The sequence below is a fragment of the Nyctibius grandis genome, chromosome 23 (genome assembly GCF_013368605.1).
Source record: "Nyctibius grandis isolate bNycGra1 chromosome 23, bNycGra1.pri, whole genome shotgun sequence".
Lineage (NCBI taxonomy): Eukaryota > Metazoa > Chordata > Aves > Nyctibiiformes > Nyctibiidae > Nyctibius > Nyctibius grandis.
In genome coordinates this window covers 7,117,725-7,261,903 of record NC_090680.1, presented here as the reverse complement: position 1 = coordinate 7,261,903, position 144,179 = coordinate 7,117,725, and the positions used below count along the sequence as shown (strand labels likewise).

The 144,179-nt window shown below is 42.0% G+C and overlaps 1 protein-coding gene across 1 annotated transcript; it reads right to left on the bottom strand.

Annotated features, from left to right (window-relative positions):
• Positions 1-88,413: 88,413 nt before the first annotated feature.
• ZPLD1 (zona pellucida like domain containing 1) lies at positions 88,414-110,133 on the bottom strand. The gene is made up of 10 exons (XM_068417496.1): positions 110,028-110,133; positions 103,426-103,646; positions 99,669-99,850; positions 98,936-99,008; positions 95,344-95,441; positions 94,636-94,716; positions 93,633-93,804; positions 92,230-92,338; positions 89,160-89,189; positions 88,414-88,589 (listed from the first exon to the last, which is right to left on the bottom strand). The coding sequence occupies exons 1-10, from the start codon at positions 110,131-110,133 to the stop codon at positions 88,414-88,416; spliced, it is 1,248 nt and encodes a 415-aa protein (XP_068273597.1).
• Positions 110,134-144,179: the final 34,046 nt, after the last annotated feature.

The window sequence follows — 144,179 nt, the reverse complement described above, 5'->3', positions numbered from 1 at the left end:
AGAGGTCACAACACTTACTGCTTTTTTTTAATAAACTGCATGAGAAACCAATTCACCTGCACCCTTCCAGTGTTAAAATAATAGACTTGCAAGTCCTTCCTGTGAGCTTTGCTCCCAGTGGAAAACCTTCATCCATCGAACTTACCTCCATCATCCACTTACCCTCATCCACTTATGAACATCCATCATCCACTTACCCTCCAAAAACACCATTTCCCTCTTCTCTCCATAAAAACAAGATCCCTTTTTGCACATTGGTTGTGTTCATTAAAGAAAGAGTATTCTTTCAGTTAAAAGTTGGCATTAATTTTTAGCTTTTTGTCCTAGCAGTTACAGTCCTGCTTTGTTTGCATTGGGGATATTTTTCTTTTATTCTTGGGAAAAGTGAGAAGAAAGGTACAAATTCCATCTCACAAACCAAAAGGCACCAGCACAGACACTTAAGGTGTTTTCTCAACTGCAGTGACATTACCACTAAGTGCAACAGTAAATAAAGTAAGCAGATGTTCGCAGGCAGCTGAACAAGGTGGTTTGAAGGCACCCAAATTACTGCAAACAGTCCATTTCTCTTCCTCTTCCACCTTCTACCCCACCACTTGACCGTAATGGCACTTTTGCTGTTCATCATTCTCTCTCCCCATCAGTTTTCACTGCCCTCCACAGCTTCTTTATCACTTTTGTTGTCAAACCTACAACTACCTTTAGTTCAGATGTTTGCCATAAATCCTGGCAATAGACACCTAACCATGAAGAATATAAATAAATTGGCTGTTTTAAGAGGTACTAGGCGATAATGTATTTTTTCATATCCACAGATATAGCTAATATCTCCACATCTCTATTGGAAAACTGACATTGCACTAATGCCCTTACTCTGTGTGTCTGTCCCCTCTGCACTATTTTAAGAAGCAAGCATGTTCTGGTGCAGTAAATAAGGACCAAACCACCACGTGACTTAAAACAGTCACCAGCAAAGAAAAATTTTCAGCCATTTCCTCTTTGCATGCCCTGCAGGCTGTTTTATTACAAACTGCCATGGAAAAAAAAAAGGTTTGATTTTAACTTTAAGCTTTGTTAAAAGGCACCGAAAGCTCCCGGGTTTAATGCTGGTGAACAGAACTATTATAATTTTCAAAGATTAAAAAAGATAGAGTTTCAACTTCCAGAAAAAGAAATACCAAAACCGTCACCTCCTTTGTCTTGCAATTTTGTGGTGGGTTTTTTTTGTGGGGTTGTTTTGTTTTTCCTTTTTTTACACTGATGTAACAGCATTGACTTTAGTGGGATGTGAGGTTTACTCCAGTATAAACAATAGAGAAAAATCATTCTCTTTCTGCAGATATGTCTATTCCTCAAGCCAAAATGTGTGATCAGGATCAGCCACATTCCTGTCATAAAACAGCAAGACACGAAGAGATTCCCAGTAGCCTGGACCATACTGTCACAAGCTGAAAGCGCAGCCTCAGTCAAAATAAGGAGGCAAATCTCTGGCTTCTGACAAACCTGGAGAAACACGGCCCAAGTGTCACTGAAACTGTCAGAGGCCAAATAAAAAGTTGTTTTTTAAAAAAGTTTCAGCCACCATTTACTTTTTTGAGGCATGCAGGGAAGAAAAGGAAGAATGGAGGGGAGAGCTCAGCTCCTTTTCTGGCACTGTGGTACTCCTGGGATGCGGAAAGACAAATTCCTAAAGACACACCAGCTGAAGGACGGGGCAGCAGCAGATGCACACGTTCATGGATGTCTCTTCTCCTTTTGCTTCTCGTTTACTCTGACCAAAATGAAAGGGTAAGGCAACTCCTGGCTGCCAGGGAGATCTCCCAGCAGCCCCCACCTTCTTCTCATCATCCCACTGGGGCAGGAGCCCCTGCGAGAGCAACAACCATGTCCCTCACAGGTTTCATAGCCCCTGTCTTCCAGCAAGAGTGCCTGGCCCGTACAGTTACACCCAGAGCCACCACCTTCGCCTTTGCAAAACAAGGGGCAGTCACGCTGGTGGCAGGGGGAAAGCTGCAGCCCCAAAGGTGTGTAACAAAGCCCAACTGCTTTAGAGAGAGGCAGTGTCATGGCCAGGGCAAGCGGGCTCGCCATGTCCAAGTGCTCCGTGCCCAAAACCACGCAAGAACGCAACCTCTGAAACAGCCACTGAGGCTATAATTAACTGACTCCTGCCAGGGTTAAAGAGGGACAAGGAGGGGAGCCGAGAGGACTGAGCTGGCAGCTGAGTCCCTTTCCTTCAGAGAGGCGCAGGGGCCGGTGCCCCTCCATCCTGACTGTAGCAGTTATCACAGCAATTGCCATTGCCACCCTGAGGCCGCCTCACGGGCAGCTGGTTGAGGCATCCTGGCAGCCAACCATGCAACCAGCGTGTTCAAGCAGCCCAATCAGACATGTACATTTGCAGATATTTCAGTGAGTAGACTGGTGTTTCTGTATAGGACAACCAAGGTCACCTTCCACCACACTCTCCATCTTGCTTAGCCACACTTCGCCTGGTGTTACATTTTAGGCACCCCACATCTTTTACTTTCCCAGTGTCACACATAGATTAGCAGCCACCACGTCATCTACACACAAGCCTCTGCTTTCTGCTCTGTTATCAGGCTCCTGCCGCTGCCACCACCTGATTTAAAGACTGCCTGGTGCCGGCTGCATATGTAATGCAGTCACTGGTGATGAATTGTGATGTCACGAGCACTAGATTGTGGCATTGCTGAAGGAATTGGCATGATTAAGGGGGAAGAATGCCTGTATTTACACACAAACCTCTTTATAATCAGCAGGGACAGCAAAGGAAATAGAATTAGGCAGGAAAATACAATTAGCATTATTTGGATGCTCACTGGAAGAAACGTGATGCTTTTAAACACTGAGTGCATGTGGTGTTTCCTGGAAAAGGATATTGCATGCTGACATGCTGGAGACAGGCTGGGCAAAGCAAGAAAAGGGAGAGCTGAAAAGAGGCTTGGGCTCTGGAGGGGAAAATATGGGTAGAGAGAGCATTGCTTTCTGCATGAAGGCTTTTACTTCGAGTATAAACGAAGAAAATGGAAAGTATCTCAACAGACTGAGGTGACTGAATTTTATTTGTTCATTCCAGAGCAGGCTGAAACTCAAGGCTCGACAGACCAGGTCTGCAAGAGCTTCCTCCCTCCCCACACACCCTCCCCTGGGGCCTCGTGGAAAGGACACCAGCCTGGGGAGCTGTACCTAAACTTCATTTTCTGCAGCTTACCCTTTCCCCTTCCAACTGCTGCCTTCACCCTTTAGAGCAGGATGTCCATGAGACAGAGGTGACGACTTCATGCTGTCAAGCACGTGCCTAATTTCACTTGCTTCTGTCATACAGGCACAGCCAAGAGGCATCTCCACTGGCATTTTTGAAATCCACACGCGACTGCCATCCACCATTCACAGCTCTCTGCTTCCTCCCTTGCTTCTCCCTTCAGCTCTCACAGCACTGCTGCTGCTGATTGCAGGATCTTTGCTTTTGAAGGCAGCCTGGGGTGGACTGATGCCTTTTGGCTCTCCAGGAATACAAAATAATGACATGGTTTTTATTTTTGTGAACACGAACCATTCAAAAGACACAGCGCTCCTGACAGCCCCTGGAGAAATGATGCCTCAGTGACAGGCTTCTTTTTGAAGCCTGGGCTCCTCCTGATGCCCATCTATGGTCCTTAGCATTATTAGGAGATGTTTATAGCCATTTCAGGGATGGCAGGCTTCAGGCTTTCAGTCTGCAGCAGAAACACAACTTTGCATTGAGCACTATCAGGCTGTATGATTTGGTTAAAAAAAAAAATAAACATACTATCTGATGGAGGAAAATTTTCCAGGAGCACAGAGGTGCTTTTGAAGAGCAGCTTCATGATCCCTAGCTTCAGGGATATCTTAGCACTAGCTAGAGGCAATAACTTTTCGAAGACCACCTAGCATTAGACTCCAGGCTAAATATCTTGCCATAGCTGTGCTAACGGTTATGTTTATGAATTTCTCTATGTAGCCAGTGGCATGCAGGATTTGGCTGTTCTGCCTTCTTTTTCTTATTCTGATATGAATTTCCTATGCTACCTGAGAAGGCCAGTTTATTTGCATGTAGCTCATATATTTTGGAGGTGAAGATAGTACTTTTCTGCCTTGCAGACACCAGTGCAGCAGCTGTGAAGTTGCTGGTTGAAAAGTGCTGTAGAAGTAATAAAATACCATTGCCAGATTCACAAACTCTCTAGGAATCCTCATCTACAGCCTCTCAGGGTAATTTTGCCTTTGATATATACAGTTGATTTCTGAACTGTCCAACGTGAAAAAAAGCTAAAGGGAGTTGGTTTTCAGAAAGAGATGCTTCTCATTTGCCCCGCACTTCAAGAAAGATGTTGAGGTGTTGGAGCGAATCCAGAGGAGAGCGACCAAGCTGGTGAAGGGTCTGGAGGGTCTGACCTACGAGGAACGGCTGAGGGAGCTGGGGTTGTTTAGCCTGGAGAAGAGGAGGCTCAGAGGTGACCTTAGTGCAGTCTACAACTACCTGAAGGGAGGTTGTAGTGAAATGGGAGTCGGCCTCTTCTCCCGGGCAACTAGTGATAGGACAAGAGGACACAGCCTCAAGCTTCGCCAGGGGAGGTTCAGGTTGGACATTAGGAAGAATTTCTCAGAAAGGGTCATTAGCCATTGGAATGGGCTGCCCAGGGAGGTGGTGGAGTCACCATCTCTGGAGGTGTTTAAGAAAAGACTGGACATGGCACTTAGTGCCATGGTCTAGTTGCCATGGTGGTGTCAGGGCAATGGTTGGACTCGATGATCCCAGAGGTCTCTTCCAACCTGATTGATTCTGTGATTCTGAGTGATCCCCCTCAACCATGTCCCCAGCCTCCGCTGTTTCCAGCCCCAGGAGCTTTGCAGTAAGGAACAACCGAGGTGAACTGAGCTGGGAGGCGAGGAGCAGGAGGGCCATCCTTCCCTGGGGCTGGGCAGGGACCTGCACCGCGTGCCCAGAGCTGGTGACTTCCCTGGGATTTCAATGTGAAAGTGCGGGGGAGAAAGAAGAAAAGGGAGAGGAAATGAAGCAGGGAAAGGGGGAAAGGCGAGCGGGGGGAGCTGCAGAGCCCGGCAGAGGCCTGCGCACGCCGGGGCTGCACTGGCACCCAGCGGCGGCCGGGCGAACGCCGGGCCCCGGCCCGCGGCACCCCCGGCGGGGAGACCTCCCTCCGGCCCCAGGGCTGAGCTCCCGAAAGCCACGGGATCCCCTTCTGAAAAAATTAAGGGAGCTGTAAGTTTCTAATAGCATTTTTTGCGGGAAAAAAAAAAAATAAAGGAAAAAAAAACAAACCCAAACCAAACACACCCCCCCCCTCCCCAAAAAAAAAAAAGGTCGGTCTTATAGCCCTCAAGAACACTTGTGCAAGCCACAAAATTGGAGTGTCTGGGGAAAGGACACATGCATTTCACTCTTTGTATTGCACCAGACTTCATGGTGTGATTATTTTCACTGAAGAGGAAATTAAGCCTCGTTGGTGAAAACTCGGCACCTGTAGACGTATCTGCTAAAAAAAAATAGTACTTTCAGGTGCACGTACCTGTTTTGCAAGAGGCTGAGAATAAATCTGTCTTTTTGCAAGATAAGAAACATTTCACATTTCATTTCAAAGAGACAAAGTTAAATAGTTCTGCACAACAAGGGCAATGTTTCAGTCAGAGCCCCAGTAATAGATGCTCTATGCTGAATAGTCTCATGTAGCAATGACAATATAATCAATTGATGGATGAGTTAAAATCTTTTAGGACTCGCTCAAAACACACTCTATATAGTAGCATAAGTGTGTCCATTTTCCAGATAGGCTGCATCCATCAGTGATACCAAGGAAAGAGATAGGGAAAGGCTTCTGAAATCATGAAAGCTACTTTGAATGTATCAAACTTGCTCTGCTTTTCTGCTGTGCTTAATCTTTCCCAGCCAATCCAGTACAGCCATTTGCCTTACAGAACTATTTTATGATATGGAGAAATTTTGTAGGAGGAAACAGGAGTATGGGAATTAGATTATACCCATAGCCCAAATCCATCTGGAACTGGCTGTTTTATGAAGCCAGAAGAGATCATACAATTTCCTCACCTTCCTGCTGTCAGTTTTCCAACTTATCTTAAAACTCTCCTTTGTCCCACTTGAAACTCACCCAGGACTGGAAATGAGAGGGTTATACTAACACAGAGACTATCTACTGTGGCTAAAAACAGAACTCATTTATTCTAGCAGTACCCTGGTACGTTTGGCACGCTTGTAAGTTTGGGAACTAGACAATACAAGTTCTCTTTTTTCCACACTAAATTGTACCTCTGAGTTTTACCCAGCACTGCCCAGTGCTGCAGTTGGCTACATAATTGCCTCTGCCTAATGAGCTGAAGCTCTGCACATCTTGTCGTTTGTATGGTTTTGTACTATGGATACAAGGATTAGCAAGGATTTAGGATTTATATCTCATTTGAAAGATGAATAACTTACCACTTCATGTCTTCCACCAGTGGGAAAGTTAAGCAAAGTGCCACGCACTACAGTGCCCTGTGAACTCCGATCACCAGAGAAAGGGCTGGAGAACAACTGAGTTTTACCCCAAAATCACTGTGTCTAGATCTGGTGAACAGAATACTGAGGTGAATCCCAGAGTTTAGGAGGCTACACCACTGCATGCTGAGAGAGGGACCACTGAGGAGTAAAAATGTCCCTGGAGGCATCAGGAAACCTCCCATGTCCTGTGAGAGCAACACCTCCCACACTCCCTCCCCCCAGATGTTGGGGTAGTGGCAAGGAAAACTCCCGTTTTGTGCTTCTGTTGACTTCATTCAGCTTGAAAGTTAGCTGCAGCACCCTCACAAAATCTCTGGCTGAGATGGCAATACAAGAAGAGAGACGATTTCTCAAGCAGGCTGAAATTTCAGCCACCGCCATTCTCCCACACGTTTGAACACCCTTCTCCCCGTTTATTTTTTCATTCCTCTCTCAAGCACCGTGACAAGTCAGCTCTTTGTTTTTAGTACTTCAATTACTCCCTCACAGCACTTGAACTGCTGAGCCCTCCCACAAAATCAGGATAATGAATAATGTTCATCATCTGCTTCGGTCTATCTGTTTCCTCCTCCCAGGCTTACAACATGACTGGAGAGGCACAAGCACTGACAGCTGAACAAATCTCATGCTGTCATGGACAGGCACAGCAGCAGCCTTGTCCTGGCAGCCTTCTCAAACACTGCAGCCTGATTTTCCATGTTCGGGGGTCTTTCTCCTGGTAACTGGCCACGGAGGACCCAGCCCCACTTGAGAAGCAAGGCTGCAAAGGAGCCCTGAGGTACAGGGTTGCCAACACAGCAAAAGGGGATGCTCCCCTCCTTGGTCCTACCCAGAAGTGTTACCCCTCACACCACCCACATTAACAGCCAGTTCCAGGTACGGTGATCAAGGCACAGAAGGGGGAGGGTCAGATGTTTCCAACCTGGGCTGCGTTTAGCAACATTAGCTACTGAAATCAATGGCCAGCTAGCTGTAAGTTAGCTCTTCTGTTTGTCTAGGCTTGAACTGGACCTGTTTCCTATTAAAAATCAAGAAACACACAGAGATATGTGTAACATTACATATAATATAGTATATATTGCTGTTACTTATTTCTGCAAAAGCCTAGCAGAAGTCCCTATCATTATTGACTCCCCTTTGGTCAGCCTGACTCCAGCACCAGGAATCACATTTACCTGCAGCCCGGGAGGCATCGGTCACTTTGCTATCAATACCCTCACAACAGAGCCTTACAATGGCTGAAATTATTGCTCAATTAATCGCCGACTAGTTCCTGCCAAATTGCTTGCAATAGTTCTTCCTTTGGCATGGAAGGAAAGAATATGGCCCTTTAAAGTGCTCTGAGGTCACATTAGCCTTGCACACACTCCATTACCCGTGACCTTGTCTCTCTGGCAGAAGTTGGAAGCTCATAGCGGATATTTGCCTTGGGCAGCTGTCCTCCTCTGCCAGCACCTAGAGGCACCAGGCTTGAGACTAAAAGGGGTCCCCATTAGGAGATGTGGGGCAGCCAGGGCGAGACCAGGGTCAGAGACGCTAGAAATGCTGTCCCTGAGCTCCTGGCAGGGACTTGCCTTGAGGGACCAAGGCAGCCGAACATGGAAGAGCAGCCAATGGTTGAAGTACAAGAGGAAGCTACGAGAGGGCTGGTGGGAAGCAAGGGTGCCCCTTTGAGAGGGAGGAGGGTGCCAGGTGTGGAGGTGGCAATTCGCATAGATCCCTGCCTCAGGTGGTGGCCTGGCCTCTTCACCTGAGGAGAGGAGCCAAGGGGAGGTGTTGGGGGGAACCAGTGGTTTACTCTACATGCTGCCACGGGCCGGTGGAGGTTGCTCCATTGTGAGAGTTTCAGGAGGATCAGCTGGAGGAGCAAGAAGCGCTCACTCTCCTTACCAAGAGAACGGAGGAGAAACACAACTCCATGTGCCCTGGAAACCCAAAAGTGTGACTCTGCCTTCTCCAAGCACAAAACTGTGTGATCTGGGGTTACTCTGCAGCTTACCAGGAATGTACAGTGCAATCAAACCCTCTGGAGTTAAGCAAGAAGCTCATTAAGCACGCAAAGAATATGAGGAATCTTTGTTGAAAACTATCACAGAAATACTGTCTGTCATCACGAGTTACTGAAGATTTTGGGTAGGAAGCTGCTATGTTATAACCTTCCTGTGAAAGCTTTTCGCCATTAACTTGCCTTCCGGGAAAATTAATAACTGAACATAGCAAAACACTCTGTGAAGCCATGAACTTTGCAAAATTTCCATTAAAAATGTTTAAAAGCAATGACATTTTCCGTGGAACATTTCAGGCTTGAGTTTGGAATGGCTTTCAGCTTTGAAAGTAAACTTCCCTTTTAAAAATGAAAAAAAATGAACACTGAAAAGAAATCTTTCGATATTTTTACAATGCAATGTGACAAATGAGACATTTGTCACATTGCCAATTTGCTGAAAAATATTTTTAACAGGTCATTCCAAACAGATTTTTTTCCAAAATATTGACACTTTAAATAAATTTCATAGGTTTTTTTTTTAATTACTAGCTCAGTGAGGACTACATATTTTGTGAATTTTTTTTTTTTTGGATGCAGTTTGCCACAGATTCCAGTCATCCATGTACTTATGATTTTTAGTTAATTGCTTTACCACTTCTGGCTGTAAAAAATGTCAGAAACAAAAATGAAATGTCAACTAATACACTGCATTCTACTTGTATTCTAGAAAAAAAAAAAAACAGGTGCTTTGAGTTGTGAACTCCACCTTCCTTTAAGTGAGTTCTGGATAAGTTTGAAAATCTACAAAGCGTATGTTCTTATTTTTTCTAAGAGTTATTCCACTCTTCAGCATTCAGCAGGAATATCTGAATACTGTGGTTGTTACACCCTTCCAGAAAGCTACTTTTACTCCTTCTCAGATACAAAATTATCGAGTCCAGAGGAGGGCGACCAAGCTGGTGAAGGGTCTGGAGGGTCTGACCTATGAGGAATGGCTGAGGGAGCTGGGGGTGTTTAGCCTGGAGAAGAGGAGGCTCAGAGGTGACCTTATTGCAGTCTACAACTACCTGAAGGGAGGTTGTAGTGAAGTGGGAGTTGGCCTCTTCTCCCGGGCAACTAGCGATAGGACAAGAGGACACAGCCTCAAGCTTTGCCAGGGGAGGTTCAGGTTGGACATTAGGAAGAATTTCTTCTCAGAAAGGGTCATTAGCCATTGGAATGGGCTGCCCAGGGAGGTGATGGAGTCACCATCTCTGGAGGTGTTTAAGAAAAGCCTGGACATGGCACTTAGTGCCCTGGTCTAGTTGACAGGGTGGTGTCAGGGCAACGGTTGGACTCAATGATCCCAGAGGTCTCTTCCAACCTGGTTGATTCTGTGATTCTGTGATTCTGTGTGATCTCTATTGTTTCAATTTCGATACCCAAACTTCCCTCTTACCGTACAGCCTACAGCATTTTCCACATGTGATATCTATGGCAAAAAAAAAAAAAGATAGACTGAAAAATGGGGTGTGGGTGGTATAGAATAAATTCAATTCAGTATAAAAACATAAAATGTAAAGAGGTTCTAATTTGCATAATTATTGTAAGTAAAGGAATAAAATTCTCTGTTTTCATTAATATAAGTGCTGCTTTATTTAGTGTGTTATTTCAGCACTGTTTCTAGCACGGCCCACAGCCATGAACACAGGGATCACCGTACTGATCCATCTCAATATAGCCCCTTGCAGCTGACAGGGACAGGCACCAGGTGCCTGTTATCAAACTGCAAGAACATGGCAAACCTGGTGAAACAGTGAATCCTTCTGGAAACCTGAGCAGGCTCCGGCTGCCGGTGGTTTTGAATGAAGCTGGATTGCTTTGGGGTGGTAAGTGTAGTCCTCCTGACCCCCCAGGATCTTAACCTTCGAAACAGAAAGAGGGAGGCAGGGCAGCAAGGCGTGAGACCCATGGTGCTGTCTGCTTCAGCCTCCTGGGAGCCTGTGTCAGGACCTCTAAGAGCAGCAAGAAATCAACTTTATTATTTTGAAACAGTGGCTCTCATGGCTATTTACAGCAACTTAGAAAGTCAGCACAGCATTCAATTATTTCCCTGCTCCTTCAGAAAGTTAAAGAGGTAAGACAGAAGGTGAGAAACACATAAAGACAAAACATTACCGGGATCTGCACAATCTGCTGGGAGCAAAGCAGCGCTATACGGCCCCATTCACAGCAGCATTATCTGTCTTTCCCTCCCAGCTCACCCACTGACTTGAAGCAATTTCAGTTTTAATGAATGCTTAAATTCAAATATCATCGCAGAACTATTCAAGACTGCATACAAATATTTGGTTTATGCCTTTTGTGCAAGGTGGCATCCTTTTCAGCCTGCCTGGAAAGAAGCCCAGCCAGAACCTCAGTGAGTATGAGCAGAGCCTGCATTGCCCTGTTTTAAACATTTGTACAACGCACACTAGCATCACGGGTAGTTTTGGTGCCTCACTTAAGCAGAGCTTTGCTGGAGATGGTGCTTACGGACAGCCAGTCCTTCCCTTGCTGGGGGTGGACTGAGGCATCCAGCAAGCTTCATACACCAACTGGCAATTCAGAAATGTTGTTGTTTGCAGTGACTCTGGTTTCTTTTCTCCTACAAGAGAAAAAATAGCACCCAGTTCTGTTCCTTTTTCCTCCTTACATTTGTTATTTTACCTCTGTACCCCAACCAGACTTAATAATCTCCTCTAAAAGACTAAATAGTCTCAAAGCCAGAAGCACAGAAGTTATTCTGTGCTTTTGAATACTTCCCCATCCCATGGAAACCCGGGGCTGGCCGCAGAACATTGGCCTGACTCGTCACAGAGCAGAGGTATAACTCAGGCTGCTTGAAGACAAAGAGAAAGAGCACAGGAATTGCATTGATGAATTCATTCTCTAATTGTTCATTAAGATAATGAGAACAAGCTATCAGAAGGATTTCTGAAAGAAGGTATATTTGAAGGAAGGACCCCAGAGAGGGAGCGAGAGGCCTGAAAGCAACGAATTTGGAGATTAGGGACAGAGGCGGCACAGGAGACGATGCTCAGAGGACTGCAGAGGCAGGGAGGGAGACAGGCCGCCTGCCCGCTGAGGGCAGTGGGGAGGGAAGCCTCCAAGGAAGCCTTTTCTCATCATTTTTTTTTTATGAAGAGAGCCTGAGGAGACCTGTCCCCCGGGTCAGGCACCACCTACCGCGGTTATGAGTGCTCCTCTTCCCCCTGCACAAGACACCCGTGGCTGCGTGGGCAGGAGGAGGGAGTGAGACCCGCGGGGAGGGGATGCAGGTGCCCTCCAAGCAGGGACAGCCTTGGCGGTGGGAGCAGGTGGGAAGGCATCCATGGGGGAGCAAAAGCCAATGCTGGGTAAGTGCCTCTGTCCCCCTCACCACGGCTTCCCCTTGCCACCCCTGGCCCTCACTCAATTAAAACCACACTGCTTGACAGGACATCAGCAGAGATAAATCAAGGCAGTGGCTGCAGACACAAAGCAGAGCTTGCCAGCTGCTACAGCTCAGCTGGCGAGGGAGCCCGCAGTGCCCAGGGAGTGTGGTAGCTTGCCCCAAGCCCAACACACGCTCACACAAACCCTCCAGAAGCTGTCTGTACTTGCAGTCAACTGACGACCACAACCCTCATCCCACCCACGCTCCCCCCACATTTCCCAAACGCCACGTCTTTCAGCCAGAAGCGTCTCTCAGCAGCAGGCTGTCCTCTCTGCCCTTACTTCCCCAGCATCCCCAGAGGGACCGGGGAGGGGGCTCCCTCCACCTCGGCTCCCCTGCAAGGGCAAGCAGATATTTAATGAAACACCATGCTGGATGGCAGCGCTCAGCTCTCAGCTGAGCTCTCAGGCTCCCCGCAGGCAGAGCTCTGCTCTTGCAAAATCTGTTGCTGACTCCTCCTGCCTCTCCAAGCGAGACCCCCACGTGAGAGTGCATATTACAGGCTGCTCATGGAGGGAAGGAGGAAAAAGGCAGATGCCTTGTCCTCCTTGGTACAGCAGCTACCCAGGGAGCAGGACAGGCCTGGTTCACGCCTCCTCTGCAGGACATGCACAGAGCCTGGCTAAAGCACTTCATCATTTGGATGCACCTGCCCTGCAGCTGAGCCCCTGGCAGCCAGGCGACATGGCAGCACACCGTGCAGCGTCCTGTCACAGCAGCATGGCTGTTTGTCCCTGACATTTCACACAGAGACAAATGAGGACCCAATGCGTGATGTGTTTCCGCGCTATCAGCTCTACCAAGCTTTAGTGCATATCTCTGCTGTGTTTGGTGCTGATCGACAGCTGGCTAAACATGAGCCAGCAGTGTGCCCAGGTGGCCAAGAAGGCCAATGGCATCCTGGCCTCTATTAGGAATAGTGTAGCCAGCAGGTCTGGGGAAGTGATCGTCCCTCTGTACTGGGCACTGGTGAGGCCGCACCTTGAATCCTGTGTCCAGTTCTGGGCCCCGCACTTCAAGAAAGATGTTGAGGTGTTGGAGAGAGTCCAGAGGAGAGCGACCAAGCTGGTGAAGGGTCTGGAGGGTCTGACCTACGAGGAACGGCTGAGGGAGCTGGGGGTGTTTAGCCTGGAGAAGAGGAGGCTCAGAGGTGACCTTAGTGCAGTCTACAACTACCTGAAGGGAGGTTGTAGTGGAGAGGGAGTCGGCCTCTTCTCCCGGGCAACTAGCGATAGGACAAGAGGACACAGCCTCAAGCTTCGCCAGGGGAGGTTCAGGTTGGACATTAGGAAGAATTTCTTCTCAGAAAGGGTCATTAGCCATTGTAATGGGCTGCCCAGGGAGGTGGTGGAGTCACCATCTCTGGATGTGTTTAGAAAAGACTGGACATGGCACTTAGTGCCATGGTCTAGTTGACATGGTGGTGTCAGGGCAACGGTTGGACTCGATGATCCCAGAGGTCTCTTCCAACCTCATTGATTCTATGATTCGGTGATTCTGTGAGCTAAAAACCTTGTCCAGGGGCTTTTGGAAATCCAAGCTCAAGCTTCATGTCGGAGACATGGAGCTGGTCGTTACGCTCACCTCCTCATCTACCCGGACCACATAACCCAGTGAAGGGTTTGATGCTTTGGCTACAATCCAGCAATATTGTTCTTTGAAACTATTCAGACCTGCAGTAAATCCTAAGACATGCCAGCACCCTCAAATTCTCCTGGAAATGAAATATTGAAGGAGGCTGTGGGATATTCATGTGAAGTTTCCAGTAAAGGAAACTAGAAGAAAAAGAGCTGTAGGTGGGAGGATGAGGGGACCTGGGGAGACTAAAAGAAGCAAAAAGAAAAGAAAAAAGCATGTCAAGAGGGTAACGTGAATGTTGCTGAGAACAGAAGGAGCGAGTAAAAGGAGGGATGGGAGAAAGGAGCAGAAGAGCACTAAGCCATGGAAAGCCCCAGAGCAAGTCAAAGTAACATATGTAAAAGGACACGGATCAACAAATCTGTATTATAACATATATAGCAAAGGAAAGGGACAAGAAAATGAGCAAAAATCACAGTTTAAAGGTGAGGGAAGGGAAAACACAGGAAAGGGAAGCAAGGCAAATGTGAGCCAAAATGCACGAGGCAAGAGGCAGCAGGAAAAGGTAATGCAAAAGGAGGTCGGGTTTCTGCTAAAGCTAAAAGCAGGACCCTAGATGAAAGGGAGGAGCCTATTTCACTACTAAGTGGTGTATAAGCAGTGCAGAGCTCTTCTTTGGGATTTGCTGCTTCACTTGAGAGCACCGGTGAGCTGGGTGAGTCTGGGTGGGAGGTGCTCTCCCTGTGCACTTGCTGAAGAGTGCAGTGTCACGGCCGGCAGGCCTGGTACCAGGTACCACTGCAGGGCAACGCTCTGTCTCTTCTTGCCCCGGTCACGTATGAGCCTGCCAGTGTTTCTGAACTAGCAGCCAATAAAGCAAAGGGCTAAATCATTTTCTCCCTCACCTGAAACTCCTTTTTTTTTGATCTTGACGCTACAAGCTCAGTTCTTACTGATGACCTACATTTCCCCAATAAAGCCAGATTATTACCAGCACCTATGTGAGAGCCATTTCAGGTGTAATCTTACCTTGTGTTGAGGATCATTATCTTTGCATTACGGCAAGTCTGAAACACTTCCATGATCTTTTTTTTCTTGCATCTCTGAGGGAAAAGAACAGAAAATTCTTCAAGCATTTTCTGACAAAAACACTTGCTATCAACAGTGCTATAGTTTTTCAAGGATCTCCACAGCAAAACTCACCTACAGTTTATTCCAACACTGATCTGCTAGTCCTCAGCTCTCATTGTCCACCTGCATCAGCTGGAAGAAACATCCAAGACTGGTGTGAGAAGTTTCTTTACCAAAACCCACAACTGGGAGGAGATAATCTCCTGCTTTTCTTCTCGTCGTTTGAATAGTCTTAAAGATCAAATGAAGACATGACACCATCACCCATGCCTGACATCCTTGCCATACCAGGGAGGAGTCATCTCTGATTCCTCTTCTGTCAGCAAAGATGCCCCTCACATAAAGGCCAGTTGAAAACCTCAGCTGTGAGGGAAAAGTACCACTCCTTTCCCATTCTCATCAAAGAAAATAACCCCGTCTTCCCAAGAAATCCTTTCAGAAATATGTTCCACACCACAAAAGAAAGGAAGAAAGGGAATGGTGACCTGTGAAAGAGAGGCTCTAGCAAGCTGGAGATGCCTGAAGGTAAAAGGGCAGTTTGAAGGACCCCAGGAAATAATTAAAAGGGAAGAAAAACACACACCTGGTAGAAAAAGTATGTGAGCAGAGGTTGTCAGATGCAAAGAATATCCATATCTATAGCTATGATTAATTGTGAGAGTAATGGGTTATTTGCCCATCTAGAATGCAGAAGAAGTGAAGTGTTGTGTAGAAATGACATTAATCTCCCTTGATGGGTACATTATTTCCACTGAATTCTACCTGACATTTAAAGTTGCTTTCAATATATTTTATTGTATATTTTTTCACATTTTCAGTGCTCTATTGCCAAAGATTCTGAATCACGAAAATTAATCAGCAGCCTGGAAGAGAGCCAGATACAACAAATAAGGAACCAGGCACTTTTGATATTCTCCCAATCCTAGACGGATGTATAACTCACATTTATTGTTATGGGAAGGTCTGGGGCTGCTCAGAGAAGAAAAAAAAAAAGACAAAGAAAAAAATAACAACACCCCTGTGCATTGTTGCAAGAAACGGATAGACACTGTCAATGAACAAATGGCTACTACTTCTGCTCTGAAGCATTTGTTTGACTCGTCGTTTGGAGATCAGCAGAGGGAGAGGAGAGCCCAGGACACACTCCTCTCATGCTGGGTAAATCACAAGGAACTGCATCAGATGCAATGGTGTTATACCAGTGTAACTGAATGAGGTCTCTGAGGATGACTGAAAATATCTGGGCTCCATACATAAAACCTACATAAAGCCTACCCTGAAGGCCTGACTGCAAATTCAAAGCTACTCCTTTAACAGAGGAAGAATAAGAAATGTATTTGCTTAATTACCCTTGAAGGACAGCCTGATGTGATGGAGAAAAGCTTCCCCATGTAATAAAAGTAAATGAGAATCCCTACCCCTGCTGCCTGTCGTAGGGTGCTGTTACTTAGCCCACGGGAAACCAACCGCATAGAGGATTCCCTGTTAAATAGCACTGCCTGTGCTAGCTCCTCACCAACACAGATAAGCACAGCAACGGGAAGCTAATGGTGATGGGAAAGAGAGAAGACCCGAAGCAGAGGCACAGCAGTTCCCACAAAACATGAAACAGCCGGGCGAGAAGCTTCAGTGGAAGGAGAAGCAACTTTTTTGGAAAGCCTGTATGCTTTCCTCCTCCTTCCCACTCCACCTTCTCCCAACAGGTGAACACTTCTTGAGAAGTTTGTGGTGACAGCAGCCGAGCCTGCCTGGAGTTTGAGCTGTGCCCTCCTCCCCATGCAGGCACCACTGGGGTTCCTTGTCTGCATACCTCGGCATCCAACAAAATTAAAAATTCTGTTAAGAGAGGAAATCTCCTGCCAGCCGATATCCCTAAGCTCAGAGAAATGCTGCAACAACAAATGCTGTGACAGGAATTTCATGCTGAGCCCCAGCACCAAGAGGACACTATCACTTTTCTGTGTTATTTTGAAGTGATGCAAAGATGTCAGCATCGAGGGGACCTCAAGGGCCCATTACTGCAAAGCTCTTTGACAAATAAATAAAACATGAAAGTAGTTCCCTTTTCAGAGAGAGCTGTGGAGAAGAAGGATAAGGGGAGGGCTAGGAGCAGGAACACCATATTCTTTGTGGATTTTGAACATTTAAAAACCTGCCTCTGAAGGCAGCTCAGTAATTAGCAGCAGCTTACGTTCACAAGGGTATTTTTGCACGGCTCCATTGCACTGGCTAATTGATGGACTTTCTTCTTTGCCAGTGAGGGAATCAGGAATGGGCTTTCTTGCTGACATACCTCAGTGCCCTGGCTACTATTTAAGAGCCATCTCCATTCACATGCACACATCTCTCTCTATATATACTTACACAGCAAGCATATTTAAAAACACTGCAAATATTTGGCATCTTAAAAAGCTCTGATAGAGGTCTCTGTTTTCTTAGAGTATTTAGCATAAATCTACTAGCTAGGAAGCAGAACCGAATAAAACTGCTCTAAAAATAATTGAAACCATGACACAATAAAGTTACTCCGAGAGATGCACTTGCTTCACATATAATCCTAGACTATCATCTACACTACCTGTTGCAAGGCTGGACAAATTAAAAAATTATGAGATCTTGCTATCTATGCTGTATTTACCACTATAGGCCATTGCTCCTGAAACCAAAAATTGAAGAGGGGGAATCCTGTCATTTGTTAGCTGTGAGCAGCAGTGTGCTGGTGCATACCGTGATCCTCATCTTGAAAAATTTTCCCACTGACTTCTGAGAAAGAGCAGACAATGGGTTGTTGCTTTTTATTTCAAAAGGGACACTGGGAAGAGTCAATACAATTATTTTTGGCTTCTGCACACAGTGTATGCTGCCAGATAATAACATAGTTGTTTGTGTTCTTTAGAAAAATCTTTAAGAAACTGTTCTGAAGAATTTTTATCAGAATGCATGATCCTTATCAGTAGCTAACACAAGCTGAATGCCTAAAATACAGGAAGAAATCTTGGGTTTACCTTTTTCCCCACTGGGAATAACATTTTCAGCATTATGAGTGAGGATGCAATCCAAAATATTGCATGCTCAGGTAGCAGCATCCATTAAGACTACTAATCATCTCCACTCCAGCTTCATCAGGGCTGAGTTAAGACCATCCTGTTGACTTGAATGGACCTTGGATCAGCTCTTCTACTGATGCAGTTCAGGAAAGCACTTAAGCACCTGCACTTAACTTCGAGTTCAAGGCTAAACTCCACTGAGGCAGAGACAGACATGTGCTCCAGAGCTGATCTGATCAGGAAGTCAGCAAGAGAAATGGTGAGTAAAAGCATTCATGGAATCGGGGACACAAAGGAGTGTGATTTCCTTTGTGATGGCTGCTTCAAAAATCCTTCCCCTGCTCCAGAGCTGCTCTTCCCTCCCTCTTGCTGTCCCATTGAGCAAGACTCTTGTTTCCATACTTCCTTCCTGCCGGGCTTTCCACAACGAGCTGCAGAAAGAGTTAATTTTTTTTCATAAGTAAACAGCAGTGTACTGTGCATTATAATATTGCTAAACCTGTATTTTAGCAAATTAGTCAATAGAACCTCTACAGAAGACTGTGAAGGCAGCTTTCTGCACTGGGTCAGCCCTGGAAAAAGAAAACACTCATGCATAAATATTTATGCAGGTATTGACTTGTCCAGTGCTTTTCCGGGATGAAATGTATTCTCTCCTCCTCTCGTGCCTCCAGCGCTGGGTCTCATAATTAAGCAGTGAGACCAGTTCCTCGCACAAGTGAGCACTGACATCTCGAAACAGATATGTGCAACATTTCCCACAGCGCTGCATTTTCAACACGTGCCTGCTATCGTGTCGTCAGTGGGCCTGCTGGTGCGGTCCCACCATACAGCTTCCATGGCTGCAAGCAGCTGAGAAGCTCCTTCAAAAGGCAGATGACGGCTACCCCAGCCAAGGCAGAATTTCTGGAAGGACAGGCACTTCACACGGTGCCACCCGAGCCCTTTGCTGTTACGCACATGGGATGAACTGTAGGGTGGAGAGGCCAGAGAAACAGCTGAGCAGGCAGGGTTAGACTTTTCCTCCATTATTCACCTTCAATATATATGTTTCTATATCCACCCATCCTGTTAACCCACCTTTAGGACAGCCAGGCCTGTGACCAGAGAGGCTGCAGAGGGAGTGTTAGATCATATATTCACACATACAGTGATTTCCACAGAGGATCCGGTTGTCTCAGAGGGAGGTGGCCTTTGCTGAAGTATATTTTTCTAGCAATTAATTTTGGCAAAAAGCCTTCCCTCAAACACTGCAAGTTTTCCTTAGAATGAAAATCCTTCCTTTGAAACAGACTGTGGTAGCCTATGAAGCTCAGGCTTTAGTAATGCACTTCAATAACCAGAAAACTGTTAGATCCATCATTTTCAGCCTTCATGTAAGTTTCCAGTTGTCTGAGAACAAGTGCCAGCAATGACTTTCCCTTTGCACCAAGTACTGTGAACTGAAAATGCTGTCAGCTTGACTCCGTGTTTCATATGGATTCTTCAGGGCCCCCAGCAATCTGGTTCGGCTTTGAAGCTGGCCCTGCTTGGAGACAGGGGTTGGACCAGACCAACCTAAATTATTCTGCGACCATAAGATGCAGAGAGGAATCTGTGGTCACAGGAGAACTACTGAGTCAGGCTTGCTCACTCAGTGGCTGACGTGAGGAAAGGGGACCACCCTAACTCCAGACTGCTTGAAAATTAAAGGGAATAGAATGGGATAGCAGAGAATCTACAGCTTCCAAAATCCCAATTTTTCACATGAAACCCATCACAGGGCCAGAATATTTGATTCTCTCAGTTTTGCTGTGTAGGAAGTAGTAGTGTGTCTTCACTGCGTACCACAGCTCTCCCTTCTGAAAGTCAACGGGAAACACGCACATCTGCATCTCCCATTCAAGCTCATCGGGATGACCTGCACTCCAGTACAAGCACATGATTAAATGCTTTGCTGAGTAAAACTCAAGGCACCATCCCATCCTATCTGTAGCTGTGAGCCATCCTCCCACAAGCATTCATTCTTTCCTACATCATATAGAAAGGTTCAAAAGCATGTAAAAAGGTTACCATTTTCTATTAAGCTCTGTAGTGCTTTTCTATAAGGCTAGTAAATTCAGTTTATTGAGCAATATGACTGCCTGAGCATTTTTGGCGTGCTATAATGCATAAGAGATATTCTATTATCCAGTACATTTCAATCTTTGAAAAGTTGTTAAAGACTGAAACGCTTGCAATTTAATTTTAGGAATGTATTAGCACATATATTATAGAGAAAATACATTCATATTCAGCCAGCATTATAATAATTTCCGTTATCACAAAGAAATCTACTCTACTGGCATTAAAAATGTACATGAAGATGGACTGCATTCACCACAGTTATCATTACTGTTAAGCATTTAAAAAGCCTGAGCCTATTACAATTTGATGACAGTTAACAAGAGAAGAAATTTTGTGATTAAAATCCTAAACATTAGAAGAAAAAAATCTAATATGACATTATTTGCAGAGAAACACCAGATTCAGAGCTCTAAAATAGCATTTTAAATAATTGAAAATGTTATATTTCTTTAATGAATGAATAGTACATGCCTGAGTAAACTTCTCAGTATTCAGTGGATGATTAACCACAGGAAGGTCAAGTTACACCAAGACTTTGTGTATGACAAGGTTGCTCACTTAGTGTTGGAACCAACATTTAAGTTCTCTGATGTAATATTTGAACAGCTACCAACGCACAGTCTGCGAAGAAAATGCTGATAGTTTAGGAGAGGAAAATATTAGGCAGCCGAAGGTTGAAATCAATAATGATGCAGTAGGCTTCTGTATAGGGCGGAAGAATTAGAATCACAGAATCACAGAATCAACCAGGTTGGAAGAGACCTCTGGGATCATCGAGTCCAACCGTTGGCCTGACACCACCCTGTCAACTAGACCATGGCACTAAGTGCCATGTCCAGGCTTTTCTTAAACACATCCAGAGATGGGGACTCCACCACCTCCCTGGGCAGCCCCTTCCAATGGCTAATGACCCTTTCTGAGAAGAAATTCTTCCTAATGTCCAACCTGAACCTCCCCTGGCGAAGCTTGAGGCTGTGTCCTCTTGTCCTATCACTAGTTGCCTGGGAGAAGAGGCCGACTCCCACTTCACTACAACCTCCCTTCAGGTAGTTGTAGACTGCAATTAGGCTTCATGCTGTAAGGCTGACAGTGTTCGGACCAGCTGCCATGAACTCAGAATTTGCAACAGCAAATCTGACAGCATGTTCAAAAAGTTATACTAATATGCAAGAACAGATGTGGAGGTCTGTCACGGTAATGATACTACAGATTGGTCTTCTGTTGTATGTAGGCTACATACAGTTGAGGAAAGTATGAATGTATCTTCAAAATGGAAAATTTCAACCATTTCTGGTTATATTGTAGTACATTTTGTTTGTAATGGCGTGCTAAATAGCAGGATTAATGAAATGCATATTAAAACTACCAGCAATGAAAAGAACAGCAATATTTGTGCAGTGTGTCAGCACACAGCACAGTATCCTCCAGCACTGAGGAAAGTCTCTAACAGATAAGATTTGACACACCAAAATGATGTTATCAGAACTCAGAAAGCTATGCCACAGGCTTAAAATGGCCAGGCTCCCAGCAATGCTGAGCAAACCGGTGGGTATCCATCCACAGCAAGACAAAAGAAGGAAGGGTAATTGAGCAGTTCGCTTCCAGTTTCAGAAGCAAGTCTCTTTGTTATTGCATCCACCCGCAGCTGGCAAAGCTGCAGCCAGCTGTGGAAGATTCAGCTTTGCAACCATGGCACAAGTAGCATTTCAGGAGCATTTTGTCTGAGGGCTCAGAGAGGCACACAGAGTAGCATTATGCCTCTAGACACGAACTAGTCTCTTGAGTTAAAGTGTAGTATTCATGTGAACCAATCAGCTAAGAATTCTACTGAAAAATAAGGCAGGCAAGGTGTTTTATATTTGGAGGTCTGTTTTGTGAGGAGTTCCTCATAATCTTGAATGACAGTGCAATTGCATCAGGGCTGGATGAGTGTCACCAGTGCATCCCTTGCCCCGTGTGTTTTTCCTTCCCCCGTGCTTCACAGTTTCTGCACTGCACCTTCCCTCCACTGTGGAATAAACACGGCAGTGCCTGTTCACAAAGGGTGACTTTGGTCTAGGGATGCCTAGCTCTACGTGCCCACTGTACTCATGGAAGAACAGAGTCCTCTTAGGGTGGTTTGGAGAAGGAACCCAGCACAAGGGATCAGTCACACCTGGAAGAGCTAAAAAGCTTCACTAGCATAGAAAAGACCCTTTTCCTAAAATTATCCTTTGTCATGTATTTTAAATCACACCTATCCAAACATGGGATGGAACAGTACCTTGGGCCATGCGAAGTATTTTAACCTCGTCTGTCTATGGGCAGTCTTTATCCCCTCCACTTCCCCTTCTAGTGCTAAAATACTCCTGCTGGGGAATGAAGGTCCCTCCAGATGCACACGGATGAAAATTACATGGAAAATTAGCATGAGTTTGGCTAAAGCAAAGTCTTCATTAAAACTCCCCTGAGGGCTCAGGTAACCCCTATCACATTTATTAGGAGTTTCTTGCACACCAGTGTTAGAGATAAGCAGTCCAGAGCAGCCGAAATGTTGCCTTTTCCCTTGGTTTCATTTTCTGTGTATCTTGATTTTATTTTTTGTATGCATGGAGATTATAGACAACATGAGTAATGTCAGGGCAGAGGTGATTCATTTTTATGACACTTTTTCAGCAATGGCGTGTGAGATATGAGCAATACTGTGTCAGTTGCTTTGGCTCACATTTGCATCCAATCGTCAGTGAGTAAAATGAAATCTCACAGCTGCCAACATTCAATTTCTGAGGCGCTCAGGATTTTCATCACACATCCACAACAGACAGAAAGTAACTCCCAGATGACTTCTGCTTTAAAGTTACAACATTATATCTATTTTTAAGGACAAAAAAATAGAACTAGGATTACTTCCAATAAGTTGTTGATGCTGCATGCTATATGCCATTATACAATTATATTGAATGCACTTAATAAAAAGTTTATGTTTGTGCCAAAAATGCCAGGCAAACACATTTATTTGCTGTGTATCCATCTAAATTGATTGCAGTTAACATGGCAGTCTTTCGTCTGAAAGCTTCTCAGGATGGACTGCCAAGTTATACTGGCAGACACATATTAGAGGCCTTCTAATACTTATATGCTCCAAAGCATAGCAGATCAGATGTCAGGAAGAAGTTTCCTGCTTATATGTGATTTAAGAGTTCTCATTCAACAGATCTCAGGTAGCCATTTCAGCTGATAGCTGATCTTAAGGTAAAGAAAGCTTTCAAAATGTTGATGAATCTACCCTTTCAGGCTTCAGCAATTGTGTCCTCTTTTTCTCAACCCACTATACGTATTTCAAAGCCTCTCAAAGAGCTCACTTAGAGAAGGTTGGGCAAAAGGTGACTGATCCAGACCTCAGTGAAGTCAAAAAGATTTGTCGTGACTTGAATGTAGTTGGACCCAGAACCATGGAGGTGCCACATAGTCTGTGTCTGTATTAGCTAGTTCACTGAGGAGCAGATCTGTAGAGAAAAAGTTGGTGCTAATACTTCATAACTTTTGGGGGTGAAGGGTTTAGAGCAAACTATTTGCAGTCCCATGGACTGAATGCCCATAGCTTCTGCAGTGCTTCAGGAGTGACACTTCTGGTTTTTATTTACCTGAAAGGTGCCTGCTTTGTACAACCCAAGACCACTCTGCTAGGCAGATCAAAGCATGGTACGGAGGATGGACAGCTTCACTTGAAAAGCAAACTCCTCTTCAAGCCTAAAATGCTTGATGAGCTATGTCCACACTTACCAGTATAATTGTGTTTCTTGACATTTCATTAAGCATGGAAGCAGTAGCTGCAGTCTTGAACATGTTTAGTCATGACACCATGAAGCACCTGTGACATTGTCATCATTTGGCTTATTAAATAGTAGGCTTTTTCAGATTAAAGATTCAGAATTATATTAAGATAGATAGACTGAGTCAAAAGTCTACCTAATACAGACTTTTTCATGTGTAGCATCCAACATCAGGAGCTTCTGAATCATCCTTTAACCTACCCTAACCAAAAGTGCATAGCAGTGATTTATCTCAGACCTTCATGTTCAGATGACAGCAACTACACAGTTCAAGCCCCTTCCCATAGCCTCCTTCATAGTAAAGAACTAAACAATCAACCTACTAATGAAGCATGGCTTTGTTGCCAGAAATAGCAGTTGCAAACCTTCTTAGGTGTGAGAAGACCTGCAGTCTTGAGGACAGTCTTTTTCGCCACTATGGCATGAAAACTGTGAATTGCTGAGCAGTGTGCTTGGGAGCCTACCTCCCGCAGATACTCCCATTGGTACAGACTCTATAAACACAAAAGAAAGCTATTGCTGATCTTTCCTGGAACTAAGAAGATAATGTTAATCTCCTACGTAACATGCTTTCTGTTATCAGCGCTCAAGGTAAAACAGCACATGGCAGTCTGCCATGCCACAAATTACATACATATATATATAAAATAGAAAATAAATTAAGATTTTTGTCAAGCTCAACTTAAAAAGAAAATAAAGGTGAGTCTACACTCTTCTTCTCAAAGTTTAACTTATCATATTACATAAAAAATTCTCCCCATCAGCAGCATATCTTCAAAGGATTTTAAAGTTTTTACAACCTTGTCTCCCACAGAGTTCCGTTAGAGCCTCATTGACAACATCGCCTATTTTTTAAACACTGTGCCTACAAAACGGAGCTCTGAACCCTAAGCTTACTCACAGAGAGTCTGCCAACATACCTAATGAGCATATATGTTTATTGCATTAGTTCATACCAACTCAGTCCACACTACACCAGTCAGTACCAATCCTCAGCTGAGAGGAGAAACCTCCAAAATATTGGTAGCTTCCTAAAGTACAACCCTGCCATAAGTCATTGCACAAATGTTCCCAGTTTGCTCCTGTCAAACAGTGTAGGGCAAGCCACCTTTACTGGGGTACCCTTCAACACACCCTTGAGCACGGGATAGACGGGGTGCTAAAAATTAACCTCTTTGCCGTTGCATTGCAAGGGTGTTCCCAGAGGCACTTCCAGACTAGCAGCAGTTCAGAAAGCTACCATCTCTCATCCATTAGCTACTTCTTGCCAAGGGAAAAATGCAGTGCCGAACTGCAGGTGAGCATCTCCACTCCCCAAGCCTCCAGTGCAGACCTTTTGTCTACTACTTCACCTCTGCTTGATTTGAAGGTTCTTGCCTAGGTGTGGGACTTGCACCCTGGAGTCTCTTAAATGTTCTGGTTTGCTCGGCAGCTGTTTCACACTCTGAGTGCAGCACAGTTACACGTACGTGGCTGCACAGCAAGGTAAGATGCCTTTGCTGTTTTGAGGTCCCACTGAAGTTACTGCACAGACCTCCTTTTAGCCACTTACAAAAGACAAGTTTGCAACTCCCGCATAGCAGATTTCTTTGTGAGAACCATGGGCAGCCTAAAAGGTCTCCCTGTGTCAAAACAAAGAGACGCAGGGGAACAAAAAGTGCGCAGTTCACCTGCTACAGGATGCAGTTCCCTTTCTGCAGCACTGACACTCCTGCGTCCGTGCGGGTTTCAGATACGTTTAACTTCACCTTACTCGTTTAGGGAACTTGTGTTTCATGCAAAGCCCTCCCAAAGGGTCTCCACTCCATCCTGTGGGGATGGTATTCCATGGATGTTATTTTTGCTTTATATTTCACAGAAAAAGTATAATACGGTTTTGTTTTACTGCAGAGACACTGATACAGATATGATCAGCCTGAAATGCTGGACCTTAAAAAGCCCAAGTACTTTCAGGCACAAGTCTGTCCCCTGCCAATATTTTCAGTTTTACAATCGCCTTCTACTTTGTTCTCTTTTTGTTTTGCAGTAAATTGTCTTCCCCACTGCTGAGGGAAGACATTGAGGGAAACTGCCTTTACATAAATTGTTGTCAAACAAACAAAGGACAGACAATGCTTGCCTCTACTCTAAGGCATTACAAGACACAAGAACAGGTGAATAAAATTGCAGCTCTGAGCATGAGGTTTTATGCTAACCTTACCTCTTCCATCCCTGTCATGAATGTGACCTTCATCTGGAATATTGGGGCTGCTGACGGAGCGCCCTCAAGATGAAAGTAAAAGGGGTTTGAGTAGGTTTTTTTTTGTCTCCTCCATGTTTTAACCATTCTCACAGCCTTGCCCTTTGCCTCTCTGAATAGAAATGAGAGCTCATCAGATAGCAATTGTCATAAATGTGAGCTGGTGGCATTATGAACTATTGAAAATGTTTGGAAATATTTAGACTTTGTCACTGTGAGCACTACATAGTGTCAAAGGTGACATCTGCTTTGGAGGGGGTCTAGCTTAAGGTGCTATTTGGCATTTATTGAGTAATATTTGTGACTTCAATCTATAGAGTCTGATCTCTGACTCGTGTTTCAGACAACTGCGCTATGTCAGTTAAAATATGTAAATACCCTCTGAAAATTAACACATCTCAGATGCCCTTGTATTATACAGTCATCCTTTTCACCACTTTTGATCAAGTCTTTGAAAGCAATTATCTGCTTATCAAAGACTTTTTACTTGTTCATGGAAATTAAAGATTTATACAGGAAGAAAATAACAGGAATGGTTTGTAAAGAAAAGTTCATGTACTTCCTAAAGGCTTAAATCTTTTGAATCTAATATTTTGGGAAGGATAGAGATTCAGAAAAGTCTTGCTACACCATGGGGAAAAAAAAACTATCAAAGTTGTAGAGACTCAACATACTTTGGTAATAAATCTCGGCTGTCTACATGCTTGTCTTCATTAATTCATGTACATCAAAGTATTCTAACAGAACTCAAATTATATACTCAATCCAAATTTTAGTAGTGTTTAGACCAAGCAAGGACACAATCACGTATCTGATTTTATGGCTATGTGCAGTATGCAGTTTTATCACTAATTCATTGAATTTTCGTTCATCTGGGACCCAACGCAGCCCACAGTAAACATTGAATTCTATCTATCTGTGTTCTCCAGCCTCAGAACAAAATCCTTTTTTTATTGACTTCAGCCAAGTTCTGGCTCTTCTTTTACTGAAGGTACTCCATGGCAAAAATAAGTAATATATTACCAGCATTAAGTTTCTTTCCATGGCATTGCACTGTGGTGGGAAAGAAACAGTTCTGGCACCTGGAGCACACGTGCAGGAGGCATGTGTTAAACATCTTGTGAAATTACACAGACCTGAAAAATACCCTAACATGGGTAAGAGACAAGCAGGAGAGCATAGCAAAGCAGAATAACAGTGCCAGCTAGTTTCTGGTGTAGGTATGAAGTAGTATAAAAAAGATGCGTAAAAGCTAGCAGGAGAGCATGCATTTGTTATTAAGAGCCTGCCAACAACACAGCACTTACAAAACAGAAGAGTGGTGGCCTTTGCTGGTGTATTTTATCGTGTTGTGATGTGCTTGGTCAACCCCCATGCTGGCAAAGACAGGTTATTAGCAATATGTATGTACAGATACTGCAAATGAATGATGAAATGTAGTCATCAAGGCTGCCTAAAGAGGACATCCCTACAAGAGATAATGTTTATCTGGGAGAGAGGCATAATAAAGGGAATAGAGAAGGGTAGAAAAGCCATAAGAGAGGCATACCTGTGTGCAGATATCCTAGCTAAGGAAAAAAGTATGCAGAGGGAGCCCAAGAAAAACACAGGATTCAACCAGGACTACACCAGTACTTCTTCAGGAAGGAAGAAGCAGGTTATTGAGTGCTACTTAATGATGCTAGGGAAAAGCTTCGATCGTACTACTCCAAAAGGAGAGTGACTTTAAAGAGGATGTTGCCTGAGAGGCAGACACAATACTGATAATCGTTGCTGTAAAGGACACAAATTGTCTCAGAATTTTCTTCTCCAGACTTTCTTACTGCAGGGATTTAAGAAGGAATGTAACCAAGCACAGAGCAGTTACTGGCAGGGATGGCTAGAAGGAAAGACGCTGCTGTACCCAGCAAAGCATACCAGGTAGTGAATGGTGCCAATGCCATCAGTGAGAAATCTAAGGTCCATATGAGAGAGTAAGGATTGCCCATTTCTTGTCTTTTACATTCCAGTCTCTTTATTTCACAGACTGTTTAGTTATGAGTATGTCAGAAAGATTCTTGCTTCTTTCTAGAGTCATTTAAACCCATACTGAAGTTTGGAGTCCCCAGACTGCAATGTTTGCTTTGTATTGCTTCAAGCATGAAAAAAACTTTCCCTACAGGGAGATATTGATCATCAGAAAAACCTGCATCAACAGCAACAAAAGCTTCAAAACCATCATTAATGTTATTTTTTTTCCCTTGAATTTGATTCTCCATTCCTATTTCTTAGACTGCAGAAGACAGTCTAAGACGTAAGACGGCACTATTTCTCAGATGGCAAAAGACACATTCCTTACAATAGCTGACCACGAAGTTTTGTATATTAATGTTGAACTTTCTCAAATGCTTCTACCTACTTTTGATACACCTACAGTAAATCCACCAGTCTTTCAGAGTACTTTGAAAAATGAAGCTGTATGATCCTAACCAACAATTTTCTGGAAGAGGTAAGTGAAGCACAAAAAAAAAAAGAGGCAACAAAATCAATGAATTGCACTAGTCCTGAGTTGGATAGAAGTCTGATTAAGATGGAGAGAGAAATATAATGTTGGAGAGAAGCTTTGCCTCTAGTCTTCTTGTCTGGAAAAAAGAGGTGATCTAAAGCTATTTATAAAGATTTTACCTGCGTTACTTGGAAGTTTCCACCTGTGTTACAGTAGGAAGCTGGCCTCCTGCAGTAAAAAGGCTCATAGCTCACACCTTTTGTACCAGTAACCCCTAAAAACTTTTCAATTGGATGGTCATGAACTGCACTAAACCTGACTTTTAATACCTGTGATCTAGGGCAGTAGCAACAAAAACTTAGCTCCAAGGGCACATGGAAGTGCCAAATAGTTCTTATCGTTCTGCAATTACGTTCATTCACAGTTTAACTTTCTGAAATGATTTATAAGATTCAGCAACACTGGCACCTACTGAACACAAAACGCTCAAGTCCTGGTACAGTACAACATGTGCTTACCTATAGGAGAACATTACTTCGCTGCAGTTCAAACTTATTTTAAGTATTTATGCACTTGTTCCTCTTTGGTTTATCATTTAAAGTTCTGACACATCCTCAGAGGAGGTTGTTCTTGGGGTGTTTGTTTTTTTTTTTTTCTGGCTAAGATACTAGTCTGTTTGAACTTTTTATTTTGAAGAATCAGAAACTGGAACATAAAAGGAGAAGACACTGACAACACTCCAGCCTTCAACTGCACATTAGCTCACGCAGTGTCTGATGCCTACAGCTTCACTGTCTGTGATGGTAATGTGTGATGATGACCTTTGTCTGTGGTGACAAGCTTGTGGGCTTTAATATCTTTGGAACATTTCCCTGTGAAATAAAGGTGCATTTAGGCTTTGCCTTTGATTGTGCACCAATAGCAATAAACAGCGTCCTCTCCCATCCCTATTGGCTGGGTTGCTTAGAAATATACAGCTGGAATGGTCTTTGAGAAATCAAGTCTGTTGCCTGCTATGACAGGCAGCCATATCATAATCACACTCATAAATGTAACAAGATCCATCTAAGAAACCAGCAGATGTCTTGCCTTTACTATTTCTTTTGGAAGGCTTGCTCTGCGATCCCCCATGTCACAGTAGTGCATCACATTTTTTCCTTTGATCGTGCTGGTGGCCTTTCTTCATGTGTGCTCCAGCCTGAGTTACTCTTTCAAACATGAACCACCAACATTTCAGGTGGTCTTAGGTACCACTGGGGCCTCATACAGTTGCATCAAGATTTGTTGATCTACTGTGGAAGTCCTCCCTCTCTGTTCTGGCAGACTGTGGGACTGCATTAGTCTTTCCCGTCACACTATGGATCACGGGCATCCTCTACCATTTTAATCTTTGTCACCTCTAGCTGATGAGCCCCCAGTTTATAGCCAAAAATCTTGTTTAGTCTCAAGTGTTAAATGTCTTATACACCATGCTACTAAATCTCACCCCACCTTTGTTCCCCCAGACTGTCAAGATCATTCAGTTTTTCCATATCCAAATTTTGTTGGCTTTAATGGCATACCTCAACATTTTTTAATCAGGGGCCTAGTGAAAATATTAAAAAATATCTGTTCCAAGACAGATTATTCATTAAAAGGGAAGTGCTGAAGCTAGAGGAAGTTTAATCCTAACCACCATGGTTTTCCTTTCAATTGGCTCCTTACATGCCGTACGGTTCTTGGAGTAATCCACATCTCCAAATACAGGTGGGTTTTTTTCTTAACAAACGGACAGTAGCAAATATTTTTTTATGTCTAAGAGACTAGATCTACTGCATTCTTTCTATTTATTTTCTGGACATCTTTTCAGAAATGCCAGGTGCATCAATTGGTGCAATTTAATAGTGAGTGAATCCAGGCTGACTTTCCTCCTCCCCCCCCCAATTTCCCATTGAATTTTCTTCCAAACTTGGTCTAAAAGTTGTCCAAACTCAGTCTAAAAATTCTTGCCCATATTTGAGGTCACACTACAGGATGAATAGTTGTTCAGATTCCTTTTAATCCTTTTTTAAATAGAGGTATTACACATTCTGCAGAGCTCTAACCTTGCTCTTGTGCTGTTCTTTCAGGGTCACAGAGAAAAGTTTACCTGAGACCAGGAATTGTTGCCTTTTGCCCTTATACCATAACATTGCCCTTCTTTAAAAATGCAGCAGTGTATTTGGGAAGGAAAAGAGGAGAAGGGCTCTTCTGATATTTTCTTTAAAGTCTATTTCATCCCAGTATTTCATGAAGGATATGTGATACACCATGGGCTGCTTCTTTCTTTCACACTTTTTTTATTAAGTGGTTAAAGAATGTTTCCTGGTTTTTACCCTGTGTGAGCTCCTCTCGAGGTCATCAATTCTCAAGGCAGTCCTGCACTTCTCATTGATCAACAGATTTTCCCATTCCTTATGGACTTTCTGCGTATCCGATATCTCCACTGAAGCGCTTATTCAGTCGGTTAGATCTGGAGTTCTTTCCAGCAAATGTTTTCCCTTTGCTCAAGAAACAATTTCCATCTAACATGTTTTTGTATCTTTGCTTTGAAATCCCCAGCCTCTTACACAGTCATTTAATAATGCCTTTATATTTCAAGAGAAAACTCTGATTAACTTTAGCCATGGGTTTGATCATTTTTTCAGCAATTTTAAACTGCAGTAACTTGAGCTAAAGCTGTTTTCCACATGCAACTTGGTCTGTAGGCTATTGCCTATCTGAGCCCTATTATTAATGCTTTTTTTTTCTCTACTGTATATATGGGGAGATAGGCACCCATAATAAAGTTCTCAGTAGAATTTCTACTCTAACACTTTGTCTCCAAGGGCAACTCTCCTTTTTTTGTTTCTTGGCTCCAACCACTAACATGACATCAAAATTACCTTTTTTTTCCTATTTCCTTCTAAGATATGACAGAAAATTGTTTATCTTCAGAAAGACTGAAAGAAAGACTGACTAGAGAAAGGTAGGAGAATAATGTCTTAGTTGCAGAATTAAGCTGAGGTAGTATGTAACTCTGTTCCTTTGCTCAAGTCTCCATCCATACAAAAACCACTTTCATTCCAAGGTCTACTGTTTTTAATTTACATGGCATTGCTCTGTATTGGCTAAAACTCTATGGCTGCTCTGTAAAAGAAACTTTGCCTCTAATACCAGAACAGCCAACTGTGCCCTTTCCAGATGCACCCAACAAAGGCATGTTTGCTTCTGTACAGTGCCTCAAAACATGTTTTGCTGGAGTTATTCTCAGCCTTTCAAAAATCCTTCTATAATTCATGCACCCACTGCTCAGCAATAAAACTTGCAATATAAGGAAGTACAAAGGTGCTCAGGCACCTTCTAAATTTATTCCTTCAGAACAACTAGCCTGTTCTGTATAGTCTCTGTCCTTGCATCCCATTTTCATGGCACAATCATTAACGATATTCATATTGAGAAAAACCTGCTTTTTCAGAATACTATCTTTGCACATCTCACAATGAAAAATCTGAGAAGAGGAGAAAAACATCCTCCAGTGTTACCCAGGATTGTTAAATTGGAAGGTGCTACTGAGGGCACAGAGGGAACACACTAGTCCAAACAATCTCCCGTCAAACCTTGCAGCAAAAAAGGTCCTTGTAGCGACTTAGCCTACGGACAAGGACAAGGAGATGCAAAAGCACTGTGTGGAGATTATGAAAGGACTAACAACTGTGCTCCTCATTTGACAGGGTGCAACAAATTTTTTCCTTTCTTGTTGTGGCCCTTTGCATATTCTTAACAATTATTACTAATGCCCTTGATAAGAATAGCTTTTATGATTCCTTCGCTGAGTTTTTCAACTCAAAATAAGAACTGCTTTTCTAGTCTGCAAGATAAACACAACTTAAAAAAAAAACCTGCAATAGGCAGCTATAAAATTATCAGCTCAGTGTCTCATCCTGAAATTTTGAACAGTTGTGTAACTGCCTGTACCCTTGGATTTTGCTTCCATTTATAATTTTTACATAATATTTCGCTGATATTTTAACCTACATTAAAAAAATCTAAAAAGCGATAATAACTGGTAAGAATGGATGGTCCCATTCAATATTCTTTTAAAAGATACATAATAAACTTCTGCTATTTTCATGTCTTGGATGGTGTGATTTTAAGTATGAAGATTATACTTTTAGTTTTAAGAGGCTAAATAAAGGAAACAGAACAGTGATGATATGAAGGGAGAGTTCCCCATATCTCAGTTGTTTAAGGAATATTGATTAAAAATTCATAAAAGAAAAATATCAATACCATCCTTATAAATAGGCCTATGAGTAGCATCTGAACAAAGCACAAAATGACTGCTGCTGACTCCTGGCATCTATTGATACCCAAACAAAGTCATAATAATCCCACAGCCAAATAATCTCAAGGCTGGTTTTGAGATTTGATTTAAAGTGTTAAACGGGGGGCTAAAACAAACTTTTGAGGGAAAACTAATCACTTCCTTAACTCTCCATTATACTTGAGAGATGTATGTAATATAATATGCTGTCCAATACATTATAAAATTGAAAAGTGCAAGCAAAACCTAATTATAGGTGTTTGGCTCCAAACACTGAATTAATGCAGCTCTACAATAAATCAAATGTACCAAGGTCATGCAATCTCTGCCATTGTCCTAGCATCTTTCATAAAATGCTTTGCCAACATACACATTTTACACACTTCAGGTAAATACTACAGGCATTTTAAAATATTACTAAACTCCAAAAGACGGAAGGTGAGTGATAAAGACAAACACATATTGCATTATAGAGGACAGACTCAGACAGAGATGTTCAGTCAAGAAAGAGAAATACAAATTAATCTCAGAAATATGTCTCCATCATATCGCCCAGCAGAATGAGGAGGGCTGGACACAATAATCCAAGAGGTTCCTTTCAGTCTTGTCACCTACAATTTTATGGCCTGATTCTTTCTTTATTGCATAAACATTGCATATAAACACCAGAAAATGCAGAAGTCTGGAAAGGATATAAACCCTCAGGTATCAGAGCATAAACAACCTCTTAACTAGCACAGGAAGGAACTCTTCTCACCAGCAAGTCATTTTGTAAGCACCCAGATCTTGCCTCTCATAGGGAAACATCTGGTACCAAAAAGAGGATAATTTCTTTTTCCTCTAGTTAAAGCTCGCACACCTGAGGGAAAAAGCAAGCACTGAACACAGATGGTACCTCACATTTTTCTCTTGGGAAAGTGTGAAGTTGTGAGGATTATAGAGTTAAGCCCACCTACCTGTGTTGTTTTCTTTGGCCAAAAAAATGGCCAGGGTAATCCAGTGGCAGAAATTCAAATCAAAGATAATAGTCTTTTGTTCTGACAGCGGTCAGTGGCCTTTCCCACTGATCCAGGACTGCTTTTCTAGGTTGATGAAAGGTCTGCAGAGCACTGGATGTGGAGAAAATCTTCCAGTTTAAGTGTTTTAAAGCTTGTCTGCTTTGACCTTGGTAGCTACTCTGTCTGCCCAGGTGCCAGCTGTATCCAGTTGCTATGACACTGCAGAAATAACAGTATTTGTCAGTTTTAACCAGATTAAAAAAAAAGAAAAAAAATATGTGTAGGAGAAAGTTTTGGGGGCTTAAACTTAAAAGAAAAAAGAAATTTACATTTACAGTTGGATTCTTGAGCTCATTTCTTTTATCACTAAAAGAAAAGTATCACAAAAATTTATAACTTTTTCAAGAGCTTCCTCCACTTCTTTTCCACACTGCCTGAATTTGACCCAAATTTGCAAAGCAGTGTTTAGCACTCCAACACTACATTTTTAATGTAGGCTTCAATTCAATAAATTCACTAAAAAAGAAAAAAAACCACATTTTTATCTATAACTGACTCCCACATAGTATTTTGGCTAGTCTTATCCTAGGGTGATTGATAGAAAAATATGATTTATCAATATTCAGTGACTCTGCTCATTGAGCTATGAATCTTTATTTCTTTTCCATGTGTGCTTCTCCACAAAAACACATCAAAAACCATCTTTAAAAGACATACTTTCCATCCTAAATATTGCATTTTTACATTCTGCCTGGAAATACTTTCTGAAGTATGTATCTATTTTTATTATTATTTATACCATTTAAGAAATGAATCTAGGGCACAGATTGAAGTCAGAAACCAGAGCAGTTTCCCTGAAGATCATGGCAAAAGCCCTGCTAACTTCAGCTGAGTCCAGATTTCACCCACGTGTCAAAGCACTTTGCAAGGAGCACTCTCTGGCAGAGAGGAATTGCTGAAATCAGTGGGTTTTGGTGGGGCTGCAATGTTCCATCCAGAAAATATTCATCCTGTCTCATCTATTTATCAGATTCCTTTACTCTAGAATTTCTTTCTCTCCTGAAAAATTTTCCCTGCTTTGCCCACATGAGAAAAAATAACAATATTTCCTTCTCATGAGTGCTATACTTGTCCTTTGATATTTCTTCTTTCATCCCTGTTTCCATACATCATATAATCAGATTGTGGCAGGAAAGGGTCATCTTAGTTCTTATTACACTGGAAAAGTTTAGAGATGTTCTCAAAACTGACTTCAGGGTAATTAGAAAAAGAAACACAGAAAAAGAAAGAAACATGATGACCAAAGTGCTAAGGCATAAAAGAGACAAGACGCAAACCAAATATTATTCCCGTTCAGCAAAACACTTCTGTTCACATCTGCACCCAGAAGCTGGAGTAAAAATAGGAACACTATTCCTACGCCTGCATGGCTAGCTGCCATGCAAGCAGGCACAAATATATTTTACAAGTCCTAAACAGCTACAGCACAAGATCTTCCCAATGGTTTGTTGCAGAATATATGCAGTGCTTACCTATACACAACTGCAATATTTTGGAAGTATGGCTAATGTAAAAATCAATATCCCTTTATAATGGGTGAATTTGTAAATGAGATTATCAGAACTGCCTATTAAAATACGGTCTGTAATAAAAAGATACTGCATAATCTCCAGACAGGAAGACAGAAATACAGTATGAAGGCTGTCATTTCGTGGTTTGCTGACACTGCTGTCTTTTTCCCAAATTGTTCTCCACATCATGCAGACATTCTCAGAAATAAGGCCAATATTATTTGCAATTTCTCTACTTTTTCTTCTTTTTTTTATGGCAACAGATATTACCATATAATGAGTAAAACTATCAGTCATATTAACTTAAAACACATCACACAAAATTTAGCTGGCAGAAAGAGTAATAAAAATGGAGAGGAAATAAAGCAGGGCAAAACAAACAGCCAGGAGGTAAGGAGGAAGAGGGATCACCGAGAGGAAGATTCACAACACAATCCCACAAGTTATCCCAGTACCTTCACAGACAGCACCAGTGATTAGTGCTACACACAGAACTAGATTAAATTGATTTACGTGAGTCTAATGCATACTCCTGGTAATTATCTGTGAAGGCAATCCGATGTCTAAGTCAGAAGAGCCATATCATACCTGGTTTTAGATTGAATAATGTGAGATGCCAGTGGTTGGTAGTTACACCGCTCTACCTGCTCATGGAGAGCTTTTCTAATCCCGCAAAAAGGGCCACAGCACTCCAACAAAAAGGGTTGTGGAGGATTCAACACAGTGACTATATTTGGACCCAAATTGTCCTGTAATTGCATGCTTAAGTTTTGCTTTCTCTCATATATCAATTGCCTCCTGTGCTCTAATGCCAGTTTCTCCTCGAGATGTACCAAAGGCACACACCCATCATTTTCCGCAAGACTTCTGGGACTTTCTGTCCCATTTTTCCCACAGCAGAGGTGGCTGAGCAGCAGATATTTGCAGTTTAACCAACCTGAAAATTCTGCCTACGAGAGAGGACATTTCCAGCTGCCTCCAACCATGGAAAATGTCCTGGAGGAGACAAGTTATCAGAATTTAAAATGCCCCATAAATGCAGGGAAGATATTAATTCTCTTCTCTCTATTGCCACACTGAGGTCCCTAAAAGCAATGATTTAGCAATCAATCCACCTACCCCCAAGATAGCAGGCATATAATGCAACATAATATTGGGTAGTACAAGGCTCCTAAATTTCCTTAATCCCTTTTTTTTTGTTCGTTCTTTCCTAATCCCCAAGAACTTGAAACATATTACATTTCAAAAAAAGTAAGAGAGAGGGAACAGAAACTGGTAATGTACTCAGGATGGAAAGAAGGCTGGGTAATATATTCATTCTAATTGTATTAACCTTCCCCCATAATGAGAGGGGGAAAGCCTACCATCTGTTTAAGTCATTAGTCAGTTCCATAATTAAAGGATTAAGATCAACTCTAACAATTTCATTACTTTTCCTAGGAAACTGAACATCCAAATACTTAAAACTAGTCTATCGCCATTGAAAGGGGCTATCGATTAGTTTTCTCTCTCTCATGCTTTGGGAAATTGTCATCACCTCAGATTTAGTCCAATTGAGTTTATACCAGGAATATTTCCCAAAGCTGACTACCATGTCCAATATATTAGGAAAAGGTTTTTGTCAGTCTGATATAAATAAAAGTGTATGGTCAGCATAAAGTAATAGTTTAACCTCACATGTTCCTGATTTCATACATTGCAGTTTATAATTAGCCCTATTTGTATTTCCAGCCATTCAAGGGCAGTGTTAAATAAAAGGAGTGAAAGGGAATGCCCTATTCTTTTGCACAACTTTTAAGAATTAAGAAATTAGCCTCCTTTTGAGTCAGAGTGATTGTGGAGCCAAATCTACATAGAGGACCAGTTCTGGGCCCCGCACTTCAAGAAAGATGTTGAGGTGTTGGAGCGAGTGCAGAGGAGGGCGACCAAGCTGGTGAAGGGTCTGGAGGGTCTGACCTCCGAGGAACGGCTGAGGGAGCTGGGGGTGTTTAGCTGGGAGAAGAGGAGGCTCAGAGGTGACCTTATTGCAGTCTACAACTACCTGAAGGGAGGTTGTAGTGAAGTGGGAGTCGGCCTCTTCTCCCGGGCAACTAGTGATAGTACAAGAGGACACAGCCTCAAGCTTTGCCAGGGGAGGTTCAGGTTGGACATTAGGAAGAATTTCTTCTCAGCAAGGGTCATTAGCCATTGGAAGGGGCTGCCCAGGGAGGTGGTGGAGTCACCATCTCTGGATGTGTTTAAGAAAAGCCCGGACATGGCACTTAGTGCCATGGTCTAGTTGACAGGGTGCTGTCAGGGCAACGGTTGGACTTGATGATCCCAGAGGTCTCTTCCAACCTGGTTGATTCTGTGATTCTGTGTGATTCTGTGACCAAATCAACCTAATCTTGTCAAATACCTTTTCTATATCAGGGCAGCACTGCAGCAAGGATTTATCCAAGTGTTGACAGACATTCATTTATTCAGTCAGTAATCTTGTACTATCAATGCCTGATCATTATTTATTACATTAATCTAATTAGGATGATAGATATAATCTATTATTTTATTTGATCTTGTATCCAGCATTTTGATATTTAGGTTGGCAGAACTTAAAGTGTTGTTGTAGATCTTTGCCTGGCTTAAACATAACTGAGTAAGAACCTCAAGAGAATGGTCTCCTTCAAGACAGGCAGTTGCTTACATTATCCAAAGGTCTAAGGGCTAACACTTATATGGAAAGCATTGCTAAGGTTCTGGTATCTCTGTTAATGGCGCTTTTCTTCAAATCTTTCATCTTATTTGCTGTATCTCTTAGTAAAGCAGGTAAAGAATCCTGAGCTTACCACCTGCTACCCACCACCAAGTCCCCACACTGTCCATGGGGTGGGTTCTCTGTCACTCAACATATCCAGAAACAATCTGGAAAGTAGGAAGTGTAATGATGTTGACATTTGCCAGTAACAACAAGTAATCCTTGGTAGTAAAAATTAAAACCATCAGTGAAGAGTTGCAGAAGAATCTCACCATACTGCAAGTGACCCAAAAATAAAGTGGCAGGCGAAGCTCAGGGTTCTTAAAAGCAAAGTAATGTCCACGAGAAAAAATGCTACCTTAACTATATGTAGATAACAAATGGGTTTGCATTAGCTACGAGCAAAAGAGAAGTCATCGTGGATACTTTTCAGAAAACACCAGCAGCGTTGTCTGGGGGGTCATGAGGAAAACCGAATATCAGTACTCTCTGTAAAAGGACTTCAGAGGAAAAGCGTTTTGCCATTGCCCTAAGCCATAACGTGTTCATCCCCCACACAGCATGTAGCCACAATCAGACCAATGCCAAAAAAAAAGACTGTGAGGAATGAAAAGCTGTATAGCCAGAAGGATGACAGAGATGATCTAAGATGTGAAATAGGTTCAACTGGAAAGGAATCTGTGTAGATTAAACTTCAGCATGGAAAAGGCACCCTTGTTAGAGGGAATATGACTGAAGGTAAGGAAAAAAAAACATACTGACTTGTATCCAGAATGGAGAAAAATGGGCACTTGAGGAGGCTGGCCATTTCAATTTAATATGCATTAATAAATTTGATCAAGCAGACCATGTCCTAAAGCTCCTTTTTTTTTTTTCCAATATGGTGGGAACAGTGTGGTGAGCTCAGATGAAGACATCCATGCTGTAAAGTTCAAACATTATGTCGGCTGAATGCTACCTTCAGTCATGTTTACACTATTCAGAATGGGCAAGGAAATTCAAACTCCTTCCCAGGTATAAGGTATATATTACACCTGTAAACTGACATGCACCCATACAAGCACATGAATATTCACATAACATACCAAGTCCTTCAGTTTGGGATTTTTTTTCTACTTCACTAGGAAATGGAAACATAACTCAGTGCAATTCTAAAATTAGTTTACTATAAATTCCTAGTCTTTAAGCTAATGGTGAAATAATGCTCCTCTGATTAGTTTAATGACCATATCGTGCTTAATACAAGCTTTCCCCCCTCTTTTTTTTCCTCTTTCATTAACTCAGTCTCATAGTTGCAAACAATTTGCTATCACTACGAAGCTGTCAATCTTTTTCTTGTATGTAACATGTCAGTCTGTTATAGCACAGAATTAATGCAATGCATTTATCAGACTAAGACCTCTTTTCATTTACTGACTCAAAAATTATTTTGAGCTATCTATGATAAAGCATGTTAATGGAGTACATTATAAGAAGCGAACATTTATATCATTTATAGATTTTCTTTTTTAACTACAATATGTGCTTCCTCTTCAGTGTTTGATTTAGAATAATCTAGCTGTCACTGAGAAAATAAGGAAAGGTAGGTGAAACTGATGCAGAGGAAAGTCCCACAGCTCAGATGGAGCTGGCTGCTCCCTTGAGGCACCCAGACAAAAGGCTTTTGCTCATGACAGTCTGCAGCAATACAGAGCAACAGTAAAGTTTCCTTTCCTCATAACGATGCAGCCTTTTCTTAGGAGCATGAAAAAGAGGAAGAAAATAGGCACTTTTATATGCCAGATTTTAGAAGCAAAACCAGCTATTGTATTGGAAGGGGTGAAAGAAAGGAAGAGGCAATAACAGAGGATGTGTCCAAGAGCTGTCATGTGAGACCCGTTTGCTGCTTAAGAGCTCAGGTGTGTTTGGCTTGACTAGAAATCTGGAGACGCTTTATTCCAGGCACGTGATCTATTCAGCCTTTCTGTTGGGATCTCCTACATTCAATGGTGCCACATCATCTAAGTTGACATCTACTTGCTGTGAAAGGACAGCCCTGCATTTCCATCTACACTCTGAGTTTGCATTTCAGGCCAGTCCTACCCCTGACTGTCTCTTATACCTTTCTATATCTTGCTTGTGTTTATCCCAGCTTCTTCAGAGTTCATATTGCTTTAAAATAGCAGAAATTTATCTTTGTCCACAGTCCTGCCTCTGGTCAGTTGTAGCAGAATTTCCAGAAAAGCTGCTGTTCTTTTCTTCAGTTCTTAAAAGAAAAGACTTTATCAAAAGCAAACCAGCAGCTGGTGAAAAAAAAAAAAAAAAACAAAAACCACAAAACACTTTACTTCAGCTGGAGGGAAATTTAAGGGGTTGCTGTGCTTACCCTTTGTTCTTGATTACTGTTCTTCTCAGAGGCTGCCATTCCCATCCAGACTTGTTTGTTTCTTCCCTGTTTCCATGAAAGTTTACATTAAGACTATCCCATTTTAACTTTCCCCATTGTTTCTTCCCATTTAATATATGAGGAATGCTCTTAAGTGTCCGTATCTCGAGTAACTATTCCAGAGATACCTGATCAAACACTGTGTTCAGTCAATCTGTCAGTAATTTTATTATATTTTGTCCTTAAAAAATGAGGTACTTAAAATTGCCTCACTTATTCCAAACTTTTTTCAGAGCTAAAACTCTAGTTATTCATCCACAAAAGAACCACGTACGCTTATGAAATAGGCAAATGAGACAAGACTCGGGTGCCTTGTTCACACTCAGCAAACTGCTTGCAAGCCTACTATTATGCCTCTTCATTTCCTAGAGCACAGGCAGGCCTTCAGCTTCACTCACACGGACAGTATTAGTGTTTTTAGGGCTATGACTAGAGTCTCTGGTGTGAGGTTGGGTGCTTGTTGCTTTAAAAACACACAAGCAAACCACTAGCCAGCCCCAAATGCCTCTGACTAAAGACAGATCAGAAACAAAGACCAATAGCTACCAGTAACTCTGTCATGTGAAATGCACTGAACGAAACAGTCACATCTACCTTGCAAACTTTAGGTGTATTTTTCCCCATTTCCTCAGACAACACACACTCCCTCTCACACACATGTATACTGCTCTGTCTTTGTGTAGCTGAAGATGGGCCAGACTATTCTCTCACACACTGTTTCAACCAGACTGATTCTGAAATTCTCACGGGGCATTCAAGGCTAAGGAATAAGAGGAAATAAAAAAAAAAAATTGACTGGCTAGCACTGCTGAAGAGCTCTTCCTAGACATATCTCCCTCAGTCCTCTCCTCCCTGAGGTAAAGCTGTGATGGCCATAGCAAGATCTCACAGCCTCCGTGATCAACTAAACCTTGTCATTGCCATTCCCTCCAGATCCCAGCCATTCCTTTCTCTCCCCTCTTTTGTAAAAATGTGAGCATTTTGGAGGGAAGTGATCCATTCTCTAGTTCTTTGGTTTTAATTTGATCCACTAGTGTCATTCATGTGGAGACTGTAGTTTCCAGCAAGGTCTGGAGGAGCTATTCCCATCGCTTATATTTAAACCTGTATCTCTCAGTCCTCTCTCTCTTCCCTTTTCCCAGGCTTTGGGAGCAGCACAAGATTTCCACTGAAGTCCATAAAATTATTGTTAGCCCATGACTTCCCAGAGGCCAGCAGACTGTCACTCACACCTTTGTTGGGTTTGGTCTGCTATGCGTGCACTTCACCCACTGCAGGGGGATAGGAAAGCCCAGCCAAGTCCTGATCCCCTTCTGCCTCTGCCCCTAACCAGGGGAGTCCTAAAATTGTGATCCAGCTCCCACAGCAGGACCTCTCTGAACCAGACCACCACTATGGGATAGAGAAGAGACGGTTCTCTAAGCCTGATTTTAGCCTCTATTCAAGACCACGGTAAAATCCCTTTTGGCTTATTTCATGTGTGCAGCCAGTAACTAGAAGACAAGCATTTGATTAAACCTGAGGTCATTTCTGGCATACAGCTGCGAATGAAACACACAGCAGCTCCTGCATGGTTCCCCCCACTGCACTCAAAACCAGACGAAACTGCTTTTTCAGGCACCCAGTACAATTCACACTGCTCACATTCAAAGGTGAGTAATACCAATTCGAGGGCTACAAACTTGAAAATACCACTTTTTTTTTTCTCCTTCTTACACGCATCCCTGTGCTCCTTTTTCAGCCTGCCGTTTACACTGTGATTCAGCCACGTACTTCTCTTCCTGAAGCATATCACCTTTGGTCTTCCTCAAATGACTATATATATATATATATATATATTTAGTTTAGCAAGTCAACATGTGCAAACACTGTTGTCTGCCACGGCTGATTGTTTCGCCTTCTTTCCAAAGAGGAAAATGTAGTGCAATGAAAAAGGGCACACAGATGGACAGCGTTGTGCTGCAATCTGTATGTTTTTCTTTGAGACTGAGATGGATCATAAATGCATGTCTGCTCCTGGTGTGAGGAGTCAGCAGAAGATCAGTGAAGGAGGCCAATGAATCTCAACAGCTTTCAAACTCACAGTGCCTGTTCCCAAAGCAGCTGAACTCTGACAAGTACTGTCAGAGTAACTGGCACTGAATTAAGAGGCGAGTTAGATGTCACAATATTTCCTTAAGAAAGTAGATGCTGAAGCCATTCAGGAGGACTTGCTCCTGAGTTCACACCGATTTGTTCTACTATGAATTAATGTTACTCAGGTATTACTGACTAGAAGGCTAAGGATGAATCAAAGAAACTACTTTTCATCCCAGTGCCAGAGCAATATAGCCTGGAGCACAGCAGACTTGAAAGTGCATGGTATGTTTAGTGAGATATTAAAAGGAGGCCCTGTATGTTTTTAGCTTTTTCTCTTCCTTTTATGTATGTGTAACTCTCCTGGAGGTTTGAGGATGAATGTGATTTCCCCAAAGAGACACACACACAAGTCTGCAAAACATCACAGATAATTTGTGATCCTTCTGGACTCTCCTGGAGCAGAGAGCACTGAGAGTACCAGTTCTGCAGGGGGTTTGCTTTAGAGCAGGACTGCAGTCTTCCACATGCAGGGGTTACCATGTCACAGCACATTAACTGAGCCGTTCGTCGCTGTCATGAGTGACAAGACAAATCAGTGTAATACGGTGGCACTTCACTACCAGTGAAGGGTTAGAGTGGGAAGCTCAGCTTCTGGCAATGGGTAAAAGCTAAGGCTCTGAGGGAAAGAGAAACAACATTTACAATATGCTTTTTCCTAAATATGAAAGTGAATGCTCACTCCTTCTAAAACTGTCTTTTCTCGACATTTCCAATGAGGCTTAGCAGCCATGGAGTTGCATGTTATTGCTTAAACCAAGGTTGAGGAGGCCTCTGATTTTCTTCTCAGAAACAGTTCTTTTATTCCATCCCTTCTCTAGTTGAAAAGGTGCTACAACCTGTGACCAGCACATGGTTCTGATGTTAAACTGATCGTGCTCTCACCCAGTGCCATCAGACTGGTCTGCTTCAGCCATATGTGCTGCTAGAGAGTGAACTCGTGGCCCAGCTCTGCCCATGAGGTGGACTGAGAGGCTGGGATTGCATGCCTGTCAGCTAAACAAAAATGGGCTTTTCAGCCCCCCATACTCGGAAGAAAAGAAGGAGGTTTCAAGGCCTGAAGCACTGAATGGTTGCCATTTGATGGAAAAAGAAAAAGAGCTAGGAGATATTTACGTCAATTTGAAATTGTTATCAAGCACTGAAACACTAAAATGCCTGAAAATACTGTTTGCAAGAAATGTTGCATGCTCAATCTGAAAGCAATGTTGCATCACCTGTACAAAGGGCCTACCTGACATCCATGCCATGTCCAGCGCAGTCCGGGAGCAGAAGGTCTCTTGTATGGAGCAGTTTGATTTGGGAAGAAGAACTCAAGACTGTTGAAACGTGGAGTGAGAAGAGGAGAAACTTCAACAAAAGCTCTGCATGGCAAAGCCTAGAATGCAAAGGAAGAGATTCACACAAGTTTTTCAAGTAGCGTTAGCAAATTGCTCATTGCGTTCACATGGTAGATTGCAGTACTTTAGAGACGACTTCATCTCTGCTGAGAAAATGCTAAAAGAGTCCTTAACAAGAGCTGGTTTGTAAGCATTTCAAAAACTGCTGGTCCTTAGAAACTCAGAGAATATTCCCTGCATCTCTAACACGCTTACCAATCACCTTGCACTCTGCAATGTTTTTTTAGCCACTTCAGGCTTAAAGCAACCTAACGATCTTAGCTGGAGGACAAGTTTCTTTAACGCAAGTACTGGAGGTCAGTGCTCACAACAAGCGGAGGGAAAGTCAACGTGAGGCTGGTAGGTCACTTGGCACATGGATCAGAGGCATGTGCAGCCTGAGCTGAAGCAACAGGGAGGAGAAAAAGCTACTAGAGGAGGCTCTGGAAGAAAATCAGAACAGTAATTCCTCTCCTTTCGTACGTACCAAGGGACACGGTTTTGCAAGTTGCCTTTCTCCAATCCACCAGGATGGCTGCTTTGCAGAAAAACAGCTATTTAACAAGTGTTCTCAAAATCTCATCTTTTAAGCCTTTTTTAGCTGGCAGTCCCGTATTCCCTCCCCACTGCCAATCCTCAGCCAGGTTTTTAAACAGCTGTCTTTAAACTTTTGGTGCTTCAGTTTTCTCTGCCAGATGTGATCAAGTTTGTGTCTGTATCTCTTGCTCATTGAGTCTGATCTGCCACTCTAGTCCAAATTATGGACTTGGGTGCTTGTCCCCGTGGCATTCCTGTATGCTTGCTGGATGTTGTCCAAATGCCCCTGCAGAAAATAGATAACATATACACAAAAAGGCATAATCAAAGAGCGCTTTACAGACACAAACTATATCCCTTTGACTAGCTATTGCATGGCATTTCCTTAACTGTCTGGTATCTTTGACTGTGTCCACTTTGCCAAATGACCTGAATCCATTTAAATTACCTTTTTTTAAAAAGCTCTAAAATATTGGGCATTGATTGAATTCCACAGGCCAATGAGTACAGCTAGGAGAACTATTTTCAGTTCATAACTTACTTCGTTTTGTTCTTGTTCATAAATTATCCACAAAGGACTTTGATTTTTACTAATCTGCTCATTATTCAAGGCTCTTCGGCAAAAAATTAATGCAAACATATTTCAACATATGGATTCTGTCTGTGGGCTAGTCACTTCAGCTGCCTCCTCGACTACCTATGGCCTGTGAGTGGTCAATTAAACAACATGGCATTCCCCACACCTTGGCTGGATGTTTAGACCAAACAATTGAGACTCTTTCTCACACAGAAATGCCGTTCATCTTTGTCCAACACATCTCATTTAATCAGCTTCAGGTTTGAGGTATCAATTGCAAGAAACTTATAGAAACCAGAGTAGTAGAAAGTGGGGGTGGTTGATGTTACCTTCTTCAGGACTTGAGCATAACCCAGTTCCCCACCTTACCTGTTCACAGACCAAAGGTGTTTCCCACAGCTTCCCAGATGACTTATTCCATAAATTACAAGTCAATAACACAAATTATGGGTAGAGGAAGACCCGACTAAAGAAAGGTTTATTGCTTTTTTACCCTACTGACCTTTATAGCCTTCTTCGCCTCATTTAGAGCTAGCTTGAATACCTCTACATGAATGATGCAGATATATCTATTCCAAAAATGAGAAAAAGATCACAGAATCACAGAATGTTAGGGATTGGAAGGGACCTCGAAAGATCATCTAGTCCAATCCCCCTGCCGGGGCAGGATTGCCTAGACCATATCACACAGGAACGCGTCCAGGCGGGTTTTGAATGTCTCCAGAGAAGGAGACTCCACAACCTCTCTGGGCAGCCTGTAAATGGGATGATAAATGGGATGTTTTGTTCATTTACAACAGAACAGGCAATGTGCTTACCCAAGGGAAGTGAAGCCACCAGGGACAGATTCCCAGTGTACAGCACCAAGAGGGTTTCAGTAGATGCCCTCTGCAACTTCCTCGTCCAGCCTTTCCTCAGGATTGCCTGAGCACTGCTCGTTCGGTCTCTGGCAGTGCTCAGCGAAGCCTCCTCAGTCCTCACGCTCCTGAGTGTCTTTGGTCCAAAAAAGGGCTTCACACCAAAACTAAAACATCTGTCCCTTTATAAAGTTATGAATTCTCTTAGAATTTGAAGCAAAGCAACAGTTATACCCACCAGCTTCTAGGGAGGTTTTACTACTTATTTTTTCAAATTAGACAAGTGGAAGAGGCAGCCAAAGGGCTTTTATACCTTTTTATAGAGCAGCGATAAAAGCCACCAAAATCATAATAGCTGCCCGCATGTTGTTTAAAGTGCTCTTGCTTGGTTTTAGAAAAAGAGAAAACAACTCTTTAGTGTCATTTTGATCAGTGCTGCCACCATCTGCACAAGCCTTAACTCATACAGCAGGGATTTGCAGACAAATTTCAACCAAGACAGCACCAACAGTGTGTTTCCAGACCTGACAGAATCAAAGAATAAGGAATTAAACAAAGTAATTCACTGAAGAGCTGAATTGGCTGACCCATGTTGCCAATCCATCGCTGCAAAGTCTTTCACAGAAAAGCCTGATAGGAGGAAAAAAAAAAAAAAAAGACAACCACAAATGCAAAAAATAGTTTCCCCAACACAATCAGATCTGCTCAATGTGAAAGAGACAGAGAAAGTATATGTGTTTATGTGGTGAATTGTTGAGCTGTAGCTCTTCTTCCAGGCTCAATCAATACATTTTCTCCTTAAATTCCCCTGTCTGCTGTACAGAAGTCAGCTATGTTTGTTTACCAGCAGATAACCATCTTAATTAGACTACTGTATTGAAGCCCTGTTCTTGGCAAGCACAGAAATAGTTTTGTTTCCTCTGGCATTGTTTTCCTCAGAGGTGTCTCTTGCTAAACGGAATCTTTGTCTGTTTAATGAAACACAGTAATGTAAATGCCATCCTGTGATCTTTGTGCCCATGCCACTCCCACTCAAGTGAAACTAGACAGGACCTAGTTAATTAGTACAAGCCATTAAAACCAAAGAAAAAACAGCATTAACAGCCAGCTTATTTTTTCTAATCATCTCATTTCTACAGCAGCCAAAAGAATTGGAATCAAGTAAAACAGCACCCAGATTTTTGGTTTTTGAGCATGGAGCCTGTGCACACTGCAGGCAAATTCCTGCAGAGGCCATAGTAACTTGAGAGGCAAGTCCTGAGTTATCAAGCAAGCTTTTCCATGACCACCATGCAGGAACCCTCATAGCACAGACCCTTATGCCATGTGCTGCTGCTGGAGGGCTAAATCACTGTGCCACAAGAGTTATTGCAGCCTCATCGCTAGCCAAGACCAATTCCCAACACCAACCATGCTTGTCAACCCATTTTGAATTCAGTAAAGATTTGCCTGTAAGAGAAGGCAAAACCTGACCCCCCACTGTCACATCCTAGTGAAGAACAATTACTTCTCACACACATGCTCCTTTTTTCTGATCCTTAACATGTACTGCATACCAATCATTACAAGTACCTACAGGGCACATTTAGGGGCACAGAGCACTATACTTTGCTTACAGTTCACAGCACACCTTACACAAACTCCTGGTAAGGCAAGAAGGTGAGAAAGTACTTTTGAAACTACGGGAAACTTGCTTTTCCTGGGACAAGTTTTCCATGGTCGCAAGGCCAGCACCTTTCTGTTCTTTCTTCCTTTCCTCTCAAGAGGGCTATGGACAGAAGAGTTTTTCAGGAAAGAAATCTAGAGCCCTCCCTCACTCCCTTTTTGGACAAAGGTACCAAAAGCACAAGGTCACATTCCTCCTCCAATTTCTTCCATCCGCCTGTTAAAGCCAGAAGTAAGGTCCTTCTTCAGGAAGGAGCCCAAACACGATGATTAGTCATTTCAGTTCTCCACCTCTTTAGCAATAAGGAGCAACAAGCAGCAGTACCAGAGGATGAACCATGCCAAGAGACCCACCAAAAGAAAAATATTTTTCACAAAGCCAGTGACTGGGACAAGCGATCGAGGGGGAAGGCGCATTAGATTGACAGTGTAAAGTATAAGACTAATTTCTGTGTGAAACAAGGAGTTACAAAAGCTAGCAGAATATTTCTGTTAACACAAAACCTAGCTGAATATTTCTGTTAAGGGCATGCTTTGATGGCTGCCATTTTTTTCCTCAATATCACGCTCTTGCCATCTGAGAAACTGTACGCTTTCAGTGCAAGTTAAAAAGATTGGCAGAAATTCTTTGTCACAGGCTTTTGTTGAAAATTGACTCCAGCAAACTGCTAGCTTTTTCACAATCACAACTTAAAAATAATGTGAGGCAGCTTAAGGAAGACAATATAACCAGTTCTGCAAAGCCATAGTCGAAGACTCAGGTTAAACAGCTATTTTAGTGTACACTCTCCATCACTGTTCACCCCAGCAGACACACAAATATTAAGAGGTGGGTGATACCTTTCCACACAGTTTTAGCATCAACCAAAGCGGGTGCTGATACCAGAAAAGCACAGGTTTCAGAGTAGGCATGTTCCACAATAGCTGCATGTTGCTTCTAAGCCAGGGCTTCTACTCCATTCCTCCCCAAACCTCTTGTACCACATGCAGCGTTGGAGACAGGAACCCAGCCTCCCCTCAGCCAAGAGACCCTTCCCCACTTTGTGCTGATGCTAATCTGAACATGAGCACTCTGCAGGGCCACTGCCTATAGACATTGGAAAATGGAGCAACTGGAAAATGGAGGGCAATTCACTGAAGTAAAATGTCACACTCAGATATTCACCTTATAGCACCTGGTAATTGTAGGTTTATTTTGGACCTGATCCAGCAGCCTTATTATTGTATTGTATTTATTAAGGCTATTTTGTACTAAATAACAGGAAGAATAATAAATGCATCTTTGTTTAAAAAAGAAAAAGTTGAATTTCATTTTCTCAGCAGCCTTGAAGCTGTACAATGAATGTTTGCCAATTCAAACATAACATTTACTCATCTGTCCTTCACTGCAAGCAGTTATGAACATAGAAATAGTTGGATATTCTTCAGCTGCTCCCCACTCCAATTTGCTTTTTAATTAGTACTGATTCCAGGAAATTAGGTGGCTAGATTTTTCAATACTGTATGCTTTTATATGCTGTGATGTTATACAGTGACATGATCAACAAATGTTTCTTTCTGGCCCTGGAATATTGCACCTACGTCCATCCTGCTTGCTTTCCATCCATGGTCCAATGAAAGCAATTACAAAATGAGTCAGACCATCTGTATCCTAGTCATGCCCATGGGCACAGATGAGGTATAGAATCGAATGACAAAGTTTAAATGAGATCATACACGACTCCCAATACCTTGATCAAAAGTTGGATAAAGTTAGCTTTGTTCTCGGATATCACCAAGCTAAGAAAGTTCAGTTCCACTTACAAATGAATGCAGACAGCATGGTTGCCTTGTTATCCTCCTACCTGTTCACATCTGCTAAAGAATCCCCCAGTTCTTCAAAGTCCTTTTTTACCGTCCCTAAACTTCAATATGGTGAAAGCCAAGTGAATTTTACAAATTTGGACTGGGCTCTGCTTTAATCCCATAGCATTTTCAATACATTTAAAAAAAAAAAAAAAAAAGTAATTTCTCACTCTTCCTTTTGCACATGTTAAAATGACTGTACATTGGTCTAGAAACTAGTGTTTGAAGAGACCTGAGGAAGCCCTAGAGATCAGATACCACTCACAGTCATCCAGATCTCTCTGGACTCCATGTACAGGAAGGGCACTTCCAGTGCATCTGACCCAGCTCCGTTGCTGTGAAGGTCCAATAAGCTTGCTAGTTCCCCACCTCCCCACTGACTTGTGGGGCATCAGTTACATAGCCCAGTAACCCAGGACATGACAGGGCACAATGTGAAAACCTTTTAGGCTTTCAGTAGCTCTTTTGCTAGGAATAATACTTCATTTTGAATGACAATGCACATAGAGATCATGAGGATTTATCGAGTATAACCTACCGTAGTCTATCCATCAAAGTGACACTCAGTCGATTACAAAGTTCCTGCGCCTACTGTACTTAATGAACACTTCACAGGTTCCTGCAGTATTATTTTTGCCTAATGTGAAAGCCTCTTATGTGATTCTTAGGGAGGCAGAGGAACTTCCCTAAGCAGTAAAGAGATCTGCCTGAGCCCTTGGTAATATTCAAGACCGGCCGGGACATGACCCTGTGCAACATGTTCTAGGGAAACCTGCTTTGGCAGGGTGTTGGTCTAGATGATCTTCAGAGGTACCTTCCAACCCTAACCATTCTGTAGTTCTGTGATCACAGCACGTGCTGATGTTTGATGGAAGCTGCTCATGTATCAACGTTTCCCACTTGCTTTTCCCACAACACAGCACATGCTTTAAAATTAACATTTTTCATGGCTATTTTGCAATGAATCTCATGACCTGCTCCAGAGCAATAGGGGAACACAGTCACCCTGTGCTTGTGACTGCAGCTTCCCTTGAGTGGGCATCAGAAGAACAACTCCTGCTTTGCTTGAAATGTGAGGAACTGCAATGATTATTTCCTTTCTTTCTAGGGGAAGAAACACAGAATCTTCTCATTTCCAGCCTTGTCTCTATCAACAGCCCTACAAATAAATGATAAGTAAAATCCTTCCTGGGGTCAAACAACTAAAAGTAAGAAACTGCTTGTATTCCCTTAAGCTGTTACTGCATGCCCTTGAAGATGTCTCTCATCTTCCCTTCATCATTCTTCAAGTTCTCCCATCCTTGTCTCCAGTTTTCTTCTGAACAAGTGATTCTGTGACCACCCATTCTCCCTACTAGCTCTGTCGTAAAGCAGAGGACAACTCTTTCACACTCCCTAACTCTTATGCTGGCCACCTCTCATTTTCATTATTAGCAAGACATCTGCCAGTCCAAGTCAAAAATCCTCCTACCTACAAGTCCTGGAAGGCAACCAAAATGTCCACTCTGCTTTTCCTCAGACTTATGATCAATATGCAGATGTGGCCTCTTGGGACAACATGCCAGCTTCAACAGTCCTCATTCAAGTTCAAAATCTCTGGTAATCCTCTAGCAGAACCACACTGTCCCTGCCCCAGCAGGGGACAGTGACCCTGGGAAAATATTGACACTGGCATAGTTTCGGGACAAACGTCAAAGAGAAGTTCCTGTTTCCTCTGAACAAGCACATACACCCCTACTATACATCCCCAAGCCCCTGGAGAAGGATGGTCATTAGAGAGTTACCGGCACTGCTGCTTAGACCCAGAGGTAGACAGGCTCCTTTACCCACCTCTGCCACCCTACAAGCTCAAGACAAACCCAAATCCTCTCACCACAGTCAGAATACCATTGTCCTGAGGAAGGAAAAAATAAGCCTCTTGAATTGGAATACTTCTGTTCTTTCCCAAATTTTTAGCAAGTTACAACAGTTTTCCTGCCTGTTTAATAAGACACAGACTTGAGTGACACAGATTGCCTGAGAAAACAGCTATATGGCCCTGCCCATATAGCTTAGTAATTGACACTTGCTCGAGATGTCTCAGCAGCTTCTCTCTGTTCAATGCAGAGCACAGGCTGTAACAAAGGTGCCCTAGTGAACAGCCTAATTACTGCTTATATTTCTCTGGCATCCATACAAGCAGAACAGCTGCAACAGGGACGTTTCTCCCAGACTACCCTACAGCCTCTGATCTAAACCGGGCAGATGCGATTCCTCCGTCTCTCTGCTGTGTCCCTAAGTGTCTCTGCCTACGCTACTGAAACAAAGAAGAGTGCACACTGCCACCATTATTGCCCTTCTCTGAATGACATCTCTCTCCTAAGATATTCTGGTTTTTAAATACAGATTCTTGTATTTGGTGAACCTAACTCGTTTGTGCCTAGCTTCAAGACAATGGAACTGGTGTTTCCCATTTAAAATCCACCACAAAATAATTTGTCCAAGCATCTTCCAAATCCTCTCCATAGTCAAAAACAGGGGAGGTAGCACCCTTGTCCGCAAAGGCGTGGGCCACTCCAGTCACATAAAAGATGCCAGCTAGAATAAGCATGTGCATGTCCTGAAAATATTTGTATGTAGGTCAGAGACTCTTCAAATATGCATTGAAACAATATTAATGTCACTGACCTGTCTGATCACAAATGCAGCTGCTGCCTCAAACAATCTCAGAATTGTTTCTTCTGAGAGCAAGTACCTGCTGCCCTTCAAAACCTTCCTTTATCTGGAGAGGGGTGAGGGGAAATTATTTACTATCAGGTGTTCAGCTGTATTTACTGGTTTTAATAAAAAAGGAAACTTTAAAAAGGACACTCGCTTTCTACTTAATGGCCCCTGAAGGTTTATCATTGGAGATGTTTGGCACCAGAGCCGAGGGGAAGTTTGTATTGCTGCTCTCGAGCTGTGCTTTGCCTCAGGGTAACTCGTACTGTGTGTTCTGGTGTAGCTAATCTGCTGGTTTTACATAAGCACAAAATATTTGCTTTGCTTGGGGAAAAAAATGAAGACAAAAAAAACCCATCAAAAAAGCCCCATATGTACAGAGGCGGCAAAGATTACTTCTAACTGCCATAATTTAAGGGCAAAAAGAATCCTCTTATCTCACCTGCAGAGCAGATTTTAAAAAATGAGAGCAGGAAGAGAAATGACTTGCTGAAAGGAAGTTTTGGAGGATGTTATTAGGGTCCAAATACAGATTTGTGTGGCCTCCGTGCAGCACTCTGATACGTTACATGCACTTTGGCTTAGACAGATATTGAAAAGGAACTGGAGTGCATACGAGTTCATCTCCAACACACATTTAGTTATGACACCTCTGCTACACGTTTACTCGGCGCACAGTAAAATGGTAACTTCTCTCCATGTTATGGTCCTAAATATACAGTGAAATGGCTAGGAAATTATTTCTATAAATATTTGGGGCAGGGAGGAGTTGCACACATCTGTTCCCAAGTGTACTGTGTCTGTGTTGGTAGAAATCATGCTGAAAGGAGAAGGCCTGTTGTTCCATCCCTAGCATCATCAGCAAAATGAGTGAAAATACACTAGTTCAGTAATGGTGGTGCTTTACGCAGAACTATTCACATAAGTATCTCCAGGTATTATTGGCTGGGAGTAAAACTCATTCTTGAGAGCACAAACTAACCTGCACCAATGTAAACATGTCAGTTCAGTGGCATTTGTAGTGGTGCAGACATATGAAAACAGTCATATTGGATGCACATGTTCTTCTATAAAGAAGATATCTCACAACTTTTACAAAGAATTTTTTCCATCCAAGGCCCTTACTCTTTGCAGAATTTCTGCTAGTAAAATAACTATGTGCTTATACACACACACGTGTATATGGCCTGTGGCACAACAGAACAATTTTACCTCCGAGTATCCCCAGAAGGGCTAAGCAAAACAACCTTCGCACATGGGCAAGCCCCAAACAAGGTACACTTCTTCAGAAAGATGCCAGGCTATAATATCGGCATGCAATTAAGGAAGGTGGTAATCCTGCTCATCTAACTGTGCAATTAGGATAATGTCACTTTCTATTTCCACTTTGTAAAATACTTTGAGATCCTCAGATGAAAGCTCTGTACCAGCATGAAGCATTTATACCTTCATCAATGAAGCAGATGGCATGTGGTACGCTTGTTTTTGTGTGTGAACCCTGTAGTCATCACTGTTATAATTAGTAAAGAGTCATCTCCTGCTCTGCTGCGAGCTCTGCTGTTTGACAGCATTTGGTAGGGGCTGGCATTTCCCCAGGAGCAATTGTATCTTGATGGCATATACTTACACACCTTCCATCACTGTCATAGCTGTGTAACTACATTTTAAGAGCATTGTGCATATATGGTTGAAACACAGCGCAACGAAGGTGTACATCAACTAACAAAGACTAGAGGAGACTTTGAGAGGCCATCTTGTCCATTGCTCTGCACTGAGAAGGAACAAATACTCATAAGCATTTTCCAAGCAGTTAGTCTAAACTGTTTTAAAGACTTGCAGTGACAGTAGCCCATTTCTTCCTCAAGAAGTGTTATTTTGTACTAAATAAGAGTTTTTCTGATATCTAATCTCGATTTCCCTTGGTGATTTCCCTACTTTTATAAAGAATTTTTTCCATCTGAGGCCCCTACTCTTTGCAGCTATCCTTGTATACTTGAAGATTATTGTATCAGGTACATTGTATTGTTTTTCATTTCCCTGAGAAACACACAAAGTGCTCTGCACCTCTCGGCTCCCTCCATCTTTCTGCTGCAAGCCCATGGCTGAATAAAAAGAACACTGGAAAAGAAAATTAAAAAAAAATAAAAAATCAGGCATAGGACCTATCTTTCAAAGTAATTCTGTTCAGCAGACCAAGGTTGGAAAACAAGCATAAATGCGTTCTAATTATATCAGCCCCTGAGTTGTGTTTTGGGTTTATTCACATGAATGGGAATCACAGTGCTTCTGCCTTTGCCAATAGGAACAAAACACCTTGAACCAGACACAGATATATCTAGCTAAATAAGAGTAAATACATTACCGATACTGGGTGACAATCCACAAATAAGCACAAAAAAGAAAATCTGAAACAAATTTCAGTAACTCATGTAAACACTATCACATGCAAGGACAAGGACGAGGGTCAGCTGCACTTCCCTCACAGCTCAATGCATCCGTACAAACGCTCAGGACTCCTTTAGCATGTTAGCACATCCCTACCCTGTAATTAATTTCTAAATTATGAAGATTTTATACTTTTAAGTAGTTCTTAGACAATAAGTCATCCACTTACAGGAATGGTACCTGTATTTGTAATTCAGGTTCTCCAGTTGCAATTATTACTTTTCTCCTAGAAGAGAAGTAGCAATGCCTGAGACAAAAGGAAAGTGACAGGACTTTGCTCTGCTCTGTGTTTTACTGGATAATAATTCCTAGAGAGGAAATTAATTGCAGGGTTGAATCAGGCAATAAGTCTGTTATGCCCATATCTTGTCTCTGACAGGTACCAACAACAGATGCTTCAGATCCTTATAGAGAGTCACACAGTAACGTTCTTGTAGAGGATGTTTCTTCCAAAACCAAGGCACTTAAGACTGGTTAATGTCTTGAAGCAGAAGGGCTCAGAGCTTTAAATATTTTACTTTATCCCAGCTACTGCAGCTACAGACATTCACCTGAGTGGAATCCTCTCTAGTCAAATTCAGTACCTCAGTAATAGCGCCCAGAAGCAGAGAGTTGCACAGGTTAAAAAGAGGCAGTGAAAGAAATCAAATATGTATTTTCATATAAATTTTCACAATTTCCTCCTTCACTTTACCAAGTTATCTTCATTTCTGAGTTAAAAATAAAAGGTAAAAAGAAAGGTCCAAATTATCTCTTTAAATATTTCTTTAGTTTATATACTTTCATTTTTCATTAGAATCTATTTGATCAAGTCCTACTGCTTTTCCAATATATTTTACATCTTATATCCAAACCTGTGTAAAGAGTTACCCTTGGTATCTTGTGGGCAATTTCTCTGAATGATTTAACTAAGCATCAAGACCTCAGGAAGTTCTCTAATCCATCTTCTAGCCAAGCACGGATCAACTTAACCAAAATCATTCCTTATTTGACTTATTTGTTCTTAAAATCTTTAGGAAACAGAATTTAGTAAGGTCTATGGATAGACAACTCCAGCACTTAACTGCTGGAAAGCTTGTCTCAGTGTTTAGCCTAAATTTCTCTTGATGCACACAGAATCACAGAATGTTCGGGATTGGAAGGGACCTCGAAAGATCATCTAGTCCAACCCCCTGCCGGAGCAGGATTACCTAGATCATGTCACACAGGAACGCGTCCAGGCGGGTTTTGAATGTCTCCAGAGAAGGAGACTCCACAACCTCTCTGGGCAGCCTAAACCCATCGCGATTTGCCCTGTTCATATGTCATTACATACATGTAGTGCAAACAACTCCTCCTAAAACAGATTGTCTTACGCACCCTTGCCCTAAGTGTTTTGGCCACCAAGTGGTTTCAAGTGACTGTTACAAGCACAGTAAGCAGTACAGAGCCATTTCTGCCCACACAGTTGGCACAGCGTTGTCAGTGATGTGATGGCTGCAGAGTTAAATACGCACCGTGACCTGACCTCCGTCCAAGGGCAACTCTGTGCACCAGATCCATCTTCCAAGATGACCTCCTGAGATCCACACCCTCTGGACACTGTATTTGTGAGGGCCAAACCCACGATCTTCAGTGGTATTCAGGGGAAAGCCAGGCTCAATCAGACTTATGGTTTAATGGTAATTTTATGGGAGAGATCAGTGCAAACCAGAACAGGAAAAAAAACATGAGAGTAGGCTGTCCTCCTGGGAAACTCTGATAGTCTTTAGAAAAAAGTAATTATATTACACTGTAATATTGTTAATTTTTCAACATATTCCAAATAGAAGTGAGACACTGTTAAACACCTGATAAGGCCTTAACAATTACAAAGCTCCTTAAATATTGATGTGAATTGAATGGGTCATTTTAATTTTTTTTAACAATGTTTTACCTTTAATTACTTTGAGAGTACTCAAATCTCAGGATGTACTATTATATGGGTAAACTGCCAGAGAGAGCAATATGAAGAACAAATTGAAATCCAAATCTCATACACAAATTATTATTAATACTAATTTCCGCATATTACAAAGCAGCTTCTTTGCATGTATGACATTGCCTTTTGCACCCAAACATGACTTTAATTAAGAACTAACTTATTCATGACTATAATTCAGATCTAACTGCCAGTCTAGTCAAATGAGCGTAATTAGTCCCAGAGGGCATATCTAAGAGAACTAGGTTTTCCTTTTCATCTCTACATTTAGGCAAACACAATAGATGCTGAAGATCAGTTTGGGAAGCTGGAAATGTAAAGAGCTTTACAGAGCTGGTGGAGAAATTCTAAACAAAAACATTGTTAAAAAGGACTTTCATAAAGGCTCATTTAGTTTAATTTATTCTTGCAGACTACGCAATAGGAGTGAAACAATGGAAATGATTAACAAACATAAAGCTGATAAACTTTTCATAATGATTTCGTTGTTTATTAAGAAATAGAACCATACAAGTTTGTTTAGCCTATCCATATATTACTTCAAAAGGGATTAATGAGGTAGGTATTCATTTTTGTTCCCATCCTGCAGAGACTACACATAAACCAATCCCCTGCACAAGTTAACACTGGTATAACCAAGTCAGAAGAAAGTCCTGCCAAATACTCTATATTTATCAATCATTCATTATCCTGGTGTCCTGATCCATAGCATACTTTGCCCAGAAGACAAAATAACGAAGACAAATCAGTCCATATGATTTGTTCTTTCTGCTAGTGTATATGCAATCCCTGCAGCTGCTTTGCTTTTCGCCCAACTCTTTCTCCCCACCCACTTCGCAGCACCTTTGTCCCTTATCCACAAGGCACTAACTTCACTCTCCCCTGCCAAGCCATTCCTCAGCCCAGTCCCCGGGAATGAAGAGAAGATAATGGAAACTGGGTTTGCAGCAGGGACCACCTCATTTCCCAGCTGCTCCTCTCTTGAAACAGATTCTAAGGCAGATTGCAAGGAATTGCTGGTCAGGCCCAGCTTAAACCATCATGTGCTCTGCCATGACACTGTGCTTTGTGACCCACTGGTTCAGAAGACCACACTTTCATTGTTGTGCCCTTAAACTGTCCTCTGGATTGGTCAGTGGTTATGTCTGAACTGCAAGGTGAGCTGTGAGCTTCCACACACTGAACCCTGGGGGCTGGTGCTCTTCTGATTTTCACCGCAGACTTTTAACCTGTCTGTAGTGGAGGATCAACAAGGTGCTTGAGGTCTCCGTGCTGTGCTTGAAAAAAGCCAAACTCAAGAGAGCTTCTGGTGGAAAAGACCACGACATGCCCACACTAATTCGCCCTCTGGTGCAGCCAGAGGGCTGAGAGCTAAGACACTGAATATTTTGCTGGCCTTACCAGAGATAAAACAACTTCTTAGTGCAGGCACTACCACGTGCAGTCGGCCAACTTTGGTCTTCAGAGTGATGTAGCCTTGGCCATCACTACATAGATAACAGCAGCTATTTTTCTTTTTATATGCAGTGCAGAAGAAACTTCACATTTCCCAAGAATAAATCCACCAACTCAGTTCCCAAAGTTTAATGACAGACAAGCACTGTTTTTTTAGAAACATGCACATGTTCTTATACTTATTTGAAGTAAATAGGGCTTGGTACAAGCCTAGGTTCAAGCACATGGTAACTGCCTTCCTCAACTAAGACTTCTCTTAGTATCCGTAAGTGCAACTTGTTTTGAAATGATGCCCAGCGAGAAGAAAAACAAAAACAGTCAATTTCACAAGGGAAGAGGAAAGCTGAATTAACAATGTAACAACGGCAGCTAATGCATGGGGCTCATAAGGCCATGCTCAACTGATGTGGTGCCTTTATGGGAGGAATTATTAGATGTCTGTTACATGAACTCTGATTGCTTTTGACAAAAATTAGAGAGGTTCTTTTTAAATTGTATTTCAGGATACATACGTACAAAAAAAACAAAGACTTTTTTGGCCAGTGTTTTGGAGTGAACTCAGTTAACCAGGCAACAAAAATCAGGGTATGATTCTGCTCTCAGCATGCTTTTCCACCTGTGTGCCTCCATCATTTTCACTAATTTTCACCTTTGTATGCAAAAAGGCAATTAAGCTCTCAAGAGAGTAATCATTTAATTGTTTGCCATTTATCACAAGGTCTCTGTTCAGAATAAGCATGACAGGTTTGCAGTCATTCATGAACACAAGACAGTTATTTTGATCTAAATCCCAACCTAGAGAAGAGTATTCAAAGTTTAACAGGGAGATGTAAGGCTTGCTTAATTTCCAGAGGCATTTCTGAATTTTTACATCCCACACAACCCTACCAAGAAAAGACAATGACACTTTAGGAGGAGGTAACTGGATTGTGCTTACTAAATTGCTTTTGACTCTGCAAGGTTTCCAGTGATCTGCTGCCTCAAATGACAGGAGGGTTTTTTTTTTTTCAAAAAAAAATATACCGAACAAAGCATATATGAGATCATTCACAGTAACTGACCCTCTATAGTGCTGAAGAAAAGCTAAACCTGACACAGGACTAAGAGGCTGAGAGATCAAAAATGCCATTTACATTGTCACTTGCAACAAGTTCAAGACAAAGCTGTAATCCATGTACCCTTTCTCAAAGGTTGTATGACGGACACAAGGCTTAACAGACATTTGTGTACACGGTAATAGTAGTAAACTGCTTGATATACAAAATTGAACAGCTTGGGCATGCTGCATAATGAAAGACAATGGAGAGTAAGAAATCTGAGAAGAAATAAAAGCGTATTAGATTATCTATTTCATCACCTTACCACTATAATAATTTCATATCATTTATTCCAGTCTAGTTTAAAAATGCCTGGGGTGAAGAAGCTTCTCCTGGGTTATTATTCACAGCTTGATAGATCTCAGTATGAGGAAGCATTTCCTAATACACAACACTCATGTTTCCCTTTGAAATTTCATCCCATTACTCCTGGCACCCACCCTAAAGCAATATTTCTTTGCCTTCAGTTATTTGTCACCTTCAAGTTTCAGCAACCCACTCCTCCTGCTCCCACTTAACAACCCCTTAACACTCAACAGCTTTAATCTCTTCCAGTAGCATAAATCCACTCCTTTCAACACCTCTGTTACTTGTGCAGAGTCCCTTCTGCGGGGCAAGGATGGGCTCTGGGGAGCCCTGGCTCCCCACTCCCCGCTGCAGCCCAGCCCTGCTTCCCAGCCATGGCCATCTCTGGCTGGGTCAGGGTTCTTCACCTTGCAAATGTGTTCCACTTATTTGCATAACGTGCCTTGCAAGGGTAAAAATACATATGTAAATCCTTGACCGCAGATCTATTTTTACAATGGATATATAGGCCAGGCAGCGATTCAAGCAGTTAAAGAACAGCACAAGTAGGAACGAAACCCTTTTTCTTCCGATGCATTTTGCTTAAAGGCTGGCAGGTGGCAGCGCATCCTTAGGAATGAGCTGTGAAAACGTGGCCACTGCAATTCCTATTTATCGTTTGTTGGATGGTTCCTTTTTCTTTTCTCCTTCCTCTTTCATTTCACGTTTCTTCCTTTTCACATTTTCATTTTCCTTCCTAATCTCAAAGATTTTTTTTTTCATATTCCTTCATTTGTTTATGGAAAACGATAGAAAAAAAAGGTGTTTCAGATCCTGACTGCATGTGTTCAGGTATAATGATATTTTTGGTTTATTCCTAAAGATTCTCTCTCCTCATGGACATTTGAGAAAGTTAACCTGCAAGCTCAGTTAGAGAGACGCCAAAATTAATCAAGCTATTGAAAGAAGAAGGAAATCTGAATTAACAATCTTACTGATGCAAAGGATATCACCCAGCTAGCTCAGTCTGCCATGGAAATATGCATTGCTGGTCTTTAATTAAAAGAGTAGAAACTTATCTGGTTTCTGCAGGAAGCCAGATGAGACTGAATACACTCCGGGAGAGGAGAAAAACAACACTGATACCATCCGTGTGTTGTCTCGCCTCAGGCAGGGAGGGCAGTCTCTGTTTCAGGTAACATAGATGACTTCTTAGGGAGGATGACAAGGCATCCCAGCAGCATCTTCTGAAGCAGAGACCATTCCTGTGCACTACAAGCTGCAAGGAACTTTTTCAGCTTCGTTCCTGGGCCCCAGCACTGGGTGGTGAAATAAGGAAGAGCCTGTCAGCAGAAAGGCACGTTACAGGTAGGGCTGTAAAGCCAGGGCACTCCTGCTGCCCTCAGTCCAGCCCAGGGGGGCTGTGGGAAAGTAGAGGACTGAGCAGCTTCTGACACTGCCTCCAACTTATGTGGCTGCAGCGATACCCAAAAACCTCCTCATGTAGGTTTAAGTCACCTCGCTCCCCAGCTTCCCCGTCCTGGCTATAGTGTAGGAAAGCAAGTGCTTAAGCACTGGGTCAATGACTTGAAAGAAAAGGGCAAAAGGAGATGGGGGCAGCAGTTTAGGGGCAAAAGAGCTCAAGGGCTGGCTTTCTGGAGATGAAGGAAGCCAGCTGGATCATGCCCAAACAGGAAGGTGCTGGAAGCAAGCGAGGTACAAACAGAAGAAATGGTACATGACTACATGGCAAGAGCAGAGGTGTCCAGATGGGAAGGTGAGACCAGAATAAAAGCCCACAGCCCTGGGGAAGAAGCCACCCCCTCCTCCACTGGATTCTAAGTCCATGGGCAGACAAGCTGGCACAACATACCACAGCTTGAGACAGCAGCATGGTGGGGAGGGAGAAAGTGGGACAGGCATGGCTCCTCTACTGCAGGCAGTCTCTTCCCATCTCTCATCTGTACAGCCTTTTGCTGAAAGAGAGATTCACATGGGTGGCCCTTGCCCCAAACACCACAGAAGCAAAACGCCTTGTTTTTCAGGTGTGCTGCTGCCTCTGGCCTAGCCCTGACCATCCACCCCACCTTTCCAGACACAGCTTTTCCTCCCCATACTCAGGGCAGGAGTGGACGCTGGCTGCAGGAGCAGAGAGAACCCACATTGGCCCCCAGTCACAGTCACAACCCTCCCAAATCTGCTGAGATCCCACCACCAGCCCTGCAGACCTTTTCTCCCCTTGCTCCCACCAAACTCCAACAAAGCAAACTGCTGTCGCACTGTCACTCTCTGACCAAATCCCCCCAGCCCTCCAGGGAGCCCCCAGGTCTCCACCCTGCCCCACAGCCCTCCCCAGCTCTCCTCTCACCCCAGAACCCACGGGGAGTATTGCCTGTTGCGTTGCTCCCAGCCCACCACTGCCAAGCTGAGCTCTGTCCACCCTGCCAGAACACCTTCAGCCTCCTCTGGCTGCAAAAATGACTCTGGGCATTTAGGGTTTTTTTAGGATTATTAGCTCATTGCTGTTGCCTCTTGGTTACAGCTGTGAAAGACCCTTAGCCTTCAGCTTCTCCATCTTTGCACTGTGATGCAGGCTCACATTTCAGTGTTTTAAGTTATGAACCATTATCTTATTCCCTGGTTCTTCATTATGGTCCCAATCCAAAAATCAATGGAGGCTTTCCTCTGGCTGCAGTGCCTTCTGGATCAGACCCACAGCCCTGGCACAGCAGCATCTAGCACATTGCTCTGTGGTTTGAGCGAGCTGTTATCCAAAGGGAGTTCAGAAGAAAATGGCCAATAACGTTTGAGGGCAGGGGCAGAGTGTTATGGAAGAGATCAGCAGTGGGAATTTAAAAAGCACCATGAGGTAGAAAGCAACAGCTCCCTGAAGTGGTTCAGACACCCCTTGCAAGGAGATTTAAACGTGGATAGCATGGCTAAAAATATGTCCAGCTTGGCTGAATAAACACATGGCCGACAGACCAGGAAAGAACAGAGGGAGAACTGAAATGAAATTTAGGACTAAACACCAAGGAAAAAAAAAGCCCCAGGCAGACCGTTGCTTAGCTTCTGGAATACTCTCCAATAGAAATGAATGCCAAGCTATCAACTGGTACATTTAAATGCAGATTTGGCAAAGCACCAATGGATACTCTGTTGGGAACAATTCTACAGTGACAAGGCTATGGATGCTCTTACAAAGACTTTTTTCAGAGCTAGACTTTGTGATTTTTAGGTTACTAAATAGAAAAATGACAATCCTTCCCTCCTATGAGATAAAAACCAAAGGAGCTACGCCAAATTACTGTACCATGTATGCAGATATCTGAATACCAATTATGTTGTTGTCCTTGTCTGTACTCCCAAGGAGCCACAGCATCTTTTAAGCTCTTTCTTCTTCATGTACAGTGGAAGTAGTCGACTGTGACAAATTTGTGTTTTCTTTTCTGAGAAGTAATATACTGTATTCCTCAGTGGCAGAGAAGTGAATGGAGCTGCCATCTACAAAATTTAAATGTTTACACCCAGAGGGCAATTAAGTCAGTTTTATATGATAATGTTATAAATTAAATGCTAATAAGTACTGTAAATGGCCATGTAATCACATCCCGTCATTTGCCAATTATTAGGGGGGAAAAAAAAAATAAGAGCTGAAAGCCAGCTGTAGAGCTGAAGATGATGTACTACTTTAAATGAATAAATGCAGGTACTGTGTAATGCACAGCCCTGACAGTGGCATTTTATAGCAGGAATCCAATTTTCTAACAATGTCTGATTGCACCTTTTATTATCATGTCAGTAGTAATAATAATTTGCTCTGACACAGGCATTTTCTTACAAGGATCACCAAGGGGTTTATAAAGCTGAAAGTTGGGATTTCAAAGGAACTGGAGGGCATACCTGTCTCAGCAGCTGCATGGTGCTCAGGGGGGGCTTTGCCTAGGCTCTGAGGCTGTGGTGCAACACTATGCTCTGGAAACTGTTTAGATGCTTTGTTGTGCAACTGTGTCCGAGTGAGAAGTCCTCAAGCAGAACTTATTCGCTATACCTCTGGGCCTGAATGGTTTCCAGACCATCTCTTTTTCTACCACTTCAAGGGGCAAGTTTAGCCAGCTCTCAATAGCTGTAGAGACTTACCTTCAGTAAGGGCTTAGACAAGATCTTAAGTTTCAGGGGACTTCAGTGAAGTTTTTCTGAACATTGTAGACTGAACCAATTCAGGCTGTGAACTGCTTTGCACATGAAACCTTCTTAAACAAACTGGACTCTGGCCACAGAAGACTCACCTCATGGAAAAGAGCATGAACCACACATTGAACTGTGGGGAACTACTGTTGACCCCATTACACATGTGGGTAAACAAAAAGCAAAGCCCACACCTGACCTCTTCTCCAAATCACGCCTTCTCCCAGAGCCAGACAGGGCCCTGAATCACTTCTGCTAGCACCAGTCAGCTGCCACAAAAGCTGCTCATCCGTTTCATCAGAATTTCACTTGGTCTGGGACACTTTCTCAGACAACATTTGTGGGGCACTGGGGAGAGAAATTGTTCTCTGAGACAAGAAAAATATAACCAAGATTCACCAAATTAACAATTAAATGGATATGTCTCACCATATCTCTTACAGCATGAGGTCTTCAGAACAGAAGGCACCTTGTCTCAGTCCTAGTGTTCAGCTCTCTGAAGACACTGTTCCCCAAAGCCGGCACAGTTTGTGCAAAGCAACTAGCAGAGAGGGGAGGAAAAGCCTTCCACACTGGTACAGGATTGTGTGGTTCCACACCAGCAGTAGACACCCATTTTGCAACAAAAATGCAGATTCAAGTGCCTCAGTGCCAACCTATCTTTTTTTGCTAGTGCGGCAAAATAATCGTCTTTTCATTGTAAAGGGATCTGAGTCAGGCACTTTAAGGCTGTAATGCCTCATTCAAACCACGAAAAGCCACATCAGATATCAGAATGCATAAAATTCGAAAATAATACCTCTGACATTCATCCTTTCAGCCTTTGAGCCCTTAGGGATCACATTTTCAAAATCCTCTCCACCACTAAAAAAGATCAGGAACTTTCTCAACAAAGCCCAAGAATCTCACCTAATCATACAACTACAGAAAAAGATTTTTTTTAACACTAACAAGAATCAAAGGACGTACAGCGACACAGAGCTGGCAAAACTGTCCATAGGTAAAGACTAGGAGTGAACAGGGAGCCCCATGTTCAGAACTGTACCAGAAGACGGTGAGTGAAATACGAATTACACCACCATCCCAAGAACTGTACCATATACTTACACTATTTCACAAATTAAAGGCCTTCAGATACTCAAGACACTTTTCTATCTGAGAACCTAGGACAGGATAACAAAACTGACAATACTGTCATGTTATATTTCTAAGGCTGAACTAAACTGTAGTACCTCTGACCGGGCTTTGCTAGGCAGACCCCGAATTTTCTACATCTTCTTCCTTTATGGGTATTGATCATGAGCATTGGCCAGAAAACTGCAATAGGCATGCATAATAAACAAATACAACTACTGTATAGGAGAAAATTACTTTACATTGATGGTAATTAGCAGGCAATTTCCATGCTTATATTTGGTTTGAATCAAGACCATGAAACATTTTTTTGTTCCTATTGTGATAGATGTAGCATGACAGACACAGCAAGTCAAGAGCTTCACCTCTGACTCGGTGTAAAAAGAGACAAAAGTTCTACAATTCACTGTGCAAAGTACATTGCTATATTTTATATAACTCAGTTGCTTTGGGGAATAAGGTAGTAAAGATCCTAAGAGCCCACAGAAACTAGAAATCATGTCAGAGGAGTCCACCTGCCCATCAAGACCCAGTGAGAGAGACATTGGTACATACTAGTCACGAAGCCTCACCTGTTTCAGCAGTGATGTAATCAAATCTGCAGCTCTTGTAGCCTGGATGAGTAAGAAAAGGGTGAGTAGCCCTGTAGCAACCCAGCCTGAAGTCTGAGGTTGGTTTTTGACCTTCACCACCCTGCCATGAGCAGGCCAAAGTTGGGGGGAAAAGGTTTAAAATTTACCTTTGCATTTTGACAGGCACCCCGGGCACAGCTGAAGGCTATGCTCGGTGTCTCGATTACACCTACAGGCAGGGGTTTGAGCGCACGTTTGATCTTTGTGTTTTGCCTTCCAAGGAATAAAGGGAAATACTTCTCTTCAGTGGACTCCATACATGCCCTTGCCTACCAGTACTACATGAACTCAAATCCATGAATACCAGTAGGACTACAGGAGAAACTTTGGGGTTTCATTTTTCCTTCCAGTTCTGCTCAGCTTTAATTCACGGTATAAAGCTGGGCCAGCTGTTAAACCGGTGGTAGACGCTCTCTATTAACCCCCCCACCCCCTCATGAAGGGAAAGGGAAAAGGGAGAGAGACTTACGGGTTGGAAAGTTAAAACAGTTTTAATAAATTATAACAGTGTAAAAGAGTATAATAATAATATTTGAATAATCAAATATATACAAATATATACAAAACCAAGATCGAGCTCCCCCGATGTCGGCCACATCACCACCGGCCCTGCAGGGCAGGCTCCGGGAAGGCCCAGGCTGGGCCCAGCGACGGTCGAGAGCTGGATTCAGGGATGTCTGGATCGGGATCAGGGGCAGCAGGAAAACAGACAGAGTCCTCTTGGGACACCGGCCAGAGCAGAAGGGGGGCGAGAAGGGAGAAGAAGGGCCGAGAAGAAGAAGAAGAGGACAAGAAGGCCCAAGACCCTCGTGATCCCCCCGCTTTATACTGAGAATGCCGCATATAGGATGGAATACCCTCGTTGGTCAATTTTGGGTCACCTGCCCTGTCCGCTCCTCCCTACAGGTGCGACCCCCCTTCGGCTCGTCACTCGTAAGCAGTGAGGAATTTAGCAGTGACCTTGGTTTCTCCAGGAATAAGCACAGCAAGAGCCTTTCTGCATAACATCCCTACCGGTGCCTCAGTGATAACTACAAACTTCGAGCGTTATCAGTCCTGGAAGCAGACACTGTCTGCAAAACATGCAGTTAGTGTCAGAAAGTGCAGTTACTTAGAAGAGACTCAACTGAAAGTAAATATCACTGAAAGGAAAACTGGCCTGGTTTAGGCCAAACCAGGACATCTTGTCACCATATAGAGTAATATGAGAAATGAAAAAACAGGAAGCTCAGACAAATATTTGAAAGACCAGCACCACCATTCACCACCTGACTTTACACAACCAAGCCTGCCGACATGACCAACCAATACACTCAACATGCTCTCCACTGGCATGCTTTGCTTACCTTTATGGCCTAAACTCTGGCCGTATTTGTAACGAGGAGCACACTCCACCAAGCACAGTCAAGGCTTCTTTAGGAGAGCTCTTTTGGCTGGAGAGGAGCAGGGGTTTTGGAAGGCACCGTCTTGATGCTTTCCCTCAGAGCAACTGCCAGAAAAGAGCAAGCCTGCTGAGGAAAGGAGCAGCAGGCCACATCTTTACTTTCTGCCATAGCTCAGAGAAACTTGCTGACAGCCAGGAGTTCGTGGTTGCAGTTTCTGTTGGAGGACTGCCTGTAGTGGACATAGTAGGGAAAGATAAAGGACAAGGAGCTGCGGTGTGTTTGATCTACCATGTGTAAAGCTCTCAGAAGGTAAAAACCATGAACAAGAAATAGGAAACAGCAGTGGCAAAGCTTCCCCCGCACAATGTTTGCTCACTTCACATTCAGTAACAGCTTTTTAAATCCTTCTTCCCACTGGAAAGCTGACTCCACACAGAGGAATTCACTAGCATTTCTTGTACTGTGTTTAATACCCACATTACTCTGTCAGTACGTAGACTTCTTTTCTACTTGAAAGCTTTCCAGATTCATCCTGCATGAACCACTAGTCAAGTTACAGAAGGAAGCAAATCCCAAGGAGTTTATATGAGCTGTCCTTATCAGGAAGAAAAAAAAAAAAACATTAAACAGGGAAGTCAAAAAACCCAGCAGGGATATCAAACAACTGATTTGCTTAAGCAAGAGAAGACAAATGGGAGGAAATTTCAAATGGGTGAAATGAGTTCCCCTTTCACCAGTTTCCCCTGCCTTTCACAGCCTCCCGCTGGTAGGCACCCAAACCCAGCTCAGGGCCCATAGGTGAGCAAGCTGTCCTGGGTTAATGCATCATCAGGAAGGATCCTGAACACTGAATTCGGTGAAAGGGCTCAAACAAACAGTGCAGGGGTGAGACAAGAATCTGGATCAGCATTCAATGTTTTTTTCTGCAATTGTTAGCTGCAAGTAAAAGAAATAAAAGTCATAACACTCAGTCTTACTCACAAAAGGAAACAAATATGGCTTGGTACACTCAAGGAACAGAAATGTTACATAGAGAAATGCTATTTCTACATATTGTCATTACTTTTCAAAATGCGCATTTTTAATGGAACAATGCAGAATAGCAAGATATGCGTGTGTAAAATGCGTAACAAATTCACATTTTCAGTGGCTGAAGAACCATTCAAAATTATCTTCATTTCTCCTGAACACTGTTCGAGAATAACTACAAAATATTTTATGCACTCAGAACACATCTACATCTTGTAACACAGCCTGCTCTAGGGATAAGTGTCAGGAGGAGTTACAGGGTGAGCAACTAGAACAGAGCTCCACATAGCCAGTAGCTAAAGTATAAAAAATATGCAAGACCACAGGGTTTTAGAACGAGGGGAGAAATATATTGGTTTTATTAAAACGCATTAGGATCTCATTTGTCTAATTCCCAGTTTAATGATGCAGCCTCTTGGCAGAAAAATAGCTTTTCCATTAGTTAGCTTGATTCTGTTGAGGGTGGATATTTTTCTAAACAGAAAAGCTTTAACATCAAATGGATTTTTTTCTCTATTCAAATGAACGAGCACAAACTGAAAGATCTTTTTTTGTGGGAGTATTTTCATTGGGGAGAGGGATTTTTGCCTGTTCTGTTTTGGGGAAAGGTTTTGTGAAATGCATCATCACCAATCTAAGTTACTTCTAATTGTAGCAGCCTATTTCCATGAAATTATTCCTGAGTGAAACATAGTTTTATTTCAATGGAAAAATAACTGTTGAAATGCCTCATTTATTCGTATTGATTTGAAAAGCAGCCAAAAGATCATTGTCTTGAACCTTTTGCAAATTTGTTGCATAGCAGTAAGTTATTGACATAAACAGCCTCAATATTAAACTACTTAAAAGTTAACTCTGGGAAGGCCTATTGAGCATTCTTTGACCAAAAAAGAAAACCATGAAGTTGGGAAAGTCAAGATTTTATATACTTAGCATTTCCTTTTTTAATTTCCCCATAAACTGTTTAATACATTATTTCTCTATATTCTGTGTTTAATTGGAGCAAATGCTAGAACACAGTTTTCATCTCAAAATTAAGACATGATTTAAAGTTATCAGTAAAGATATATAGATTCATCTTTACTCCGGGTTTGAAGCAGGGAAGGCATTATGTTAAGAGAAAGGGAAGAAAACTAGGGAGTGGGGAGAAGGGTATGAGGATGGAAGGAAACACAGAGAGGAGCAGGGAAGGCAGAGCAGGAGGAGCGGTGCCGGCAGCTAAGGAACTTTTCCAAACCAGAGGCAGAAGATGGAGGCAAACAAGCAATCTGAGCAAAACCAGCCTGTCAAGCCCCAGACACACGCCGCCACCAACTCTACAGCCCGCTCCTAATGAGAGTTAACTTGCTGTGACATTACAGCATTTATCACATTTTGACATATCAGTCAGGACCCATTTTCTGCACCATTTAACTCTTCAAATGCAGTTTTGCAAACTCAGTCATTGGGAAATCTTTATATTCTCACACACTTAGTTAGCTACAAAGGGGCAGAGATGAGATTAAAATTCCCACAAAGCAAATGTTTTTGAAAGATACAGCTGTTCAGAAGCACAACCCATTGGGGAGCTTCTTATCAACCTATTACAAGAAGTAGGTCACTGCAGTTCTGACTATTCAAATGTCACTCCTTCCTTCCAAGAATCAATCTCTGCTAGGTCTTGGCTAATAAAAGTCAACTCTCCAGCAAAGGAAAAAAAATAGAGAGAAGCAATTTCCTAAAACATCAATGGCTCCTCACAAAAGCAGTACTGACTTGGCAGTATCTGCTGATAGATAATTGTTATAAGAAGTAGGAGTGTAACTGGAAAGATATCTTTCTTCCAATAACTCTTCTGAGCTTCTCATACATCATTTAATGTTTAGGGAGGTTTGTTGGCTTGAGTCAGCTATCCCTAAGATGCTTTTCTTTTTCCTTGTACAATACCCGCACTTTTATTCCTAAGCATGAATTAAGTCCATGCTATCACACTGAGGCTTTTTGTTCTCCAACCCTTCATCTCCCACCATCTTACAAATAAACAATATTCCTGTCTCCTCTCGTGTGGAGAGAGAGGTTGCCCCCTGCTTTGCAGAGGACATCTAATTATATTAACAGGTCTCTGCACTGTACTATTTCCCCCCTGCCATTCTCACAGAGGACATCAAGAATATGAGAAAAATGTGAAATACAATAAGGTCACATATGTGCCATCCACTGCCTTTCTAGGTAGGGCAGACTAACACAAGAAACCAAACCAGAGGTTATTACCCAAAGTTGCTGAGGCGCTCTGCTTATATTCTAAGGAGCTCAGGGTTTAGCAGTTACTTGCTCTGTGTAGTCCAATCATGACTCTAGTGAGCTGTTTTTCTACAACCGTACCTGGTAACATGGTAGAAATTTCTATGAGTTGAGTCTGTGTTGGGGCACATACAGTAACACTTTGTCAGCCAAAAATTCATTGCCATTCTGCTTTAAGTATCTCCTTGCTCCTGGAGGTGCATCACAACACACTACAGACTTGCAAGTTAAAGAGGCCAAAGGCCCTGAAATTAATAAATAAATACAAAAGGGAAGAACAAGAAGAGTGTAGGAATGCTCTTCATGCTTTTTCATGTCATCAGTGTTTGGCACTGAATTATCTCCCATTCTCTGTTCCAAGGTGTCACGGTTTAAAGCTGGGCCAGTTATTAAACCTGTGGCAGATGCCCTCTGTTATCCCCCCCCCTCCCCCCAAAGGGAAAGGGAAAGGGAAAAGGGAGAGAGGCTTCCGGGTTGGAAAGTTAAAACAGTTTTAATAAACTATAATAATGAAAAAAAAAATATAATAATAATAATAGAAATAATCAAATATATACAAATATATATACAAAACCAAGATTGAGCTCCCCTGAAGTCAGCCACGTCACCACCGGCACTGCAGGGCAGGCTCCGGGAAGGCCCAGGCTGGGCCTAGCAACGGTCGAGAGCTGTATTCAGGGACGCACGGATCGGGATCAGGGGCAGCAGGAAAACAGACGGAGTCCTCCTTGGACACCGGCCATAGCAGAAAAGGGCGCGACCCTCGTGATCCCCCCCCTTTATACCGAGAATGACGTGTGTGGAATGGAATACCCTCGTTGGTCAATTTTGGGTCACCTGCCCTGTCTGCTCCCCACTGCAGCTGCAACCCCCCTTCGGCTCTTCACTTGTAAGCAGTGAGGAATTCATCAGTGACCTTGGTTTCTCTAAGAATAAGTACAGCAAGAGCCTTACTGCACAACATCCCTACCGGTGCCTCAGCGATAACTACAAACTTCGGGCGTTATCAGTCTTGGAGGCAGACACTGTCTGCAAACATGCAGTTACTTAGAGGAGACTTAGCTGAAAGCAAAAATCACTGAAAGGAAAATCGGCCTGGTTTAGGCCAAACCAGGACACAAGGTAAATGAGTGGAGTGGGAGTGGGTAAATGGGAGTTGCCCTCTTCTCCCAGGCAACTAGCAATAGGACAAGAGGACACAGCCTCAAGCTTCACCAGGGGAGGTTCAGGTTGGACATTAGGAAGCATTTCTTTTCAGAAAGGGTCATTAGCCATTGGAATGGGCTGCCCAGGGAGGTGGTGGAGTCACCATCTCTGGATGTGTTTAAGAAAAGACTGGACATGGCACTTAGTGCCATGGTCTAGTTGACATGGTGGTGTCAGGGCAATGGTTGGACTCGATGATCCCAGAGGTCTCTTCCAACCTCATTGATTCTGTGATTCTGTGATTGGGAGTGCTTCCTCTGACATTAGTATATGTAGCCTTTCCTATACTGCCTGTCTTCATGACCTTGCAGGGGTGAATACATACACAGCATCCATACCCTTCACTGAGCTGAAGCTCAGTACTCCCAGTATCTGCTGATGCTGCCCTTCAGCCGCTGAACCTAAATCATATGAACGAAGAGCTGGTGAGCAGTTCAGGCATTCAGCACTGTCAGTGACCACCCCTTTAATCTGGTCTGACAGTTTCGAGATCTCGTCTTGCCCAGATTCCTCTAAAGTAAAGGGAGCTTGGGTTCTCAGTAAATCGTTTGAAAGATCAGGCCAGAGCACGGCAAAACTGCTTAAATCCCATACATAAACAGTTAACTGAACTTTCTAATGGATACAGAGGTGTCTTCTAAGAATGAAAGATCTTACTTGGTTTCTTTTGATAACTTCACAGGTCACAGAATCACAGAATGGTTCGGGTTGGAAGGGAGCTCTGGAGATCATCTAGTCCAACCCCCTGACAAAGCATGTTCACCTAGAGCACATTGCACAGGGTCATGTCCAGGAGGGTTTTGAATATCTCCAGAGAAGGAGACTCCACAACTTCTCTGGGCAGCCTGTTCCAGTGCTCTGGCACCCTCAAAGTAAAGAAGTTTTTCCTCATATTTAGATGGAACTTCCCGTGTTTCAGTTTGTGCCTATTGCCCCTTGTCCTGTTGCTGGGCACCACTGAGAAGAGTCTTGCCCCATCCTCTTAACACCCACCCCTAAGGTATTTGTAAGTGTTGATAAGATCCCCTCTCAGTCTTCTCTTCAGGCTAAACAGACTCAGGTCTCTCAGCCTTTCCTCATAAGAGAGATGCTCCAGTCCTCTGACCATCTTTGTAGCCCTCTGCTGGACTCTCTCCATTAGTTCCTTGTCTTTCTTGAACTGAGGGGCCCAGAACTGGACACAGTACTCCAGATGTGGCCTTACTAGGGCAGAGTAGAGGGGGAGGATAACCTCCTTTGACCCACTGTCCACAGTCTTCCTAACGCACCCCAGGATACCATTGGCCTTCTTGCCCACAAGGACACATCGCTGGCTCATGGTGAGCTTCTTGTTCACCAGGACTCCCAGGTCCTTCTCCTCAGAGCTGCTTTCCAGCAGGTCAAACCCTGACCTGTATTGGTGCATGGGGTTATTCCTCCCCAGGTGTAGGACCTTACACTTGCCTTTGTTGAACTTCATTAGGTTCCTCTCCGCCCAGCTCTCCAGCCTGTCCAGGTCTCGCTGAATGGCAGCACGGCCTTCTGGTGTGTCGGCCACTCCTCCCAGTTTTGTGTCATCAGCAAACTTGCTGAGGGTACACTGTCCCTTTGTCCAGGTCGTTGATGAATAAGTTGCACAAGACCAGACCCAGTACCGACCCCTGGGGAACACTGCTAGTTACTGGCCTCCAACTAGACTCAACACCACCGATCACAACCCTCTGAGCTCTGCCATGCAGCCAGTTCTCAATCCACCTAACTGCCCATTCATCTAATCCACACTCCCTGAGCTTTCCTATGAGGATGTTATGGGAGACAGTGTCAAAAGCCTTGCTGAAGTCAAGGTGGACAACATCCACTGCTCTCCCTTCATCTACCCAACCAGTTATACCATAATAGAAGGCCATCATATTGGTCAAGCATGATTTCCCCTTGGTGAATCCATGTTGACTACTCCTGATAACCTTCTTTTCCTCCACATGCTTAGAGATGACATCCAGAATAAGCTGTTCCATCACCTTTCCAGGGATGGAGATGAGGCTGACCAGCCTGTAGTTGCCTGGGTCCTCCTTCTTGCCCTTTCTGAAGACTGGAGTGACATTGGCTTTCCTCCAGTTCTCAGGCACCTCTTCTGTTCTCCATGACCTTTCAAAGATGATGGAGAGTGGCTTAGCAATAACATCTGCCCGCTCCCTCAGCATTGGTGGGTGCATCCCATCGGGGCCCATGGATTTGTGGGTGTCCAGTTTGCCTAAATGATCTCTAACTCAATCCTCCTTGACCAATGGAAAGTCTTCCTTTTTCCAGACTTTCACACTTACCTTCAGGGCCCGGGATTCCTGAGGGCTGGCCTTAGCAGTAAAGACTGAAGCAAAGAAGACACTGAGTAACTCTGCCTTCTCTTTATCCTCCATCACCAGGGCACCCTTCTCACTCAGCAGTGGGCCCACATTTTCCCTAGTCTTCTTTTTGTTACTGATGTACTGATGTTTCTTGCTGCTCTTGATGTCCTTTGCAAGATTTAATTCCAAGTGGACCTTGGCCTTCCTCGTTGCATCCCTGCACACTCTGACAACATTCCTGTATTCCTCCCAAGTGGCCTGTCCCTTTTTCCACATTCCGTAAACTTCCTTCTTCCATTTGAGTTTTGCCAGAAGCTCCTTGCTCATCCATGCAGGTCTCCTGCCCCCTTTGCTTGATTTCTTACTCATAGGGATGCGCCAATCTTGAGCTTGAAGGAAGTGATGCTTCCATATTAACCAGCTGTCTTGGACCCCTCTACCTTATAGAGCCCTAACCCATGGGATTCCTCCAAGCAGATCCTTGAAGAGGCCCAATCTAGCTCTCCTAAGTCCAGGGTTGTAATACTACTTATTGCCCTGCTTCCTCCACACAGGATCCTGAACTCCACCATCTCATGGTCACTGCAGCCAAGGCTGCCCCCAACCTTCACATCCCCAACCAGTCCTTCTTTGTTTGTTAGTACAAGATCCAGCAGCGGCACCTCTCCTCATTTACTCCTCCACCACCTGTGTCAAAAAGTCATCACCAATGCTCTGCAGGAACCTCCTGGACTGTAGGTGCCTAGCTGGGTTGTCTTTCCAGCAGATATCAGGGTGGTTGAAGTTGTCCATGAGAACCAGGGCCTGCGATCGTGAGGCTACTTCCAGCTGTCTGTAGAAGGCCTCATCGACTTCCTCTTCCTGATCAGGTGCCCTGTAGTAAACACCCACGACAGTGTCACTCACATTAGCCTGCCCCTTAATTCTTACCCATATGCTCTCATCCACCTCTAGGCAGAGGTCCATACAATCCATATTCTCTCTCACATAAAGACCACCACCTCACCTTGCTGGCCTGTCCTTCCTAAAAAGTACATGAGCCACAAGAACATAAAGCACAGAAAACCATCAGAGACAAGAGAGAGTTCCATGAATTCAATCTGAAACAGAACAGTCAAAAAACTACTGGAGCTACTAGACTTGCAGCAGTTTTGTTGTTAGCCTATGGCACGGCAGCAACTCCAAAACCACACTAGCCTAATGGCAATGCTACATCCCGCTTGCCCTCAGGCAGGATACCTGACCCAAAAAAACATGGCCAGGCCTGAGATCTGTGAGAGGGATGCAAGGTAGCACCTGGACCCACCTGCTTCCCCGTGGAGCAAGCGTAGCAAGAGCAGCAACTCCCAAGTCTGCCACTGAAGGCACAAAATGAGCTCAGGCAGACCACAGCCCGTCCTGCACACAAGCATGTTAACAAGGCATGACTCATTAATAAAAATACAAAGCACGTATCTGGCAGATGATGGATAGCAGATGGTCAAAAATCTAAATGAAATATCTAATTAACCATAAATCTGTATTCATTGAGTGAGATCTGTCAAGGAATCCATGCTTGCCTTGGCTGATAGGGATATTATGAAGCCTGAAATTGGAGCCTTTAAATGCATTCCCTTCAGATGACAGTGCAGAAGACTGTTTGGGCCTCACTGACTTGTAATGCCCTCAGTACCATACAAGCATTCACTGCAATGTACGATTTATTTATTACTCATACCTGCCTGCACGCAGAGGGGAGCCAAACCCTGAGGATCCCAGACTAGGAGGTCACTGAAGCAAAAGTGATTTTTTCTCTTCTTGTCACTTGTTGGTATTTGACAGTTGCTCTCAATGGCTCCAACTCCAGCAGTGGCTTTCCTGGCTTTCCTCTAAGCTGCGGGGATCCCCACCTTGAAAGCAGTTTACTCCAGGGCTAATTTTGGAAGGAGAGGCCTGAGCATGGACTTTCTAGGTACAGACACATAAGGGTTTTTAGTCAAAAAGGTGCTGTTCACATCAAAACTGTGAACTTCTTCCCAAGTTTGTTTGCCTCTTTTCTACAGAGAATAGAAGTATTTAATATAAAAGGAAACACATCTATTTGCACTTGCTGCTGGCTTTTTAAATGCTCAGTCACTACCCCTGAAAAAGAAACTTATTCCTTCTTGCCACCACCAAGGAGTTTATTATGCAGGCAACAAAGGGCATCTGCTTGGCCTTTGTCCATGGAAAAAGCAAATAATGGTGCCATATAAGAAAAAAGAATCTCGTCATATTGCAGCACAATGTACAGCGTTATAAAAGAAAAATATTAAATTACTCTGCAGCACAAAGTTATTTTCTCAGAACTCATCTGGATGATGGGAAATAACCTTGTTCAATACTCTAATGATTGACAGATGTGATATAAAATACCAAGATGGATTATATGAGCTGCAGGGCTCCGTTTTCTCCCACCATTCGTGGGATGAGCCAGTCCCAATAGCAAAGAGGTACTGAGCTGTCGTTGGAAACCACAGGACAGCAGCTTCACGTCTTTCAACAGAAGGCAAGAGATAAGGTCAAGAATTTTAGGTCATCTCTTTATGTACAGGTGTATAAATTCCTTATATGCCATACACTTTTTTTAATGTTGATCTTTAACATTACTATGTGTCTTCTCCCTACTGCTAGATATGAAGTGTGACAACTGCAAAAGCAGTTGTTTTCCCCAACACTGCTCCAAGAAACTGTCTCATACAGCCAGCGTTATCAGCAGGGCTAATATGAGCAGTTTCCGACCTTACACCAACGTCACTGACACCACGGCATTAAGTATATTAACCTGAATGATTCCCATTATGTGACGCCTCAGCAAATTTACTAACGTTACCATAAACTAACAGCAGCAGCTCCTAAGTTGCTCAGGCTGGCTTGTGTTGACTTGGAAACATGCTGGTTCAGAAATAAAATAGCATTACTGTTAAAATCTGATTGTAGCTGTGTATCAATCATAATATTTGCTTGCTTACTGGTGTTACACCTTACTCCTTAATCAGTAAAATAAATGAACTTCAAAGCGTTGTTGTCCAGGGCTATAATCCACCTAGCTGATGTGTCCGTGCAGGGAAGGTGCTACAATACATCCTTAAGACAACCCCAGTTTGAATTCAGGAAAATTATCTGGGTTTGACACATTTTCAGCTTTTACCTGCAAAATCTCTTTTCATTCTTGCTTGTTGATCTTAATTCTGCTTCCTTCCTGCTTTTGTGTCGTTATCCAACCCACCATGTTAAACATTTCCCCGCTTTCGGAGATGCCATGAGGAAGATGCTCTACAAGGCACATGGGTGCTGTTCCAGCGTAGCAGGGAGTACTCTGCACTCCCAAAAGCAGGCTGTTGTCCTCCCGATGCTCCAGGATGAAGTTACGCACTAAGCTGGGCACAGGTTTATGTTTTACTTATCTTTTGGTAGCTACCCCACAACAGGTGTCTTACCCAACCCTGGAAGCAGGTGAAGGTGGGCAGTTACCACAGCGTAGTTTGCAAACTGCAACTTTGTACCTCAGCTTTTCTCGCAGTCACTTACTCAAGGCAGATGCTACAGTATCAGTAAATAATCCTTCAGCTGAGGACTGCACAGGCTTGTCTCGAGTGAGTGGGACTCAGCACACAATCAGCCACCAGATCCTGTTGTTGAGGAGACGCACAAGTCCCAGCTAATGCATCTTTCCAGTCTTCCTGGTTGGATATCAACCAAATCTGAACACTACCACTGTATCTGAACAGCTTCTACCACCTCAAAACAAGCAGACACACAAAGTTGAGGGGTGTGCTTTATCTCACAGGAACATCTCTCCAAGTAGCATAACTCTTCAAATGACTGAATGAATAAAATGGGAACAAACAACTTGCTTTCTAAGCTCTCCTCACAACCTTCACAGTTCATGTGTTCTCCGTACGCTGGTACCCCACCATTTATATTTCACTGGAAGAGACCCTGACCAGCCAGGTCACCCAATTACAATAAAATGTAGATAAAGCATGCTCTAAAGTCTAGGAAGACAGAAGAGATGTTTCAGCCAAGCTGGAAGGACACACAGATTTTTTTTCAAAGAAAAAACCTACCCGAAGGCTACTTTGTTAACCCTGGCTTTCACTGCTACCCCTTAGCAAATACTTAGTCAAGGATATCTTGGAAAAATTAACAGAGAAAAAAAAATCAGATTGCTGTTTATTGTTTTCCTCTGTAGACACCTTTCCTACTGTTCCTAGCAGCTTTAAAAATAGCAGAGAAACAGAAGCACTATAACTGTAACAGGCATCAGTGAGTTATAGCAAAAGTTAGAGGGTGAAGGACTCTGCTCTAGCAATGCTGAGGAAGGTATTGAAAGGTGAATGTTAGAGAAGGAAAGAGGTTTCAGAGAGCTTCTGAGGTAGGAAACTAAAATTTCAAAGAAAAGGGAACCATGTACGGAATGAATGAGGAAAAGCAAGCATGCAGCTTACACCACAGAATTTACCTCTCTATAAAATACACCCATTTCAACGTTTCTTTCAGCAATTCAAATGGGAACTGTTTGTGAGGCAACTCTGAGAGGCTGGACTGTTCTTACCACATTGAATCAACAGATACAGACGCTATCAGCTCTTCCGTTGTATATTCAGCGCCCGGCAATCGTTACAGAGGTATTTCTCACAGGAGGAAGCTGTTCCCAGACAGCACAAACAGCAGCAAAGCTCAGCTTCTGTGTCTGCAGGCAGGCGAGGACAAGTGATCTCCACACTCACCTTAAAAGAGATTACTGGCAGTCCCAACACGCCTATAAGCAGAATTAACCCAGTCAATCATAGAAACAGAAACAAGAAGCAGGATATAAATCTCTCTCCAGATTTCTTCCACCGCAAAACTCATAAAACAATGAGAATAGCAAATGGCCTCTGCAGTGTCAGAGCAAACCTGTACAAATCATATGAACAAGCAGCTGAGGAAGCACCTAAGAGTTTGCCCTCTGCAAACATAAATATCTTGCTTGCTTTATTTTATTAACTCTAGAGGGCCCTCGTGTTGGATTCACATCCGTGTAAATCAGAGCGTATCAGTGACATTTTTGCACAACTCCGGTCCAAAACAGAACAGACAAAAAAAAGCTGTTGAGGCACATAGATTTCAGTTCATTTTTAACTATGAGCTAAGTGCAAGAGTATTAGCATAAGGTTTTGCTGTTGTTTAACATTTTTTGCTGGCTCTTAATGCTAGTATTTCTTCTCTCCAGTATGAAGACAACAGCAGAGCACGCTCAATATATTGAGCATCAAGATTTATTTGCTTAAGACTTACCTGGAGGAACAGTAAGTTTGACATTTACCAAAACAAGAACTCATTTTCTAGACTGTTAGTCACTGTATACTTTCATTACTGTAACCAGAGGTCCCATGTGCCCTATTTCAGGTAAACAGAAATTGAGAAAGCAACGGCCACCTAAGAAGTTTGGCTTAACCACCCCAGGAGGGAGGACACTGGCACTCAGAACCAGAAACACAGTGAGGGTAGTGCTGACACAGCTCTCACATGGTCACATTTTAGGGTAAAGCCAGGCTGGCTGGACAGAAGCAGAAGAGTTGCAGCCAAGGCAGGTTGAGGTCAGGAACAAGAGAAGGCAGGCACCCACCCACCCAAGGAGCAGCAAGAACTATGGTCATGGGACAGCACAGAGGTTACAGTGCCAAGGAGTCCTGAAGAAGCAGGTAAGGTCAGAATAATGTCACACATCCACAGTGATGGAAAACTGTACCAGGAATGATGCCAAGGATTAAGGCTTTGGCTTGAGTAGACAGGATTGAAGGAAAAGTTTAAGAATTAGGGTACAGAGCATAACCTCTGTTCAATCTGTCAATTCAGTCCAGCCATGTCCAGCAAGAGACTAACCTAGAAGCACTGTCTAAGTTGGCAGACCGGAATCAACCTGTTTAATCATGTGACTATCACCTCTTACACCACCTCCCTGCCTCATTCACCGGAAACTAACTTTGGTAAAGGAGACAGGGCTCCACCAGGCAGTGACCTGCTTTTCATGCATTACTTGAAACTACTGATCCTGCGCCTTCCAAAATGAGGCTCCATGGAAAATAAGAGCCTTTCCGAGAAAACACAAAATCACAGAATCACAGAATCAACCAGGTTGGAAGAGACCTCTGGGATCATCGAGTCCAACCGTTGCCCTGACACCACCATGTCAACTAGACCATGGCACTAAGTGCCATGTCCAGTCTTTTCTCAAACACATCCAGAGATGGTGACTCCACCACCTCCCTGGGCAGCCCCTTCCAATGGCTAATGACCCTTTCTGAAAAGAAATGCTTCCTAATGTCCAACCTGAACCTCCCCTGGACAAGCTTGAGGCTGTGTCCTCTTGTCCTATTGCTAGTTGCCTGGGAGAAGAGGCCGACTCCCACTTCAATCCAACCTCCCTTCAGGTAGTTGTAGACTGCACTAAGGTCACCTCTGAGCCTCCTCTTCTCCAGGCTTGAGCATAGCTTCTTAGTGCTTTAATTTGTAACATTATCCTTCTGTCAGGTCTGGATTTCTGGTGTCATTCCGTGATTAAAGATAAACAAATAAAACAACATTTGCTGTGTAGCATCAGCACTGCAGCATATAATACCTGATCAGCAGAACATGAACCTTGAAGTAACAGCAACAATCTCTTTCAGTTAAAAAAATGGAGGAATGGTAGCAACTGCAGACCAGTGTGATGACTGGTGAATGGGAAACAGACCTCAACCACGAGCTTCATAGCTACTTGCAGGTGGCAACACTCAGCCTCCTGGGTTGAATCCCAAGTGCTCTTCAGCATTTGGAGCAATCATGCAGCAAGTGCTCTCAGAACACATTTCTGGGCACACAGAAGAGGTCGTGGTGATTGGGAAAAGCAAGCACGGATTTAGCAAGGGTAATATGGTGCTTGACCAACTTGATAAAATGACTGAATCTATGATCGAGTGCACAGCATGCTTCATTCACCCCAGCTTCAGCAAGGTTTCCACATGGTCTCCGCAGCATTCTGCTACCCCAATTAGAACATTATGGTCTGGATGGGTGAACAGCTAGGTGGTAAAAATTTTGTTGGATGACTGAGTTCAGAGAGTAGTGGCTAATGGGTCATTGTCTACCTGGATACTACCAACAAATGGAGTACTGCAGGAGTCTACTTGGGACCTGTCATGTTTAATGCCTTTATCAGTGACCTGGAGAAGGTGACAGAATGTACTCTTGTCAAGTATGCAGATGATAGCAAATTAGTGGGATCAGTTGATACACTCAAGAGCAGGGCTGCCATTCAGAGGAAGAGGGCAGGCTGGAGGAATGGGCTGACAGGAACCTCAGGAAATTCAACAAGAACCACTGCAATGTCCTGTATCTGGGTGGGAATAACCCCTGCAATGATAGACTGGGGACTGAGTGGTTGAGGAGCAGCTCTGCTAAAAAGGTCTTAGGGATCTTGGTGGACAGAAGGCTGCACAGGAGCCAGCAGTGAACCCTGGCAGCAAGGCAGGTCAACAGTGTCCTGGGCTGTATGAACAGGAGCATGGCCAGTAGATTGAGGGAAACAATTATCCCCCACTCACCACTTTTTGCACCACATCTAGATACTGTGTCCTTTTTTGGTCCCCCCAACAGAAGACATCAACAAACTGGAAGAAGCCTGGTGGAAGGCCATCAAGATTGTCAGGAGCTGAAGTACTTGTTCTGGGGGGAAAGTTTGAGGGAATGGAGTTTGTTCAGCCTGGAGAGAACCTAACATGCTTAAAGAACCTGCAGATCTGAAAAAATACTAAAAAAAGACAGAGCATCATCATGAGCTCATGGCAATTCTTACTCTAAAGGATTAAAATTAGGGTAGTGACTGAAACAGGACCATACTCAAAGCATGTCTGAGTTTAGCATTAACTAATTTAAGAGACAAGGTACAAACCACATCCACAGATCTGGCCTGAGAGACCAGAAACACCTTTATTAACTGCAATTAATTTAATAAAGGCTCCCAGAGAGTTGTTCTTATCTGAGTGGTCTACCAGTGCAGTCCTCTGCAAGTACTGATAAAACATTTTCCCAGTTGACTGTGTTGAGAACATCGAAGTGTCACTGAAGCAAAAAGCCCATTCCTGCTGCAGAAGTGATCGGTACAAGAGCAAAGTATGCGAGCACTTAAGTTTTCCCTCTGTCCACTTGTGATCTTGTTGCAGGCTCAGTATCAAAGCAGATTTCCCCAGGATGGCACAGTCCTTCCTAGTTTATACTACAGAGGCTACGTTATGCACTAACTGCTCCAGAGAATACCAGGCCAAGAGCAGACGTGTGGTTGCCCCATAGATGCCATAAAACATTGTCAATTCCTGCCACGTAGCACATTCACCAGCCTTTAAAGCCCAGGTCACTGCAGACAGTGTGTCTCTTCCTTGCAACCTGACATCTCCACAGCTCATTCTGTGGGGCTGCCGCTCTCGTGCCCAAGGCCATAGTGCTGCCATCTCCCCCTCTCGCTGCTCTGCCTGCGTTTGTGGAAGCAAACATAATTATCCAGAGAGGGGGTTACTCGGTGATTTCCCACTAATTCGTGAACTTCTGTTAATATATTTAATCAGTGCTCCCAACAGAGCAAGTCTGTGTGGAGTTCACGTGTAGTAGAATAAGCTACTCAGTAATATCAACGTGTAGCAATATAAACACACAGCAAAAGCATTGCCAAGGCTATGCTCTTGCTTTGCCAAGTTACAGAGCATGTGCTACCAGACTCAGACCCGCAACCTAGGAGGCACCAGGAAACAACGATGAGGCTGACTGGGAGCAGCTGTCCTGGCCACCCATTTCATGGCTCTGGCCATACTAGTTACAGTGCTGTGATGACAATATGCACCCCACTGGTCCGTGTTTGGGGTGGGGAGGGGAGCCCCGCAGGCATTACTCCATCACATGGCATTGACTCAGCTGTGCAGCCCCTCACCCCCGCACTTCAAGAAAGATGCTGAGGTGTTGGAGCGAGTGCAGAGGAGGGCGACCAAGCTGGGGAAGGGTCTGGAGGGTCTGACCTACGAGGAACGGCTGAGGGAGCTGGGGTTGTTTAGCCTGGAGAAGAGGAGGCTCAGAGGTGACCTTAGTGCAGTCTACAACTACCTGAAGGGAGGTTGGAGTGAAGTGGGAGTCGGCCTCTTCTCCCAGGCAACTAGCGATAGGACAAGAGGACACAGCCTCAAGCTTCGCCAGGGGAGGTTCAGGTTGGACATTAGGAAGAATTTCTTCTCAGAAAGGGTCATTAGACATTGGAAGGGGCTGCCCAGGGAGGTAGTGGAGTCACCATCTCTGGAGGGGTTTAAGAAAAGCCTGGACATGGCACTTAGTGCCATGGTCTAGTTGACAGGGTGGTGTCAGGGCAACGGTTGGACTCGATGATCCCAGAGGGCTCTTCCAACCTGGTTGATTCTGTGATTCTGTGACATCCAGAAGTGGGATTTGACTCTGCGAGACAGTAACTGTGAGTACACGCTGAGTACTTACCTCCTGACAAGTCATGGGCTCCAGAATCAATGCAAGCCTGTGCAGAATACACACCTGGTGAATGTGCACACTCACATGCACCAAATGAATCACCCAGCACAGATCCCACACTGAACTTTTGCCATTACATTCATTTGCAACAAACATTTGAATTAACAGGATCATTATTTTCCTCACTACAGTATGGAGTGGAAAAAATACATCAGGAATATCTACTACAAAAAGTAACCTGTGATCACACTGATGAATTCACTTCACTAATTCCCCTTCATAAGGTAAAAAAAAAAAAATTGTGTTCTAAAAAAAAGTTTAAAAAAACCCACTAAAACTATGCCTGTCCCTCAAAACAGCTGCTGAGCAGACAGAAGTTAACACCTGCTAAAAATAATAAAATTGACTGAATAGAGGCAGACCTCAGCTTGATACAAGAGACAAAGGAGTAAAAGTACTGAGGGGAAAACAGTCACAAGAGCAGATATTGCCCCACCCACTCTGACCAGTACCGTTCAGCCTCTCCATCTTGATGGGAAACAGCGCCCTGCTGGCAGGAGCACAGGGGCCTCTCCTGATTCATTCTCCAGTCCAGGGAAAGGGATTGAAAACATGCTGAAGGAAGCCCTTTTTCTTTTTTTATTTTGTTTATGCAAAACAAACAAGATTGATAAACATACCTCAGAGCCCTAGAGTCTAAACACAAGCAGGCCAGTTCAGGATGTGAACAGAGAACATGAAGCCTGCTCAGGCTGGGATACTGCATGTCTGTAACAACCATCTTACCAGTCCAAAGACTGAAGATTTCCCCTTTTAGCAAGGGATTGCAGGTGAATTTGCAAAACCTCTGAGCCATTGCTAAATGGTATTTCTTGGTTACAAGGACTGGCGTGGATCCTGCTTTAGCACAAAGTACTTTTCACACTGCACCATGAAGTCCAAAAGCAGAGGTTATAAATGTAACATCAGCATTTGAAATCTGGCTGGCCAGCAACCCTCCTCAGTTTGCCAACAGTAATGCGTTTACCTTCTTCATAAGACAAGTCACTTAACTTTTCTGCTTATATTTTCCTTTTCACTATCTCAACGATGTGCTCCCTCATTGTACAAACATATTCTTTTAAAGATTGGGAAAGAGTTGACTAACTAGTGAATAACAGAAAAGTTATAAAAACTTTTCAAAAGAGACATTATGGCAAAGAGCCACGATACACTCCTGAAACTGTCACTGTATCAAACAGCCAGTCCAGCCACTGATCACACAGAATCACAGAATCAACCAGGTTGGAAGAGACCTCTGGGATCATCGAGTCCAACCGTTGCCCTGACACCACCCTGTCAACTAGACCATGGCACTAAGTGCCATGTCCAGTCTTTTCTTAAACACCTCCAGAGATGGTGACTCCACCACCTCCCTGGGCAGCCCCTTCCAATGGCTAATGACCCTTGCTGAGAAGAAATTCTTCCTAATGTCCAACCTGAACCTCCCCTGGCGAAGCTTGGGGCTATGTCTTCTTGTCCTATCGCTATGACTGTGCAGAGCTACTCTCTGCTGTCTCTTCCACCTCCATCCTACCTCTTTCTTTCTGAAAGGCACAGGAAAGGTCCAAGTGGCACTGCAAAAAAACCTGGGAGTAACTTGAGGAAGGATCAATTTGCCATACTTGGAACATTTCCTAGTTTATCACAATACTCCTGCCTACATCTCCTCCAGATAAAGAGGTGAGTAGTTTAACATGGCAAGGCTGCTTCTTCTGGCGTATTTGTGGAACTTAAGAGATATCAAGAGTAAGTAATACTGCTTGCTGAATGAAGTGGGAAATGTGATTTACTTCCAGGTTCCCTTGCCAAGGCCTGTTTCTCAAATATCAGCTGAATTTATCCGATGCACTGGTGTATGTAGCTCTAGTTGGAGATGCCATTTATTTCTTTCAAAGACAGAAACCCAGGAAGTGTTTTCACCCCTTTATAGATTTATCAAATTCTACTGGATTTAGACCTAAGCTTAAAGTCTCGCTCAGTTTCTTTCCTGTCTGCCCCCCAATCTGCATCACAGACATTTCAGTACACTGTGCTTACATCCAGAAACCTGACCTCTGTGCAAAAAGAGTACTTTAACACATGTAATGAACACCCCTAATAGAAGTGATTTTATTAGCAGAGCCACTATTCTTTTAGTAATCCAGTTTCACTTAACACCTGTGTGACCTCCATTATGTATCTGGCCAGAGTTCCTTCATCCAAAGTACAAAGTGTCTTCTTAATTCACTGCTCCATTTGAAACGTGGTGTCTCGAGTGCAAGAAGTCCCTGCCCACTGTATGTAATTTATGTTTTTAATCCCTTCCCCCTTCCCTCTCACCTAACATCCTGCCCTTCAAAAAGTAGGGTGTAACCTTCATGCACGTTCACCCAACTTCTAACTAGCCTGTTTCTTGAAACCTGTGAGGTCACGAGTTATGGCCTCCACGTGTTCCTAAATACCTGTATACTTCTTTCAAACAAACTGGGATGGGGATGTTTTTACAAATACAGACTGTCCTCTCCCTGCTGGAAATATGTTGGCAGCCTGGCCTCCCCTAAAAACTATTCATAAAGCATTCCCATGTCAGATCTGCAAACAAACAAGCCTGGTTTTAGACATAATTTTCTACCTGGGACTCTCACTGTTGCTTTACCAAGAAGGAACAGGTATTTGTCTCATTTAATGAATGATGGAGACAAATACATTCAATCCACAGCAAGCTCAGTAACACCTCCTACAGATGACACCAACTTAACTGGTGTGGGATCACCCTTTGGTACATAATAATTTTCACGTGAGGAAAAGTTACACAAAGAACACCATCTTATCTAGTTTTTCACAAAAACAAACCACTCCAGAAATTTTAACTAACATAAGGAAAACATTTTGCATATTACATTATTGGGTAACAACTCCATTTTTGTAATAGGCTACCCAAGCCTCAAAGAGTTTGGTGAAGAAGTCTTTGTTAATTATTGTAAATGACTTTTCTCTCTATAAAAGCAACAGTCTTTCCAGAAATACAGAGAAATTGAAATAGGACAAGTATGTTATTACAGCAGCACCTTCGGTTTTCTTTTTTTTTTTTTTTACAACATCATTCACGTTTTTTTTTCCTGTGGTCTTAACCAAATTCTGTGAGATTTGTGTTAGAAAAAGGGTCTCCCTCAGTGTAGCAGAAAAAGGCACAACAGTTTCTAATGTCTGGCAAGTTAAGCTGACCACATTCACATTAGAAATAGTACTAAAGACAGCAATTAACTGTTGGAACAACTTACTGAGGATGGTAATGGCTGTATCTCCTCACTGGAAACTTTCAGCTAAAGCTGCTGGTTATGAAGTAATAATTACATTAATGGAATTTCTGTGGTTGTCTTTATGAGTAAATTAAAATAGATTATCTGCATTTATTTATCCCCAGACTGGGATATAAATCTCCAGAGTTTATCACCCTCCTTTAAAGGCCAGTAAAGTTATACTAATTTATCCCATATAGTGAAAGCTCTTACCGAACTGACTCAAAAAGGCATGTCCAGTTTTCATTTCTTTGTAGAATGAGGTCACTGAAAGCACGTACAAAACTAACAATTTGACAGGGGGAGGAAAACAGTTCAGACAAAGCATCGTTCTGAAATGTTTCAAATAATTTTATTAAACAATCATGTTTTACATGTCATCAGACCTAACCCCTGAAGTGCAAAAATGTTTCTGAGGTATTAAGACTGGAGAGAAACAGGCACGGTGTTGGTTGTTAGGGATACCACACTACAGCACAGCGGACTTTGCGAACAACGGGCCTTTATACAGCATTTGCAGGATCAGAGAAAACTGAGAACAAGTCTGTATTTGTCTTCAGTCTTGAGAGCCAAAAAGCCCTGATCATTAGCCAGTTGCATCGCATCAGTGAAAACACAGACATGGCTAACACAGGATGATGATAAACATCAATGAGGTGTTTCTAGGCCAATATGTACAGTACATGAAAAACAAAATTTAACTGCTGCATGTGTGACCAAAATCCCAACTGTCTATCCAGTCCAGCTTAATATATGTTGTGTCTATGGTGGCCTCTCTAGTACCAGCATTTTTGTCTATTCTACACAGCTATGCTCCTGTTTGAGGGCACCTGGTCACTCACACTCACTTCAGATAAGGCTGATGTTTATCATCAGATTAACTAGAGTCAACAGTACGGTACTGCCTGTGGCCTGTTATCCTTCTAGTTGCCCACTTCCCCTCATCCATGCAGTGAAGAAGTCTAACCCATGAGGAAAGTCTGCTAAAGAAATAAGCATTGATTTACAACTCTTCATGTAGAAAGGAAAGACTTATCTGAGGACTGCAAAACTCACCGGGCAAAACCGGCCCTTACAAATTAGGACATTGATGAGAGTTTTACTCAACTGCCAAGTTGCACTCCAAAAAAATATTTTGTATGAGGAAAGTTTGGCCATTACTTTTGTGAATTAGCTTGCCTGTTCAAGGAGTCGGGGGGAAAGGAATGTTTTTCCCCTTGGAACAGTTCTTGGGGTTAGAATTTGACTGAAGGCTGCAGATGTAGCAGTTCTGTGCAGAATTAACTTTCTGATGAACGTTAGGCAGATTTAAAGCTCTCACTCAATGATTTTGCTGGAAAAAGATTTTTCCACCAACGGCAGCATTGTTCCCCAGGACCACGTGTAGTTTGCCCTAAACTATTTGACTCAAAGATACCCAGCCAAATTATGTCCTTCATGTATCACCACAATTCAATGGAAGACATATCTAAGAAACATTTCCAAATGAATAATAAGCAAAAGACACTTATTCTAAGTCTCTCTGGGGTTATGTTTAGCCAAGATAGATGAAAACAAGTTCCTCCAGAGACATAATTGTGTTTTCAAATTTGTGAAAAATACCATGACAAAACAGAAGTGATCCTTATCTTAGTAGGTGTTTATGAACTTATGAATGTTTCTGAATGTGTCAGGTTTTGTATAAGAACAGCACACTTGGAAAGGTTCTCACCTTCAGCATCTTCAGCTTTGAGGCCTTACTGGGAAGCTGGAGACACGAGCTCTATCGTCAGCACATCCATGGGCCTAATGCCATACCGTCTGATCACAAACACAATTGAGATTCTCACAATTTTCTAGGATTGCTACCAATATCACTGCTGCTTACTTACACAATAACATCTAGCAAATCTACAAATACAGAATAGCTGGAATAGAAGCTGGATACAGCTGGAGTGTTGCCTTAATATTATTTTTTAATGGAATCATATTTCATGGACAAGAAAGGCAACCCCAAAGAAAAAGTGCAAGTAAATCACTTTCAGTTGAAAACTGGGTTTCGGATGCCACTCAAGACTGAACTGTTGGGCCACTTTCTGTGCAGAAGAGTCAGGGAACATACAAAAAAGAAAATGCTTGTGATTCCTAGGACGACAATGCCTGAAATCAGCACGCTGGTGACAGAGTTCAGCTGGAAAGGAGGTCCGTTTGGATGAGCTGCAAAAACGTACAGATAAGATGTGGTTACAATCTCTCAGCAGTGCCAAACATTTCTGTCTTTCCATTACACAGCAGACCACGAGTTCTATCCCAGCTTCTCCACAGGCTCTTTGTGTGATTAAATGCCAGGAGAACAGGAGCTGAAGCAGAGCTCTTCTGACTTGGAGCTCTGAACTGAGCTGGACTGCACCATCACCACCCTTTTGCTGCTCTTCTCCTGCATGGCATGGGCAGATTTTACAGTTTAAGTCTCATTTCGCATCTGGCAGTTGCAAAGTTCCCTCACCCTCATATGTCATAGCAGCTGATTTTGATTTCAATTCCATCATAGGAATTAAATGTTGCTATGTTGGTGGGGCTGGGTACACAAATTAAACCGAGCATTCCAGATTCACCGATTGCTTTCTTTATAGTATGTCAGTATTGACTCATTTAAATTACCAAAAAAAAAAAGAAAAAAAGAAAAAACACTGCAGCTCAGTGCATAGAGCTCAACATGGTTCAGCTCCTCAGTTCTGTTTCACTCAAACCCCTCTTTTATGTTTCTTGAAATTCTGATTAACTTACCAAGCTGTGAATTGTTGGTTGGCGTCTCATCTGCATAAAACAAAATCAGGATGCGTTACATTTTACAACTACCTCTGCCTACCTCCTCCTCTCCTGGCAACACAAACTTGCAATATTTTCAAAGCACATCAGCTATACTTGCAGCATTGACTAGTAGCTTTTAACATCTCTGGTAGAGCAAGGACAACAACATTAATTACATGACATGGCTTCATTTTTAATGCCAGCACACCAATAGCAAGTTACTCAGTATTCTGCGGAAAAAAAAAAAACCAAAACCAAAAAAAACACAAAAAAAAACCCAAACACCCCACACCTTAATGCAGGAATCTCTTAATTAAGAATGCAACCAGTTCTAGTCTGTCCCTCAGTAAAAATACAACAATAAGCACAGTATTATACACAAGTCCCTTCACTGTTAATCATATTACAAGAAGATCTGTATAGGAAAAAAATTAACCTGAGTTTTTAAAGGAAAAATACATCAGTGACCATAAATGATTACAAAAATGCCCTTTCCCCATGCTCACTTTTCTCTTGACAGTTACACAGTGGCATTATATTCAGGGAAACATTTGTATTTTGTCTTCTGTTTTTACTTACTAACCATTGTCCATCTCAGAGCTACATTTCTTGTCACTGTTTTTGCTTTTTTGTGCAACTTGTAAGCACAGCTCACGTATACTTTTGTTTTGAGCAGCTGTCTTCTAAGTTTAAGTGAGACATCCATCAAAAGCTACACAATTTCACCTTCACAAGTAGGTACGTGCTTTGTTTCTACACACAGAGACTAAAACATTTTCTTCTGTGTATGTATGTCTCCTGTAATGACTTATTTTAGATTAACAAACAAGAATAAAGTTTCTCTGAGAAGAACAAACCGTTAGAAATAAGAGTTCAGAAATCCACAGGAGAAAGACCATTGCTCATTTGCAGTAGCACTATTCAGTTCCTATCAAGGTAACTGCACGAACAGTTTTGTTACCAGAACAACTGGTGACTAGAGTAACGCAGAGACCTGGCTAAGTCAAGGTGCCTCTGCAGACCCTGATGTCCACAGGACCAGCCTCAGGACAGACGCAGCACCAACCCAAACGAGGGAAGTGAGAGACTGCACATCCATGCAACTGCAGACCTCATACCGGGATAGGTACTACAGTGAGTCAGGGGCAGCGGGTTTGATGGGCTTTGTATAAATACATCTGCACTAACGCTGGACCAGAGTTGGCCTTGAAAACAGTATAAGTGTCTCCATGCAGCATCACGCCAGAGTAAGCCAGCGCTGCACCCCAGCAATCCTCATCCAAAACCAGATAGCTTTGTTCAAGCTCTCTCATGACCTTCCCCCTTTTCTTTCCTTGATTATAGTATTCATGAAGCTCACATTTTTAATGCACTTATTTTCGCAATGGGAAGGGACAGTTGGAGGAAATACTAATTCCCTCTTCCTGCTCCAGAAGGAAAAGTGAAGTGCAAGTCTGATTAAGTGACATGCCCAATACTACCCAACCATTTCGTGGCAGAGTTCAGAACTGAACCCCACTTTTTTCAGAGTACTTCTCATCAAATCATCCTTCTGTCAGCAGGAGTGGGATGCTCCAAAAGCATACTATGGAGAGGCAGAAATATGCCTAATCTAAAAAGTTTTAGCCACATATCTCAAGTAGAAAACACCTAAAAAAATATTATTTTCCTTTTCCATTTTTATTCATGCCTTCATTCAAAAGAAAAAACTCTCAACAGTTGTCAAGAAATTATAAAATCATTTATCCTTTTTCTTTGGGGTCATTAAAGACCCATGGATAGATCTTTGTTTGCTTGAAATTATGCAGTATTTAAAGGTAATTGATGAGTGGGGCTTTTTTAGTTGTAAAAATAGCATTCACAGCATTTGAATCATAAGCTATATTACCTAATAAGGGTTGCTCACATAACAAGATTTATCTAGTTTCCATTGCTTGCCTAAGGCAGCATTTCTCTAGCACACATGCTTCTCCGAGCAAATCTGTCACTCATTTCCCATAAGTACTCATGCATGCAACTTTGAAGCTCGTTCTTTCCACTTTTTCTTAACTAATCACATAGCAGCAACTCAGTTGGGACTGTGTAACGCAGAACAAAAATGCTCATTTTCATTGTAGAAATGTTGCTTATAACAGTATTTGTTCTAAAAATGGTCTCTTGCTAGATGGTTCCCTGTTCTGGAGGGTCAGTTGTTCTCTTCGTGTATCTGGGCACAACTACTTTGCACGTAAAGAAGGATTTTATTCTCAAGTGTTTCAATTACTTTTCCTAGACAGGATTCAGTCCTGCTCTCAGCTTCCTAAATCTAAGACTGCTGAAATCACTTGCCTGGCTGCAACTACTTATAAATATCAGTAAATTGAATTTCTTAAACATTTTTCAAATATTTTTACTATTTTGTCAACAGCAGTCACATAAATTCTTTTCAGAGACTGCAGGTTGCATTTAGAGTTTCGTTTTTTTTAATTTAAAAAATTTCGGCAATAAAAATGGAAATAATGGAATTTCACCTTGGGTTTAAGAGAGTAGATTTTGGCTTACTCTGTTCAGAATTTACAATGTGTTTGTCCTATTTCTTTCTTATAGCTGAAGGCTAAGCATAGCATGTATTAATTTTATTCAACACTTAGATAATAACCCACAGGTGAAGCCGGAAGAAATGGTGAATAGAAAGTGACAGCGAATATTCATTAGCTGTCCAAATTAAATTGCAACACTGAACACAGTACCTTAAATTCCATTATCGTCAGTGAAATCTGACAAAAAAGAAGTCGACCCTCTGAGTGTGGGCTTTTATAATGGTCATGTATGCATAGCAGTATCCCACAGTGATTTTACTGGGGTAGGGAAGAAGCATGTGAGCTGAACAGAAATATTAGCTCAAAATTTCTACCAAAGACTCCAACAGGAGGAAAAAATATACCCAGCAAACTCATGGAGGATCCACCCTTTCTCTAAGTCACTGCAGATTTATATTAAACTGCAAAACATTCCCCCAGGTTTCTAAAATTCTATCAGTCCACAGGAAAAGTTTGCTTATTCCTACCACTCCTTGTAATGATGGGGCCAGCAGAGATGACAGCGTTGCCAGAGGTGCTCTGAGGGCTCCACGTTGTCCTCCCACCAGCGTCTCTTCTTTCTCTGTTACTGCAAATCTGAGCAGTTAACCAAAACAATCACAGTTTCAGAGTGGAATGGAATTATTGCCCTTCTGTGCTTCCTGCTTTAATGTCAGCTCTTTTATAAACAACACAACAACTCTGATTTTATTTCTTAGTATGCATTAAATGACTTTGCAATAAAACCAGCTGCAATATTCCCTAGAAGTATATCTTATAAATGCCTGACTTCCTGTTGTATTTTGCCTCGCTTTGTTTACAGAACTACATTGCTGTTGTGTACAAGATCCATCTTATAGTATATTAAGTTTTCAGTAGTTAATTTCCCAAAGCTTTGTTTACAAGCAGTTTTCTCCAACAAATGTGTTCTGCTTGACTAGCGATAGACAACATGTTACAATCCCTTTTCTAGCAAGCTTCTCAAGTTAAAGTTCACACCATTTCCATGGAGTTCTAAATAGCAATGACCCAAGAGCATTTCTTTAATTTCAACGTCTTGTGAAAGAACTTCAAAAACCTCAGAACATAAATTCTCAATAGAAACAATGAATTACTTAAAAGTATAACATAAAAGTATAAAATAATGTACAAAATGTCAGAAGTGTACTGAACTGATAGCATTTTAAAATTCTAAATGGAAAGTCATTCAATAGGGAAAGATACCATGTTCTGAAGACAGAATATTCTGTGTTTATATGTTTATTTAAATGTTTCAATTTCTAAAATATATTTGTTGTTCCTGATGCTCCTAAAATGAAATAATTTTTTAATTGATACAATTTCATGAACTTCAAAACAGCAGTTCCCAAACTATAAGGCAGGTGGTAATAAACTATAGGGGATGTAGTAAGTTGATTTTTTTCACTATCAGAAACTCTTTCGAATTTTCCTCGTCAGTATAACTGCATTTACTATAGCTTTAAGTTTTCTATAAACTCTATTCTAAGATATTTATATTCATCCACTGTGATTGTGGATACCTTATTTCTTAGATGCTATACTGAGAATACCAGCTCTGAAGCTGTCTCAGAGTTGTTACTTTTAAAAATTAATTAAGGACCAAAAGGCAAAGAGGTCATTTCTCCTGTGTTCAACAACCTGTGTGTTGCAGGTCTGGTATTATTCTATCTCCAGATGACAATATTCGTTGCCCTATTCTTCATCAGTTGTTTTACATTCCTTCAGACAAAAAACATTCTTAATTTAGAGTCTACAAGGCATCTGCATTCTGTGCCATCCAAACTTCCATAGTATTTGGATGCAAAATAACTCCAGTGTGCCTATTTTATATCCAGATAATTAACAGCAACTTCCGTCCACTGAAACTTACTGGCACAAGAAAGGGACAGTCATCTGCTCTGCACAGCTTTGTCACACAGTGAAGGAAGACCGTAGACATCTTCTGGTTCTTGTGCTTCACAAAGCGAAACACCTCAAAGGAAAACCGGCCCATTTGGCTCTTGCCATTTTCAATTATAGTTGTCTGCGGGTCCTTGTCACAGCTAGTTTTGGTAGAGAAGATTAAAACTAGGATGAGCAGCTGTATGATTAGCATTTTGAAGCTCATTGCTGAGAACAAGATGACAAGCAGCAAGTTCAGTGCATTAGCTCCTTGGAAAAGAACAGAGTGCCCTAATGTCCAACATGGGCGGCCACAATCTGCCTGTTAGGCTGCACAGGTCTGTGCTGAAATGCATTCCTACAAAAACATCATGTTTTGTTTTGCAACCTCACAGCTATAACCAAGGCATCATTTAATTCCAGTGCCCAAAGAAACTTGGGACCTGAAGTAAAAAGTAATCAGGTATGCTAAGCGGTATAGACAGGTAACTCCTGATGAAGTCAGTATCTCTCCAGCAATCATCACTGATAAAATTTAATCTGAGATACTGCGAAGATGTTTTTCAAAGTTCCAATTCAAATAAATGTTATTACTGGGAGTAACAGCAGGAGCATCTATTTATCTCTAACCATTTGCTTAACTGCTTTCCTGAACTGAAGTCTATGATGTTTTATATCACTGTCATTCACCACAAGGGTACCATTGGTAAAATAAAGGACACTTTAGCCATCAGTTTGGGTGTTTATGGTATCACTAATAAAGCCATTTTAGATATATGCTTCTCTGCCTTCATAATTCTTACCACTTTGCACTTACTTCTATGTTTGTGTTCACAAAAAAGGTAAATCCTGACATGTTATCTGTAAGTCCAGTTCTCCCTGCTAATATGGCTTAGACTTTCCAGGCAGTTTAGAACACCTCTACTGGAGAGATTTACAACTGTTTTTTTAAAGGAAGGACCCACGAAAAATTGGGTTTGCACAGGACCTACCCGAAAAAGAGATCATATCGAAGATCATCACTAGGATTACCAGATGGCGTGGTGTAACAGTAGTCCATCAAAACGTTCCACCTGCACAGGGAGCAAAGTGATATATGAGGGGAACTAGCAATGTAAGAGTAGGAGTGGAGAGTGAGTGAGATAAGATTAAAACATAGTACAGGCAAGCATACAAACTGATAATGCAGGCTGTTACCTTGAAGCCGAGTTACTATATTTAATGGGTCATGTACAAGCCATCCTGCATTCCCAATCTATATCACCTGTTTCTTCCCACCACTTACAAAACTAAACAGCACACCATAGCAGTAGAATTGGATAAAACTAATCATTTTGTTTCATGCAAGTCAACCACCATACCAACACACATGTTGTATACCTCCTCTCAGATGTCATGGCCACATAGGACTAGAAATCAAAACCATCCCACTTTTAAAAGCTCTGGAGTTTTTCACTTGATCTTAGGCCCTTTCTTAAATAACAGCAATATAGGACTTTCACAATGAGGACAGCAGCAAGATATGCATTCACCACCAAGGACCTGATACCCTCCAGCTGAGGGCACTGATTATCAAACACCAACCATTGTTTTAACATACAAAAGGCTATAAGGAAAGACAGTTGCTTCTAAATCAGAGGAGTTTGCAACACTAAGAGCTGAATAGCAAGCAAGACAAGAAATAACATCCTTTATGGTACCTGCCATCAAGGTTGGTTGCTCTTACAGCTGCATATATTTTGGTTTTCAAAGGTAAACCTGTACTTGGAATAAGGAGCTGCTGGCTGTAGGTTGAATCCTGAAAAACAAACATTGCCTCAGTGTACCAGAAATCCCACTGTAACAATTCATCTGCATCCACAGATTGAACTCCCATCTAATTTTTCTGACCTTTCTATGTAGCATAGTCACTTACTTTGTCTTCCATAAGGGAGGAATCAAAAAGCAGTGCCAGAGCATTTGCCTACAAGTTCGTCTGTACAGATCAACAACATTTGACTGGCCTTATCCTGTGCAACTATTTTGGGGAATCCATTTATGGTTTTATGAAGTGGTTGGATCGGTGATTAAAGAAAAGGTATCATTTTTGACACCTCAGTAAGTCTCCCAGCGCCTGCGGGCAAACATAGCAGCTACTGTGGTTTCCTAAAGCAGAAGCTTAAGCCTTTCCCAGGAATGTTGTTAAGGTTATTTGATTTAGTGGAGATAGCAATGCCACCAGGTTTTATATCTTAAGCTGTAGTCTGGGAGAACAGACACATGCCGTTGTCCAAAACGTAGTCTCTATAGAAGTTGGCTTGTTGAAGGCTCCAAGTAACAAATATTTCCATTTAAATTCTAATATTTCAAAAATGCTGCTTCAAGAAAGCTCTGTATAACATAAAAGTTGGGAATTCCTTGTATACTATTACATAGATATAGCTGTTTTTTTGGTTTCTTGTTCAAAGGCTGAACCATTAATGTCACTTTAGCAACAATGCCATGACACAGATCTGAGTGGCAGATGTTAATTCAGCATATCAAAATGCACTTACTGGTAACATCACTTATGTTATGTGCCCAGAAGGCACAGGGGCTCACTGTGTTAAGACCTCTTGTGAGAGGTCAAAACACTCAACACGTAAGAAAAATTTTGTTCAACAGACTTTTGACCAGGTTTAGTGTGGCAGGCAAGACCAAGAGCAGCAGCTGACAGCAACAAGAAGGATTAAGCACATAAATCAAGTATTTTTCCAGAGGGAACAATATCAAAATTCACAGCATGCCCAGTATTCACTCTCTGCAGCAGCGGAGGCCTTGGGAGGTACACACGCACACACAGACCAGCTCTGTGACACACAGAGAAATTCCTTGAAGATCCATTCCAGTGAGACCAGGTAAGTTTGCCTTCTTTAAAATTAATTATACATTTCTGTAATACGTAGCTCTGTGACATTTTACAAACTGATTAAAAAGTCTACAGCAAGTCCCTCACTATTACATTCCATAATTATTGTTTTTTTCCTTAAAGAGCAGTTTTCATTCATTTAGACAGACTTTTACAGGATAGCCTAAAAGCATGTAGCCACTTAGGCTCTGTGAAAGCCCATTAAACGTTTTGCTATTAAACTCTTTCTGAGTGTTATAATGGCTCCTCTTGTCTTTCCTAATGCTAACGCATGCTAACACCACAAACTAAATGTAAGCATCATCTCATGAGGAAGATGGAAGTGAGCTGAGATGAAGAGTCACTGTCAGGAAATAACTCTGCAGCTGAAGTTTGAAAGTATGGCTGCTTGCAGTCAATAGCCACATCTGTACACAACCTCTTGCCCATACCAAGGGTGGACAGGAGCCTCCAGGCCTCTCCCAAAACCAGGACTCTCTAATGGGGATTAGAGCTCACAAGGCTGTGGGTGTCCCAAGAAGCACTCCCAACCAGGCAGAGTGCAGGCAGCACACAAGCTGCCTGTGTGTACACCCAGCCCTAGGAGGTGAACCACAAGAGCATATCCATCACTTGACTCTGCCAGCCTTAGCAGTATTATTCATGCTAGTGCTAACCACTAGAGTGAGTAATAAAACTGAAATCAGAAGGATAAGACACCACTGTTCACAGTTGACTTCTAAACTCACTGGGGTAGGGAGGGTGAAAGCCCAGCTTGGCATGTGGTATTTGAGGAAAAAAAATGTGCTCAGTACAAGCAGCGATAGCATTTATACCTGATTGTGTGCAGAACTGGGCCGGAAAGGCAGCAAACATGCGGTGGCCAATGCTTGTCCTGAGAACTTTGGCTACACTCACCATGCCCCATCTTTTTGGTGACAGGTTTATTTAAAAATGAGAGAAGTATAATCTTCATTTTAACAGATTGTAAGTTGTTATTTGGAGCTCTGCTCTGTCAAACAAACATGATTGTTTTTTTAAGCATGCCTTTGGAAAATGTCCTGTTACAATATTTATAGCTCATTATGTTCAAAGTATAAAGCATTGACTTTTAAATCAGTTGCATGAATTATAACTCAGTGTCATGATGACATGAATAATAATGCAAAAAAATCAGATTCATAATTTACAAAAGTGTTGCTTGATAGATTGAAAAATTGATATTTAAATCAGATATTTAAAATGTATGAATAAAATTTTTAATCAACATGAAAATATCATTTCAGGGAGTAATATTGTTAAGTAGAAGTCTCTGAATTTTTCACGTTTTACTGTCACCATCTGTATTTACACAGTAAGAGCTTATACAATAATGCATATTCAAGTTAAATTATCTAAAACATATGGAAGAAGCGTGAGTTGAAAGCTGTTAAAATTAACCCTTAAAATCTTGAAAGTCCACACAATGAGGCAACAAGTACAGTGGGCTACAGGTTTGCAACAAATCCCACATCCCTCACTACAGTTATAGATGATCAAAACACTCTGATGAGGCTTGAACACAAAAACAGCCCAGCAAAAGTCCTATAATTTATTTCTAAGGGAACAGGTCTTCAATATTTTTACAGAATTCTACAGAGTACCCTCTGTGTAACTACAATGTACCCATACATATACACACACACACACACGTGTATATATAAATGTACACACACACACATATACAAAATAAATGCAAACACAAGTATGCACTCTGGAGTACTACAACTGATTATTCACATGGCACTACAACCTGAAAGCCAGAGTTGTAAATTGAGGAACTGTATAAATACAGGACAGCAAGACTGTGTGTATCCTCAAAGACCAGCCATATAAATACAAGATAACATGTACATGCAAATGAAAAGGACAAGGAAACTCGGAGATGAAAGATGCCCGGATGAAAGTTTACGTTGCAGTCTACAACTACCTGAAGGGAGGTTGTAGTGGAGTGGGAGTCGGCCTCTTCTCCCAGGCAACTAGCGATAGGACAAGAGGACACAGCCTCAAGCTTCACCAGGGGAGGTTCAGGTTGGACATTAGGAAGAATTTCTTTTCAGAAAGGGTCATTAGCCATTGGAAGGGGCTGCCCAGGGAGGTGGTGGAGTCACCATCTCTGGAGGTGTTTAAGAAAAGACTGGACATGGCACTTAGTGCCATGGTCTAGTTGACAGGGTGGTGTCAGGGCAACAGTTGGACTCGATGATCCCAGAGGGCTCTTCCAACCTGGTTGATTCTGTGATTCTGTGAAAGGCCTCGTCTTAATGGGAGGAGTGGGAAGGGAATAGCAAATAAAGGAGTCTGTACTTTGCTCTGCTAATCCAGTTTGCACCCACATAGTGCAGAGACAGATTGAGTCCAAGGTCATACCATTGTTTCATACTCACATTGTAAAGCAACAAATTCAAAGTGCTGATAAATGTACCATTGTTCTCTCTTACAGAAATAGCAGCCGATGACCTACAACAGAACCAGAAACCAAAAACCATCGTGAAGAAAGATATCTTATTTTGGTGTTTACACACTTCAATGTTTTTTATTGTTAAAAAACCTCGAGTCAAGTCACAAGGAATTAATTTATGCATTTGGGTTATAAACTTCAGAAATAGGAATTTATAGCAGAAACACTGGCAGAACCTTAACTATGCAGAAAGTAATGGTTACTGTTGAAAACATGAATCACAAAAATAATTAGCAGAGAGGCAAAGTGACAAAAAGGAACCCACACTCCATGATGTACTAGGTTTACTCATTGAAATATTTTCTCTTGCACTCTGTATTCACATGCTTACAAACTATTTAATGAAGAATTTCCATTTTTTTCCTGCTACCATTTTGTCATCAGAACACCTGAATTTTAAGGGAAGTTTTACTTTATCTAAGGGTCTCTTTACAAACTATGTTATCTCATACAACAACGCTACAGAATTTTCTTTTCCTTTGCATCACCTCTTCTTTCAGTGCTTTTTCCTTTTGTTTTACTCTTGCACAGCTAAAAATCACTGTGTTGACAATACTACTATGGCATGCACATATTTAGATGTGTATGCATATACACACATACATACGGGCTTACATAAACACGGGAATGAAACACACAGAAATGAAAAGCACACTTACGAAGCAAGCTGGGTATTGTTAACCAGGTACTCCAGTGGATAGCTACAGCTAAATTTGTACAGAAGCCCAGGCAAATAGCTGATAATCGTTGGTGGGTCTGGGGTATCAATGTAGCCTGAAACGTTACCTATCTGTACCACTGAGGTATTTCCATAAGCATTGATACCTCGAGCTGAGGATACCTGTTGAGGGAGACAGAAAACAACTATCATCAGAAAGTGAACTGTGGAGCAAAAGATACCTGAGGACACTGATGCTTTAGCCCACAATTTACCCAGAAATATCTTCAGGAAATCCTTCAAAAATTAATTTAGTTTAATAACATCTTCCCTGTGTTGTTTTTCACCTCCCTGAAATCATGCATATACAGTTCACAAGTGATATCCCTGTTCTTAAAACACAGACTTCAGCAACATTTGAAAAAACCTGATGAATCCTGGAAGCATTTTTTTGGTAGGTTTTTTTTTCTGAGCATTCCCAGTGAATTCATGTGACTTACTGGGAAAAGCTGAAGGAACTTTTCTATTACAGCTAAAAAATATTAGCTTAAAATGAGCTTCCATATGCAATAATAAAGTCAATAAACAAGCAACTTCATTCACAGAAACAATACTCTGTCACTCTTGAGCTTTGTTTTTCACACCTCAAAACCAATGTACTTTATAAGTAGATACAAGCCAAATAGCTGAACTTTGACTCTGTGTTTTTGTCTACATTACACATCTCAATCTAAATTATAAACTATGTGCAAAGCAACACTGTCAGAAATGCAAGAGCTGAAAAGTAATACAACCTTAATGCCATTGCAACCTTAACTCAGTCCCTGGACATGTGCTACCCTGTGTTGCTCAGGCTCAGAGTGTGCAGAGCCAGCAACAACAGGCAGCTCTCCAGAAAACTGAAGGACACCCTTTCCTCCCCGTAGCAGCCCAGTCCCACTCCATCTGTAGCTACTGATCTGAATAAGGGGGTGGTTTGAAAACAGCAGATAAGTGCTACAAATAACTTTCTCAGTAGGCACTTACACGATAAGGCCAATTAACATGGCACTGGACTTCCACTGTAGCATTTCTTTTGTATAACTGTATTAGCAAAACAGATACTTGCAATAGCTTTTGAATACAGTTTCTTAAAAAGACATTTCATTATGGAAGAACCACCCCAAGGTGCACCTGAGTTGCAAAATTTCGCACTAAGCAGCACAGGATACGCAGCAGGTATTTTGATTCCTTTTGCTACAGAAAAACCAGCTATAAGACAGATGCAGCCGTACACTTTGCCAATAGTACACCTAATCATTTGCTAAATGGCAGGAAAATGATGAAAATCAAATTTTCTAGGATTTATTCCTTGCCTAAAAAACACAGGCTAGAGCACTAAGGCAGTATTGTTGAGGGGTTGGAGCGAGTCCAGAGGAGGGTGACCAAGCTGGTGAAGGGTCTGGAGGGTCTGACCTATGAGGAACAGCTGAGGGAGCTGGGGGTGTTTAGCCTGGAGAAGAGGAGGCTCGGAGGTGACCTTAGTGCAGTCTACAACTACCTGAAGGGAGGTTGGAGTGAAGTGGGAGTCGGCCTCTTCTCCCAGGCAACCAGCGATAGGACAAGAGGACACAGCCTCAAGCTTCGCCAGGGGAGGTTCAGGTTGGACATTAGGAAGAATTTCTTCTCAGCAAGGGTCATTAGCCATTGGAAGGGGCTGCCCAGGGAGGTGGTGGAGTCACCATCTCTGGAGGGGTTTAAGAAAAGCCTGGACATGGCACTTAGTGCCATGGTCTAGTTGACAGGGTGGTGTCAGGGCAATGGTTGGACTCGACGATCCCAGAGGACTTTTCCAACCTGGTTGATTCTGTGATTCTGTATAGCCAACTGTAGCCCAGTTTAGCTTCCTCACCACCCCATCCCCAAAAAACTAAAAAGTTGTGTCTGCCATTTACAGCCAGACCTGGGTTTTACCTGGATTCTGCCTGAATTGCTGTCTTTACTTTTACGGAAAATGAGTTTTAAGGTCTTTGCTGTGAAACACAGCCAAGAAATGCATGGGATTGTACTACTCCAGTGTGGGGAACATGATAAGAAATGCTCCCTGCTTCTTTATCCTCTTTGTTTGCGGCACAGCATGCATAAACTGAGAGAGGATGAGGGGAATTTTTGATTATATATTCAGCAGCTGCTATTTTGTCTTTGTACCTTGTACAGCCTTGCGGGGGGCTTCATGGGGAGCTCCAATTATTTGGACTTACCAGAATGTTTGGCTTTTTTTTTAAACATCAAGCTCTTACAATTATAATCAAATAGTAAGTTCAGGGAGTTTACAATGTGACCAACTTCATGGGAACAGGAAAAAGTTGCTTCCTGGCAAATTCCTCTGCTGCAAGTCATGGAGGTGCTACAGCTTTTCAGGGAAAACGGGAAAAGAGAATCTTGAACTTGATGAACTGTTTTTTGTTGAAATTTTAAAAGAAAACTCAGCCTGAGGCAAATAGGTCACAGAGCACATCAAACATTTAAGCCTAGTTTCACAAAATCACTAGGAACAGAAAACAGGGGGGTTGTCATAAAAACTAGCAGATGTCATCCAGTGCAAGTATGAATTCCAGACAGAATATAAGCCTTAAAAATAATATTATTTACGTTTGGTTTTGTAAGTTATTTGTAGATACTTTGATATAAGTAATCACTGCTTGTACAGTGTGATATACACACAAACTGTACAACTCTCCTCTCCCTTGGTTTATAGAAGGTTTGAGACCTGACTTCCTCCACCCCACCCCCATTCAGAGTGAGACAGCTTCATTGAAGAAAATGAAATTATACTGGTACAAAACAGACTTCAAAGTCAGCTCCAGGATCAGATTCTGGTTTCAAAATCTCACCCACAACTAAGGATTAGATTTAGTCATTAGCTGTACAAAGATGTGCATTATCCATGCATGAAACAGCAACACAAAACGTAGACACTGAAGTCACACCACCAGGCAAAACACCATAGCACAGAGTGGCTGTGCACTAAATCAGAGCTGAACGTGCAAATCTGAACTTCAGTCGCATATCTTGACTTTTGTTGTCATGAATTGGGTGCATAGGTTAGATAGCCTGGGGGTTTTTTTGTGGCAAACACTCAAAATTTGCTTGAAAACTTCAGTTTGCTGCCAGGCAGTTCCATATCGAGCTGAGATCTTCCAAGGAGGTGCATGACCTCAAGGCACTGCTAGCAGAGGTGTTTACTGTAGGTTGGGCCCTCTGGCCAGACTATCTCCCCTGAGACATTCAATCACTGCCTTATCACAGAACATATAGGATCAGTAAATCAGTCTGCAAGCCCCTCTCATATGAGAGCATAGAAGTAAGTACCCAGACTATAACTCTCATCTATCTAACCCATTCTTAAAAATATTTTACTTTCATTTTCCAAGTGGGCATTTTAAAAGTTTCAGCAAAATTTAAGGTATGTTCAGCAAGAGTTTTTAAAATGGCTTGGAAAAATCTCATTTTTCCACTGAACAAAATATTAAAATGAAAAATATACTTTCTAATCAGGGACAAATGTGTGTCCCACTGCATCTTCTTATTAAGTAATCAAGATTATAAATTATGGACTTTCTCTGTTTTTTTTTTATAGCACTATATGTATGCAATATAGTGCTAGCTGGGCAAGAAAATGTATACATTATCTGTAAAAGAGACAATGCTCTCAAGGCCATTCACTTGATCCTATGAGTAAATAGCCATGCTACAATTTCACTTTGATCTTGTCTTACCACTAAAGTGTTTCCACAGGATTCCAAAGTACTCAGATTGATGATGAAAATGACAACTGCTGGAAAGGTGTTGTTGTTGATGAAACCCCTGCAGTGGGCATCCCCGTGTTTCCCATTCAGTGCCAGATCTGTCTCAGAATAACCAGAGAAAAGAACTGTGCAAAAGTTTATCTTCATAGTAATTGTCTGCACTCCACAGAAAACATTGATATCTCGTTCACCTGCAACAAAAATAGAGGGAAAGACACTGTAAGCAAATGTATTTCAACTAATCTCCATATAATTATTGTAGCAGTTAGTCTAGTGCTATAACTTCTGATCAAACCAATTTTTACACCCCAGACACAGCAAAATATTGGAATAGAAAGGTCAGAATTGCATTATTCTGAAGGACAGATTTGACTCTACAGCTTCACTAAAGAGAAAACAAGAATTAATATGGTAACGCAGTCTACCATGCCACAAAACCATTATTCCAGAATTCCCCAGCAAATCCTTCAGTAGCACATTCATAAACTGAAGCACTGCAACAGAGTAGAAAACAGCAAGTGGTTAAATATTTGGAGTCTGATTAAACAGCCCCTTTCTGGAACACAAATTTCCAGTGATTTTGAGTCTACAACTACCTGAAGGGAGGTTGTAGTGAAGTGGAAGTCGGCCTCTTCTCCCAGGCAACTAGCGATAGGACAAGAGGACACAGCCTCAAGCTTGGCCAGGGGAGGTTCAGGTTGGACATTAGGAAGCATTTCTTCTCAGAAAGGGTCATTAGCCATTGGAACGGACTGCCCAGGGAGGTGGTGGAGTCACCATCTCTGGAGGTGTTTAAGAAAAGACTGGACATGGCACTTAGTGCCATGGTCTAGTTGACAGGGTGGTGTCAGGGCAACGGTTGGACTCGACGATCCCAGAGGTCTCTTCCAACCTGGTTGATTCTGTGATTCTGAGAAAGTCAGGAGGCCAAGCTCTGCCTTCCAGCCCGTTCTGGCATGCAAGTCAGGTGTGTTTGAGGTTGTCTGCATTCCACTTTGTATGAGACCACAGCCTCTAGCTGTGCAGACTTTGAAGTACAATCAACAGCATATCAGAGCAATTTATTATATCTTTAAAGTTGTTGGGTTTTTTTTTTTAAGAACCATCAACTTTAGCTTTAATGAAAAATCAGTTGGCTCTTGAAAGACAATGATCGATGCTACAAAGCATCTTGCAATCTTTCATTCTGTACATTATGACAATACAAAAGGCCTAGAAAACAGCAATTGTTACAACTGATCAATTTGTGAACAGCAGCAAAAAAACCTTCTTGGATTAATTTGACCTTTTATTTGAAAGTTCTGAAGATTTTTGTGTACTTGAATGGAAAAGCATCAGGTTAGGATGTAGGCACAAGCAACAGGCTATTATGGTTTTTTTCCCCTAGTGCTTTACAAAAAAGACATACTGCAGTGTGTTAAACACAGACATTACTCCTTCATTTAACAACTCATTTATTACATCTGCTTAAAGATTAAGTGCTATTAAAAATTGCAGAACAGCTTCAGTCAATACTGTACCATTAAGACTGCTGAAACAAGTTGTTTCACTGCATTGTCACAACGGAGAGGAAATGAAATCTCCATTACAATGAACTAGCTCTTCCCCCATGGTACAGGAGAACAAGTAGTTTAATTTAGACAGCTTTAATGGTGGCTTTAAAGCCAAAACAATCAAGTGCAGGAAATAACAGGCTAAACTCAGTCCTGAGCTAATGTGGATATGGTGATAAATGCTACTCGTTGGATGTAAATTTGGGCAGAAAGGTATTGGAGGCAAGACAGGAGTTGAAGTGATACAGCGTGAAATTCTCCTGGTTTGTACATACACATAACTCCACTAACATGCATAACATACAAAGATCAAGCAGCAGCACACCTTAGTATTCACGACGTGAGGATTGTTATGATCCGTTTAATAGGTATAGGAGCTGGGGTTGTTTAGCCTGGAGAAGAGAAGGCTCAGAGGTGACCTTATTGCAGTCTACAACTACCTGAAGGGAGGTTGTAGTGAAGTGGGAGTCGGCCTCTTCTCCCAGGAAACTAGTGATAGGACAAGAGGACACAGCCTCAAGCTGCGCCAGGGGAGGTTCAGGTTGGACATTAGGAAGAATCTCTTTTCAGAAAGGGTTATTTGACATTGGAACGGACTGCCCAGGGAAGTGGTGGAGTCACCATCTCTGGAGGGGTTTAAGAAAAGACTGGACATGGCACTTAGTGCCATGGTCTAGTTGACAGGGTGGTGTCAGGGCAACGGTTGGACTCGATGATCCCAGAGGGCTCTTCCAACCTGGTTGATTCTGTGATTCTGTGATTCTGTGATTCTGTATACTAAGGTAGAGGGAACAGTATGAAAAGGCAAAAGGCAAAGTGCATCTTTACATTTACTTGGACCAATGCACAAACAGTCAGATTGTAACAAATTGCAGGATGTAATATAAAGTAGCTCAGTCAATTTTATAACTCACTTCAAGCCTTTTATAAAGCAGGATATTACTTTACCTGTTAAGGTACCATTAGCACTTGCAAAATTCTCATTTGACACTAAGGCAAATGAGACCACACAGCACAAAAATAACCTTTGTGCTATACAGGAGGATAAACGACCTTTCCAGACTGAACCTTTTCTGCCCACTACTTTACAAGGAGAAATTGTTGCCAAATCAGTCCATTCTGGAATTAAAACAACATTATTTGTTCAGAAATTAATCTGAAACCAGGTGCAAACAGATCTAATGTTCCTGTAGATGCTAAACATCTAGCTAATTTAGAAGGTGAATTTAAAAAGGTAAATATTATTCCTATATATGTATAAGTTTAAACAAAAACTATTTGCATTCCTGCAGTAAAAGCTTCTGGTTTTCTGAGTAAGAGAGGAGCAATGGTTTGAAGGTTAGGTCACCCAGCTGATGGGACCTTAAATATAATGACGACTTTGTCACAGAGCTTCCATACAGGAAAAGCACTTGGCCTCTTTCTGACTCAAATCACACAAACTACCTATAAGTCAACAGTACTCACAGGGGTGTCACATGCAAAACAGAGTAAAGCTCTGTAAAGAGGTACATAGATACTACAGTAACAGAGACCATCTCGAATCAAGGATGGACCCATGACAACATGAGCCAAATGCTGACAGCTCCACTGCCCGCTTCTGCTCTGGTACCCTTCCCCACATTGCGAAGACTCACCCAGAGCAGACAGCGAAAAACCTGTAGAGGACAAGAGTTTGCCACAGAACACCATTGACAAAAGTCATTCCACCAGAAGAGGCAAGCAAAGACATTTATAGTTTAAAACCAGCTTCTCTGTATGAGCCTCCTCTTTCATCAGATCTTTGTTTTGGTAGTGAATTAACATGTGTATATGAAAAAGCTGCAATATTTTCTTAGCTTCTACTAAGTTCTCAGTACATACTTACAGCAAGAGCCCCCTGAATCACAGAATCACAGAATCAACCAGGTTGGAAGAGCCCTCTGGGATCATCGAGTCCAACCATTGCCCTGACACCACCCTGTCAACTAGACCATGGCACTAAGTGCCATGTCCAGTCAATCAAAACTGTGTGTTTCCCCTCTGAAGACAGCCAGACTGCTATGGCTCCATTCCCCCAAAACCCTAAAGGCTATGCTGTACTGCAATGCAGAACTAAAGCTTTTTTCTCCAGGCAACTCTCTGAAGGACAGCAGGATCTGACCTTATTACATACTCTCTAGAATACATCTTGCTTTTGGTATAAAATGTCACAGAATTTTCAGTCTACCAAATGTGGGGTTTTCTTCTTCATCCTTGCTGACTATTGCACACCTAGACTCTAAAACAAGCCAACAAACTGCAGAAACAAAAGCCCTGCCTCATTATTTATCATTCTATTTATGCAGCACTGTCCCTACGGAAGAGTCACCTAAGCAACGAATGATAAAAGCACAAACAAATGAAAAATGGATGAGCTCCAAGGTTCCTTTAGGAAGGCTTAATTTCTCATCTTTGCTGAAGATAACTTCTGTTCTTCGTAGCATTTAAAGAAAAAGAGCAGAAAACCTCAAAACCCAATGGCTTCTCTGGTATCTGCACACCACAGACCTCAGCAAGAAAGTCCATTCTCACCCCATGTTTGGAATTTCAGCTGACAACAATGAAGATACCTTGTGTGGAACAAATAAGGAACAGGAAGAAAGTCCTATCCATAACCAGGCTCTGCGAGCAGTATCTCAGCCTGGAGGATGCTTGTTTTGAAACATTCTCCTTTCTGACCTCTCTCTCATCCCTAGCCTTACATTTGAACTCGGAAGGCAGTGAGCCCAGCACACTCAAAGCCACAGCCTGAGCCGAGCACTGGGGAAGCAAGCGTAGTGAGGGCAAGCCCCTTCTCCCCGCAGAGGCTCTCTCACCCATCTTCTGTGGTTCTTGAACCCAGAAAACAGAGCTTCAGCAGCCTGTGCAGTTTTGGGCACCACGGTATAAAAAGGATATGAAGATACTAGAGAGTGTCCAGAAGAGAGCCACAAAGATGGTGAAGGGTTTAGAGGGGAAGCCGTACGATGAGCAGCTGAAGTCATTAGGTCCATTCAACTTGGAGAAGAGAAGACTGAGGGGAGACCTCATTGCGGTCTACAACTTCCTCACAAGGGGAAGTGGAGGAGTAGGTGCTGACCTCTTCACCCTGGCGACCAGTGACAGAACTCGAGGGAACAGCAGGAAGATATGCCAGGGGAGGTTTAGGTTGGATATTAGGAAAAGGTTCTTCACCCAGAGGGCGGTGGAGCACTGGAACAGGCTCCCCAGGGAAGCAGTCATGGTGCCAAGCCTGACAGCATTCAAGAAGCATTTGGACAATGCCCTCAGACACATGGTGTGAATTCTGGGGCTGTCCTATGCTGGGACAGGAGTTGGACTCGATGGTCCTTGGGGGTCCCTTCCAACTCAGGACATTCTATGATTCTATGATTTATTGCCTGAGATCACAAACCAGAAAGGGCAGGACTCTACTCCTACTACCAGCTCCTCCTGGTAGTGTGGGATGATTAGCATTTACTTAAAAATCTGTTTACTTATAACCTAAACATATTTTCTCTGGAGTCCCTGAGATTTGGCAGACATGGACTCTGATATGACCCTTTTTTCTGAGGCAGAATTGCAAGTGGCCCCTAAATACCCACAGCAAGAACTGGATTGAATTCACAGGTATCACATTGCAAATACAAAACCTTGTCACAGGGCTGGTGCAAAAAATGACCAGAGAAAAATTTAACAAGCGCAGAAAGAGGAATCTAAACTTCCCTCTAGCTGTTGCAATCCTCTCAAGATGCCTGAAACAGAAAAACAATTACAAGAAAAACTACGAAAGGTAGATCTCAGGCAGGTGGGCACAATTCACTCATCATTTTGAGGCAAGCCTGTAAAACTTTTACCTAAGAAGGGGAATATAGAAATAGTTTGTGGAATACTGAGTTAAACAGTGATTTTTGTCAAGGATTGAGGCAACATATTTGATCTTTTTTGCATGTCTTATTTCTCTGCTCTTCCTACTCACATCAATTAAGTGAAAAAGGATCAAACCCACTGCTGGTCTTTATGTCAACAAAGCACCTAGCAGTGTGGAGGTACCACAGGAAACCATAAACAGACTGTAGGCTTTCTGCTGACTTATGTTAAATAAAAGAGCTGATTCTTCCTGAAAAAAAATCAAAACTATTGTTATTCAGAAAGCAACAACACTGAAAGGTATTACAGCATAATACTATACTGAGAGTTCATCACTATACTTTTCAATTCAATTGCTACCTCAGAAACACAAGATGTGAGCGAGCCAGTAGTCACAGCCTTTTTTATTATTGTTATTATTCTGTCCAAGAAACAACTGAGGCAGGAAGTATAAGCAATGTAACAGAGACTAAAAACATTCTTTAGCTGAGTAAACCCTGATACACACGTCACTAAGACGGAAATTTCATTTCTATTTCTCATTGTATTAACAGCTCCAGACATCTGATGTCCCCAAAATGACTTAATTCCCATTTTCTCACAGAGGCATGAGTGTACAGCAAACATAGATACGTCCCATTGCTTCACCTGTCCCTAACCAAGCGCTTAACATTGAAGTGAGGCACTGAATTTTGCCATCAACTTCATTTTGCTCAAAAATAGATATATATTTCTTTATTTCACTAAAAGGACATAATTATAGTCTCTTACCCAGAAAAAACATGAAAGAAAACCCTGTTAGAAGTTTCAGACTCTTAAGTCTATAGAGAACATTTCCAACAACACGACCTCTGGTGAATTTCTTCGACAGGATAGAGCTCTGGCAAAAGCACGTCAAACCCACTGATGTGAGGGGAGTTGTGTGCATTACTAGTAGGCTGAATCTGACCCATTTGTGCAATTGAGAAGAAAGTCAAGTGCAACATTAGAGGAGTTTCATTGTCACCAAAATAGTTAACACTCACTTAATGTGGAGTCCTACCTCCAGGCTTCAGACAGATTTAAAGTTCTGTATTTAAAAATAACCACTGCTTTAAACCAAGACAATAAAGAAGCCATTACAAAAAAAAAAGTCTATTAAACACTTACCAGGAAACCTGCTATGGAGGTTGGCATCACAGTTGTATCCATTGAACTGAGCAGTCACTGAAAGCACTTTAATCGTCAGCAGGAGCAGTAACCATACCTGTTCCATTGCAAAACCTAGCAAAACATGAGGTGGTTATTACACACATCTGTTCATTGCATTAAAGACGCTTACTGCAGACATTTAACCACTCGGGATGTGAGGGTCTCCAGCAAAGGAATTGGGGATAAAGCTCACAAGCTTATGGGAAAGAGGCCACAGGCATCAGGGCCCATTTCTCTGCTTCTGAGTAATGTATAATTTCTATTAAATTCTACAGCTTTTAATCATAACTTGTGGCAAAAAAGGTATTCAAGGATGATATAAAAGAAAAGGAAAAAACATCCCTAAAATATATTGATAGATTAGGATTGCTTAAATATTTAAACTCTTAACAGATCTTTTGACATTTCAGTGCAAAAATTCTTTGAGAAAGACATCTTAGAATGATAAGGGTTTTTTAGCCAAGTCCTTGAAAACCATACAGATAAATGTCTTGCTGAGCAATTCTCAGGCTCAAGGTCCTGGAATAAAAATCAGTTCATACCTATTTGCCAAAAATCTGCTCTTTGAAGCATGCATGCAATTGCACTGAGCTTATGTACAGAGTTGGCATAGACACTTGCATCTACTTGAATTGTATCTGGCAACCAGATCAGGAAATCAGAACACATGAATTTCTAGTTTCTTGAGTAATTATTCCTCTAGGGAGGAAAACTCCTGTGGCATTTAGCACCATCAAAAAAATATCTAATTCATCCGTTTGTCAAAAATATCCTAAAATACTGAGATTTTTGTCCATGAATCCAAGTGTTACTGATTCTTTATTTATTTATTTATAAGATTTTCTAATACTAGAAAATATCTCTGCTGATGTGGACCTCAAATGTGGCAATGCTCTCCATTTGCCTAGACAGGAACTGAGCAATTCTAAGATTTAGGAGGTTTGCTTTCTCTAAGACTATAGGTACAGAGCTGCTGATCATCACCTTTCTCCAAGTGGACATCAAAGAACACGTGTAAAATCCCTAGATGCAGCACACCTAAATGCAGCCATATGTGGCATGGCCAGTGGCTGTCATGCATTGCTGAGAAGAGCTGGCAACAGCATATGGAGAGAACATTTGAGACAAACCCTCACTCTTTAACTGGATCATTCGTGGCTACACAACAGGGTCTGAGCTAAAGCCTGCTCAAATTAATAGAAAGGCTTCCACTAGTTTTCAAACTAGGCTCACAGAATACACAAACCTGGGATTTGAAGCCTTGTGTTCAAAGACAGACCCATAGAGGACACTCCCAAGTGCTCTTTGTCAGCAAACAAACCAACCACAACACAACACTGAACCAAACTCTACTAAAAAGTCAAAGGCACGTCCAAATGTCCAGCCATTCACTCCTGTGTAATTCTGCTTGGAAGTACATGGAATAAAAACGGAGGATTGTAAACATCAGCTTTCTGCTATGCATGCATGTTTTGAAAGTCAGGTATAACTTTTGTTATCATATCCAAAAGCAGTTTTGTGAGGAAGCTCTGGACAGCTTTCTCAAAGTGTGACCTACAGCAGCAATGCAACCTCCCTTCAATTTTGGATGGATACAAAACTCTAAACGAAAGCACTCTTTGACCCTCTACTCCTTTTCCATTAGATTCCTGTGGAGCAGGAGTCTAATTAGCAGCACTTTGCAGCTAATGCTGATGAAGAACTGTGAAAACATAAGAAAATAAAATTCCTGACTGGGTTGCTATGAGACCTCTGTATTTTCATGATCTCCTCACCCTCTCCATTACTCTCAGATGGAGAAGTAAGGTGGAGTTTCATTTGTTTGTTTACTATGAAAATTCATACTTTATTTTGAAACAAATACTTTTTCCTTTGGAAAATTGGCATTTCTTCAGTGTACTGGAGCCTTACCTCTGCTTGTACAACAGTTACATTGATAAAGTGGCTGTTACTGTTCTGTTGTATATGAGCCGATGTCCATTACAATGGTATAAATCAAGGGCAATTTACCCAGATCTAAATCTGACTTCAATTTCCTAACTGCCACAGTATTTTTTGCTACCAAAAAAAAAACTGTTTGAAAAGAATTTAATGAAAGAGGACACTGACAAAGCTGTAGCTATTATTTGAGATGAAAAGCAGAACTTACAAGAAATTCTAAAATTTTAATTATTAAACTTAACTTCTGCTGCTGGGTTTCAGAGGAACGAGAGATGATTGCTAGGGAATGAAGCTGAATTAAGACATTAAGTATTTAGAGCATTAGTTCTCGAGCTGTATTCAGAACAAGTCAGATTTTAACACAACCAATAATGTCCTACTTGCTTCCTGGCTATTGACTCCTCTGCATATGGATCAACATGCAGATCCACATCACCAGTTGAGCTGACTACTGCTGACTTCAATTAAATAAATTAGGAACATGCATTATTTTTCATTTCTCAAGAGAATTGCAGAGCTAAAAAGCACCCTGAGAGGCCAACCTCACCTATCTGCCCTCCCCAGCAAGAATCAAGGCAGCCGTTCCTGCTTTTCCAGCCTGTTCTTAAAGGCCTCTGGCAATTTATTTCTCAGCAGAAATTTCTAAAACTTCAGTCCCCGAAATGTATAAGGCGTCCTAGCCAAAATATTTGTACCGTACTGATACTGCTAAACATTTCACCCAATTAAAGAAGCATAAAAGTTTCATCACGATAGTATCAGGAACATCATCATCTTGTTGCCTGTACATGAATATGAAATGAAAATTCCATGTACAAAGGAAGGTAATATGCAAGTGTCAAGATTAGGGTGATTTATAATCCAGGAGTCAACAAATTCATGTGGAAGTTATTTGCCTTTTTTCTTCAACTTAGTATGCAATGCTTTAAGCCTTTTTCAAGGAATACAGTTCTTGGTGCTTTCCAATAAAAGTGCTTCTTTGGTCTAGTAGCAAACATATTTGGCTGTTAAAACGACTTTCATGATTCCAAAGATGCCAACACATACTGCAAGGGAAATGTGATCCTACCTATGAAACTCTTCACTGACAAACTCATACCAGCTTTCACTGACGTACTAAGAGTTCTCTTCTATGTTCTTCAGACCTCATCTCTGGTTTTCTCTGCTGAGAATATTCAAGGATCTTAATGTTTACGTGATTTACCGTGTTTTGTTTATGACCTTCACAGTGTAGTGCTTAGTCTTACTGAAATGCCTAAATCACCCCAAAAAATACTGTCATAGTCACTTAAATAATTTTACTTCAGAATGTTTCTGCCTCCACCTATCCACCTAAGGATCTCTTCCAAACAAGGTCTGGTATTTTCTGTTTAGCAAGGAAACCATTCCTTCCCTTGACTTGGGGGTGGACGTAAAGATCCGAGTGCAGGACTTCCATTAACACAAAAAGAAGTTCACATGACAACTATCTTAAGTGTTACTAGAGCAAAAGAGTTTTAAAGGCCAGGTATAGACAGAGTCAGGGATTTAAAGACTTACCAAACATGGTTGATTAAATGATTTCAGAGACCATGGTTCACGAAGATTTCTAAAAGAATCAGTTCAAATGAAAAACAGCCCAACGTATCCAGGGTTCAGTGCAATAAAATTAAACTTCCAGAATGCTGAAATAGTCAGGGCATGAATCTCTGCTGAACCAGAGCTGTCTATACATCCAGCACTGAGTCACAACTGCATGTCTTACTGTTCTGTGCTGCGTATCATTGAAGAGTACAACGAGGTAAGAGTTGCAACATGCAGTCCTCAATTCAAAAATTACCATTTTACAAAGCCCTTATCCCTGCTTTCATAAACTTCACCATGTCAGGAAACCCACACAAAATTTCAAAGATGTTTATGATTTAAATAAAAGCCATTTTGCAGTCAATTTAGGAATTGAGTTTCATGGAGAAGCAGTGGTTTGACCTATCTAGATACCTTCTTTCCCTCTCATCACCCGACATTCATTTCTCTTCACCCATCCTCTCCAAAAAGACTTCCAAAAATTTTCCATTGTGAATAGCATTCACTGATTAAGTCCTACATTTTTATTGAAATTAAATAAAATTTCATTTTTTTAATTGAAATTAATTTTTGAGCCAGTTCAGACTTCTGAGTATATTACTTATTTCAAATATTCATCCTTTATTTTATGAGAACATCCCATAATCTACTGCTTGTTCTTATTTTTCATTCACAGGATGTGGCAGTTCTGCAAAATAATATGGTGATCTTTATGCCTTCTGACTGGATAAGTTTATCAAAAAAACAGCTAATAGTAATAATGAAAACTTCTGAAAGAAAATTATAGATGTGATGAGCACATAAAATAAAGCTGGTGGAACATTTATAAGTGTTTTCATACATATCTAGGAAACTGCCTAAATGCTTTCTGGCATTGTACATTAGGTCTCTACAAGTAATGGAATAGAAACTGCTTTTACTCATAAAAAAGATTTGAAAATTATCATTATATAGTTCAATCAGTACTTCTCAGTCATCTCATGACAAAATAGTTCCTTGTGTTTTTGGCTTACATTCATCTTACTGCCACACTTGCTCCTGCATCTGCACTCAAGTTGTGAATAGTTGTGAAGTGCGTTAACTGCACTGCTGTCAGGTCTTCCAGAATCGCTTTGCTTCTAGACATGTACTGTTTAAAAGTAACCTGGTGAACAAAACCAGAATCCCTCTCTACCTCAAGTTTTTCAGTGGAACTTTCTCTTTTAACTTGTACACCCCATTATAACGAACTATCCAGATCACATTTTCACTATTGCCTTCCACTTTATCTCCTTGGCTCTTCTGATGATGAAATAGGACTTGGATTTTTATAGTATCTTTTGTAGACAAGCCTATCAGACAGTGATGATTCCCTTTTTTTCAGAAGGATTGTTACAGAAAAAAGGGCACCTGATGCGAAGAACTTTAAGACATATTTCAACTATAAAATTTCCCTCTGCTTGTGGTTTATCTTTGGTGCTGAGACTTCGAAACACAGCATTTCTTTTCTTACAGATTTCTCTGATTTCAGACTCCACTAGTGAACCCCGTTTCTGACACCAAGCAAAACCTGCAAAGCTGAAAAAAATATATATATGCAGACATGCATACACACACATATACATGACAAATATATACACACAGAGACGCACAGATACGTGTCTTGAAGGTCGGCAGTTTCCTAAACAGAGGACTAAAGCTGATGACAGAGCCAAACCTGTGAACAGACTGTATGTTCCCAAAATTACAGCATTTGAGGGCACACAGCACAGAAGTACAACAAATGTAATGATTTAACATATATGAGGAAATAATAAAACTAAGAACAGATATCAGTGCACCCTAGAATGTACAAAAACAGCTAATTTTTTTTCCCCACAAAATGGGAAAATAGCTTTGTTTTAAATAGGTAAACTAATCTCTCTCTCTCTCTCTCGTAGCTATTCAGAACACAAAGAGCAGTTGTGGACTACACAAGAAAGACCACGCATTAAACGCACGCATGTAGTCAGGCATGGAGTTGCCTTCAGCATCAATTATTTGGTCCTAGAATGACCCGTGTTTATTTGCTAGTCATATATTTCCACTCCATTCTTGAGATTTAAAAACAAGAGTCCTGGATTAGCTCCATACTACATCAACTTTCTAATTAAAAGTTGTGTCAAAGCTTAGAGTCCCTCCTTAATCAAGCTTCCACGAGAACCAAACAGGAGCTTTACCCGACAAAGAATAAATCACAGCTAAAGTCTCAAATGCCAAGATGTTTTGTGAACCAAGCAGGTGTCTACAGTGTCCAAGGAAAATGAGGCCAGGGAACAATTTTTTTCATAGCTTTTCAAAAACAATATACAAAGTTTTTGCTTTGGTGCTTAAGTTCAGAAGAAATCTGGCTTATTTTCCAGTCCTTTTACAATTATCTCTTTCATAAGATAAGAAAGCCAAAGAGACTGAGACAAAGACATTAATTTTCCACAAAAGGAAGCCACACCAAAATCACTAGACTTTAATCTGAAAGATGTCAGATTTTGACCAGCATGCTACATGGGAAACTGAAATTCAAGACCATAAAATATTTATATGGAAGCAATCCATAGCTTTCTTACAGACTGAAATGAAATAACCATTCTAAACCCTGCTGAACACCAAAAGGCTGCAAAGATCTGGTTCCCAAAGACACAGTTCAGTCTTTTGTGAATCTTATTACTGGTAGTGAGAATTAAATGTGTATGTTGGGTAAATAATAGAAGCCTTACAGCCATGCAGTGCTCTTCAACCTATAAAATCAGTAAAAGGTGTGCTTAAAGAGATACACACTAGCCCAGGTCCATCTGGAGCTTCATCTCATAGCTTTGGATAGGCAAATCTCCAGCTGATACCATTTTTTTGCCTGCCTAAAGACTAGGGAAATTTAATTGGTGTACCATAGTGCCAATAAGCTCAAAAAAAGAAACACGTATGTACATTTTAATGCTTCAAAACATTCATAATAATATTTTAAACACTGTGCTTCAGTATACGTGTCTGTCTTCATTGTTACAACAAATCCTTGGATGCAGTGAGATTTTTTAATCCGGTCTGAAAAGAAACTAACTTAACTTCATATTTAAAGGTAAGAAGAGAAACTGTGATCAAATGAAGAATATGACTATATGAAATATTTCCAAGAGATTTATACAAAGTAACATAATACCTTCTTCCAAGAAGACAGACTATTAGGGAAATACAGTTTTTAAAGTATAAAAAAACCACACAACTATTTGTTGAACAAGCCAGAGATCTTGACTTACTAGATCTAAACCTATTCACTTAAGACTGTTGAAGTCATGGAGTAAACTGGTCACCTGCTATTCTGTGCTAAATATCAGAGTTATTCTAGCTTTTCCTACATCTACTAGTGAAATTCTAATATTCTTCAAATGCACTACCTTCCCCCCATCCCATTCCGTATTATTTTTAGTGTAGTTATGCTCAGTGATAGAACAGTTGGATTCTACTTCAAATATTGCCAGAATACTTGCTTTGCTGTCCCACAAAGATGACTTCAATAGGATATTTCGATCTTTCTTCCTGCATTTCACAGAAAATATAGCCAAAACTCTTCCAGACATTTATTATAGATAAGCTAAAAATTTTAAGTTTATGTTTGAAATTATGTTTCCAACTCCATGGTTCACGGATACCTCAATAAACATCGAAAACACAAATCAGCTTAAAGTTCCAGACATAAAAATGAACAAAAATCACATCTCCCGAGCACCATGGAAAGACTGATTTCTATTCTGTTCTTCCAACCTGCATGAATTAACCACTGTTTCCCACACGACATTCACGCAGATATGAAGTGCAGAATGTTGTCAGTGAGAGAAGATCTGAGAGGAAAATGGGCCTGAAGGAAGTGATCTATGGTCAAAGCTTTGGACCTGAATTAAAGTATTTTGAACAAATTCTCCTCTCACTTTAACACTCTTCATATTGTCTGCCTCACCAGAAAAACTTTGACATCAGCAAGAGACCTGAGAAAAAAGAAAGGAAATTCAGTATAAGATTTGGAGACTATTGCAGTCATCAGAAAAGATCATTGTAGCCCAAACTTGGAAGTTGTTGACAAAGCAAGTCCTCCTTTTAATTATTAAAATGCACGTTAATTGACTTTTTGTACTTAGCTCTGCATTTCTTTCATATTGTGTGTTAGAAGTTAAATTCTTTAACACAACTTCGGTGGATTCAACGTGAAAGGCCAAGAACATAAACCTACTGAAAACAGATAGATTTCCTATTAAAGTCACTGCATATCTGACTCGCATCATAAAACTAAAAGTCGTTTTAGATTTTGCACTTCTCACTTCAGCTACAAAATATAAACAAGAAAAAAAAAATCTATAGTTAACAGTTAAAACCGCCTGATTACAAAACAAGGACCATCAGGTAACAACCAGCCGTGCAGCACCCACCTACAGACTGGCTATTACATACAGAAGTATCTGTAATGAACACTACTAGTGTTTTTAAGACATTAGCTACTCAATCCAATACTGAGAAAAAAATGGGCTGATTTTGCTCTCTTGCACCTGTTTTACATTGTGTTTCTCTTTCACTTTTAGTGGAGACATCACAATTTGGAAGATCGCTGAGAGACTAAAGTGAGTCCAGGATCAGCTTGGACTGAAACACAAAAGCAACAGTCGCGTGGAGTCCCCTGTACAGGGAGCGTACAAAGAGTGTCCCTAAATCCTGGAAGGAAGAGGTTGTTCCTACACTGAAATACATTCTCAACACATGCACATTCAGTCTACAGATTTCCTTCTCAGACCACTGATCATTACGGGGGTTCCACCAGCTAGCAAATTTACAGAGACTATCAAATCATTTGATATAGGCCACTGAAGAGTCATCACATGCTAATGGCCTTCAGTTGCCTCTAACCATGGTCTGGATTCAAACACACTGATCTAGTAATGAGACACTCTTATTCCTATTGCCTTCCCCCAGAGCCCTGCAGTCACATGGGCAGATAAAGATCTAAATGGGTATCATTCTACTTAATTACTCTTTTTACGCTTTTGAAGAGAGCAATATAAGTATAAATCTTCAGTAAATAATGCTTGATGTCACTAGCAAGTAGATTATACTGCAGCCATCTGTTTGCAGCTTGGAAAGTTACCAGTAAAATAAGACTTCCCTGACAAACAGCAGCAACAGTTTATGCCATCATGATGACTTTAATTTCCTTACTTTTAGGAACAGAAATTAAGCAGTAAAGTTGTAGAATACTGCTGCAGTACAGTACAGCCTTATCTAATCCTTAAATGTTAAACAAATTTGCAGTAAATAATGCTGCTAATATCTTGGCCTAAGTATGTAATGCCATGGATTTCACAGACGCTGTGAAATCAGAGAGCACTTACACTGTTCTCGGATTTATATTTAAAAAGAAAAAAACTATTTCTATTGTGAAATAGAAAAGATTCACGTATCGATATTTCTTTCACCGTGTTTCAAGTCCCTCTCATAGCCATTTTGGCCTTAAAACAAGGTTTGAAGTCATTTTCAAGCCAACCTTTAAAACAAGCCTGAGAGGTACCGCTCAAGACCTAGCTGAAAGAAAACAAAATGTCACGCACTGATAAAAACATTCTTTGATAAAAGCATGCGAGCAGGGCCAACACTCCTATCTTCTGCTGCTCTTAGACCATGATAAAGTTTCCCCTCACAGTACACAAAGCAATTAGAGTAACTACATCAATTTAGACTGTATCAGTTCATCAGCTTAACTAAAGACTTGATTTCAAATCCCCACTCTCTTCATTCAAGAATATATTGCCATTATTATTACTTTAAAAATAAACAAAGGTGGTGCAATTATCATGTCCAGTCATCTTTGTGACCGGAGACAATGTAATTTCCAATCAGCAAACCCATGTCATTTGATTGCAGTGGAGCCAGATAAGTCTCGCTTATCAAAATTTTCCTTCATCAATGCAACGATTGTGGGAACAGGCTGGCTGACACCAAAAGTTGGAGAACATTGTCTCCTTCAAGTAATTGATTCTTTCCCTCCTAAAAGCAACATGAGTGGGTTTGACATACGTTGATAGCCTCAGCACTGCAAGGGCTTTGTAACCTTCCTCCCCTCACATTAATAGCATGAGTCTGGCCTGGGTACCTTTAGGTAAAATCTAAGTTGCGAAAAAAAGTATCACGCCTCTCTTCACAGTTGGATGCTAAAATGTTTTCGATAGCCATTCCCTGCATACTTCTTCCCTGACAAACTCCCACTGAGATTTCCCAGTAAGGTTAAATATGTCTGACAGGTGATAAAGTAAGAATGTTCTTTAAAAAGTAACAAATAATTTGACATTCACCAATATTTTAGTAAGTTCGAGTTGGCTGACATGCTGGGCACTTACCCAAATCCCCTGTAGCTGTTGAGTCAGCTGTACTCCATCTATCCTGTGCTCCTGCATGTGATCAAGTGTTCGACTCCTCTGCCCTGCAGAACTTTTTCAGAAAATACTCTGAGCCTGTGGATGGGGGGAAAGAAACGCTCATTATGAAAATTCTTTTTAAAATAGGCCTGGATTTTAGATGGGAAAATTTGACAGGTCTCAGAATACTTTACAAGTCTGTTCATCATCAGACTGAAACTTGAGCAGGATCTTTATGGTGGCTTTTTTCAATCCTCTGCCTCTTTTTTTCTTGCAGCCTTTTGATCTGCTTCTCTCCACTTGTATGAAGATCTCCAGAGGACCATGTGGGGCAAACAATCAACCTGGAGAAATTATTCTGTCATCAGCTTGTTGAGGGAAAAGCTTGCCTGCTGAAAAAGAGGGGTGGGAGGGAGAGAGATGGAAGTACTGAGATAGGATCAGTAACTAAGCTGCAAGGTTATCAATGTCCCATTGTATGTTGTGAGAAGTATCTATTTTTTTTCAGTTCTGGGCTAAATTCATAGTACTGAACAAAACAAAAGCAAAAAGAGCGACATTTCACACTGTGATGAAAATGTGATATAGGGGTGTCATCATGAATACAGGTGTCAACAGAATAATTACCAACAGGACATCAATGGACACAAAGCCAAGTGCACACAAAGGCAAAGATCAAGCTGCTAGAAACCAAACCTGCTTCATAATATCTACTTCCCTGTCTCTGGGATTTGGAGGGGCGGGGGGTGGGAGGTGTTTAACTCCCTTTTGTTGCATTAAGTTTTTTTCTTCCTTCTGCCTCCTTTTGCCCCCTCCCTTCAGTTTCTATTGCAACCATCTATGCCTGAAAGCTTTCGTTACACCTTTGGCCAGGGAAAACAGTAGTTTATAGGCTTTGGCACTACGGAGAAAGCTTTGAGGTGCCTGGATTTGTTGGGGCTTAGGGCAGTTTTTAGAACAGAAAAGCCCTGCCTCTGCCATGCCTTCACTTCGGCCAGCTCCTCTTAAACATCAAAGTGCTGCAGATCACACTGTGCACATTCATGGTAACCCAGGCAGGCCCCGAAGAGCAGCCCCCGTAGAACCGACAGCGACATGATGCACTGACCCCCCCTGCTCCTCATGGTCCTACCACGTCATGGCACTGACAGAAGAAAGCAGAGTTTCCTTTTAACACTGAAGCATCCTACAGAGGCACCAGCCTTGGTGACGGAGCTCCTAGAGGAACCCCAGAGGGCTCATGCGTCTGCATGTCTGCTGCCTGCTCTCAGTTTCTCCGGAGGCGGTGGGATGGTCTCTTGCCATGTCCTGAGCTACCCCCTGCCAGTTGCCTCCACATGTGGGAGAGCAGCAGCCTCGTTGTCCAGCTGTGCTGCACACAGGGAATGATCTGTTTCACCTCCCTCCCTGTCCTGAAAGGGGGTAGCCCCTGCCCACACAACCCTTGTGCTCTGCACCAGGGAATGGCAGACCCCACCTGGCCACTCCAGACTCTCCAAGGAGAGCCCAGAGTTTTTGCTGTTCCCAGCAGGAGTTTTGCTCTAGAAGAGATCCAGTCTATAAAACTTATACTTTGAAGTCGTCAGGCACCAAAGGGCTCTTTACCTCTGCAAATTTCTAGTCCTTTATTCAGGCACATACCCTATTAACATTAATGCTTCTTTGGCCGAGTAAGGACTTGAAAACTAAATCCAACTATATAATACGAATAATATAATACAGTCTGGACTAGGGCAGCCTTGAACTAATAAAAAGATAAACTAAGAGATATGCAGCAATGACACGTTCCAGTCTTTTACTTCATATCAAGTGTTTAGACAGGTTTGATACCTCATCACACAAATCCACAATGAAATATCTCAGCGTAGTATCAGTTTCACAAATGAGTGTTGAAAGCACCATCTCCCCTTGAGTAGGTTTCCAAATTGGGAATCTTGATTTGCTTTATTATTTAAGACACCTATAATGTCAAAAGTCATCCCTTGCCTTTTGGTCTTCAGATGAGATTATTAAAAACATCAAATTCTCTTAAGAGACTGTGTGCAATTTCTGTCCATTTCCACTAACAGCAAGTACAGCTTCTGCAACATCTGGGTTTCTTCCCTCCATAGTGAAACGCGGAATCAAACCCTATAACTCATTAAAGGGTTATAAAACTTTATAAAACTTATAAAACTAAAATGTTTATTACAGTGCTGCATGCAAGGGGAATCTCTCCTCCAAACTTGCACACCAGACCACAAAGTAAGCATCCATTTACTACACAAAATTTGCATATTCATTAATATTGGATGGGTTATTACAATTAGTTCTGGGAATAGGTTTGACTATGGTAATTATTTCCAGGAACTCATTATCGTAAGTCTCCTCCTTCTGGCACTTGTGCCCTGTTATCTGGTGGTCGTCTGTGGGGGTCTTCAGCCTGAAGGCTCGTAGTCTTCTCCACTGTGTACTTTCCACCTTCGTCCTAGAATGCTGAGTTGGCTGAGCTCTAAACCACAAGACCAGTTCTAACCCGTTTGTGTACCAGCAGTTCCTCTTATCTATACAATTAACTTGTTAGCAGAATTTCAGGCTTGTTGTTATGTCTCCCTGCCTGCCTCCTCATCCCAAGATGTTTTTAACTCTTGGCCTGTTTTCCTGTATCAATAGGGATATACACACAATGAAATCCCGGCCCAGCATCACAGCTGTCATCCCACCTTTCTCTTGCTGCAGACAATGCTTTTCAGTAAATAAAGACGACAAAGCACCAGGCTGCAGGAAAGGTCCTTATAACCTGAGACTCACTGAAGAAGCTGGGCATCTCAGCAGCTACACACAGAGGAGTGGTGACTGTGCACTTTTGGGACATCCAGCTGTCCCCACAAGCTGTAGGAGCTGCTCGGAGGAGACGAACGCACTTCCACCTGCACACGTGTATGAGCAGAAGCAGGTTAAAAGCTGGCTGAGCAGCACAGCTCACGGTGGTTGCATCGCAGTCCTCGGTAGCCAGTAAGACCAGCCTTCATCTCAGCACGTCACATCATTTACCCCTGTGAAAATTATTACTGACATACCCCTCTCTCACCATATGCTTCTTGGTGAAAGAGCAATTAGCTCTTTGGGGTTCCCAACCCCAAACAGCTTTCACCACCTGAAAGCGCAGATGTTCCCCCCTCAATCTATTAAAACTCCATAGGCAAGGGGGAAAACAGCCCCAACATGTTCTATCAGGAATTAACTGCTTATTTATAGAAAGCAATCTATCAGCAAACCTCTTTACTTACTAGAAACAGGCACTTCACTGCTGTCATGCTGTACTTATAAGTGATCCGAAGGATATGCCGCATGCACTCATAAAATCCAAGGTCTGTTTCAAGTTTTCTGTAAACAATAGAAAATTCAGTAATTCCACAGCTATATAATGTGTTATTTTATCTACTCTTTACATTTAAAATAAAAAGAAATCCCTGAATTCATTAACATGGAAAAATAAACCAAACCTGAATATTTCACCATTAATCCTTGAAGGAACATGTCCCACAGAATCACAGAATCAGCCAGGTTGGAAGAGACCTCAGGGATCATCGAGTCCAACCGCTGCCCCTACACCACCCTGTCAACTAGACCATGTCCAGTCTTTTCTTAAACACATCCAGAGATGGTGACTCCACCACCTCCCTGGGCAGCCCATTCCAATGTCTAATAACCCTTTCTGAAAAGAAATTATTCCTGATGTCCAACCTGAACCTCCCCTGGCGAAGCTTGAGGCTGTGTCCTCTTGTCCTATCGCTAGTTGCCCAGGAGAAGAGGCCAACTCCCACTTCACTACAACCTCCCTTCAGGTAGGTGTAGACTGCAATAAGTCTACACCTCGGAGCCTCCTCTTCTCCAGACTAAACACCCCCAGCTCCCTCAGCCGTTCCTTGTAGGTCAGACCCTCCAGACCCTTCACCAGCTTGGTCGCCCTCCTCTGGACTCACTCCAACACCTCAACATCCCCAGTTATTTCATTCTGGGGAAACTATTTCTTTACAAATAGTTTATTTGTAACGAAGTTATTTTCACTCTGTATAATATTCAATAGTTTTGCAAGCTTTCAGTATGATTTTGAAATAGTTATTCTGGTCAGAACAAATACAAGACCACAGTGCTATGAATATGTCCCATAAAGAGCTTTCCAAATGTACCTCACTATGACGAAAAAACATCTTGCTCATTTCCAAATTCAAAATCTGTCTCCATCCCGCAAATCCTTCTGCCTGTCTCACTATTTTGTGTATTATTTGAGATCAGACAAGCTGATTCTTCTAAACACTAATTTTAGAGGAGTTTTGGACACAGTCTGATCACAAGTTTTCGCAATTAGCATCTAAGGAGCTTTCTCTTTTCATGTAGAAAGACACAATCCATAAGCAAAACCATTTCTCCTCGCCTCTCCTCCACACACTCCCCTCCCCTTGGAAAGCCCACACACACTCACAAATTGCTCCCGATATCTAAATAGCTGCAAGGAGGCATAGTGGCTGCAAGAGGATAGAAAAACTCAATACAAGAGAACAAATTCCAAATAAAAGGGCACGTCCAAAGATCATTAAGCAGTCCACATGCAAGCCAAATTCTACTGCTGTTTTGCCCATAACTCCAGAACTTGTCAGATTTATATTTCTCTTAATAAAAAAAAAATAGACAAGATTATAATTTATTATTAACCAGGAAAAAAATAATTTTTCCGCATGTTTTTATCACCCTCTTGTATGGAGCTCTGGAGATATCCTAGATTTGCTTTTACCAAATTTAAGCCGATATCAGAACTTCATCATTAATGTGAAATTCCAAAAGCTCAGCTAGATGACTAGCTTTTTTAAGCACAGAGGAGACATAAGGCTATTTCAAAACAAAATATTCTTCAATTTTATAAGTCATATGAAATTCTCATGCTCAGTCCAAAAGTGAAATGCTTTGTCCCTTGGTATAAGCAATTCATACTACTACCCAGGTTTCTTTTCTGAAAGGTCATATTTAATTCAGAACCCAGTTAATGCAGATGAACAACTTACATCATTCTTACTATACCTAGTCAATGTGTGCTGTAGCCACAAGGAAGAAAAAAAAAAAAAAATCAATACTGCATGAGAAATTCCTCCCTAGTTATAATCAAATATACTCACACAAACACATGGCTTAAAAATTGTCATGGCTAATTACATTATTGCATTCTAGAGAGAGTGTGCGCCAGTTTTAAATAACTGAACAGTATTCAACGGCAGAACTGACTAGTTCACTTTCTATCTTGCCAAAGCAATTGTAATTTAAATCTCTAATGCAAATTGCCAGCAGAACAGAGAGCACAAGTGAGAAAAATGCTCATGAAATTATACTTGCACTGAAACATCACACAGAACCCAAATGCGGTTTATGCAGTTTTACCAAAGGCAAAACCATGACCTGAACAGATTGTAAATAACCCTGGCATCAGTCTCGTCTGGGTACGGACCACAGAACAGAGAGACATAAACCCTTGTTAGTCATACTAGCACACAGCAACGCACATCAAAGGACCAACATGTTTCAGTATTAGCAAAGGTAAACTTGAATGAGAAATGGCTGCGGTAACTAACTGTGAACTGGATTAGAAAACACACACACGACTCCTTCAGCTTCTCTGGCTTTGTGGAAACCTGCTTGCTCGGTGGCAACAAATGTGCTCTCCCAGTGCTTTACAACAGCATTAAGACCAGTTTGTTTATTGCTTTGAAGTTCCTCTTCGTTTCACAATTTGTCTGTGTTTTGGTTTTAGATGTTTAAGCCCCTACTGGCAGAATCTACACCTAGTATCACAGATGAGCTTCAGCTCACCTGGGCGTGTTTTGAAAAAGTTTTGGTGTTGACCATAACAGACCTGACAACCTGCTGTGAAAATAAATCTGGAATTAAACTTCCTCTTGGATTATACAGAGGATTTTTGTTTCCCCCCCAAATCGAAAAGGAGTAAAAATCACTTTGTTACCACTTGCCATCTTATCTTCAGTCATAGAAAGTTACACTGTCCAAACACAAGATGCAAAGTTTGTTTTTAAGACCTTTTCCAAATACACATACACTTTATTAGCATTAGGTGAATCCTACACATTACACACTCCATGTATAACCGAGACACCCTCCTTTTTGAACCCGTTCTCACCTCCTAGTCAAACTCACAGTCCCTATTCCTTTCCTTTAACAACTAGATTACACTTAATCTTTCAGTACTCCAAGCATTTTTCTTCTCCTGAGGCCCGCAGATTTTCAGATGAGAAAGAGCGCATGTTTTTGACCTGAAAGGAACATTAATCTGCTCCTCTTGCTTTACAGCATAGCCTTTCCTTGTCTGCCTCTGCCATTAGCTTCTTCAACTAAACGCAGATGTCACCAGCCTTTCTTTAGCAAATGGAAATAAGTGTCCCATTAAGTACTTAGAGGAGTGGACAGATTCTCCCATTCACCTGGTTCCCTACACACTTGCTGGTGCTGAACAGCAAATCTTGTATTTCTGAGAAAGGGCCATCACAGAGAGGTTATTTTCCTCTAAGTGGTTTCCTTATTTCATCTGTTCTCAAGTTGAGTGTTAAGTTGTTGAAAGATTACCTCATTCATATGATTGGGAGCCTGTTAACCTCCAGAGTGTAGGGTGAGTGAGGCAATAATTATTTGTTCGAAAAATACAGGTAGTTTAGCTTGCATTGCAAAGAAATATGCCTGAATTTGCCATTATTCCAGGGATGAATCCTGAAGCCTTTATTTCCTTTTCAGAGACTCAGGCCCTGCTCACAATGGTGAAAAATTACATGCAGAGAGTCCCAGCTGCTGCTCCCATCCAGTAAGAGCACCAAGGGAACCGAAGCGAAGGGCTGACTGCCTGAGCAAGCACCGCTGCAGCCTGTGTGTGCGCCCGCACCCTGGGGCTTCTCCAAGGAGGAGAGCAACCTCCGCGTAAGGTAGGAGGAGAGTTTAATGTACTTTAATACATCAGTGAAGTTCCCCAAGCCAACTGGGCTCCCCCCGGCTTCTTTGGTGTAAGAGGGGTTTTTGGTCTTAGAGCTTGGTTTATGTTGCACTAGAAGCTTCTTTGGGGGGTCTTTTATTTGTGGAATTTGGGGTTTTTTTAGAGCTACTTTTACACAAGAAAAAAAGTAAGCAAGTGCAGAGCTAGTGCAATAAATGCAGAGCTTCCCATGTTTATTCAGGCCACAGACAGATTTCTAAGACCACTTTCCATGAGCTTTTTCCTAGGTAAGCACAGCCACTGTTTTGGTTACTAGGACAATATTCTATAATTTAATGTGAGATTAAAACTTCAAAACAATAAGACCATTAGGGGTCAGGAAACTCTAATCAAGGAGAGAGAAAGACTAACAGAGATCAGAAAGATTTTTTCCACAGAAGAGCCTTGACCCATTCCTCCTAGGTTGTACCTATCAGAAAACAAAACCAGCAAACTGCCCCTAGGAAGAAAAAAGCTCACTACACCACCTCTATGAACTGAATTTAAGATGCACGTTCATTAATTTGCAGAAGGAATGTTCAGCAGGATCAATATGCCATGAAGATAAAAGAAGAGTATAAATTGTCCTGAGAGTTGGTCAGAATTTTCTTTACTGTCAGCCAGGGAATTAAAAACAGAGCAGGAAGCATATTAAAACTACGCTTTTATAAGCTTAATCAGTAGGCTGGAAAATGAGCTTCACAAAGTGATAATGAGCTCCCAAATCATAATTTGCCAAGGGTGCATCGATTGTCACTGGTCTTCAGATCATTTACAAGCATCCAGCACAAGAACACCTTTCTGCCCCAGGCCCCACCAAGTAGAGGCATGTGCCAGATGAGGGTCCACCTACACAAAGCGGAGTTGCCAGTTTAATGGTTGCATGAGCTAAAAAGGTCATGAATTTGGATCCACTCAAGATGGATATTTCATGGTCGTTACCAAAGCTAGGAAGGAAAGCTTTTTCATGCCCTGTTGAATAAACATTTTGCTTCCCCTCTTTGATCTCTCTGTGAAGATGCCTAAGAGGTAACCATTATAGTTGATCACAAAATCAGTCACACTGCCACCACTGTGGCTTTACCAACCTCACAGTCACTGTCCTCACTACCCTCCACCCCCAGCAACTATTCGGGCATTTATCCAGCACATGGGAGAACACAGTGAAGGTCCCTCCCTTCAGCTTAAGGGAGCACACCTCCTCTTGCAGATTGCTCCATTAGGTCAAAGGATGAAACCTACTCCAAGGTTAGTGACAACAGTTTTTGTCCCTGCCGACTCATACTGAGCTGTTTATACAAAGACTCTCTAATATCAATTATGGGAAAGAAGAGAGAATAATCCAGTTTAGCATATCCTCCAGACCAGTGCCTAAAGCACTGTGCTGACAAACAGGACAAAGTTGAAATAAAGTCCTCATACTATAGGGGCATTAAACCTGACTCTTCTACATCTCAGCTGAGTAGCTAACAGAGAGGAGCTACTGCACGAGCAGGTTTCTCTCAGGGTATCCAAAATTTGTTACACGTTACATCACAAGAGTGACACAACAAACATTTTTTAAGAAGTGTCTTTTCATTCAAGTTTACATTTTATTTCTTCTTTAGTGACAGCGCACAAAAGCCATATACACATCTACAATCTGGCTACGGTGGATTTCCCTACGGAAGGTTTCCCTTCCTCCCACCCAACATGATCAATCCACAAATGCCCTACACTGAAAGGACTGACTGGATTTTTTCAGAAGGAGAAAGGTTGGAATCTGAGGGAACACTCCTGTCATCTGGCACCTCTCTCTGTCCATGATGTTCTTTTCATACCTCTGTATATCTTATTTACAGTTTACACCAATATGTATAAAATTCAATTTTAACCCCTTCTTATTTGTTTCACCCTGTAGTGCTTTCATTTTATTTGCTTGCACCTTGCTCTTGTCAGTGAGTTAGACTGAGTTGGTACTAATTGTCTGGTGTTCTGTTAACTCTCTTCTTTACTATGTAGAAGGTAAAATTTCTCTTGTTAACAGTTATCCTCATCCCAGGACCTGGTTATGTTCCAAGTGAGCTATTTCGTTTACCAGGGCAAAATTAAATAAAAAATGTTTACGTTTAGGAGCTATTTATCTTCTGCTAGGGAGCAACTAACAAATGGTATAGGTTGGGGCAGCTGAACAGGTTAGGGAGTTGGGTTTTTGTTTGTTTTAATTTAATTCATTATCACATAAAAATCCTTTTTTTTTCTTTAGCAAAAGGAACAGACTAATAAGGGTGGGGGCTCTGGTCTTCATATATACCCTTTCTTTCACCGATTCTGTCATATCTCTGCACAAGTCAGATGTTCTCCAAGTTGCCCATTTTGGGGGAGAATGAGGATGCCTTAGTAGTTGGGAAAATAAGACCAGATATGGAGGACTACGTGACTGGGGGGTAAAGGGGGAACAAACCTGCAATAAATCCTGTTGCTCACTCTGTTCCTTGTATTGTTTGAACATGTATTTTCAATAGCACAGTCTATCACACACAACAAGATGTTGTTCACCCTTTGAACTCCCATTCTCAGAAATAATCACGATTTTGCCCTATCTTTGTTGTTACGTTATGAGTGTCTGTAAAACACCACCTCAGGAGTGAAGAGGAAAACATATTGGTGGTATAGCATTAAAGACTTGAATTTTTATCTTTACCTCCAGTAAAACCAGCACAAAGAGCTAAAAATTTGAAGTTCTGAACTTCATATTTTTTTTCCTGGAGAAAACATGAAGAAAATTAATGCTTGCAAATCTTCCTTAGGTTAAATATCAGGCTTGCCTGTTAAGTACAATAGCAACAGATCAAAGTAAATGCAACTATACTAAATAAAAACATTACAAAAAAACATTGTGATTAGAACTACTTCTTTTAAAAAATGCATAAAATCAAGAAGTGAGAAAAATGTATCCTCTCAAAAATTACAGCTATATTTGATCTATTTCTTCCCTCACTATTAAGTCCACTGCATTATTTATTCATTCAAGTGCTTTAATCTAGATAACCGCTCAGAAGTCATTTGATTAAAAAGAATGTGGTGTTAGATGTAGCAGTAACAGATCACAGCGATTTTCAGCCCACGGTAATGTACAGCAGTACAAAAAAATAGCTTTATTGAGGACATGGTTACAGCTGAGAGACTCAGTCTGTGGTGTAAAAAGGAGATTTTTTTTTTTTTTTTAATAAAGAAATACTGTTGTGAGAGACAGCCCTCCCCTTTATGCTTGACCCCAGGACCCTCACCAACCACACTACACCACCAACCATAGTTTGAAGGCTTGCTCTCCAAGACGAGACACTAACTCAGACACGTTTCAAGCATGCAGCCCTACCTGTGGGGAGCGAGGCTGCAGCAGCAGGGGACCTGCAGTGAAGAGTAGTATTATATTCCTTTTAAAATGTATCTGAGTTATACTATGCATGTTGTCATAAAGTGCATGATGAATGCTATATACTCAAGTAACTTGTCAGAAGCAGTGAGGTAACACACATTGTTTGAAATAGTCTTGACAGGCTGAAACACCGTCAATGCCAGGCTATTTCACCACGTGGAAAAAAATATCAAGACTGGTTTTAAATCTATTTGGCTGAAAGAAATATTGCCAGGTTAAGTGTTTTTGTTGATGATGTTGATGATGATCCCAGAGGTCTCTTCCAACCTGATTGATTCTGTGTTGCATTTTTCAAGCCATTTTTAGCCTTATTCAAAACTTATTTTAAATCAAAAGCAGTGTTGTTAAAGCCACATTCAACAGAAGTTTTATTTCCTTTTCTACGCATTCTCATATTGTGGCTGGAGAGTCTCCTGTACTTTATCATCTGTGAAGGTACCTCTTCTTTTCTCTCCACTTTTTTGAGCAGTGAAACAAAATCAGATTAAAAGGGACCAAAACATTAATATTCTGATCATTGAGAATATCTCAAATAAAATGTGAAATAAATCATTAAAAGGGCATCAGGGTTTGTTTTTTTTTCTTTTAGCTTGATGATACATCTGAAAGATTTTTCAGAACCTGCATTCCACAGAAAATTTTGAACTTCATTTCCATTTCAAATCAGGATGCTGGAGAAAAAGAAATCACTTTCCTAAAATAAGGATTTTTTTTTCCTTCTGTGAAATGGAGAAATCCATTTCCCAGCCAGCTGGCTCTATTAGATCTCTCTGAAATCAAGCCACAGAGATATAAAAACTTGTAAGTAACATAGAAAAGGAATGCATTGAACCCTCCAGCTAAATTGGATACAGACAGATTTAAAACTAGAACAGAGAAAGGAATGTATGAATAACAATAGTAACAAAACAGAGAAGTGGCAAGAACTTTAACAATGTTATTCCTGAATAAAAAACAAATGACAGCTTCAAGAGCATCCTTGTAACAAACAAGAGCTGCAGACCTACTATGAACTTAAGAAATACTGGAGACAGGTAGAAGACTCAGACTGTAAAGCAACAGAAACTGAAGATCGTGTGTTTTAGAAATGTGCCAGACACATACATAAAAGCTCTCTAAAATAAAACTTTGGCCTTGTGTAATAAATCTATTTGTACATTAAAATATATTATTCTTTCTTCAACAGGATCTATGTACAACCTTGGAGACAGTCACATAGGAGATACAGAGTCACTTTTCTGACATCAAAATAGGAGTAAGCTCATAGCAACATTACTAATAGTAAAAAAAGGGAATCCAAAGGAAGTCAATGAAAACTCTTGGTAAAATAAAGTACAACTCTAACCACTAATGATTATAATAGTCTCTGAACAAATGCATCAGGATGTGATCTTGTGTCTCAGGCAGTATGTCCACAGACTACAACTACAGTTGTAGCTTAAGGTAGCACACAGGAAGGAAGATCATAAACACGGCCTTCGGTTTTTATACTTTATGCAAGAAAACACTTTTTCCACATAATCCAAATAATTTTCAGCTTTACTTCCAAACAAAAGTAATCACTATTGCTTATTATTATTAGACGCAAAAAGCTCCTCTCTCTAGATGAAGGCGTGCTCCTTGCAATATAAATACATTTGGGAAAACAATTGTGCTTTGGAGACTGTACTGTCTAGGTTAATACCAAACACTATAAACAGAGATAAAAATAATATATGGAAGGAATATGCAATGTTACGCACAAGTTTTACAAAAAAAATGAAATTTATTTTTTCTTAAATAAATACCAACCTTCCCAATTCTCTTTCAGCTTTGTATTTTTATTTTCTTTCAGCTAAAGCTCTACTTAAAGAGCTTTATCTCGTTAAAGCGCTCTCTATAAAATCCATTGATTATCACATACTGTTTCTATTGTAATAATGCTACATTTGTGCCAGAGACTGCATAAACACCAAGATGACAGTATCTATCCCAATGACTTTGTAATTACATTTACAATACACAAGAACATGGGGATACAGACAGGACAGCCAGTAAAACAATGAGTGCCCACTAGGCAGAGTGAGTTGTTGTGGTCAGTGGCTGTTGTTCCTCGGGCCCTTCTCTTGGGGCAGTGGGGGAAATAAGCCAATTTCATCTCTTCCATAGCCCTAGCCCTGGCTTCTTGCTCCCAGCCTTCCTGGGCTCTTCCATTCCCAGAAGAGATGCATCAGCATGACAGGGAAGAGAAAAGTCTTAGATCATGAGCAGTCCAGCCAAGATTTGTGCAAGCCTTAAGGCAAAGGAGAGTTAACAGGGAGAGGAACAGGGAAGTAGATTTAGAGACATCTGCTAGGATTTCTTCCCTGGCTTGAGAGGAAGGAAAAGGCTGAAGGTACTTTTTGAAGATTTAACCAGGACACGCTGCTGGTTATAGTGAGAGGACAACATTCTCAGCACTGAAGGAGGAAGGAGCTACAACAGCTAAAGCTGTGAAGGACCTCAGCAAAGATCACAGACAGAAATCAGTGCAAAAGAAGGCAGCAGCAGGTCAATAAAGACACAGGCAACACTGTACCCCCCCCCAGGCTGCCACTGCCAGCTAAAACCATGCTTCTAGCATCCTGGAGGAATACACGCAGAGCATGAATGCCCTCAGCAAGCCCACGGAAAATGATGCAGCTCCCATCTCCGGCACAAGGCACTGAGCACAAGGACAAGAACGGTCTCATCTGCTCGCGCACCTAGGAAAAGCTTAGAGATTTCGCAGAAGGGATCCGCAGTACTTCCACACTGCCTGGAGATAATCACATTAACTCAGATCAATACACCTGGGTATGTATATAAATGTTCAGAAGTAGTTACTCCCAGAATTCACTCATTTCTACTTATACTCATGTTGTTTCTATCCACCCAGTAAATTAAAGCATTTCATCACTGTATTTCAAAAATCTACATTAATTAGTACCAGACAATGACTCTCAGCTAGTAAATACCTCAAATGCTCATATTGGGCTTAGACAAGGTTCCATAATGGTGTTATTCAGGAAAAAAAAAAATTATGAACAATGCCCAACAAGAGAAGAACAAAACTGACTGTCAGCATAAATACCTACATCTGATTTATAAACCATAGCTCCACAAGGACAGCTGACCTTGCAGGCAGATTCTTTTACAGTAAAGATGTTTGTTCCAAGGATATGAAACACCATGCAATTAATGATGCAGACAGACTTAGCTTTCAGTAAGTTTCATGTGAGTGCAGTTATAGTAATGGAAAATTTATTACTAACTGGAGCTAAAATACACCTATAGGAGTAACAGGCAACACAATTTTTGCATGCCCTACCAACCAACGTAGCACTTCAGGCGACTTAAGTTTTGTGCCTAAATACTTACACTAGGGAAAATTTAGGGAGAGGCTCAGGTGAGACTTCAGTCTATTTCTATCATAGAATCGTTTTGGTTGGAAAGGACCTTTAAGATCATCAAGTCCAACCATTAACCCAGCACTGCCAGGTCTACCACTAAACCATGTCCTTGAGCACCAATATGCATGTATGTATTCATGACCTCCTAGTAACTAGTTGATGAAGCAGACTTAGTGGGTCTACTAGGTTAGAGTACCTTATATTTACACAGTATGTCATCACCTGTACCTTTAAGTTATTTATCTGGGAGAAAAACTCTCTCAGCTTAGATCCAGCCTAAGGCCTTTTAAGCACTAAGTAGGAACAACACAGTAGGTTGGATATGCCTATATGCCAGTCTTGCATAGATCAGGACAGAAGGATGCATGTTTGGGAGCAAGCATAAGAGGGACAAAAATAATTTGTATCTACAAGCAGCACTGGTACAGAGAAGCTGGCAACATAATCCAGTACTCTCACAAAGTGGGGAGCAGGAAGGAAATGGGGTACAGGCAGTTAAACAATGTCACGATTACTTCCTCAAAATTCACATTTCTCAACACTTTCCATAGTTTGTGTGGTTTGCACTCTAAGACTCTCCTTTGGGACAACAGACTTTACAAACACCTTGAAAGTGTGTCAAAAAAGTCTCTGATTAATGGAAATCAGCATACACATCCTGCCAACAAATACCTGGTTTTAATTTCTGTGAGAAAGTAAAACCCATGTGGTCACCTTTCTCAGTTACAGAAATTCAGAATCTTTCTAAATCCATGATGTTATACCTGACGTACATCATCTACCTCTTTTTTGGTAATCACCCTCTACTATAGCCACTCAACTGGATTTCCATAACTTTCAGTGCTGTTCTTGCCTATGATCGATTTGACTTAAATACGTAAACTAAGGCAGACCATCTTCCTTTGTTTTTCACGCACCAACTACCACAAGTTCTCCTGCTCTCCTAAGCAAACCAGGGCCAGCTCAGGCCACTACTGCTCTGCTCCATATCCCCAAAAATCTCCATTTTAAGTCCTCTGCTCACATCCCTTTCTTCTGAACACTTCACCTCTCCAGTCCTCTGCTTTTTAGTGTCAAAATTTGTACCACACCTCAGACTGAAGCGTGAACTTCTGCACTGGATAAATGCATGGGTAAGATCCCACAGAATTCAGAAGAGAGAAGCTGAGTCTCACTTAAGGGTGTGGCCAAGACTAACCTGCTCTAATGTGAGACAGCAGCACTAGATACTGCCAACTGACTTTTTAATCTGTGGTCCCATCAGAACAAGCATCTTCCTTCTTCCACAAGACAACACAAAACAAAAAAAGAATCCACAAACTCTAAAGAATATCCAGCTAGGAATCAAGCCGAGATGTTCACAGAAATTGCAGGGTTTGTATGCTTCCAGGGTCCACAAAAGCTTATACAAGTTGACTTCCATCGAATTAGTTTCTCTTTTTTGCTGTAACACACTTCATGTAACCATTTCTTCTCTTCTCCATTTAGGAGATGCATACAGGAGACTTCACTGAAGTCTGAGACATTGTGTTAACATGGGTAATGTGAATAAAATTAATTCCTACAATTCCTCCCTAATTTTAAAATTGTCATGGAAAAAGAAAACTAAAAAGCTTTTCACCAGCCGAAACATATTGCAAGATCATAGTTTCTCCATGCTTTCATACGGCTGAGCAATTCCAAGCCATTCTGTGTCTTCTTCCAGTGCCTCTGAAACAGTCCTGCAACATCATGACCCAAGGCAAACCACTGGTTCCACTGCCTCTACAGCTGAGCTTTCGCACTGTCATCTTCCCTCCTCCTGTCGCAAAGGAAAGCACTGCATATGCTCTGTGGGTTTCCACACAGAGAACTGTTTCAGGCACCTTGCTGGTTGGCCTGGCTGGTACCCAAATTCATCATACTGCACCAAGATTTACCACACCACCAGCACATTTCAGGGTTCTGAAGCAGCATTCAGTAATTGAAATCCCAGCTTCTTCTGTTTTGCCAGTCTCGCAGGACTTGTCTCACAAGTGCTGCACATCTGTCAAAAGGAATGGCAGATGCATCCCATGTTTCAGATCCCAACCAGCAGAAAACCACAGTTATATTTCTAAAGATCTTAGGCCATCATGGCACTGTTTCTTTATGCTCCACAAGAGAGATATCAAAGAGCTATTTTCTGTCACAAGCTACCATAAATACTAACATTATTTCCCCTGTAGAGATAATGCCCTAGATAAACAATTAGGCAAGTCAAACATTGTGCTTTCAAGACCTAATTCCTCAAGAAAGCACTGACAAAGACATGCAATATCTTCAGACACTCAAGTCACCCAGTGTCAGGGAGCAGCAAAGGGCCAGCTGTCCCCCAGGACAAGGCAAGCCAGGAGCCCTGGTGGTCCTCACCAGCAGGCACTGTCCCCCATGGTCTGAGGGCAACAGGCAGACCTTGGCCATGGAGTCCATCAACAGTACTGGACAAGGCAAGTGAGGAACTAGATCCAGGGCCATCTGGGGAGCCGGAGGCAGGGCCACACAGGGTCCATCCAGAAGACAGGCCACCAACAGGGCTGAAGACAAGCCACAGTCAGTAGCCAAGAGGTCCATCAGGAGAGGGGCTGTCAACCACACAGGCCTGAGGGTCCAGCCAGCAGATGGGCCAGAGGCAGGACAGGCACCCTGCAGCCTCGCTGGGGCAGGCATCAATGGCCGCAGGGGGCTGAAATGGGCCCTGGGCAGGGGCAGTCAGTCAGCAGCTTTGTGGGGTGCCAGCTCTCTCTGGGCACTCTGCTTTGAGCCAAAGGTGAAGCCATGGTGCTCACGGAGCCAAGCCGAGGTGGGGCGAGGGTGCAGTGCAATGGTGGGGCGGCACTGCCACAGGTGGGACAGGGCATCAGTTTCCCTCCTGTTGACCACAGGTCTGCATCTTTCTGTCCAGCAGTGCCCAAGGAAATGACAGACTGGTTTCCTGCTGCCATTCACACCCCGACAGCAGCTGGCCTCACACGCCCACGACGCACGGCCTGCCGTTCATCCATGGGTGATGCAGGAGCCCACTGCCCCGCAGGCTGAGCACGGCACAGCAGCTGGCCTGCTCCCAAAATTAAGCTGCTTATTTGTCTCAGCAAGCAGATATGTAAAAACGATTATGATTAACGTTTGGTTTATCAATTATCCAAATGTTTGGCTTAAGAATCAGCTACTCTTAACTTATTTTGATTTCTTAAGGTAGATTATTGAATGATACAAAATATCCTTACTTGTCATTATTTTATACCAGAAGGATATAAACATGTCAATGCCAGGGACCCCTTGCCATGCTGATTAATTACCCTGGTTACCAGTCTCCAGATGAATTCCCCACCTCATCATCCACTAATTTCCAGTTGTGAGGTAACCACGCCAGGGCCCTGGAAATGCACTCACACGGACCAGTTAAACAGGGACATTGCACCACGTCTGTGTCAAGTGTTCGTGCCAAGAAGTCTCTCTTGTTGGAGTAGTCACTAAACACCTCCAGGAAAGACAGTCAATGCAGGTAAAGCAAAGACACTGAGGGAAAAAAAACACACGACCAAAGATATCTTATCAGTATTGTTCAAAACCCTACAAAGTACCAAAGGGGAGAAGCAACAAGGCAATGGCAGGGGGGAAAGCAACCACCTTCAGTTTTTACAAATGCCAGAAACAAAGTTTTGAGTTCTCTGTATCATGCTCTGTAGCATGAATTCAGTCACCAGTATCTCCAGCACAATCAGAACCATTTGTATGTTCCCTCTCTAGGATGCAATTCAACCTCAGAACAGCATAATGTTACTTCTAACTTCACATCAATATCGAAGGCCAGAAGGGACTTCTGTAATGTTCTAGCCTGACCTTCTGTATGACATAGACCAGAAAGCACCCTCAATTCTTTCTATATCAGGTTCTAACTCCTGCTTGAGCAGTAGTTGTGGGTTTGGGGTTTTTTTTGTTTTGGTTTGTTTGTGTTTTGGGTTTTTTTTAAGAAGCATATCTGGTCTTGATTTGGAAGCAATAAATGATGCTGTTTCTAATCCTGATCAATCAGCTGTGAACAGGCTTGTCAGTAACACAGGACTGAATATTGCCAACTCTAGGTAGTAAAATAAAATAGAATAAAACAAAAAAAAAAATCAAAGTGTAGACAAAACTGTACTCTGTGGTTGGAAGAGATAGTATATTTAAAAGGCAGGTTGAAACAGGGAAATAAATATTTCCTTGGGACTCTTAGGTTGTTTTCAAACAGTAATCTTAGTGCGGGTGGGAAAAAAAAAATATATCTGTAATCAGAGTCCTGGGTCAATGGCCAAAAGTGACTTTGATCTATGCATTCCCTGTAGCACTGGGGAATTTATTCACATTACACATGGCATGTGTACAGAAACAAGTGCCTTACATTCACACAATCTGTCGCAATCTGCTTTGAGAACTACAGTCTCCTAAAATAGTACCCCAGTCAGTACAACGTTGATACAAATACTCCAATGATCAATGTAGAATTCGTAATTAGATCAACACTGACAAACACACAACGCTTAGTCATGTGTCATTAGTGGTGTAAGGCACACAACGCTTAGTCATACCTTACTAGTGGTGTAAGTACGTCTCTGGTGCAAGTACCAGGAGAAGATACCGCAGTGGTAGAACACAGCACGTTTGGTCATACGAAAATTTGCTATTTTGGAGGGACTGAACATGACACTGACAAATAAATAAATAAATAAATAAATACAGTTGGCATCAAGTAAGAGGGAGACAGGAACACACAACATAAAGCAGTGGGAGCTATTTTTTGATTTTAAGGCAAGAGTTAATGCAGCAAAGCTCACACTTTAGGAACAAGTACAACTCCGAAACTGCCACGTCCTCTTTAGAGCAGCTTTCCTTTGAGAAAGGGAGAGGCTTAAGCAGGAATCTCTCCCTACAGTTTTCATTTCTGCCCCTAGAATCTGGGACTAACTCAGAAGCATTGTAGAAGCATTTACAGAATCACAGAATCAATCAGGCTGGAAGAGCCCTCTGGGATCATCGAGTCCAACCGTTGCCCTGACACCACCCTGTCAACTAGACCATGGCACTAAGTGCCATGTCCAGTCTTTTCTTAAACCCCTCCAGAGATGGTGACTCCACCACCTCCCTGGGCAGCCCCTTCCAATGGCTAATGACCCTTTCTGAGAAGAAATTCTTCCTAATGTCCAACCTGAACCTCCCCTGGTGAAACTTGAGGCTGTGTCCTTTTGTCCTATCACTAGTTGCCTAGGAGAAGAGGACAACTCCCACTTCACTCCAACCTCCCTTCAGGTAGTTGTAGACTGCACTAAGGTCACCTCTGAGCCTCATCTTTTCCAGGCTAAACAACCCCAGCTCCCTCAGCCGTTCCTCGGAGGTCAGACCCTCCAGACCCTTCACCAGCTTGGTCGCCCTCCTCTGCACTCGCTCCAACATCTCAACATCTCTCTTGAAGTGCGGGGCCCAGAACTGGACACAGGATTCAAGGTGCGGCCTCACCAGTGCCGAGTACAGAGGGACGATCACTTCCCCAGACCGGCTGGCTACACTATTCCTACTAGAGGCCAGGATGGCATTGGCCTTCTTGGTCGCCTGGGCACACTGCTAATTTAATGTATAGCTTTATTTACATTTACCATGCAAACCACAGCATCAAATTTTCAACAGTTGAAGAACTGATTACAAAACTGATTGGTCTTTACAGTAATAAAATGGGGATCCAACATTACCTGCTGGAACTAGCAGCACGCACTTATTCCAAATTTTTTCAGGCGCTGGCTATTAAACACTTCAGCTCCATGGAATAGATAAGAGTTCAGACACAAAAAGAAAGGAAATAAATACAAAACGAAAGCAAATTTAGGGTGCTTAGAGATCAAAGAGACAAGATAAAGAAATCTATTTTAAAAAACTGAAACCCCTTTTACTTCACTATGGACTACCAAGACACTTACAGCTCAGACAACCTAAATATATTATGAGCAAATATACTGAGTTTTGATACACTGTCTTTTACCTAGGAATAGGATTTGAAAAACGAACAAGAAAATCTTTCTGTATTTGTTCCTATTTAAAACCCCATTAACTTCTAGGAACAATTGTGCTCTCAACCAGGCAGACTACATGACTACACTTCCAAGCCTCCAAATAAATTCTGTAAACCCAAAAGTAGTTGTAGAAACATGCCTAATTTATAATGCTATACCATTTGCAAAACTAGGTTTAAAAGACTTCCATTTGACAGAAATACAGCAATTTGCACTAGTAACCTCACAAGAGAAGGCAGATATTTAATCCAGTTTTGTAAAACAGGATCTTCCAAACACCATTAGAGTTGCACACACAATACCATGCGTCCTGAACAGCATCAACTCCAGACAGAATTCTGACAGCTGCACTAACTAGGCTCTATTATTTTAAGTTTAAATTCCTTGGACAAGAATCACCACATTCTCAAGCAGCTGAGATATGAAGGCCAAGCCCTGTATACACAGGTTCCTTGCACAATACTTTATTGAAAAAGAACAATCAAACTCTGGCCAGTAAAGAGTGTGCATTTCTTAACTTACAATAATATAGTTGTAAATAGCTGATTACATAAGTTGGTTAGTTGCATATAATTACACAATGTAAATACACATCAAGGAAAAATTGATACAAATAAATTTACATGCTACATGGTTTCTCATGCAGGGCAGCCACTGCTCCCACACACTTGCCATTTCGTAAGGTTTTTGTTTTACTGTTATTTCAATGAGTAAAAAAGTATGGGATAACCAGAGAAGCACCAGCCTGCCAGCATCAGCTGACATAGGACTTTAAGCAACAGGGAAAATGCCATTCAAGTAGTGAAATAAGCACAAAAACTTACCAAGTATTAAACTTCTGCTGAGTAGCAGAAGTGAGTGTGGCTCAGTAGTCTGAAATTAGGAAACATTTCTTCACCAAAAGTGTTAGAACAGGTTGCCCAGGAAAGTGGTGGAGTCACCATCCCTGGAGGGATTTAAAAGACGTGCAGATGTGGTAGTTAGGGACATGGCTTCATGGTGGGCTTGGCAGTGCTGGGTTAGCAGTTGGACTTGATGATCTTAAAGGTATTTTCCAACCAAAACGACTATGATTCTATGATTCCTCTGAGCCCCACACCACCAGGCTGGAGATTCACTCCTCATCTCTGCCTCTCCACATTTATTTCGCAGTCTTAATGCTTTTTTAATATGCCTGATTGTTGGTGCTGTGGAAACAAGCATGTGCACACTCAGCTACACTAAGCAGAGGATTCATATCCCAGATAAGAGACAACGTGAAATTCCATTCCCACTTTGTAATTACAGCACACAGCTATGGAACAAAACATGAAGCAACTGCTCACCCCCCACAAAAAATGACAATCCTATATCATCAAAATGCATTCAAGGAAACAAAGCACTAAATGGACTGAAGCACATTTCCATATGTCAATATGCTCACAATGCATTCTCAACAGGAGGCTCCATCATACTCCTCTAACAGCCCTTTTATGATGATTGTTATTATTATTGTTATTATTACAGTACCTTTCTCCCAGCCTGGAGAAGCAGCACAGGCACTGAGATTTATAAGACAGCCCTATCCAAGCAGGGAAATGCTGGCTGTGCCACGTTCCAGCAAGAAATGACACAGCCTTTCTGTAATCTAAAATGCCTGCAGCCGTAACTCCCTGCTGCAAGGTGTGAAGGCTGTTACTATTGTATTTGCCCTGCTAGGGGGTTTTCCCTCCCCCACTCTTTCTCCCATAGGAGTAAAACCAAAAAACAACAATGCTGTTTGTCTGCAAGACAGGCAGCAAAAGGTGTTGATGTAACACCTCACCTGGGTGCTCAGTGTTTCACTATTTATGAGCTGTATTTCCCCTACAACAGAGCAACAAGCAGCTTCCTTCCTCTCCTTTTTCCTACTGCAAACCACAGATGACAAAGCCAACTTTTACAAGGCATTTCCCAAGGGCTTTAAGGCCTTCTTTTCTGTAGAAGATGCTTGCAAAAAGAGGACAATATTTCCTTCACCGAGCTCCACTGTAAGCCAGTTTTCATAGCTACCCCACTCTCCCTGCTGGTCTCACCGCAATTCAGTGCATGTTGAGAGCAAGCCAAAGCAGTGCAGATAACATATTGCTTTCATGGGAAGATCCTAGCCCCAGAGAGAATCAGAACTGGGCAGGTAACTACTGGGCTAACCCTTCTCAGACAGGCACTCAGGCTCTGAATTATCAGGGCTGAGACCCACACCAGTGCCTAGTTTCCCATCAGCTAGCCCTAGGCCAGATGCAGATCTTCAATCCACAGAGGCTCCCTGCAAAACCCTGTCAAGAAGTAAGCTGGCAAGATGGGCCCCTGTGCAAGCTCTCACATGTAATACGAAGAGTAAACAAATGAGCAATATTGTACCTCTAAGATTAATGTAGTAGGAAGCCTGCAGGCAAACCCCCACCATGTTCACTCCACTGCTGATTTTCAAGCCATACCCATGTTCGGCGCTTGGTTAAGACGTGATGGTCAAGCTTCAGCCTGAAGAACATTCCTCAGGTCCATTGATTTCAACAAACTTTAAAAAAAAAAAAAAGAAAACAACAAAAAAAACACCAAACCACACAAATATCTGCCTTCATGCCTACCAAGAGGGGCTTACACAAGCAACATCTCAAAGCAAAACTGGACAAATTTGAGGTGTAGCTTGTCTGCTATATACTTATTCCCCATTAAACGTATTGCTCCATAAAACCTAGTTACAAGGTGAAACATGTATGTCATTAAATTTAATAATCAACCACTTTGAATTTTAAAGAATCCAGTACATCATTTGTCCCATCCATTCCCTGAACTGCTGCTGCTGATTGTACACTGTTCTTTGTCTAGCCCAGATTTGAACATCTCCCATGAATAACCTCCATATGTTCAGGCAGTCTCAATCCCTCCGCCCAAGAAAGATACATTAATCACAGATTACATTCTGCCTACAGACAATATTAGTCTCCCCTGGCAAGATAAATATTGATTGTCATCACTTTGGGCTACTGAGAGCAGTGCTTTAGAATTTCTAGATGCTTCATATGCTCTGAATTTGTTCTGGTGGGTAAAGAGCTGAAACAAGCCAGAGCAAGCTAATTAAGAGCTAAAATCTGCCCTACAGTACATAGGCATGCCTCTGCTAAAGTCACTGAGAGCTGTTCTACTTAGGCATCAGCAGACTTCAGGTTTAACTAATGTCAGAGCAGGATGAGTGTTACTGGACCAGCAAGGTATATGGGAAACAATTAGCCTTGAGACCAAATAGCTTCACTCACACAAAAGCAAAGCCAACACATTTAAAAATCCAAACTGCAGAGCTGACTCTAAAAGAAGAGAATAAGTTTTGAGATTGGATTTGTAGTTTCTTTTACTCAGGGGGAAAAAAAACAAACGAACACACACTACAGGGTGATATTGTAGGAGCCAGGAAGATCTGCAAGACCCCTCAACTTTCAAAATCAGGGTATTAATCAGATGTGTAGGAGGTGCAATGTTACCAACTATGAAGATGGAAGGTGGTGAGAGAGGAATGAATGCTGGCCACAGAGCCTTCATTTCTTTCTTTGCACTAGGACCTCGGCTTCACGTACCATGCATGGCTGTAATTCCTATGAAAAGAAATTAAGTGTAATAAAAAGGAGGAGAATTCCCTTCACAAACAAACGAGTGCTACTCCAGCTTTTCTATGTGACATTAAAGGAGCGTGGCAAGTTCTCATGGACCTCCTTTAAATGCTTCCTATTTAATTGCTTAGAGAGCCCTAGGCAAGATTTGAGAGATGAGATAGGTGACAGTACGTCAGGACGTAAGTGCTCTACTGGGAATCAGAATCAACCCCAGGTATTTCTGTTTGATCCATGTCATTGCATAGCAAGAAAGTCTCAATTAGGAACTTGCAAATAGCTGGTATTCAGCTTAAATGTCACTAAAACTCCAGTTTTAGTAAGTCCAGTAAACTAGCACATAATTTAAAACCAGCATTGTCTTAATTCTGAAGTCCTCTGACAAAAGACAGCACTAACTGAGCAGTAGGAGATTGAGTTACTTCAATATCCCTACTCTTTTTAACTTATTTTTAATATAAGTGAGGACACCAACACCACTTTAGTTAGGAATGTCGAGTTATTTGCAAAGAGAAAGGGAAGAATAAGAAAAGTTTTACAGATCATTCAGATTTGAATCATCACATAGACAACTCTTGCAGTGCCTTTGGACTAACCCAGTGAAATATTTAGACAGCAATCTATCATTTCCCCGTGACCAGTGAGAGTAATTGCTGTTGTATCAAACAATTAACTGTCACGTA

Coding starts and splice junctions, on each gene's coding strand:
- ZPLD1 (XM_068417496.1), bottom strand. CDS start 110,133: ATGGAACAGGTATGGTTACTGCTCCTGCTGACGATTAAAGTGCTTTCA. Junction 99,851..103,425: donor CCTGTGGAAACACTTTAGTG/GTAAGACAAGAT, acceptor CTCCCTCAACAG/GTATCCTCAGCTCGAGGTAT. Junction 99,009..99,668: donor AACAATACCCAGCTTGCTTC/GTAAGTGTGCTT, acceptor GTTCTGTTGTAG/GTCATCGGCTGCTATTTCTG.